At 43.3% G+C, this 106,553-nt stretch overlaps 3 protein-coding genes across 3 annotated transcripts; all 3 read right to left on the bottom strand.

Moving 5' to 3' along the window:
• Positions 1 to 375: 375 nt before the first annotated feature.
• Positions 376 to 40,073, bottom strand: LOC123453703 (dentin sialophosphoprotein-like). The gene is made up of 19 exons (XM_045131328.1): positions 39,639 to 40,073; positions 38,848 to 38,996; positions 36,592 to 36,706; positions 36,159 to 36,332; positions 32,847 to 32,953; positions 31,417 to 31,472; positions 28,395 to 28,431; positions 27,577 to 27,646; positions 24,618 to 26,293; positions 24,039 to 24,184; positions 23,466 to 23,520; positions 21,836 to 22,012; positions 19,506 to 20,225; positions 5,324 to 5,469; positions 4,736 to 4,790; positions 2,321 to 3,040; positions 1,737 to 1,882; positions 854 to 908; positions 376 to 403 (listed from the first exon to the last, which is right to left on the bottom strand). The coding sequence occupies exons 1-19, from the start codon at positions 40,071 to 40,073 to the stop codon at positions 376 to 378; spliced, it is 5,067 nt and encodes a 1,688-aa protein (XP_044987263.1).
• Positions 40,074 to 45,897: 5,824 nt separating this feature from the next.
• On the bottom strand, positions 45,898 to 84,493 carry LOC123453702. Its single transcript, XM_045131327.1, has 25 exons — positions 83,880 to 84,493; positions 83,301 to 83,446; positions 82,728 to 82,782; positions 81,074 to 81,250; positions 79,205 to 79,924; positions 78,543 to 78,766; positions 78,032 to 78,086; positions 75,602 to 76,321; positions 64,996 to 65,141; positions 64,408 to 64,462; positions 61,993 to 62,712; positions 61,409 to 61,554; positions 60,525 to 60,579; positions 58,701 to 58,846; positions 58,161 to 58,335; positions 57,668 to 57,844; positions 56,103 to 56,248; positions 55,562 to 55,736; positions 55,071 to 55,247; positions 53,506 to 53,651; positions 52,965 to 53,139; positions 52,472 to 52,648; positions 49,887 to 49,920; positions 48,653 to 48,720; positions 45,898 to 46,063 (listed from the first exon to the last, which is right to left on the bottom strand). Exons 1-25 carry the CDS (start codon positions 84,491 to 84,493, stop codon positions 46,033 to 46,035), a joined length of 5,460 nt encoding a protein of 1,819 aa, XP_044987262.1. The 3' UTR covers positions 45,898 to 46,032.
• Positions 84,494 to 85,997: 1,504 nt separating this feature from the next.
• Positions 85,998 to 106,352, bottom strand: LOC123453701 (cell surface glycoprotein 1-like). The gene is made up of 13 exons (XM_045131326.1): positions 106,325 to 106,352; positions 104,018 to 104,551; positions 100,972 to 101,086; positions 100,539 to 100,712; positions 97,226 to 97,332; positions 95,796 to 95,851; positions 92,776 to 92,812; positions 91,958 to 92,027; positions 88,999 to 90,674; positions 88,420 to 88,565; positions 87,847 to 87,901; positions 86,210 to 86,386; positions 85,998 to 86,112 (listed from the first exon to the last, which is right to left on the bottom strand). Exons 2-13 carry the CDS (start codon positions 104,074 to 104,076, stop codon positions 85,998 to 86,000), a joined length of 2,787 nt encoding a protein of 928 aa, XP_044987261.1. The 5' UTR covers positions 104,077 to 104,551; positions 106,325 to 106,352.
• Between the last annotated feature and the right edge of the window lie 201 nt (positions 106,353 to 106,553).

Raw genomic sequence — 106,553 nt, 5'->3', positions numbered from 1 at the left:
CTACCTCCCAATCCCATTTGCAGGAATCAACGGTGTCCTGTATGGATTCCTTTGAGAACTTTTATCAACACCTCCAGATTCCATCTCATGGTCTCCAATCCACTCTACTAAAAACTAAAGGGTAATATCTCCTTAGACATCTATCTCCTGATGATAGGAAAAAATAGGGTATAGGCACACACACACATGATAGGGTTGGATTTTGTGGCACACTCCTTTAATCCCAGCAGTTTGGAGGTAGAGCTAGGAGGATGACTGTGAGTTTCAGGCCACCCTGAGACACCACATGGTGCATTCCAAGTCAGCCTGGGCTATAGAGAAACCTTACTTTGAAAAGCCAAAACCAAACAGAAACAAACAAAAAACAACATGAACTCAGTACAGGGAGTGTACCCTTTCATTTCTGGAGTAAGAACAACTAGGCATTAAAAAGTAGGAGTATTTGGGGTGCACAGATGGCTTAGCAGTTAAGGCACTTGCATGCAAAGCCAAGGAATCCACAGGGTGAACTCCTCAGGACTCATGTAAGTCTGATTCACAAGGGGACACATGCATGTGGAATTCGTCGGCAGAGGCTGGAGGCCCTAGATCCCCCAATCTCAATATCTCTATGCACGTGTCTCTCTCTCTTTCTCTCCCACTCTCTCTCCATATACATATATATACATATATATATCAGACTCTTTCAATCTGTTTCAAACAAATAAACCAATCAATGAATAGAAAACGGTACGATACTGTAATTATACCTTTTCATTATTCCTAGTTTTGGATTTATTTGTAACAAAACTTTAGGTTTCGACACTTCTAGAATTACGTTCGTAGCTACATAATTCCAATAATTTTAACTTACCTTAGATATTTGTAAGGAAATGCATGATCATTACGTTCCAATCTGATAGTGGACTCTGTATCATGGAGAAAAGCAGAAGGAAATAATATATGAGTCATTTTTATGTGTGTGTAATATGCATTTTTAGATTCCCTCATTCATATTCTTTTTTTTTTTTAATGGAAGCCAGAATTTTTTTAAATATTTTATTTTATTTAAATATTTATTTTATTTATTTGACAGTGACAGACATAGAGGAAAGGACAGATAGAGGGAGAGAGAGAGAGAATGGGCGCACCAAGGCTTCCAGCCTCTGCAGACGAACTCCAGACGCGTGCTCCCCCTTGTCTATCTGGTTAACGTGGGACTAAGGGAACCGAGCCTCGAACCGGGGTCCTTAGGTTTCACAGGCAAGCGCTTAACCGCTAAGCCTTCTCTCCAGCCTCCCTCATTCATATTCATGAGGAAATGTCTAAAGATGATGTTTGTATAATGTGTAACATACATATACAGACAACTTGTTTTTTAAGGAGGGTATCACTCTAGCCCGGGCTAAGCTGCAATTCACTGTTTTCTCAGGGTGGCCTTGAACTCAAAGTCATCCTCCTACCTCTGCATCCCAAGTGCTGGGACTTAAGGTGTGCACCATGGGTCCAGCGGTGTGTAATGTATTTTTAAAGCTCAGATAATTGAATAGATCACATCTTGGCTCTCATTGATCTTAGTCTAACAGAGAATGCTAGGCAGGAAATGGTTATAAATTCAGGAAGATGCATTAACAAACAGATCGTTACATATTTGGGAGGTGTTTAGGAAGCTACAGTAGCTTGTTCACAAAGCGTGCCGTCTTGACTTGACTCCCTAGCTCCATCATTAAGCCTGCTCCCTGTGTCCTGGACTTCACCTGACAAGGGATGACCGTTCACTTCCATCAATTTGTCCATTTCTGCAGTAGATGTCTTAGGTGTTGATGGCCTCACCAATTTTTTCAATGGACTTTTTGTAATTTCACGTTTGTTTACTTTCTCCAAAGGACAGGCACTTTCATTTCTGCAAGGTAGTCATACAGAATAATGTGGTCTATTAATTCTACACCTCAACGTTACAAAACATTATGACAAAATTCCAAAAATTCCCCTTTCACATTACTTAAAATTTTAAGTTTTGTAATTTATAATTTGAGAGAGATGGAGAAAGGGACAGACAGAGAGAGAATGGGCAGACCAGTTTCTTGAGCCACTGTGACCATGCATCAAACGCCTGTGCCCCCTTGTGCGCATGTGTGACATTGCATGTTTGCATCACTGCACCTGGCTCCATGGGATCTCGAGATCAGAGCAGGATTTCTTATGCTTCACAGGCAAGCACCTTAACCAAATAGCCATATATGTGGTTAATAATTAATCATCATAAAAATGAGCCCAAATTAGACGGAAGCTTTCTTGGCAAAGAATAATTATCTAGCCTAAATTATTGCCATCATCTTACTTATCATTTTTCTCCTTAGTGTGAACGACTTTAGCAACTTGTAGAGCATGTTCTTCATCATCATAGTCAGCAGCATTAGGAGATGCGGGGCCATCGGCAGGAACAGAAAGAGGGGCAGGAACATCAGCTTCCGCAGAAATAGCAGGATCCAGAAGGGCAGCAAGAGGAGCAGGAGATTCAGGACCATCCTGAGCATTGGGACCATGAGAAACTCGGGGACTCTCAGAAGTACTGGAACCATCAGAAGTTATGGGACCAACAGGAGTACTGGGCCCCTCAGAAGTATCAGGAACATCAGAGGGATCAGGATCATCAGAAGTGCCCAGACTGTAAGGAGTGTCTGGACCATCTGGAGTGTCCGGATCATGAGGATTATCTGAACCAACAGGAATATCCGCACCATCAGTAGTGTCTGGTCCATCAGGAATGTCTGGACCATCAGGATTATGTGGACCATCAGAAGTGTCTGTACCATCAGGGCTGTCAGGACCATCAAGATTATCTGAAACAGTGGTCGTATCTGGACCATCACAAGTGTCCAGACCATCATGCGTGTCCAGACCATCAAGAGGATCTGGACCACCAGAAGAGTCAGGAGTGTAAGGAGAGTCCATTTCTGAAGTGGATGTCTCACGTGTTGGTATTCTCACCAATTCTCTCAATTGACTTTTTGTAATTGCACTTTTATTTCCTTTCTCCAAAGGATAGGCTCTTTCATTTCTGCAAGTTAATCATAGAAAACAATGTTTTGTAATAAATCTACTCATCAAGGTTGCAAAACAATTAGGGAAATTTACACACATTTACCCTGTTTATACATTTTTCAAATTTAACACTTTCTTTATTATTTTTTGGTGGGGGAGGGGTCAGATAAGAAGACCACTAGACAGAGAACAGACAATCTCAGCCACTGGGAACCAATGCCAGATGCACCCTTGGCCTTGTGTGCATGCGCAACGGTGCATGCTTAACTCACTGCATCTGCATGTGAGACCTGGAGGGGAACAGGATTTCTTAGGCTTCAAATGCAAACACTTAACCGCTAAGCCATGTCTTCATTTAAAGTCATTGCTACTCATAACAAAAAGCACAAAGAATTAGACATTTCTCTCTAGTGTTGTCTGAATGTTGTTAATTACATAGTTGAAGGCTAAACCTCCATTCCTGATACTTTCATGTCAGCACATCATTTGCATGTTGAATTCCATTAAGATACTGCTTTTGCATACTACTCCAGAAAATGCAGTCACCTGCAATTCCAGTCCGAATTAAATGACTAAACATGATCAGATACAGGGAGATGAATTAGATTTCAATGTGTTTTGCAAACTAGGTATGTTTTTGTTATATCAACCCTCTGTTCAACCCCATACTCATTTGTACCATTGTTTCTTTCCTCACCATGGCCTGCTTTCTATTTTCATGGATTTTTTATTTTGTTTTCTTTTCTTTGGCAAGGTTGGATCTTGCTCTCAGCTCTGGTTGACCTGTGATTCACTACGTACACTCTGGTTGTACTCAAACTCACAGAGATCCTCCTAGGTCCCACTCCCATTTGCAGAAATCAAAGGCGTCCTGCACAACACCTAGGTAGCCAAATGGATTCTTTTGAGAACTTTTATCAACACCTCCAGATTCCATCTCATGGTCTTCAATCCACTCTGCTAAAAATTAAAGGGTAATATCTCCTTAGACATCTATCTACTGATGATAGGAAAAAAATAGGGTATAGGCACACACACACATAATAGGGTTGGATTTTGTGGCACACTCCTTTAATCCCATCAGTTTGGTGGTAGAGCTAGGAGGATGACTGTGAGTTTCAGGCCACCCTGAGACACCACATGGTGCATTCCAAGTCAGCCTTGGCTATAGAAAAACCTTACTTTGAAAAGCCCAAACCAAACAGACAAAAACAAAAAACAACATGAACTCAGTACAGGGAGTGTACCCTTTCATTTCTGCAGTAAGAACAACTAGGCATTTAAAAGTAGGAGAATTTGGGGTGCACAGATGGGTTAGCAGTTAAGGCACTTGCATGCAAAGCCAAGGAATCCACAGGATCAATTCCTCAGGACCCATGTAAGTCTGATTCACAAGGGGACGCATGCATGTGGAATTCGTCGGCAGAGGCTGGAGGCTCTAGATCCCCCAATCTCAATCTCTCTGTGCCCGTGTCTCTCTCTCTCTCTTTCTCTCCCTCTCTCTCTCCATATACATATATATACATATATATATCTGACTCTTTCAATCTGTTTCAAACAAACAAACCAATCAATGAATAGAAAATGGTAGGATACTGTAATTATACCTTTTAATTATTCCTAGTTGTGGATTTATTTGTAACAAAATTTTAGGTTTCGATACTTCTAGATTACGTTCGTAGCTACATCATTCTCATTAATTTTAACTTACCTGAGGCATTTGTATGAAAATGCTTGATCATTACGTTCCAATCTGACAGTGGACTCTGTATCATGGAGAAAAGGAGAAGGAAATAATATATGAGTCATTTTTATGTGTGTGTAATATGCATTTTTAGCTTCTCTCATTCATATTCTGAGGAAATGTCTACTGATGATATTTGTATAATGTGTAACATACATATACAGATAATTTATTTTTAAGTAGGGTCTCACTCTAGCCCGGGCTAACCTGCAATTCACTGTTTTCTCAGGGTGGCCTTGAACTCAAAGTGATCCTCCTACCTCTGCAACCCAAGTGCGGGGCCTAAAGGTGTGCAGCATGGTGCCCAGCTGTGTGTAATGTATTTTTATAGCTCAGATAATTGAATAGATCACATCTTGGCTCTCATTGATCTTAGTCTAACAGAGAATGTTAGGCAGAAAATGGTTATAAATTCAGGTAGATGCAGTAAGAAACAGATCGTTACAGATTTGGGAGGTGTTTCAGAAGCTAAAGTAGCTTGTTCACAAAGCGTGCCGTCTTGGCTTGATTCCCTAGCTCCATCATTAAGCCTGCTTCCTGTGTGCTGCACTTCACCTGACACGCGATGAACGTTCACTTCCATCAATGTGTCCATTTCTGCAGTAGATGTCTTAGGTGTTGATGTTCTCACCAATTCGTTCAATGGACTTTTTGTAATTTCACGTTTGTTTACTTTCTCCAAAGGACAGGCACTTTCATTTCTGCAAGGTAGTCATACAGAATAATGGTGTCTCTTAATTCTACACCTCAACGTTACAAAACATTATGACAAAATTCGAAAAATTCTCCTTTCACATTTCTTAAAATTTTAAGTTTTGTAATTTATAATTTGAGAGAGATGGAGAAAGGCACAGACAGAGAGAGAATGGGCAGACCAGTTTCTTGAGCCACTGTGACCATGCATCAAACGCCTGTGCCCCCTTGTGTGCATGTGTGACATTGCATGTTGGCATCACTGCACCTGGCTCCATGGGATCTCGAGATCAGAGCAGGATTTGTTATGCTTCACAGGCAAGCACATTAACCGAAAAGCCATCTACGTGGTTAATAATTAATCATCATAAAAATGAGCCCAGGGGAATTCCGGTTAAGATGGCGGCGTAGGTACCACGCCAAAGCAGCCTAGGGGGGAAAAAGACCAAAAAAACTCAGCAAAATACACACTTTTACTAAAAAGTGAGGTGTATAGGAAATTGAGGCGGCAGTGGAGAAGTAGAAGAGTTATTGATCATCCAGAGCCTGCACAGGCGGAAAAGCGGCCCCGGCAGCTCGGCCGCGGCGCAGAAGAAAGCCGCCAGACTCTCGGCTCGAGCCGCAGGAAAAGCCAGGTGCGGGATTTTCCCCTCACACCGCGCTCTCCGCAACTCGGAAACGTGAGGGGAGAGCGGCAGCGAGCAGCGGAGGAGAAGACCGCGAGGTAGAAGAACACGTGGAGCAGTGAGAGATCCAGAGCAGCCGCGGCTCCCTCCCCTCCCTCAACGCATGAAGCCAGCTCCAGCGAACACAGCAGCGGCCCGGGACCCGGCCACGCCAACTTGGGCTGACAGCGGGACCCAAGCAGGAGCAGAGTTCGGCAGCAACTTCAGCGGCTCCAGCACCGGTACCAGCGGCCCCAGCAGCAGCGGACCCAGGAGCGGCAGCGGCGGCAGATCCCACAGCAGCGGCTTCGGGGGGGAGCAGCGGCGGTGGACACGGCAGCGGCAGCTTCAGCAGCGGTGGTGGCCCCGGTGGTGGCCCCGGTGGTGGCAGCTACGGCAGCAGCAGCGACTCGGTTTGCACCGTAGGAAAAGCAAGTGCCCAGCTCCAGAAATCAGAACAGCAGCCCGATGACCCTGGCAGCAACTTGACTGAGACCAAAATCACCCAAGGTAACTGGGATTGCACCAGGGAAGGGTCTCACTTGGTCACAAGCTGACTTGGATCCCTCAACAGACCAGAAATCTAAACCTCTTTGTTGATAGAGGATCTGGACATTATACTAACTACTCTTGCATACATACTCGGGGCTGTTTTTGATTGAATGTGTACAGTGTTTAGTTAAACTTTAGAATCTACCTGTATTTTATTCCACTCAGCCTGCTTGAATACTCCTAAAGCAGGGAAACTCAACCCCTAGGAACATCTTTGTAGATACTTAAGAGCCACACCTAATACCTTAAGGTCCTACCCTGAAAATATATTACATCAAATCAATTGATACAGCTAAGAATACACAGCTAGCTAGAAAATCCAAGCATTAACTTAATCCAAGATGCAAAAATATATACATTATAACACAAGAAACACTAAAAAGCAAGACGATATAAATCCACCTAAAAGTATTAATGCATCAGAAATGTCCTCCAGTGAGAAAGAGTTAGAGGAAATGCCTGAGAAAGAGTTCAAAAGAATAATTATAAATATGTTCAAAGAGGTCAAAGAACACATGAAAACAATCAAAGAAGAAATCAAAGAGGAAATCAAAGAGGAAATCAAAGGAATCAAAGAAGAGGCAGGACACCAATTTAATGAAATAAAGAAGGCAATACAATACATAAATAGGGAAATAGAAATAATAAAAAAAAAACCAGTCAGAATTACTAGCAATGAAGAACACAGTTAATGAAATAAAAAACTCTGTAGAAAATCTCACCAGTAGGATGGATGAGGGAGAGGACAGAATATCTAAGCTAGAAGACCAGGTGGCAGACCTAATGCAGTCCAACAAAGAGAAAGACAAACTTATAGAAAAGTATGAGTGGGAATTTCAAGATATTCAGGACACTATGAAAAGATCCAATATAAGAATTCAGGGCATAGTAGAAGGAGAAGAACTCCACTCCAGAGGCATAGTAGGCATCTTCAACAAAATCATAGAGGAAAATTTCCCCCAAATTGGGAAAGAGGTGCCAATACAGATACAGGAAGCCTTTAGAACCCCAGCCAGACAAAACCCAGAGAGAGCCTCTCCTCGCCATATTATAATCATACTTCCAAACACACAAACCAAAGAAAAAATATTGAAAGCAGTTAGAGAGAAAAATCAAGTTACCTACAAAAGCAAGCCCATCAGGATTACAGCAGATTATTCAACACAAACTTTTAAAGCCAGAAGGGCTTGGAGTGATATATTCCAAGTTCTGAAAGATAACAACTGCCAACCACAAGGTTACTTTATCCTGCAAAGTTATCCATTCAAATAGATGGAGAAATAAAGACATTCCATGACAAAAGCAGGTTAAAGGAGTATTTGAAGACAAAACCAGCTCTACAGAAAATACTTGATAGAATCCTCCATGCTGAACAAAAGGAAAAGCACACATATAAGGAACCTAGAAAAAACAAGCTATACTCAAATACCAGTTAACAGAAGAGAGCACAGGTAGAACCAGTAACACACACACACACACACACAAAAATGGCAAACATAAATACACACCTTTCAATAATATCTCTTAATATCAACGGTCTCAATGCCCCAACGAAAAGACATAGATTTGCAGACTGGGTTAAAAAGCAGGATCCTACAATTTGTCGTCTCCAAGAAACTCACCTTTCTACAAAGGATAGACATTATCTTAGGGTGAAAGGTTGGAAGACGGTGTTTCAAGCAAATGGGCCTAGAAAACAAGCAGGGGTTGCTATCCTAATATCAGACAGGGTAGACTTTAGTCCGACGTTAGTCAAGAAAGATAAGGAAGGTCACTTTATATTGATTAAGGGCACACTCCAACAGGAGGACATTACAATCCTAAACATATATGCACCTAACATGGGGGCTCCCAAATTCGTCAAACAAACACTATTAGAACTAAGGTCACAGATAACACCAAACACAGTGGTGGTGGGTGACTTTAACACCCCACTCTCATCAATTGACAGGTCATCCAGGGAAAGAATAAACAGAGAGGCATCTGGACTAAATGAGGTCATAGAAGGAATGGACCTAACAGATATATACAGGACATTTCATCCAAAGGCTGCAGAATATACATTCTTTTCAGCAGCACATGGAACATTCTCTAAAATAGACCATATATTAGGACACAAAGCAAATCTTAACAAATTCAGGAAAATTGAAATAATTCCTTGCATTCTATCTGACCACAATGGAATTAAACTACAAATCAGTAGCAAGAAAGGCTATAGAGCATACACAAAATCATGGAAACTAAACAATACACTACTAAATGATGAGTGGGTCAATGAAGAAATCAAAAAGGAAATCAAAAAATTTATAGAGTCAAATGATAATGAGAACACAACATACCAAAATCTCTGGGACACAATGAAGGCAGTTCTAAGAGGTAAATTTATAGCCTTAAGTGCCTATATTAAGAAATTAGAAAGGTCGCAAGTAAACGACCTAATGCTTCGCCTTAAAGCCTTGGAAAAAGAAGAACAAGGCAAACCAAAAATTAGTAGACGGGAAGAAATAATAAAGATTAGGGCAGAAATTAATGAGATAGAAACAAAAAGAACAATCCAAAGAATTAATGAAACAAAGAGTTGGTTCTTTGAAAGGATAAACAAGATTGATAAACCCTTAGCAAATCTGACCAAAAGAAAGAGAGAAGAGACACAAATTAGTAAAATCAGAGATGAACAAGGTAACATCACAACAGATTCCAGAGAAATTCAAAAAATCATAGGGACATACTATAAAAGCATATACTCCACAAAGTATGAAAATCTGAAAGAAATGGATGATTTCCTTGATCTATATGACCTACCTAAATTAAATCAAAATGAGATTAATCACTTAAATAGACCTATAACAAACATGGAGATCCGAACATTTATCAATAATCTCCCAACTAAAAAAAGCCCAGGCCCGGATGGATTCACTGCTGAATTTTACCAGACTTTTAAGGAAGAGCTAACACCATTGCTTCTTAAGCTTTTCCAGGAAATAGAAAAAGAAGGAATTCTACCAAACTCCTTCTATGAGGCCAGCATCACCCTGATACCAAAACCAGGCAAAGATAGAACAAAAAAAGAAAATTACAGACCAATCTCCCTCATGAACATACATGCAAAAATTCTCAACAAAATATTGGCAAACAGAATACAAGAGTATATCAAAAAGATCATTCACCCTGACCAAGTAGGCTTTATCCCAGAGATGCAGGGATGGTTCAACATACGCAAATCTATAAATGTAATACATTACATAAACGGGTTGAAGGACAAAAATCACATGATCATCTCATTAGACGCAGAGAAAGCATTTGACAAAATCCAACATCCCTTCATGATAAAAGTCCTACAGAGACTGGGAATAGAAGGAACATATCTCAATATAATAAAGGCTATTTATGACAAGCCTACAGCCAACATATTACTAAATGGGGAAAAACTGGAAGCTTTTCCACTAAAATCAGGAACAAGACAAGGGTGTCCACTGTCCCCACTTCTATTTAATATACTTTTGGAAGTCTTGGCTATAGCAATAAGGCAAGAGACACACATAAAAGGGATACAAATTGGAAAGGAAGAAATCAAGTTATCATTATTTGCAGATGACATGATTCTATACATAAAGGACCCTAAAGAGTCTACTAGCAAGCTGTTAGAGCTGATCAAAACCTACAGCAATGTAGCAGGATACAAAATAAATACACAGAAATCAGTAGCCTTCATATATGCTAACAACAAACACACAGAGGATGAAATCAGAGAATCACTCCCATTCACAATTGCATCAAAAAAAATAAAATACCTTGGAATAAACCTAACCAAGGAAGTAAAGAATCTATACAATGAGAACTTTAAAACACTCAAGCGAGAAATTGCAGAAGACACTAGAAAGTGGAGAAACAACCCTTGTTCCTGGATTGGAAGAATCAATATCGTGAAAATGGCAATCTTACCTAAAGCAATCTACACATTTAATGCAATCCCCATCAAAATTCCAAAGGCTTTCTTCATGGAAATAGAAAAAACAATCCAAAACTTCATTTGGAATCACAAAAAACCTCGAATATCTAAAATAATACTGAGCAACAAAAAAGAGGCTGGTGGTATCACCATACCTGATTTTAACCTATACTACAGAGCCATAGTAACAAAAACAGCATGGTACTGGCACAAAAACAGACATGTAGATCAGTGGAACAGAATAGAGGACCCAGATGTAAGCCCAAGTAGCTATAGCCACCTGATATTCGATAAAAATGCCAAAAATACTCATTGGAGAAGAGACAGCCTCTTCAGCAAATGGTGTTTTGAAAACTGGATAAATATCTGCAGAAGGATGAAAATCGATTCTTCTCTCTCGCCATGCACAAGAATTAAGTCCAAATGGATTAAAGACCTTAACATCAGACCGGAAACTTTGAAACTGCTAGAGGAAAAAGTAGGGGAAACCCTTCAACATATTGGTCTTGGCAAAGACTTTCTGAATACAACCCCAATTGCTCAGGCAATAAAACCACAGATTAACCACTGGGACCTAATGAAATTACAAAGATTTTGCACCGCAAAGGACACAGTGAAAAAAGCAAAGAGGCAACCTACAGAATGGGAAAAAATCTTCGCCAGCTATATATCTGATAGAGGATTAATATCTAGGATATACAAAGAACTCAAAAAGTTAAATAATAAGGAATCAAACAAGCCAATCAAAAAATGGGCTATGGAGCTAAATAGAGAGTTCTCAAAGGAAGAAATACGAATGGCATATAAGCATCTTAAAAAATGTTCTACGTCACTAGTCATCAGGGAAATGCAGATTAAAACTACATTGAGATTCCATCTCACTCCTGTCAGAATGGCCACCATCATGAAAACAAATGATCATAAATGTTGGCGGGGATGTGGAAAAAAAGGAACCCTTCTGCACTGCTGGTGGGAATGCAATCTGGTCCAGCCATTGTGGAAAACAGTGTGGAGGTTCCTAAAGCAGCTAGAGATTGATCTACCATATGACCCAGCTATAGCGCTCCTAGGCATATATCCAAAGGACTCATCTCATTTCCTTAGAAGTACATGCTCAACCATGTTTATTGCTGCTCAATTTATAATAGCTGGGAAATGGAACCAGCCTAGATGTCCCTCAACAGATGAGTGGATAATGAAGATGTGGTACATTTATACAGTGGAGTTCTACTCAGCGGTAAAGAAAAATGAAGTTATGAAATTTGCAGAAAAATGGATGGACCTGGAAAGTATTATACTAAGTCAGGTAACCCAGGCCCAGAAAGCCAAGCGCCACATGTTCTCTCTCATATGTGGATCCTAGCTACAGATGACTGGGCTTCTGCGTGAAAATGAAAATACTTAGTAGCAGAGGCCAGTAAGTTGAAAAGGAGACATAAAGGGTGGAGAAAGGAAGGGAGGAGGCTACTTAATAGGTTGATATTGTATATATGTAATTACAATGATTGTAATGGGGAGGTAATATGATGGAGAATGGAATTTCAAACGGGAAAGTGTGGGGGTGGGGAGGGAGGGAATTACCATGGGATATATTTTATAATCATGGAAAATGTTAATAAAAATTAAAAAAAAATGAGCCCAAATTAGACGGAAACTTTCTTGGCAAAGAATAATTATCTAGCCTAAATTATTGCGATCATCTTACTTATCATTTTTCTCCTTAGCGGGAACGACTTTAGCAACTTGTAGAGCATGTTCTTCATCATCATAGTCAGCAGCATTAGGAGATGGGGGACCATCAGCAGGAACAGAAAGAGGGGCAGGAACCTCAGCTTCCTCAGAAATAGCACGATCCAGAAGGGCAGCAAGAGGAGCAGGAGATTCAGGACCATCCTGAGCATTGGGACCATGAGAAACACGGGGACTCTCAGAAGTACTGCAACCATCAGAAGTTATGGGACCAACAGGAGTACTGGGCCCCTCAGAAGTATCAGGAACATCAGAGGGATCAGGATCATCAGAAGTGCCCAGACTGTAAGGAGTGTCTGGACCATCGGGAGTGTCCGGATCATGAGGATTATCTGAACCAACAGGAATATCCGCACCATCAGGAGTGTCTGGACCATCAGGAATGTCTGGACCATCAGGATTATGTGGACCATCAGAAGTGTCTGTACCATCAGGGCTGTCCGGACTATAAGCATTATCTGAAACAGTGGTCGTATCTGGACCATCACAAGTGTCCAGACCATCATGCGTGTCCAGACCCTCAAGAGGATCTGGACCACCAGAAGAGTCAGGACTGTAAGGAGAGTCCATTTCTGAAGCGGATGTCTCACGTGTTGGTATTCTCACCAATTCTCTCAATTGACTTTTTGTAATTGCACTTTTATTTTCTTTCTCCAAAGGATAGGCTCTTTCATTTCTGCAAGTAAATCATAGAAAACAATGTTTTGTAATAAGTCTACTCATCAAGGTTGCAAAACAATTAGGGAAAATTACACACATTTACCCTGTTTATACATTTTTCAAATTTAACACTTTCATTATTATTTATTGGTGGGGGAGGGGTCAGATAAGAAGACCACTAGACAGAGAACAGACAATCTCAGCCGCTGGGAACCAATACCAGATGCACCCTTGGTCTTCTGGGCATGCGCAACAGTGCATGCTTAACTCACTGCATCTGCATGTGAGACCCGGAGGGGAACAGGTTTTCTTAGGCTTCAAAGGCAAACACTTGACCGCTAAGCCATGTCTTCATTTAAAGTTATTGCTACTCATAACAAAAAGCACAAAGAATTACACATTTGTATCTAGTGTTGTCTGAATGTTGTTAATTAAATAATTGAAGGCTAAACCTCCATTCCTGATACTTTCATGTCAGCACATCATTTGCATGTTGAATTCCATTAAGATACTGCTTTTGCATACTACTCCAGAAAACGCAGTCACCTGCAATTCCAGTCCGAATTAACTGACTAAACATGATCAGATACAGGGAGATGAATTAGATTTCAATGTGTTTTGCAAACTAGGTATGTTTTTGTTATATCAACCCTCTGTTCAACCCCATACTCATTTGTACCATTGTTTCTTTCCTCACCATGGCCTGCTTTCTATTTTCATGGATTTTTTATTTTGTTTTTTTTTGTTTGGCAAGGTTGGATCTCGCTCTCAGCTCTGGTTGACCTGTGATTCACTACGTACACTCTGGTTGTTCTCAAACTCACAGAGATCCTCCTAGGTCCCACTCCCATTTGCAGGAATCAAAGGCGTCCTGCACAACACCTAGGTAGCCAAATGGATTCTTTTGAGAACTTTTATCAACACCTCCAGATTCCATCTCATGGTCTTCAATCCACTCTGCTAAAAATTAAAGGGTAATATCTCCTTAGACATCTATCTACTGATGATAGGAAAAAAATAGGGTATAGGCACACACACACATGATAGGGTTGGATTTTGTGGCACACTCCGTTAATCCCATCAGTTTGGTGGTAGAGCTAGGAGGATGACTGTGAGTTTCAGGCCACCCTGAGACACCACATGGTGCATTCCAAGTCAACCTGGGCTATAGAGAGACCTTACTTTGAAAAGCCACAACCAAACAGAAACAAACAAAAAATAACATGAACTCCGTACAGGGAGTGTACCCTTTCATTTCTGCAGTAAGAACAACTAGGCATTTAAAAGTAGTAGAATTTGGAGTGTACAGATGGCTTAGCAGTTAAGGCCCTTGCATGCACAGCCAAGGAATCCACTGGTTCAATTCCTCAGGACCCATGTAAGTCTGATTCACAAGGGGATGCATGCATGTGGAATTCGTCGGCAGAGGCTGGAGGCCCTAGATCCCCCAATCTCAATCTCTCTGGGCCCGTGTCTCTCTCTCTCTCTTTCTCTCCCATATACATATATATACATATACATATCTGACTCTTTCAATCTGTTTCAAATAAATAAACAAATCAATGAATAGAAAATGGTAGGATACTGTAATTATACCTTTTAATTATTCCTAGTTGTGGATTTATTTGTAACAAAATTTTAGGTATCGCCACTTCTAGAATTACGTTCGTAGCTACATCATTCTCATTAATTTTAACTTACCTGTGGCATTTGTATGAAAATGCTTGATCATTACGTTCCAATCTGACAGCGGACTCTGTATCATGGAGAAAAGGAGAAGTAAATAATATATGAGTCATTTTTATGTGTGTGTAATATGCATTTTTAGCTTCCCTCATTCATATTCTACGGAAATGTATACTGATGATGTTTGTATAATATGTAACATACATATACAGATAACTTGTTTTTTAAGTAGGGTCTCACTCTATCCCGGGCTAACCTGCAATTCACTGTTTTCTCAGGGTGGCCTTGAACTCAAAGTGATCCTCCTACCTCTGCATCCCAAGTGTGGGGACTAAAGGTGTGCAGCATGGTGCCCAGCTGTGTGTAATGTATTTTTAAAGCTCAGATAATTGAATAGATCACATCTTGGCTCTCACTGATCTTAGTCTAACAGAGAATGTTAGGCATAAAATGGTTATAAATTCAGGTAGATGCAGTAAGAAACAGATCGTTACACATTTGGGAGGTGTTTCAGAAGCTAAAGTAGCTTGTTCACAAAGCGTGCCGTCTTGGCTTTATTCCCTACCTCCATCATTAAGCCTGCTCCCTGTGTGCTGCACTTCACCTGACACGCGACGACCGTTCACTTCCACCAATGTGTCCATTTCTGCAGTAGATGTCTTAGGTGTTGATGTTCTCACCAATTCGTTAAATGGACGTTTTGTAATTTCACGTTTGTTTACTTTCTCCAAAGGACAGGCACTTTCATTTCTGCAAGGTAGTCATACAGAATAATGTTGTCTATTAATTCTACACCACAACGTTACAAAACAATATGAAAAAATTCCAAAAATGCCCCTTTCACATTACTTAAAATTTTAAGTTTTGTAATTTATAATTTGAGAGAGATGGAGAAAGGGACAGACAGAGAGAGAATGGGCAGACCAGTTTCTTGAGCCACTGTGACCATGCATCAAACGCCTGTGCCCCCTTGTGTGCATGTGTGACATTGCATGTTTGCACCATTGCTCCTGGCTACATGGGATGTCGAGATCAGCGCAGGATTTCTGATGCTTCACGGGCAAGTCCCTTAACCGCAAAGCCATCTACATGGTTATTATTTAGTCATCATAAAAATGGGCCCATATTAGAATGAATTTTCTTGGCAAAGAATAATTATCTAAATTATTGCCATCATCTTACTTATCATTTTTCTCCTTAGTGGGAACGACTTTAACAACTTGTAGAGCATGTTCTTCATCATCATAGTCAGCAGCATTAGGAGATGCGGGACCATCGGCAGGAACAGAAAGAGGGGCAGGAACATCAGCTTCCGCAGAAATAGCAGGATCCAGAAGGGCAGCAAGAGGAGCAGGAGACTCAGGACCATCCTGAGTATTGGGACCATGAGAAACTCGGGGATTCTCAGAAGTACTGCAACCATCAGAAGTTATGGGACCAACAGGAGTACTGGGCCCCTCAGAAGCATCAGGAACATCAGAGGGATCTGGATCATCAGAAGTGCCCAGACTGTAAGGAGTGTCTGGACCATCGGGAGTGTCCGGATCATGAGGATTATCTGAACCAACAGGAATATCCAGACCATCAGGAGTGTCCGCACCATCAGGAATATCTGGACCATCAGGATTATGTGGACCATCAGAAATGTCTGTACAATCAGGGGTGTCAGGACCATCAGGATGATCTGAAGGAGTGGTAGTTTCTGGACCATCACATGTGTCCAGACCATCGTGGGTGTCCGGACCATCAAGAGTATCTGGGACACCAGAAGTGTCAGGACCGTAAGGAGAGTCCATTTCTGAAGCGGATGTCTCACGTGTTGGTATTCTCACCAATTCTCTCCATTGACTTTTTGTAATTGCACTTTTATTTCCTTTCTCCAAAGGATAGGCTCTTTCATTTCTGCGAGTTAATCGTAGAAAACAATGTTTTGTAATAAGTCTACTCATCAAGGTTGCAAAATAATTAGGGAAAATTACACACATTTACCCTGTTTATATATTTTTCAAATTTAACACTTTCATTATTATTTATTTGTGGGTGGGGGTCAGAAAAACAGACCACTAGACAGACAACAGACAATCTAGGGCTCTCAGCCACTGGGAACCAATGCCAGATGCACCCTTGGCCTTGTGGGCATGCGCAACAGTGCATGCTTAACTCACTGCATCTGCATGTGAGACCCGGAGGGGAACAGGTTTTCTTAGGCTTCAAAGGCAAACACTTGACCGCTAAGCCATGTCTTCATTTAAAGTTATTGCTACTCATTACGAAAAGCACAAAGAATGACACATTTCTCTCTAGTGTTGTCTGAATGTTGTTAATTACATAATTGAAGGCTAAACCTCCATTCCTGATACTTTCATGTCAGCACATCATTTGCATGTTGAATTCCATTAAGATACTGCTTTTCCATACTACTCCAGAATGCTCAGTCACCTGCAATTCCAGTACGAATTAACTGACTAAACATGATCAGATACAGGGAGATGAATTAGATTTCAATATGTTTACCAAACTAGGTATATTTTTGTTATATGAACCCTCTGTTCAACCCCATACTCTTTTGTACCATTGTTTCCTTGCCCCACCATGGCCTGCTTTCTATTTTCATGGATTTTTTATTTTGTTTTGTTTTGTTTGTCAAGGTTGGATCTCGCTCTCAGCTCTGGTTGACCTGTGATTCAAAAAGTACACTCTGGTTGTACTCAAACTCACAGAGATCCTCCTAGGTCCCACTCCCATTTGCAGGAATCAAAGGCGTCCTGCACAACACCTAGGTAGCCAAATGGATTCTGTTGAGAACTTTTATCAACACCTCCAGATTCCATCTCATGGTCTTCAATCCACTCTGATAAAAACTAAAGGGTAATATCTCCTGAGACTCTATCTACTGATGATAGGAAAAAAATATGGTATAGGCACACACACACACACACACACAGAAAAGGTTGGATTTGTGGCATACTCCTTTAATCCCAGCAGTTTGGAGGTAGAGCTAGGAGGATGACTGTGAGTTTCAGGCCACCCTGAGACACCACATGGTGCATTCCAAGTCAGCCTCGGCTATAGAGAAACCTTACTTTGAAAAGCCACAACCAAACAGAAACAAACAAAAAATAACATGAACTCAGTACAGGGAGTGTACCCTTTCATTTCTGCAGTAAGAACAAGTAGGCATTTAAAAGTAGGAGAATTTGAGGTGCACAGATGGCTTAGCAGTTAAGCACTTGCATGCAAAGCCAAGGAATCCACAGGTTCAATTCCTCAGGACCCATGTAAGTCTGATTCACAAGGGGACGCATGCATGTGGAAATCGTTGGCAGAGGCTGGAGGCCCTAGATCCCCCAATCTCAACATCTCTATGCACGTGTCTCTCTCTCTCTTTCTTTCTCTCCCTCTCTCCCTCTATATACATATATATACATATATATATATATGACTCTTTCAATCTGTTTCAAACAAATAAACCAATCAATGAATAGAAAACGGTAGGATACTGTAATTATACCTTTTAATTATTCCTAGTTGTGGATTTATTTGTAACAAAATTTTAGGTTTCGCCACTTCTAGAATTACGTTCGTAGCTACATCATTCTGATTAATTTTAACTTACCTCTGGCATTTGTATGAAAAAGCTTGATCATTACGTTCCAATCTGACAGTGGACTCTGTATCATGGAGAAAAGGAGAAGTCAATAATATATGAGTCATTTTTATGTGTGTGTAATATGCATTTTTAGCTTCCCTCATTCATATTCTGAGGAAATGTCTACTGATGATGTTTGTATAATGTGTAACATACATATACAGATAATTTGATTTTTACGTAGGGTCTCACTCTAGCCCAGGATAACCTGCAATTCACTGTTTTCTCAGGGTGGCCTTGAACTCAAAATGATCCTCCTACCTCTGCATGCCAAGTGTGGGGACTAAAGGTGTGCAGCATGGTGCCTAGCTGTGTGTAATGCATTTTTAAAGCTCAGATAATTGAATAGATCACATCTTGGCTCTCATTGATCTTAGTCTAACAGAGAATGTTAGGCAGAAAATGGTTATAAATTCAGGTAGATGCAGTAAGAAACAGATCGTTACACATTTGGGAGGTGTTTCAGAAGCTAAAGTACCTTGTTCACAAAGCGTGCCGTCTTGGATTGACTCCCTAGCTCCATCATTAAGCCTGCTCCCTGTGTGCTGGACTTCACCTGACACGCGATGAACGTTCACTTCCATCAATGTGTCCATTTCTGCAGTAGATGTCTTAGGTGTTGATGTTCTCACCAATTCGTTCAATGGACTTTTTGTAATATCATGGTTGTTTACTTTCTCTAAAGGACAGGCACTTTCATTTCTGCAAGGTAGTCATACAGAATAATGTTGTCTATTAATTCTACACCTCAAGCTTACAAAACAATATGACAAAATCCCAAAAATGCCCCTTTTCACATGACTGAAAATTTTAACAGTTTTGCAATTTATAATTTGACAGAGATGGAGAAAGGGACAGACAGAGAGAATGGGCAGACCAGTTTCTTGAGCCACTGTGACCATGTATCAAATGCCTGTGCCCCCTTGTGTGCATGTGTGATATTGCATGTTTGCACCATTGCTCCTGGCAACATGGGATGTCAAGATCTGAGCAGGATTTCTGATGCTTCACAGGCAAGTGCCTTAACCGCAAAGCCATCTACATGGTTATTAATTAGTCATCATAAAAATGAGCCCATATTAGAATGAATTTTCTTGGCAAAGTATAATTATTAAATTATTGCCATCATCTTACTTATCATTTTTCTCCTTAGTGGGAACGACTTCTACAACTTGTAGAGCATGTTCTTCATCATCATAGTCAGCAGCATTAGGAGATGCCGGACCATCGGCAGGAACAGAAAGAGGGGCAGGAACCTCAGCTTCCTCAGAAATAGCAGGATCCAGAAGGGCAGCAAGAGGAGCAGGAGATTCTGGACCATCCTGAGCATTGGGACCATGAGAAACTCGGGGATTCTCAGAAGTACTGCAACCATCAGAATTTATGGGACCAACAGGAGTAATGGGACCCTCAGAGGTATCAGGAACATCAGAGGTGTCAGTATCATCAGAAGTGCCCAGACTGAAAGGAATGTCTGGACCATCGGGAGTGTCCGGATCATGAGGATTATCTGAACCAACAGGAATATCCGCACCATCAGGAGTGTCCGGACCCTCAGGAATGTCTGGACCATCAGGATTATGTGGACCATAAGAAGTGTCTGTACCATCAGAGGTGTACGGACCATCAGGATGATCTGAAAGAGTGGTAGTATCTGGACCATCACAAGTGTCCAGACCATTGTGGGTGTCCGGACCATCAAGAGTATCTGGGACACCAGAAGTGTCAGGACTGTAAGGAGAGTCCATTTCTGAATTGGATGTCTCACGTGTTGGTATTCTCACCAATTCTCTCAATTGACTTTTTGTAATTGCACTTTTATTTCCTTTCTCCAAAGGATAGGCTCTTTCATTTCTGCAAGTTAATCGTAGAAAACAATGTTTTGTAATAAGTCTACTCATCAAGGTTGCAAAACAATTAGGGAAAATTACACACATGTACCCTGTATATATATTTTTCAAATTTAACACTTTCATTATTATTTATTTTTTGGGGGGTCAGATAAAAAGACCACTATACAGAAAACAGACAATCCAGGGCTCTCAGCCCCTGGGAACCAATGCCAGATGCACCCTTCCCCTTGTGTGCATGCGCAACAGTGTATGCTTGACTCACTGCATCTGCATGTGAGGCCTGGAGGTGAACAGGTTTTCTTAGGTATCAAAGGCAAACACTTAACATCTAAGCCATGTCTTCATTTAAAGTTATTGCTACTCATTACAAAAAGCACAATAAATGACACATTTGTCTCTAGTGTCTGAATGTTAATTACATAATTTAAGTCAAAAACCCTGATTCCTGATACTTTCATGTCAACACATCAATTGCATGTTGAATTCCATTAAGATCCTGCTTTTGTAAACTACTCCACAATTATCAGTGACCTGCAATTTCAGTCGGAATTGACTGACTAAACATGATCAGATACAGTGAAATGTAGATTTCAATGTGTTTTTCGAACTAGATATGTTTTTGTTACCTCCACCCTCTGTTCAACCCCACACTCATTTCCACCACTGTGTCTTTGCTCCACCATGGCCTGCTTTCTACTTTCATGGATGTTATGTTTTGTTTTGCAAGGTTGCGTCTTGCTGTCAGCCCAGGTTGACCTGTGATTCACTATGTACTCTGTGGCTGTACTCAAAATCACAGCGATCCTCCTAACTCCCACTCCCCTGACGGCGTGCTCTACAACACCCAGCTAGGCAAAAGGATTCTTTGGAGAACGTTTATCAACACCTCCAGATTCCATCTTATGGTCTCCAATCTACTTGAACAAAGACTAAAGGGTAAAATCTCCTTAGACATCCATCTACTGATGATAGGACAGAAATTGAGTATACACACACATATGGAATTTTATCCAACTCTAAAGACAATGAAATTATTAATTATATAGGAAATGGGTGGATAGAAGTGGAAAATATTATACTAACGGAGTACCCCAGGGTCACAAAAAGAAAACTGCATGATTTTCCTAACATGTTGATCCTGCCTTTCATGTGTGTACAGATGCAGTAAGGAATTATGTCCATAGGCATGGGCATGAAACTGGCTGGATCTAGATTTCTAACACTTGGAAATAAAATGTCAGTTCAATTAGAACACAAATTTCTTTCTCTACTGCATCATGTCCAAAGATTGCAATCATTTCTCAAAAGAATGATGTAAAAAGAAATCTCTCCGTTGTCCAGTGCCCTTCACTTCTAAGTAGTTCTTGAATCCGTTGATGGGGAAACATTGTCAAAGGTGTTAGGTGTCAATATCCACTACAGCCAAACTTCCATCATCACTGCTCCTGCTCGTCAGTGTGCCTGGGGTCCATCTTCCTGCACCGCTCAGCAATGGGATGGAGCTGAGCACCCTCCTACTTTGAATGAAGAGGACATGAATCTGCACAATTTCCAGAGAAACTGAGCAGTTTACAATTCCTGTTGAGGGAAAGGAATAATCGGTGGTCTTACCTTCTCCCAGTTCGGTGTAGATCACCGGACACGTGACTGCCGTCAACTTGCGGTTCGGGCACAGTCCCCATTTCAAAAGGAGACCCCGCGCTGGTTGATGCAGACACGGATTCGCTTGTAGTGAATTTGCTATTTTCACTTTTCTTTTCTTCTGCCAGAGGGCAGGGGGCTCCATTCCTTTAAGAGATTCATGAAAGTCAATGTTTTCTACTGTTTCTTCTAAGAAGATTACAAAACAATAGGGGAAAATTCCACTCCTCCACTGATTGTTTTTTCAACCGTTTTCATTTGTTCTAGAGAGACAGAGCATGTGGCAGGTAGGAGAGACGGGGTGAGGCGCGCACTCCAACCACTGCGAATGACCTCCAGATGCAAGTGCCACCTTCTGCCGCAGGCTCACATGGCTCCTGGGAATTGTGCCTGTGCCATTTGGATTTGAAGGCAAGCGCCTTATTGGCTTAGTCATCTCTCCTAGACCTACTTATCTTTAAACGAATTTTTAACATGAGAATTACCAGGAAATGACAAGGAAAGATATATTCTCTGATCATAAAATGGACACAGGTACAATTGATACTATGTGGTACACGAGGCTTATGCGAGAAGTTGTAACTGAGCTCAAGGACGTCTTTACATGGACAACAATGTAAACAAGGGGATGAACAATGAGGGGCATCAACCATGGAGATAAGAGACACCAGACACATGGTGCCTATGATGTCTAGATACTTCAATGGAAACGAAAACAGATGAATGCAAACAGAGACGATGTCATATTACTTGTGAATGCTACCCTCACAGGATCGACCTCACTGAATATAACAAATGACGCAGTGACGGGAGTGATGCATTAGCGATTTACACCATATTTTGGTTTTCTTTTCAAATGTAACAATGTTCAATATAAATGATGTGAAATGTAGCATGGAGTTGGGTTTTGTGGCATACTCCTTTAATCCCAGCAGTTGGGAGGCAGAGATAGGATAATTACTGTGAGTTTCAGGGCACCCTGAGACCTCAAATGATGCATTCCAGGTCAGCCTGGGCTATAGAGAAACCTTACTTTGAAAAGCCAAAACCAACCAGAAACAAATGAAAAAACACCATCAACTCAGTACTGGGAGTGTACCCTTTCATTTCTGCAGTAAGAACAACTTAGGGATTTAAAAGTAGTATAACGCGAAGTGCACAGATGGCTGAGCAGTTAAGGCACCTGCATGCAAAGCCAAACAATCCACAGGTTCTATTCCTCAGGACCCATGTAAGGCTGATTCACAAGGGGACATATGCATCTGGAAATCAGCTTCAGTGGCTGGAGGCCCTAGCACCCCTAATCATACTTTCTCTCTGTCCCTCTCTCTGTGTATGTACATATACATATGTACATATGTGTGTGTGTGTGTGTATGTATATATATATATATATATGTATATATATATATATATATATGTCTGACTCTTTCACTCTTGTTCAAATAAATAAAACAAATCAAGAAATAAATAACAGTAGGATACTGTAATTATACCTTTTAATTATTCCTACTTTTGGATTTCTTTGTAACAATACTTTAGGTTTTGCCATTTCTAGAATTACTTTTGTAACTACATCATTGTCCTTAATTTTAACTTACATTAGGCATTTGTATGAAAATGCTTGATTATTACGTTCCATTCTGATGGTGGAATCTGCATCATGGAGAAAAGGAGAAGGAAATAATATATGAGTCATTTTTATGTGTGTGTAATATGCATTTTTAGCTTCCCTCATTCATATTCTGAGGAAATGTCTACTGATGATGTTTGTATAATGTGTAATATATGCAGGTTTTTTTTTTGAAGTAGGGTCTCACTCTAGCCCAGGCTGACCTGAATTCACTATATTCTCAGGGAGGCCTTGACCTCAAAGTGATCCTCCTACATCTGCCTCCCAAGTTCAGGGACTAAAGGTGTGCAGCATGGTTCCCGGCTGTGTGTAACATATTTTTAAAGCAATCCTAAGTGAATAGATGACACCATTTATCTTACTTTAACAGAGAATCCTAGGTAAATAATGATTATAAAATCAGGTAGATACAGTAAGAAACAGATTGCGACAGGTTTGGGAGATGTGTCAGAAGCTAAAGAAGCTTGCTCAGAAAGCCTACCCTCCTGGCTGGATTCCCTAGCTCCCTCGTTAAGCCTGCTCCCTGTGTGCTGGACTTCACCTGACACGAGATGACCGCTCACTCCCTTCGGTGTGTCCATTTCTGCAGTAGATGTCTTAGGTGTTGGTATTCTCACCAATTCTTTCAATGGACTTTTTGTAATTTCATGTTTGTTTCCTTTCTCCAAAGGACAAGCACTTTCATTTCTGCAAGGTAGTCAAACAGAATAATGTTGTCTATTAATTCTACACCTCAAGCTTACAAAACAGTTTGACAAAATTCCAAAAATTCCCCTTTTCACATTTCTTAAAATTTTAACAGTTTTGTAATTTATAATTTGACAGAGATTGAGAAAGGGACAGACAGAGAGAATGGGCAGACCAGTTTCTTGAGCCACTGTGACCATGCATCAAATGCCTGTGCCCCCTTGTGTGCATGTGTGACACTGCATGTTTGCACCATTGCTCCTGGCTACATGGGATGTGGAGATCTGAGCAGGATTTCTGATGCTTCACAGGCAAGTGCCTTAACCGCAAAGCCATCTACATGGTTATTAATTAGTCATCATAAAAATGAGCCCATATTACAATGAATTTTCTTGGCAAAGAATAATTATCTAAATTATTGCCATCATCTTACTTATCATTTTTCTCCTTAGTTGGAACGTCTTTCACAGCTTTTAGAGCATGTTCTTCATCATCATAGTCAGCAGCCTTAGGAGATGCGGGACCATCGGCAGGAACAGAACGAGGGGCAGGAACATCAGCATCCACAGTAATAGCAGGATCAAGAAGGGCAGCAGGAGGTGCAGGTGAATCAGGACCATCCTGAGCATCGGGACCATCAGAAACACGGGGATTCTCAGATGTACTGGAACCATTAGAAATTTCAAAACCAACAGAAGTAGTGGAAGCCTCAGAAGTATCGGGAACAGCAGAAGTATCAGGATCATCACAAGTGTCCATACTGTGAGGAGTGTCTGGACCATCGCGAGTGTCTGGACCATCGGGATTATCTGGACCATCAGGCTTATCCAGACCATCAGAAGTGTCCGAAACATCAGGAGTGTCTGGACCAACAGGATTATCTAATACAACGGTATTATCTGGACCATCCAAAGTGTCCGGATCATCATGGTTATCCGGACCATCATGAGTAACTGGAACATCACAGGTGTTAGGACCATCGGGATCATCTGAACTATCAGGACTATCCTGTCCACCAGGAGTGTGTAGATCATCAGGAGTGTCTGGACCAGCAGGAGTGACCAGACCATGCGTATTGTCTGAATCATTAATAGTATCTGGACAATCACAAGCGTCCAGACCATCAGGAGTGACTGGAAGATCAGGGTTATCTGAAGCATTGGAAGTTACTGGACCATGATGAGTGACCAGACCATCAGGATATTCTGAAACATTGGTACTATCTGGAGCATCAGAAGTATATGGACCATTAGCTGTGTCTGGAACATCAGGATATTTTGAACCATCGGGAAATACTGGGCCATCAGAAGTGTCCAAGCCATCAGGAATGTACGGACCATCTGGAGTGTCTGGACCATCAGCATTAGCTGGACGATCAGAATTGTCTGGACCATTGGGACTATCATTACCATCAGTGATATTCGGACCATCAGTAGTGTTTGGATCATCAGGAGTGTCTGCACCATCAGGAGTATCTGGACCATCATAAGTGTCCGGACCATCAGCAGTGTCCGGTGCAGATGAGGCAAGGGGAGCATGAGGACGGTAAGGACAAAGCATCACTAGGAGCAGCAGGAACAACAGGGGCATGAGGAATGGCAGGGGCAGGTGGAAGAAGACAAGCAAGACGAGGAGGAAGAGCAGGTGCAGATATATAGGAGAAGAAAGGGGAGCATGATCAGCAGGAGCAGAAAGGTCAGTGGGAGTATCAGGATCATGCAGAGGATTGGGAACATCCAGAGAATCAGGACCATCTGGAGAATCAGGACCATGCAGAGTATCGGTACCATCAGGAATATGAGGTGCATCCGGAGCATCAGAACCATCCAGAGTATCACAAGCAGAAGGAGCAGGAGAATCGAATGGGTCAACATCAGGGATAGTAGTGGCAGGAGTAGAAGTTGGGGCAGGAGAAGCAGGAGGGGCAGGAGTAGCAGGAACAGGAGGATCAGTGCCATCAGCAGCAGCGGCAGAGGAGGCAGGAGCTGCGCTACCAGAACCAGGGGCAGCAGGGTCGGCAGCAGCAGAAACAGTAGCTGCGGCTCTACGATGTAACTTCTCTGAGCCTGTCAGTTCCTTAAGTAAGCATTTCTTCCTCACTCGTTCAACCTTTAATGAAAGTTGCAGTCGTGTTACTTTCCACTAAAAAGAAGTTTTATGGCTTTTCTATGTTTGTTTTTCTCTTTTCATTTTGTTATTGTGTTTTTCCAGGTAGGGTCCCCCTATACACCAGGCTGACCTGGAATTCACTATGTAGTCTAAGGGTGGCCTCAAACTCACGGGGATCCTCCTATCCCAACCTCAATAATACTAGCATTAAAGGTGTGCGCCATCACGCCCGCCTCCGTTCATTGCTTTTATCGCTTGTCACTTCCTTTCCGTGACTTAATTATAGTGAAGAAAGTGTTGGTTTTAATTTTTAGCTATTTGAGATGGACAGACAGCCATAGGCAGATATTCATAGAGTATGGGTGCACTAGGGTATCCAGACATTGCAAACAAACTCCACACGCATATGCCACCTTGTGCATCTGGTTTATGTGGGTCCTGGAGGAATGAACCTGAGTCCTTTGGCTTTGCAGAGAAATGCGATAACTGCTAAGCCATCTCTCCAACCCTACAACACATTTTTGTGCCTTACATTGATTTTATCATATTCAATCATTGATTTTTGAAATAAATTCTGCTTTCTTTCTTCTCAAGTGAAAGAACCAGAGTGTTCAGGGATCTCAACAAACGACAGGCTTCCTTCCGTGTCTCCTTCTGTTGTGCTCTACGTCACCTACCATGCTCAGTCTCTGTGTAGGGGGACAGGAGTAAAGGTATTAAAAAGACCAAATGCAACTTCTTCCACAATGAACTCAGGGAATTTCTAGAGTTGCATTCATTGATGATTGGATTTATTAAGGTTTAATGGGGAGAGAGGAGGGGAATGGCTCAGTGATTAAAAGTGTTTACACGGGTTGAATTTCTCAGTTCCTCCTCTAAAGTCAGCCAGATGATTTCAGCCTCAGAATCTGTGTCTTTCATTCGAGTGGCATAAGACACAGGCACGCTCATGTGTGTGGTTGAATCATTACTAGATGGATTTAGGCATGAGTCATGTCAGTAAAAAGCCCTGTAAAGTCCATTTGTCCGTGGGACAAGTATTCCTAACTCAATTTTCCTGTACAGTATGGACTTTCAAAAACATTTTCTACCTCATCCATTACTACTTCAATGATTGTACTAGTCATATTTAATTTTATCAAAGTGATGAATAATTAAATTGGTGTTAACTTCACAACTTTGCAAATAAACAATCCTGGGCAGAGAACTGCCGCATTTTAAAACTAATCACTACCAAAACAAAATTCACAACAAAACAATGAATTTCAGAACGTGCATTTTACCTGGGCATTGAAGTCATTGTCTTGCTCGTCTCTTTCAGTTTCAGAATCACGAGCACCTCTGTTGGTCGCCCTTCAGAATGACAGGGGATGATGAGTAACTTTAGTTATTAAAATAGTGTGGTACAAGGTCACTTTTCTACATAATCAATAAGAGGTCTTCATTTATGAAGTAAAAGTGGCCTTTTCAAAGCTGGTAGATATTTATGCCTTTACCAGTTCACTATGCGGGAAGTTCAACAGAGACCAACCAGGTCCATACGGGACACCTACAGGCTGCATATTGGCAGAGTCTGCGCTGTGTGTCTATATCATGTTCTTCTCTTGAAGGTATCCCAGAACACTCCCTACATGGACATGGCACATTTGTCATCGAAACGAGAGCAAATCCCTTACTGCAGCAAGGCAGAAAGATAAACTAGGCCCTCCCAGGTGTCTGTTCCTTGCTGAAGACTAAGTGTAGATCCACGTCTGTACATGGAGGCATGGGGCCCACACTACCATGAGCCTGTCTGCTGCAGACAACGCTCCTGGGAGTGTGGTTAACATGCTGCGGAGACCAGGAAGTTTCTCACTTGCTAAAACAAAATCATGAAGTTATCAACAGAGCAGCCAGGTTCCAGCACTCCCTTCAGAGCTACCCAGTTCTTGAAAAACAGGTCAGGAAGCACAGATGCTTTGTAAGCCTGTTGTGATGGTTACAAGTTGACACACATGAAGCACATAGCATGATGTGTGTCCGCAAGAACACCCAATGATCAAGAGTGCCTCCTCTGTGTGTTGTCCATGACTCCACAATATTGAAGGTCAAGAAATCCTACCTGCGATAGAAGCTCGGAGAAGTACTGCGAGCTGCTTCTGAGGAGAAAGGAAAGTACATTTTACAACAGCAATACAAAATGCAACATAGTGAAATTACATGAAGGATGTAGTGGTAGGACATAATTAGACACAAATCTCGTGTCACCATTCATTATAATATTAATAGGCAGGTGAAAATGCCCTGAAGTCTTACTTCCATTTCATTGTGGAATGAAAAACGATAAGAAGAAGAAAGAAATGAATGAAGGACTAACACGTGGAAGTAAGCTGCTGTGGGCAACGACTGCCATTCTAGCTGAGCACCGTCACCCTGACATGAGGTGCTCCGCCAGCAGAATCCCCATCCCAAGGTGAGGGCGTCAAGCACATGACACGTTGCTCTCCTGGACTTGAAGGCTTGAGGAACACTTCATGTTCTGTGTTGGCCCCAGAAAGTTATCTCCAGCTCTTCCACTGAAATTGCTCAGTTCAGGGTGAAAGTCTCTCACAAGGAAGGAGAACTAACGTCACTGTGCAGCTCAGCATAAAAACAGGAAATAGACCAGGAACCAAGAGGTTTGAAATGAATCTCCAGTTGTCAGTGAGGCAAAACTCAAGGGAGGGCGGAGTGCTTACCCTCCCGACTCCTCCTCGGGAAAGACGCTAGTACAAGTGCATCGCTCTAGCTCTGCTCCTGTCTGATGTACGCTCATCTTCCACTTAATCTCCCTTGAAAGGAACCATTGAGGGCGATTTGGTTCAGTGCTGAAAGGTGCTCGTTTGGAAAGTCTGCCAGCCCTGCTTCCTTTCTGCAGTCACATAACGCAACATGGACATTCTCTTGCAGAAGCAAGAGTCACTGTTGGCTTCCCTTCATTGTGCACGCGTGCAAGTAAAAACATAAATCAATGAAAAGAACTCCGGGAGGGGTCGCTGCCTTTGGAGTGAAGACCGCTGAGCGGTGATCTCACAGCGAGACATGGTGAGGGAGGCACTGGGGACAGAGCGACAAGCCTACAGAGAACCGCCTGACAGCAAGCGCACGGATCCACGCACGCGCTCGTCCCAGGCCAGCAGCTGGCTCTCACTAAAAGAGAAAATAACTCATTCTCTCTTCATTTGAAGGACACAAACACCCAGTGAGACCTTCCTGGTATTTCCAATGACGAGAGTCGAGGGTTGTCCAAAAAATAGTCGAGGCTGAGGTTGCTCGTGGTGGAGCACTTCCTTAGCCAGCAGCCAGTACTGATCACCATACATAGTGAAGAAAGTGTTATTTACAAAATGGTTCCTGAGAAAATGAGCCCTCTCATCATAACAGTGAATCTCTGCATACTCATCATGAATGGCACAGGATTATTATGATTTATCTACACCATTAATTTCCTGGTCTTATTTCCAGAGGATACATAGGTAGGAAAGATGTTTTAGACAGTTTTCTATTTTTTATTTTATTTTATTTTTTTCTTTTTCAAGGTAGGGTCTCCCTCTGGTCAGGCTGACCTGGAACTATGTAGTCTCAGTGTGGCCTCGAACTCATGCTGATCCTCCTACCTGTGCCTCCCAAGTGCTGGGATTAATGGCGTGCACCACCACGCCCGCCTCTTTAGACAGTTTTTAAAAGTGCAAGTTACCGAAAGCGTTTCATTACCACTAACACTTTCGGGACAGACTTGGCAGAATGTGGTGTGTTCCTGCATGATGTGATCTTTTTCAGCTCACATGACGGGGCAGATCTCCCTGAAAAGTATACTTTCGGCATGTTAAATAAGAGGCACCATATTCCAATTTAGTCCACAAGAAGGCAAGGTCAAAAAGGAGCTGGAGGTACAGCTCAGGAGGGGCACAGTGCCTAGACTGCTCAGAAGTCTCTATGCTGAATTTGTTGAAAAGACCAAAAAAAAAAAAAAGAGGAGGAGTGATCTAAAAGACATATTCAGTGAGCCTGTTAAAATGTATCACAGCCGGGCATGGTGGCGCACGCCTTTAATCCCAGCACTCAGGAGACAGAGGTAGGAGCATCGCCGTGAGTTCCAGGCCACCCTGAGCCTACATAGTGAATTCCAGGTCAGCCTGGGCTAGAGTAAAACCCTACCTCAAAAAATCAAAAAAAAATAATGTATTACAGGCAGGCATAGTCACCTCAATATGTGACCGAATGACCTCAGGAAAAGCATCTTGTATGGTTTGTGCAGACTGACAGGTATAAAGTTATACCACACAATGGTAATTGTAGGAACGAGCAAGAAATTAATAAAGTGTTTCATGGTGTATCGTATGGTATGCCACAGATCCCATTTGAAGGTATTCATGGCTTCATTACATCATCAACTTGTATTTTACACATGCAATCATTGTAAACCACTACAAAGATAAATCATAACTGCACTGTAATAAACAATCATCAGATACATGATAAATGTATGTATTATACAAATGGATTTAAAATACATTTTTATACCCTTTTTTCTTTGTAGTAATGGCAAAAGAAATACAAAATGTTTAAAATCTTTCTCATATTTGTAAGTGATTGTATCTATGTGTCTAAGATTGTTTTCAGGAATTAAAAATCAACCAAAAACTGACTTTGCATTATCTAGGAAGAATTACTTAGCTCACTTTGAACTCCAGTCAGTTGATAAATAAATGAGCAAAATGTATAATGACAACGGTTTTTGTTTTCCCATGTAAATTCAGAGCAGCAGGCATAACTGAAAGTCAGCATTTTTCCCCAGAGTTGGGGGTTTGGGTCAGTGAGGGATCAAGGGCCTCACATGGCTGAGGCCCTGCAACTACACCCAGTATGGGGAAAAAAACAAACAATCGGAGACTAGAAAGATGGCTTAGTGGTTAAGGTGCTCGCCTGAGAAGCCTAAGAACTGAGATTCGATTCTCCAGGTCCCATACAAGCCAGATGCACATGGTACCTCATGCATCTGGAATTTGCTTGCAGTGGCTAGAGGCCCTGGCACGCACGTTCCTACTCTCTCTCTCCTCATTCTGTCTTAATTAAAACAAAACAAAACAAAAGAGCAGTCTCACCTCGACGTCGCACTGTATGCTTACACATCCTCCTGCGGTGCATTTTACGGTGTTTCCTAAAAATAAAGGATAGTTACTTGGATGCACTTATTAAAATCAATCGATCACGGGTTCTTCAGCAATTAGTAATGATTGATGATGGCTTTCCTTATTTCTCCTCTGAAGTCAAAGATAGGAATAGAATTTTCCCTTGGAAAAATCTTAAAACCACACCTCCGTATGATACCTGCATGCACAAGGACACACATAGGCAGACACACCCACACACACAGGACAGGGGTGATCTGAAGCGCGCTCACTCCCCGAGTCCACATTCTTGCTCTCAGCGTTCCTGGCTCCTTGACTCTCCATGGCCGTTCTTTGCGCTGCTGCAGGGACTGGGAGTTCCCTCCTTACAGCACACAGGTCCCTGTACCTCTCATTACTCAGAAGGAACGAAGGATCGCCCGAGGTTCCAGCAGAACCACACCATACCAGGGGCTCACCCTCGTAGGCATTTCTGGGAGTCTGAGCCTGCTTCCCCCACACTCGGTATGGGAGATGAGGAGATGCATTGCTACCTGTCAGCCTCACCTGCCACCACGCTCACATCACAGCACATTTTGGGCATTCTGAAGATGGTTCTTATCAGGAAATTGCAGAGTGGATGTTGAAACTACAACCTCACTGCGTCTCTGCTCAATCACCGTGACTCTGTCATGCTGAGTCCTTACAGCGCACACCCTTGCCACAACTCCCACGCGGGCTGCACGCCTCACGACTGCTCCCCTCTCCTGGCAAGAGCTGAGAGCTCCAGCTCTATGTGCCTAGGATCCACTTGGCGCTTCACCCCTGGGATGAACATTGAGAGGGCTGTGATCCTGCTCTGGAGAGCCACAACCAACGGGCCATCACTCATGGGGTCGCCAGCAAAGCTAAGAGCCCTGAGCACGGCTTCCTTTTGTCTCCAGCCCTCAGTCTTCTCAGAATCGACTGATCTCAACTCTGTGTGCTCAGTACTTTGTATTTCACACCCAAACAGTGAGGCCATGGGAAATACCCCCAGACGCGTTGAGGTTCGGGCACCTACAATTTGTATGCAGCTTGTACGTAGAAAAATAATGAAGGGCAAAGGGTCACAAGCAGAAGGAGCACACAGAAAGAGAGTTCCCTGGGATCTAAGGGAAGGTGACCTGCTCCCAGTCTCAGCTCCCTAACCAGCAAAGCAGAGCACAAAGACCCCGCGTCAGCAGGGTGAGAAGGGACAGGAACCTCCTATGCATGTCTTGTCGCTTCATCTGACCAGTGACTGTTCTTGCTAAGCCTTCCTTGCATTGCTTCCCCTGTATTCGTGAGAGATGAGTCAGTCTTCCTTCTGTCTACTCGCTGCTTCTGACTTCTGTGAGCGCCACCACTCAGGACAGCACAGAGCTGACAAGAGGGAACCATACCTATCCAGCAGCTCCTCCGCATGTATATCTGCGCCCATGTGTTCCAAAAATTCTGCTATAAAATCTTTGTTTTCCTGTAGAGCAAGGAGGTATGGCGTGAAGCCTTCCTACAAAAACAAGAAATCAATCAATCAATAGGCACACAAATAAAATAATTAAAATAAAATAATACAGATAATTTACAACTTACACAATTTATGCATTTCTCCACTGAACTGTAGAGATCATGAAAGAGGTCGTGAACACAAGGAGGAGTGTAGACAGTAACTCACAAGTCCCTCTCGTCCTCGTCCCGAGCTGCTCCTGCACACAGGCCGCTCCTGCGCTGGGACGTGCGCTGCCCCTGCTCACTATCAACACGTGCACTCCAGTTCGCTCAGGAACTCACCTCAACACCCACTGCCTCTAAGGAATTTCACTTTGACGGACTTGAATGATATTTTCCAACTAAAACAACAACTATGTGAACACAGTGTGCTACCTTTTATCTTTGATGCATCACTGTGCATCTGGCTACATGGGATCTTTTGTTACAAAAAACTTATTTATTTAGAAACAGAGAATGATAGAGAACAGAGTTAGAATGGGCACACCAGGGCCTCAGGCCTCTGCATACTAACTCTAGAGGCATGTGCCGATTTTTGCATCTAGCTTCATCTGCTTTCTGGAGCAGGAAGCCTCTGTTGTGATGGTTTGCAAGCAAGTTCCTTAACCACTGAAACATCGATCCAGGCCTAATTTGTAAGCTTCACACCATGTTATTTTGGGGGGGGGGTGGATTTAAGTAGGGTATTATTCCAACCCAGGCTGACCTGGAATTCATTACTGAATCTCAAGGTGGCCTCAACCACACAGCAATCCTCCACCTCTGCCTCCCAAGAGCTGGGAGTAAAGGTGTGCACCACCATGCCTGGCTTCAATCCAAATTTTAATCTCTAACAGAACGTGTAGGCTCATGTACTGCTGTACATTGCTGTCAACCATGTATCTTTATAAATTAATATTAATCAAGTTGATAACCTTGCAATATTTCACAATCATCATGAACCACGATGTCAAATATCTGGAATGGAAAAGCAGGAGGCGTGAGGTAATATCCTGGCATGTCCCTAGAAACCTGGAACTCACGTGGGCCCTCCATATAAGTAGTGTGTGTTACTAAGACACCAGAATGCCACATGGACTCACAGGAGACTGCATTCAATTATTGCCTATTCAAGGTAGGGGTCTCCTGCTAGCTCAGGCTAACCTGGAATTTGCTATGTAGTCTCAGGGTGTCCTTGAACTCACGAAGATCCTCCTACCTCTGCCTCCCGAGGGCTGGGATTAACGGTGAGCACCACTACGCCCGACTGCGTGCTATTTTTCATGGCAAGTTTCTTTACAAGTTTCCATCAGTTCAAATGTGGACTTCATGCACGCAGGCAAATCAGTGTATTTATGAGCAACGTTGAGCCCACAGCCCTTGAGATTTCCCTCTGCCGTGCTCATTTCCACATGCTTAAGGAAAAGCAAGTGTGTGACTGTGGACTCTTCCTTTTAGCAAAAAGTCAAGTGATAACAACCTAAGTGTAATGAAAACGGTGCCCAACACCCTCTACAAGAATTTCTTCAACACATTAGCTTCCACTCCATTTGCACCGGTATCTTCCCAAGTTCTCAATCAATGCATTGTGAAGCCATCTTAGGGCTCTTCTTATTAACTGAATGTTTCTCCCACTGTAAAACTGCCAAGCTGCTGAGGGCAGGCTTTGAGAACCATCACAGACACACTGAGTGGATACCACACACCTTCAATTCAAAAACCTTTCCTAACTTGCTACAATCCTCAGCGAGAAAATCTGGCTCATGTTTGATATTTGTTAATGTGTTGAAATGAATGAGGACAATAGAGAAGACATCCTTGAAAGGAAAGCCTCTGATTATTCAAAGGCTATGAGTAGCAATTTCCTAAACGCTTTATTTTATTTTTCCTTTATTGATTGATTTCTTATATCGATTTTTATTTTGTTTTATACTGATATTTATTTTATTTTATTTTGGTGTTTCACTGTAGGGTTGCATTCTAGTGCAGGCTGACCTGTAATTCACTATATAATCTCAGGGTGGCCTGAAACTCATGGAGATCATCCTACATCTGCCACTCCCTACCGTGTGCTGGGATTAAAGGGTGTGCCACCACACCGAGCCTAAAGTTTGTTTTTTTGTTTGTTTGTTTGTTTTTCATCACTCCTTCTTACAGTTCAGCCTCATCTCAGAAATGATTCACTTTCAAAGATTTTTTTTTTTTAATTTTAAAAAGACAAGAGAGAACTGTCCAAAGGCATGAGCCACCACAATCGATCCCCAGAGGCTTGCGCCACCTCGTGGGCATCTGTGGCCCTGCCCTTGTCTCACGGTTGTACATCTGGCTTACACGGAATCTGGAGAGTCAAACATGGTGCCCAAACTTCCCGGGCAAGCACCTTTGACCTCCAAACCATCTCTCCCGCCCATCATTCACTTTTATATGATGATCCATGCTAACGAGGATTCCATTTGTCATAAATATTTATTTAGAGTTGTAAAACAAGGCCCAACTCTTAGATAATTGACTGTTCCGTGTTGTTTTACAGTAATTACAAAGTCCTTGGTGAAAAACATATTTAAACAAAGTTTTACCTTTAAAACATTCAATGTCTCTTCCATCATTTGCCACAAAAGCATTGAAATAATGCTGTAGCCACGAAAACGTCTTTAAGAAGTTCCAATGCCAGGCATGGTGGCACATGCCTTTAATCCCAGCACTAAGGAGGCAGAGGTAGAGGATCACCATGATTTCGAGGCCACCCTGTGACTATATACGGAATTCCACATAGACTGGAGTGGGGGGAGACCCTACCTCCAAAATAAAAAATAAAAATAAAAAGTTCCAATATTAAAAGAAAAATCTGGGGCTGGAGAGATGGCTTAGCGGTTAAGCGCTTGCCTGTGAAGCCTAAGGACCCCGGTTCGAGGCTCGGTTCCCCAGGTCCCACGTTAGCCAGATGCACAAGGGGGCGCACGCATCTGGAATTTGTTTGCAGAGGCTGGAAGCCCTGGTGCGCCCTTTCTCTCTCTCTCCCTCTATCTGTCTCTCTCTGTGTCTGTCGCTCTCAAATAAATAACTAAAATATTAACAAAAAAAAATAGAAAAATCTGTCAAGAGTAAAATTTCAAACCATTTCACTTTGTTAACACTGGAGATTCCACATATGAACAATGGAGCAGCATGTGCCTTTGTTAAAACAAACCTATTTCAATGAGTGTGGAAATAGAGTCGGGTCATCTTACCTTTGTTTTTGCCTCGATATTTGCATCGTAGGCAAGCAGTAGATCTGCCAGTTCTAAGTCATCATTCAGAGCTGCGTAATGCAGCGCGGTGTTCCCGTACATGTCTGCGTCGTTCGGATCAGCTCCATGTGTAAGCAGGGTATCGACACACAAATGAAACTCCCGCTGGCTGGCCTGTGGACCAAGAGTTCCCCAATTGAAAGACATCCAGATCAACAATCCACTAGCTTCACAATTACTTCCCTATAAATGAGAGACATTCATTTTTCCTCTCAGCTTGTTTTGTTCCCAAGTTGACATGAGGGCTCCTCATGTAGCTCAGGCTTCTCATCCCAGCTTCTCATGGGGAGGGATCACAGGGGGGCGCCCCTCCTTGATGTTCGAGCATTGCAATGACTAAGTTCTCACACTGAAGTTGCTGCATGTTACCTACCTTGATAAGTGGAGTGCACTGCTCGTTATCGAAGACACTGATGGTGCATTCGTAGTCGAGTAACAGATGGACCACTTCCCTGTGGCCATAGGCACACGCGTAATGCAGAGCAGTTCTATGCAAATGAGAGGGCATTTTAGGAAGTTATATAACACTACATCAAAACACATCCATTATAAAACTCAGGTAGGGTGCACTTAGTTTTCATCAGAAGAGAAGGTGTTAGAATTTTCTTATTTTTATTTACTCTTTGCTTGCAGGTGCTTGTATGGAGTGTGAGTGTTGTGTATTTGTGTGTGGGGGGAGGTGGATGGTTAAAAGTACATCTGATGCAAAGCCCTGTGCCAACCTCCTGTAGAGGCAGGAGGAGTTCATCGTGGGACCCCTCCATTTCTTGACTTTTCTTGCTGTAATGTATTTTTTCTTCCCGAGGTAGGATCTCACGGTAGCCCGAGCTGGCCTGGAATTCACTATGTTGTCTTGGGCTGGCCTTGAACTCACAGCAATCCTCCTACCTCTGTCTCATGAGTGCTGGGATTAAAGGCATGAACCACCTTGGCCAGCCTTGCGTGGCTACTTTTCTTGGACACTGAGCCTCCTTGGCTCAGGACCACGCAGTGTTCAGGAACCTCAGCAATTCTTTGGTTTCTGCCCCACACGAGAGCGGCGTTAGAGGCCATCTGCCCACACCCAGCCTTCTATGTGGATGCCTGGGACTCACGCTGGAGCACCGTCAGGCTTCTCAGGCCCTCGTGCTTGTGTGAGACACTCTGAGCCACTGAGAGATCCCCACAGCCTGTCCACATACTGACTCAGGGTCCTGGGCTTACAGTACACGCCTCTACCAGTGCCGCGTCCGTGCACAGAGCAGCCTTTACACTGACCGAAGCTTGGATTCGAATCCTGCTGTACATCTTCGCTTCCCTAGGAGGTCTACTCATGTTTTTCATCCATAAAATGGGGACTGGAAATAGTAGTTACCTTAAAGAATGTTAGGGTGATGGTCTAAAGAGATCAACTCAAAGCCTGTAGACTTGTTTAAAATGCTTAATTGTTCAGTGTTTGTTAGATATGATACCTAATATCATTCACTACTATGAACAAAACTGACATCACAGAGCCCCGTGTGGAGGTAGATTCCTTTAATCCCAGCACTTGGGAGGCAAAGGTAGGAGAATTGTCATGAGTTCAAGGCTACCCTGAAACTACATAGTGAATTCCAGGTCAGCGTGGGCTAGAGCAAGACCCTACCTTGAAAAAACCAGCGAAGAAAAGTAACATTCCAATTATGTGAAATAGAATCATAGCTCAAATTTCAGATATAAGAATTGATGTATTCAAATAACCAAAATGGTTTTTTCTATTTTTTAAGAGAGTGAGCGAGAGGAACCGAGAGAGAATTGCTGTGCCAAGGCCTCAGCCACTGAAATTGAACCCTAGGCACTTAGGCCACCTAGTGGACATGTGTGAGCGAACTAGCACTTGCCTCACCTTTGTGTGTCTGACTAATGTGGGATCTCAAGGGTAGAACATGGGGCCTTAGGCTTTGCAGGCAAGCGCCTTAAGCACTAAGCCATCTGTCCAGCACTAAATAATCATAATTATAAATGTGAGAAAGTGTCTGCTTTCTTGTCCATCTCGGCCTTGATCTTGCAATCCATTACTTCAGCCTTTTAGTAGCTGGCATTGCAGGCCAGGGCCACCCTGCCAGGCATTCTCTGATGCTCTTCATCTCACATTTTGGCATCTCTGGCATTCAAATGCTACTTGTAACAGCCATGTTTCACGAGTGTGAATGGCAGGGCTTTTTTCCTTTAAATTTATTACCATACAAAATAAAAGATAATCACACAAGACTCAATGAGATGTGCTCATGACCGCAAGGCAGCACAGACTGTGTGAGGATCTTCGCCAGCAGCCACGTCCTCCTTCTCCACTCTTGTCCACCTCTATGGAAAGGATGGATAGGAAGGAATGACTAAGGCCCCACCCAGCCCACTGTTCCCGCTTAGGATGAGCTCCTTTCTCCTTTGCAGGGCCTTGGATTTAGGGCTGTCACCCGATTGCTCATCTGGCAGTCAAAGTGAGAAGACAGAATCTCTCAAATTTCTGGAAGTGCGTACTTGCAGCCAAAACGCTGGGGAAACCTCCATCCATCCCTCGACATTGTGCAGAGGAACCCAGCCACACAGGTGACACCACTCTCCCAGGATGACCAGTCCCCCGGGCAGTCCCTTGCCCCTCCGGGCCTTTTACCTGTTCTGTACGTCGGTGTCGTTGACGCTGAATAGTCCGCTCCTCAGCAGACACCTCACTGTCTCTACTGAGCCTTCGCTGGCGGCTTGGTGGAACTGCCCTACAGGCTCGTAGGCCTGGAGATATTTTGGCCTTTTGTGCCTCTTTCTCTTTAGGAATGTCCAGCAGAAGCAAGCCCCGCACAGGCTGGTGCAGGAGCTCTGGGGCTCAGGGCTCCATCGGGACCCTGACGCCCTCCTCATGACAGAGGTCAAGGGCCTCACGGGCCCCCTCCCCCCATCAGTCACAGCTTTTCGTGGCCTCACGGCCACATTCAGGGTAATTACTATTAAAGAAATACCAAATATGGCCAACACTTTGTAAGTACTGTGTTCAAGGAAGACCCCTGACTCACTAAATGAATGGTAGGAGCAGTTGGTTGCCAGGCAACGAGGGAAAACAAAGTTATGTCACAATTGAACGTGACCAGGCAGCCTCAACTGAGGACATGGAGGGTCGGCCACGCACAAGCAAGTGCGAGGCAAGCCCGTCTGACACATGTCAGCTCTGCGCACAAGGCGCCCTGCAAAGGTGAGCTGCCAGGGGTGTGTGTGAAGTGTGCAGATCCTTTGCTGCCCAGCTCTGCCCACAAAGCCAAGTGGTTTCAGTGTGAGGAGCAGGTCCCGCTGTGCACTTGGGTAGCTTTTTTTTAACCTACGATGTCAGGCATTTAAGATTATTGGTGGCTTGATTTTGTTTTGTAGACTTTCCAGTTTCCTGTACATGAGTTCACCAAACCCAAAAACACCAACCTGCACGGAAGGAGAAAGACAGAGCCACAGGAAGGCGAGCGAAGGCTGCAGGTGAGCATGGTGCAGTCCCATCGCGAAGCTCAGAGGCATCTTCAGGATCGCCACCGCGCCCGCCAGCTCATCTGCTCTCGACAGGGTCCCCTGGGCTGCCAAAGCGGCTTCCTTGGCCTCTGCAGAAGTCCCTCTGTCCCTTGAAGTGATGCAACTCTGCCTTTCCTTTCCTCTTCCAAACCCAGTGTGTCCTGTGGGCCTGCCTTGCTCTGACTTCACTGCCTGGTAGGTATATTTGCCAGCGTTGACTGGGACCCCAACAACCAGGTAGTCATCTGCACTGGCTTCACACTGACTCAGGAACTTGGTAGCTGACATCCAGTGAAGAGATGCGTCCTTGCGAGGCAGCCCCAGGCTCTTGGAGACAGCCCTGGGGACGAACATCGCCTGTCCAGTGCTGGGAGGTGCGAAGGGGTGCACGCATGTGTAGTTCTTTCCCAGTGGCTGTAGGCCCTGCTAGGCCATTCAATCTGTCTATCTCTGCTTGTAGAGAAATAAATAAAAATATTTAAAAAGTCTAACTGGCACCCTGACACCCGTGAATGAATCTTCTATTCATTCTTTTCTAGCTCAGCTCTATTTGTTGTACAACTAGGGAATTCACTCACGACTTCAGATGGAAGCACTGAAGGCAGAACTCTGGACAGCGAACTGGCAGTGGGCAGTGCTGTGGGCCTTGGCCAGTCACCCCCCAGAGGGATCCTGATCCTCTCCCTTCACTTTCACTGTCACCAGGTCTAGTAATGGTCGTGGACCTCAGGGAAAACCCTGATAAAGCTGTTGGGCCGGCTCTGGGAGAAGCCTGTTCTGTGCTGGAGTCCACACCACCCTCCGCCCCTCCTGCTGGGCAGCAGTGAGCAGTGCTGAGGTGCTGCAGGGCCTGCAGGAGGCCACAGAGGGCGCACACCCACCAAGGCAGAGCCTGGCCTTAGCTGGCCCTGCTGCCTGAGGAGAAGGACCAGGCGCAGCGCAGCTTTGGGGGCCCTGGACTCTGAGGCGCTGAGAAGATGCGCAGCCTGGGCAGATCCATCCTGAGAGACTGCTCCTGCCAAGCCCCACTGCACAGCGACGCTGAGAAAAGGGTGTTGAGGGGGCTCCCCAGGGAATATAGGCAGTGGGTCCACTAGCCAGGTCAGTCGCAGCAGGTATATCCTCCATTCAGGTGAGGTCAATGTCCACCTCTGTCAGCACTGCCCACTTGTGCAACATTTATAAAGTGGTCTGCGATGCCCAGTAAGGTCCCAGGCCCTTCACACTCCCTGGTTCTATGGCAAACTTGATTCATGACGGGCCAACAGTATCAGTCAGAGAGGTTTTTAAGAAAATTTTTTTTATTTTTATGTTGGTTTTTTTTTTTTTTTCTGGTTTTTGGAGGTAGGGTCTCCCTCTCTCTAGCCCAGGCTGATCTGGAGTTCATTCTATTCTCAGGGTGGCCTGGCACTCATGCAGTCCTCCTACTTCTGCCTCCAAAGGGCTGGTATTAAAAGCGTGAGCCACCACACCAGTTTTAAAGATTTTTGTTAATTCTGCTTTATTTATTCGAATTTCACAGACACAAAGAGAAAAGAGAGACAGGGGGAAGGACAGAGAGAATATGAGCGCGTCAGGGACTACAGCCACTCCAAAGGAACTCCAGACGCGTGCGCCCCCAGTGCATCTGAATTAAGTGTGTCCTGTAGAATCCAGCCTCTAACTGGTGTCCATAGGCTTCACAGGCAAGCGCTTAACCTCTAAGTCATGTCTCCAGCCTATTTTTTTTTCATTTTTCTTTAATTGTTTTTTTTCCCAAGGCAGGCTCTCACTCTACCCAGGCTGACCTAGAACTCACTCTGTAGTCTCAGTCTTGCCTCGAATTCACTGCAGGCCTACTTCTGCTTCCCAGGTCCTGGGATGAAAGCTGTGCTCCATCATGCTGGCAACTTTTCTCTTTGAGAGGAGGGGGAGCGAATGTGGGCATCCTAATCACCATCCCCTGATGCTACCCATTTCCCCGGTCCCAGACCCACGGTTTCTACAGGCACAGTTCGGATCCGGGTCTGGACGTGCGGCAGTGGGGGACTGAGGACTTTGCTCCGCAGCCGTGCCCCAAGTGGAAGCTCGTGGCCCAGCATCCCGCGGAGACCCAGGGACCCGGGGCGGCCCCGCCGCTGCCCCACCGTGCACCGCCGGGGTCCCGCCAAGACGGGCCGTGGGAGTGTCGGGGTGGGTCGCGGGACCACCGGCCTCGCCGCAGGGAGTCCCGGGCGGGCGGGCTTACCTGGCCGGTGTCCCCAGGCTTCTCCTCCTCCTCCCGGGGGTCGTCCCAGGAGCGGCCACCCCGCAGGGCAGGGAGGGGCCCTAACGGCACCTCGGCGGGGGTCCGAGCCCAGGGTCTCCCGGCCCGCGGTGCGGGGACGCCGGCCTCGCCGCACGGAGCCCCGGGCAGCCCGGCGGCCGCAGCATCCTCGCAGCGCCTCGGCCCCGCGGCTCCCGGCCTCCTCCAGACCCGGGCTCCGCGCCGTGGGCCGAGCTGCAGCCCGGCCAGGCCAAGGCCGCCTGACCGCCGTCGCCGTCCACGAAGCCGCTCCCGCAGGAGGACGAGCTGGACTCTGCGCCTGGGGCACGTGCAGGTCAACCGCGCCCGCCCTCCGCCCGCGGGACCCCGGGGACCTCTCATTTGCCCACAGCCCTGCCCATCACGTGCCAGACCGCCCCTTGCCCGCCCGCCTGCCTGCAATGCTCAGGACCTCAGGCATGGTGGCCTGTGCCTGCAGTGCCAGCACTCAGGAGGCGAAGCAGGGGGATTGCTGTGAGGTCGAGGCCACCCTGAGACTACACAGTGAATTCCACACCAGCCTGGGCAGCAGCGAGGTCCTCCTTCTAAAAACGAAATATGAATACTAATGATTGAAAGACCCGGAAACTAGACTGGTGCCATGACACGCTTCAGTAAGGGGCTGCACCAGCTAGGCCGAAGTTTCACAAACACAACTGATTTTGCCTAGGTATACTGGCACATGCCTTTACTCCCAGCACTTGCGAGGCAGAGGTAGGAGGATCACTGTGACTTTAAGGGCACCCTAAGACTACATACAGAATGTCAGTCAGCCTGGGCTACACTCACACCCTACCTCAAAAACAACAACAAAATGCAGATGTGGTGGCATACACCTGTCATCCCAATACACGGGATTCCAATTTTGTAGCCTTGCAAGTTACAGAGCAACATCCTGTCTCAAACTTTAAAAAAAAAAAAAAAAAAGCCAGACCTAGTGGCTCACATCTGTAATCTCAGCACTCAGGAAGCTCTGAAGTAGGAGGATCACTGCCGAGTCAAATCCAGCCGGGTCTACATAGCTAGTACAAGGTCAGGCAGGTCTACATGTGAGGTCCTATCTCAAAATAAAAATAAAAAATTATTTAAATAGCCGTGTGTGACTGCACACCCCTTTTATCCCAGCACTCAGGAGGCAGTGTTAGGAGGATTGCCATGAGTTCGAGGCCACCCTGAGACTACACAGTGAATGCCAGGTCAGCCTAGGCTACAGAAAAACCCTACTGTGAAATAATAATAATAATAATAATAATAATAATAACAATAATAATAATAATAATAATAATAAGCGCAAGAGAGATGGCATAGAGGTTAAATCATTTTCCTGCAATGCCAAAGGACATAGGTTCAATACCCCAGGACCCACATAAACCAGATGCACAAGGGAAATATGCGTCTGGAGTTTGTTTGCAGTGGCTAGAGGCCCTAGCATGCCCATTCTGTCTCTATTCCCTCTCTCTGCTTACAAATAAATAAATGAATAAAAATAGTAATAAGCCTTTAATCCCAGTACTTGGGAGGCAGATGTAGAAGGATCGCCATGAGTCTGTGGCCGCATTGAGTTTACATAGTGAATTCCAGGTCAGTCTGGGCTAGAGTGAAACCCTACATCAAAAACAACAAAAAGAAAAAAAAAAAAAACAGTAATAAAACTTTCCTTGATTAAGGAAATGGAACATCATGTCCATTTCATAGATAATGCTACTGAGGCTAAGAGTGAACGAACTCAGACTGGAGAAATGGTTCAGTGGTTAAAGGCACTTGCTTGCAAGCCCAATGGCCCAGGATCAATATCAAAATAAAGGCAGACGCACCAAGTGACACATGATTCTGGAGTTTATTTGCCGTGGAAAGAAGCCCTAGCACACACATTCACTCTTTCGGACTGTTTCTCGCTGGATAGTTTTCTCTTTCATATTTGACAATAAGAATAGATTTTCTTAAAATGCGTTCGGGAGTCAGTAGGTTTATTGTGAGTTTGAGACTGGCCTGGAACTACACTTCAAGTCAGCCTGGGTTACAATGAGACCCTACCTTGAAAAAAAAAATTGAATCTGTGTGGGTTGGCACATGTCTTTGTCTATGTTTTTAACAACTTTTTAAAATTCATCTTTTCTTCATTTGAGAGCAACAGAGAGAGAGAGAGAGAGAGAGAGAGAGAGAAAAGGAGAGAGAATGGGCATTCCAGGGTTTCCAGCCACTGCAAACAAACTCCAGAAGCATGCGCCCTCTTGTGCATATGGCTAACGTGGATCCTGGGGAATTGAGCCTCGAACTGGGGTCCTTAGGCTCCACAGCCAAGCGCTTAAATGCTAAGCCATTTCCAGCCCGGCACATGTCTTTAAATCGTGAGTTTGAGGCCACTGTGAGACAATGTAGTAAATACCAGGTCAGCCTGAGAAGGCTGACATCAAAACCACTAATAAAAGTAAGAAAGTGGAGCACAGGAACTCTCTGACCTCCACAGACAGCTTCTATGACCTCCACACATACATGAAACACACATAGCCCCGCCCCCCACTTGAACATACATGCACATAACCAATTATTTTCAAAAAGATCCTCCAGGAGGGGCTCAAAGGAGGGCTCAGCGGTAAAGGTGTTTGCCGACAAAAGCCCATGGACCTTCGTTTGATTCCCCACTACACACATAAGCCAGATGAACAGAATGGCACATGCATCTGAGGTTCATTTACAGAGACAGAGGCCCTGGTACACCTAGATTCTCCTTTTTTTTTCTTTATCTCTCTGCTTTGCTCTCTCTCTCTTTCTCAAATAAAACAAAAATTTTTAATTTTTTTAAAATTTTATTAGAGAGAGACAGACACAGAGAGAAAGGCAGATAAAGGGAGAGAGAGAGAGAATGGGCGCGCCAGGGCTTCCAGCCTCTGCAAACGAACTCCAGACGCGTGCGCCCCCTTGTGCATCTGGCTAACGTGGGACCTGGGGAACCGAGCCTCGAACCGGTGTCCTTAGGCTTCACAGGCAAGCGCTTAACCGCTAAGCCATCGCCCCAGCCCGTCAAATAAAATAAAATTTTTAAAATAACATCATTGACTCTCGGCGCCCCAGGTTCCTTCTTATTAGCATTTAAGTGCCATTGTGTTAGTATCTGTCTATTTTTCGCTGGTCATAATGGCATATACCTGTGAGCCCAGCGTTCAGAAGACAGAGGCAGGAAGACCAGGATTTCTATGCATATATGTATGCTAGCGTTGATGTTTCTGAAATTATGTTCACTATGATTTGAATGTGAAATTCCTCTCATATGTTTGCATGTTGAAAACTTGGTTCCCAGAGGTTGACATCATTGTGATAAATACTGGAAACTTCTGAATGTGTGTTCTTGGTGAGGAAGGAGGCACCGAAATGTATATCGTGTTTTCTCTCTCCCTTGCTGCCATGTCATTGATAAGCAACTCCTCACATCATAGGCCCATATCACACATGATGGGCCTATGATCTTAGCATGCAGGACTCAGACACGAGATCAGGAGCCTAAAGTCATTCTCAATTATCTAGCAAGTTTGAGGCCAGCCAGGCCTACATGAGAACCATCTCAACAAATTCATATGAACCCAAAGAGACAAACATCAACTCAGAGGAGGGACAGAGGATACAGCTTATGGGAGACACTGGACTAGAATGACAAGGCCCTAAGGAGGAGGGCCAGTACACGGGGTGAGGGCACAGCTGGGTGGGGGACAACTCAGTGTGGCTGAAGATACGGCTGAGTGGTAGACCACTTGCCTACCATGCCCGAACCCAAGGTTTCAGCCCCAGCACCACACACACGCGCGCACACACACACACACACACACACAAAGAAAAAAAACACACACGCACACACAAAACATCCTCAGTGAATTCAAATAATGACTTCCAAAGCACAAATGTAATTAAAGTAATCATAAAAGATCACTTTGTTTAATCTTAGTAAGTGTTTCTGCAAAATGCAAAGATGTATTTTGTTCTTCTTAAACGTGGAGGAGGATTACGACTTGAGTTCTCAATTGAACACCAAAGACTTCAGAGGACCTCGAAGGACCTGAAGAAGATACTAGAAAGAGAAAGTGAGAATTATATTCTTGTTTTCAAAGATATCACTACTACTAGCACACAAGACTTAGGAAGTGTGAGCATTATGAGTATATATGAGAATGCAAACATGCATGTACCACTACAATACATCAGAATGAAGCACAATATGCCCAACTTTCACAAAGAATTCATTCTCATCAAGAATAAGTGTGAGTGATTTCCCATTTTTCATTCGGCTATTTAACAGCCACATGCTAAGTGAATAGCACACACTGGAACCAGGAATAAGGGGACAAACTTCACAGGAGTCAGGCCGGAAAGAAGGCTAAGTGGTTAAGGCGCTTGCCTGTGAAGCCTAAGGTATCATGTTCTACTCTCCAGATCCCACATTAGCCAGATGCACAAAGGTGAGGCAAGCTCGAGGTCCACTAGGTGGCATAAGCATCTGGAGTTCAATTGCAGTGGCTGAGGCCCAAAATATCAACTCTCTGTCACTCCTCTTTCTCTCTCTCCCTCTCTTTCTCTATCTCACTAAAAAAACAATAATAACAAAACAATATAAATAGCAAAGTAAACTTGCCCTCACATATTGGCTACAAAGGTAGAGGCTATTGTCATTCAAGGAGTTCTTGCCATAAGAAAAGTTTACAAAATCTTAGTATTTAATGCAGACTCTGGATATATCTCCACATCTTGCACTCAGCATGAAGCAATGTGGAGGAAAGAGAGGAAAGACGACCCTTAACAAGCGAGGGTTCACTCATTGAGCGTGCTCATTTCACTGTACGGAAGAGAGAGGCTGTCCTAAGGCCACAATTATCCATTGCAAGACCCATCAAATAATTCAGTCCATACAAGTACTAAGAAAAAACAGTGTGGGAAAGGAAGGAGAAAAGGATGCTGGTTACAACATCACTATCACTGAGGCCGTTGATGGCTCAATCATCCCCAATCATAGCACAAGGGAGCAGAAAAGTCTAAATAGTGAAAGGAGTTCATAAAGGGCCCATGGGTGCCCTTGCAAGGGAGTACTATTCCTCCTGCCAGTGAGGAAAGAAATGCCTCTCCTGACACCCTAAGTCCTTCAGTATCATGTGCAAGCCTCTCCACAAGTTCACTACTCCCCTCACCCACTGGCCAGCCTGAGAGCTGAATTACAAACTGCTCTATGCAGCTCTGTCAGTTCTCAGGGGCATCTCACGCCACCACCTTCTTTGACCAGTCACCCCTTCAAGGGACACTTACTAAAACAGGACAGGCAAATTATTTCACCATGTACACAAATGAAATCCTAACACACACTCATTCACTCTTCGGGACACCTGGTCAGCATAGCTCTGATTCTTCCCCGTGAAATCGTCAAAGGCTCAGAAGTCACCTAAGTTCTCCAACAAGAGATCCTGCCTGCCTTGGGCTCCGTACTCCTCTCCAAACTGACGATTACTGGATGATTATCTTGGTCTCCAAAGTAATGTCACAGGTCTCACCAGCTTAGTTGGCACCTTTGAACTCTCCTCTGCTTACGACTCTCCATCTTTGAGGAACAATTGAGAAGGCACACCCTACTGAAAGGAACGCCTCACTGGGGAATCACTTGACTTCCACAAGGCTTCCTCAACTCTTGGCTTTCACTCCTGAAAGATTCCAAGCCACTCCTCAGGCACTTCTCCTCCACTTGGTTGTCCCTACCCTACACCCTCCGGTGAAACTCAATCTACCCTTCTTAGAGGTAGCTAGGAACACCATTCCGAGATCTTACCATTTAGGAATCCAGTTCTACTTAGGGACCTATCTGGACACATACAATTCCTTCACACCTTTCTAAAGGACAGTTTCAAGTTATTTTCAGCACTTCCACTACGATAAACCTTTAAAGTCCCACCTTGGTTCCATCCGTCTACACTCAAGCTCAGCTCCAACTCTGCCAAAGGAATGAGATGTCACGATACCGGCTGATCACAGACAGTATGACAGTGAGCCTAGAGGTGAACTCAAGCTGCTCTTCAAAAAAGAGAAGTCCTGAGCTGGTGAGACGGCTTAGCAGTTAATTGCTTGCCTGTTTAGCCTAAGGACCCTGGTTCCCCAGGACCCACGTTCGCCAGATACACAAGAGGGCACATGCGTCTGGAATTTGCATGCAGTGACTGAAGGCCTTGGTGCGCCCATTCAGTCTCTCTAACTGCCCCTTTCTCTCTCAAATAATCAAAACTAAAAAGAAGTTTTCCTCCATCACCACAGAACTTCTGTCTGATTATCTCTCTACATACCCCAGTAATTTATATACAGATCATGCTATTGAGATTGTCCTAAATCTGGTGTCAAAACAAAAGAATCCACAGCAGGGTTTCCGAGAGTACCCTCATTGTGGGCAACCACTGCCACTTTGCAAAACCAAATGGAAGTGTAGTTGTTGAAGGAGGTTGAAATGTTACAATAGTTATAACTCAGACTTCTTTGAAAAGCTAAACCATAATGATTTTTAGAAACCAAAAATTTCTGAATTCCCTATTTGTGACAGACTACTGTGAATTTATCTAAAATGTATGCGCCAAAGAAAGCCCACAACATAGTCTAAGTTGTGTCCACTGTAGAAAAACCTGCAACTCACAGGCGTCTGAAGTTGTTTATGCTGAATGAGTGAAATCGTCTGCTCCTTCTATCAACTCTCTCGCCCACCTGTAAAACAATGCAATGTCAAAATTTAAACATTTTTTTTTACCATATATGCAACGCGCAGAAATCTTTGTTTGATATCTAAAGTTAAAAATTTATGCACAGGTATAGGGACCTTGAGAAGAAATGACTTTTGTAACAGGGTAAAAGGAAAATTTTGTTTCTTCATGTAAATGTCTTTATTTAACCCAGTATTTCTTTTTCTCTACTTGACCATTTTTCCCATATCTTTAATTTATAGTTTGATACAACATCAAAGTGCTGATTAGAAACATCTTCAATAACTCAGATTTCGCAACAGTGTGTGCTCATTTAATAGCTATATTGACAGATATCTGTAATTTGTTACTTTTTTTGAATCAAGTGCTGAGCCTATGACAAGTCAAATTCTTAAACTTCACAGCTGGACCAGACAGGAAAGACCTTACCCTTTAAAGCTGCAGAGAGAGTAAACAATCCTGAGAAAGCACACACAGTTGATAGCACAAAAGGGGAAGCTTTCCCTCTGAAGCAATGAAAATCCTGTGCTGCAAAGATTCTGTGCACAGGGTCTGCAGGAGAGACCATGTCTGCCCCGGCTCCTGCTGTGACTCCCAGTCCTACCTGTTCACTGGGCGATGGAACATGATGCTGGTGGAGACGGGGAGCCTGCATTTCCTCAGTGCCAGTGAGCTAGAACTCCACCAGACATTGAGAAGTAGCTGACCGTATAACCTTTTCCCTTCTAACTTCATCGAACCCTCTTTTCTCTCCTGCCCTTGAAGTGAGTTACTTCCTGATTTCTCCTACTGGCACTCTGGCATACTAACCTGTGCTCCTTGCTATCACTCCTCCTTGTTACCCACTGTTCCCTAGCAATAAACATGTGTGCAACGCTTTCTTGCTAATGTTCTCCTGTTCCAGCTGCCAGGCCCCAGGCATGCGAGTCCACCTAGCTCTGCCCGGCCCTGTGTGGGCACGGGGGTGGGCAGCCCTGACAGCGGGCTCCCGTGCAGCTGCAGGTCTCTGCGTGACTGCGCAGGGCTGGAGGCTGCTGAGGGAAGCCGTGGCGGCGGCAGCGCCTCCCTCTTCGTGTGCTCAGTGGGTCTGCGTTCTATGATAGATCTCACAGTTCTCTGCGGTGTGCAATGTTCCTCCTGAAAACTCTTTTAAGTGATTACTTGAAATACCTTGTGGAGTTCGGTAGATGTATTCTCGGCAGCCCTTTAAATCAAACAGAAAAAAAAAAAATTCAGACAATTAGTTAACAAATCACATACAGTGATTTTGTTGTTGTTGTTTTTCGAGATAGGGCCTCATGCTAGTCCAGGCTGACCTGAAACTCGCTATATAGTCTCAGGGTGGCCTCAAACTCTCAGCAATCCTTCCTACCTCTGCCTTCCAAGTGTAGTAGATGCTTTTTTAGGTAACAACATGAGGTTGAAATCTACGTCACAAATTCCTAACTGTTATATGGTACTAAAGGTCCAATCATTCTTTACCTGGGGATTGAAATGAAACTTAGTAGGCAGATCACAGCACTATCAAAACCAAGAAACAAATTTACATCAACCTTTCTGAGGGCCAAAGCCAAAGAAAGATAACTCTTGTACCTTTTTAGCTACCACAAATATACTATATTGTTGTTCTTAATAAAAATAGAAGAAAGCTGGGAGTGGTGCCACACACCTTTCATCTCAGGACGTGGGAGGCAGAGGTAAGTACGAGAACCGCCGTGAGTTCGAGGCCACCCTGAAACTACCTAGTTAATTCCATCTCAGCCTGAGCTATGTGAAACCATACCTCAAAAAAGCAAAAACTAAAAACCCAAACTCACAGGCACTAAATCCCTATACTAAAGTATGATTTGAGTCTTGACAGGATAGCATGCAGCGTTTTCAAACAATTACAGGGGTTATCTATCTCAGACCCCCCCATGCAATATTAACTGTTTATTTACTGTAAGCCTTGTACATGTGTTGTTCTGCCTTGATACCTCACAATAATTTTGTGACATAAGTAACACGTAGATGTCTCATGGAGAAAGATATAGGGAAGAAAACATCATGTAAATTGTCTAAGGATACAAGCTGGTTAGAGGGAGACCCAGAATTTCATCCTATGAGTTTGTCTTTAGGACATGATTCTCACAATGTGTCATGAAAGTAACCTTTGTATTCCGGCAGTATTCAGTGATGTAACAGCACACTGACATGACCACTCACAGTATCACTCATTTGCCACTTATTATGACTGTCAGGAAAATACTTGTGAAAAATAAAACCACCTAAAGTTGCTTAAAAGTTATTTAAAATCCTACTTTGAGTATACCAAAGGTCTATTTATTACTATAGCATGTTGAAAACCGGTAACTTTCATCACTTCAACTTTTAGAGGAAAAAGAATACTGAATGGTGAAGTTTAGAATTCCAGATTCTGCTCTCTGATACACTGTGAACAGTTTACTTCTCTATCATAGACTAATGGCACCCTCCCTCTCTCTGAAGAATGCACACACCTATTAATGTGTTTAAAGCTCTCATTTTAAAGAACCTTTTCTATCACTGCTACTGATTAGAAAAGACACAAAGAGTGACAGAATTATGTCTGACATGTCTAATGATTTTAACTATATGACTTAAGTCAAACTCTCCTTGCCTGACTAAATATGCCCAGACATAATAAATCAAGGCTTCTTAATTTTTATTTGATTAACATTGGGTTTTTTCACAGAGGGTCTCTCTCTCACAAGGCTGATGGGAATTCACTATGCAGTCTCAGTGTGACCTCAGAGGAATGGAGATCATCCTACCTCTGCATTGGATGCACTGCATTAGAGGTGTACGCCACCATCCCACCCAGGAAGGCTTCTTCTTTTTATCACAAAACAAAGAATTAGATTTATATGTGGTGTTTGTTACACATAGTCTATTTCTGTTTCCTTCAACCTTAATCTATCCACCGCCACCTCCAGAACTGTGTCCCCTCCACCTGGCCTCCCTTCCCCTAACATCCTCATGGACTTCCGACACCTTTGCTCAACATCTCTGCTTCCATCTCATGGTCTCCTGTCCACTTTCACCCAAACTAATAAATGCAATCAACATAGATATCCAACAACGGATGAGTCGGTCATAAAAATATGGGGCACATATACATATAAAATTCTATTCAACTGTCAAGAAAATAACCTCCTGAGATAGACTGGAACTCGGACATAAGTGGAAACATACCTAAAGTGGTAACTTAGCCTCATGAAATCAAACACTGCATGTTCTCCTTCACATGTAGATCCTAACTTTTGTGTGAGCATGTAAGCAGATGAGGAAATATGTGCACAGGAATGGGCATTCAACGGCATGGACCAAGATTTCTAACACCCGGCAGACAAACACAGATATCATAGAAACACACACTTCCTTCTCTACTGGACCACTTCCAAGAGCTTGCTTGCAAACATCTTTCCAATGAATGATGTAAAAAGAGAAACCTCTTCCTTTCTCTATTTCCCTTCACTTTCCAATGTGTTCTCCAATACTTTTCTGAGAAAACCGTGTCTAAGGCGTTATGTGCCAATATCCGCTACAGCCACGCTTCGATCGTCACTGCTCCTGCTCGTCCCTGTGGCGGGCGTCCATCTTCCTCACTGTTCAGCAATGTGATGGAGCTGAGCCTCCTCCTACTTTGAATGAAGACTACACGAATCTGCACAATTTCCAGAGAAACCGAGCAGTGTAACTTCCTGTAGAGCGAAAGGAATATTCGGCGGTCTAACCTTCTCCCGGTGTGGTGTAGGTCACCAGGCACGTGACTGCCGTCAACTTGCGCTTGCTGCGCAGTGTCCGTTTCAACAGGAGACCTTTCACTGGTTGATGCAGACACGGATTCCCTTGTAGTGAACTTACTGTTTTCACTTTTCTTTTCTTCTGCCAGAGGGCAGGGGGGCTCACTCCTTTAAGAGATTCAAGAGTCAATGATTCCTACCATTTTATTCTCTCACTACATTACAAGACAATTTGGCAACATTCCCACTCTTGCACAAAGACAGATGGCTAAGCAACTGCAGTTGCTTACAAAGGTTAAGAACAGATGTTCAATTCCCCAGGACACATGTAAGCCTGATGCTAAGGGGCCCATTCATCTGGAATTTGTCTGTAGCAGCTGAACGTTCCGGCACACCCACTGTCTCTCTCTATATATATCTGATTCTTTTTCTCTCTCTTTCAAATATAAAAAGTAAATAAACAAATAAAAGGAGGATATTATACCTTTTAATGTGTTTCTTATGTGCTGTTCCTAGTTTCCAATTTAAGTGCAAGAAACCTTTATGTTTTTCCATTTCTTCATTTCCTATTACAGTTATATCATTTTCACTATTATTGACTTCCTTTAGCCTTTTGTATGGAACTACTTTATACTTGTTTTCCTTTCCAACTGTGGAATCTGTTTCGTGGAGAAAATGAATGTACATAAGACAAGACTACTTTCATGTAAGTGGAAGATACATTCTCACATTCCTTCATTCATGCTCTGAGGAAAATGTCTACTGAAGGTATGTGTACAATGGGCAACATATTTCTTAAGCATAGCTAAATGAACAGATGAGACCTTGCTCTCATGTAGCTTAGCTAATGGAACATACTTGATAAATAATAGGTATAAAATCAAGTAGATCCTGTACGAAACAGATCATAATGGGCTGGGTAGATGTTTTAGAAGCTAAAGATGCTAGTTCGCAAAGGCTGCCATCCTGGCTTGTGTCAGGAGCTCCCTCGAAGAGCCTGCTCCCAATGTGCTCCTGGAGTTCACCTGATGCGGAAAGACTGTTGATTTCCATCATTGAGTCCATTCCTGCAGTGGATGTCTCAGGTGTTGGTATGCTCACCAATTCTCTCAATTGACTTTTTGTAATTGCACTTTTATTTCCTTTTCCCAATGGATAGGCTCTTTCCTTTCTGTAAGTTAATCATAGAAAACAATGCTTTCTAATAACTCTACTCATCAAGGTCGCAAAACAATTAGGGAAAATTACACACATTTACCCTGTTTATACATTTTTCAAATTTAACACTTTCATTATTATTTATTTGTGGGGGGAGTCAGATAAAAAGACCACTAGACAGAGAACAGACAATCTAGGTCTCTCAGCCACTGAGAACTAATGCCAGATGCACCCTTGGCCTTGTGTGCATGCGCAACAGTGCATGCTTAACTCACTGCATCTGCATGTGAGACCCGGAGGGGAACAGGTTTTCTTAGGCTTCAAAGGCAAACATTTAACCGCTGAGCCATGTGTTCATTGTAAAGTTATTGCTACTCATAATAAAAAGCACAAAGAATGACTCATTTCTCTAAAGCGTTGTCGGAATGTTGTTAATTACATAATTGAAATCTAAACCTCCATTCCTGATACTTTCATGTCAGCACATCATTTGCATGTTGAATTCCATTAAGATACTGCTTTTGCATACTACTCCAGAATACTCAGTGACCTCCAATTCCAGTCCGAAATGACTGACTAAACATGATCAGATACAGGGAGATGAATTAGATTTCAATGTGTTTTGCAAACTAGGTATGTTTTCGTTATATCAACCCTCTGTTCAAACCCATACTCATTTGTACCATTGTTTCTTTGCCCCACCATGGCCTGCTTTCTATTTTCATGGATGTTTTATTTTGTTTTGTTTTGTTTGGCAAGGTTGGATCTTGCTCTCAGCTCAGGTTCATCTGTGATTCCCTACGTACACAAAGGTTGTACTCAAACTCACAGAGATCCTCCTACCTCCCAATCCCATTTGCAGGAAACAAAGGCGTCCTGTACAACACCTGGGTAGCCAAATGGATTCCTTTGAGAACTTTTATCAACACCTCCAGATTCCATCTCATGGTCAACAATCCACTCTACTAAAAACTAAAGGGTAATATCTCCTTAGACATCTATCTCCTGATGATAGGAAAAAATAGGGTATAGGCACACACACACATGATAGGGTTGGATTTTGTGGCACACTCCTTTAATCTCTATTTCCCTTTTTATTTCTCTATTTCTTTTTATTTCTCTATTTTCTCTATTTATTTCTTTTTATTTCTCTATTTCTCTATTTCCCTTCACTTTCTAATGTGTTCTCCAATACTTTTCTGAGGAAACCGTGTCTAAGGCGTTATGTGCCAATATCCGCTACAGCCACGCTTCGATCGTCACTGCTCCTGCTCGTCCCTGTGGCGGGCGTCCATCTTCCTCACTGTTCAGCAATGTGATGGAGCTGAGCCTCCTCCTACTTTGAATGAAGACTACACGAATCTGCACAATTTCCAGAGAAACCGAGCAGTGTAACTTCCTGTAGAGCGAAAGGAATATTCGGCGGTCTAACCTTCTCCCGGTGTGGTGTAGGTCACCAGGCACGTGACTGCCGTCAACTTGCGCTTGCTGCGCAGTGTCCGTTTCAACAGGAGACCTTTCACTGGTTGATGCAGACACGGATTCCCTTGTAGTGAACTTACTGTTTTCACTTTTCTTTTCTTCTGCCAGAGGGCAGGGGGGCTCACTCCTTTAAGAGATTCAAGAGTCAATGATTCCTACCATTTTATTCTCTCACTACATTACAAGACAATTTGGCAACATTCCCACTCTTGCACAAAGACAGATGGCTAAGCAACTGCAGTTGCTTACAAAGGTTAAGAACAGATGTTCAATTCCCCAGGACACATGTAAGCCTGATGCTAAGGGGCCCATTCATCTGGAATTTGTCTGTAGCAGCTGAATGTTCCGGCACACCCACTGTCTCTCTCTATATATCTGATTCTTTTTCTCTCTCTTTCAAATATAAAAAGTAAATAAACAAATAAAAGGAGGATATTATACCTTTTAATGTGTTTCTTATGTGCTGTTCCTAGTTTCCAATTTAAGTGCAAGAAACCTTTATGTTTTTCCATTTCTTCATTTCCTATTACAGTTATATCATTTTCACTATTATTGACTTCCTTTAGCCTTTTGTATGGAACTACTTTATACTTGTTTTCCTTTCCAACTGTGGAATCTGTTTCGTGGAGAAAATGAATGTACATAAGACAAGACTACTTTCATGTAAGTGGAAGATACATTCTCACATTCCTTCATTCATGCTCTGAGGAAAATGTCTACTGAAGGTATGTGTACAATGGGCAACATATTTCTTAAGCATAGCTAAATGAACAGATGAGACCTTGCTCTCATGTAGCTTAGCTAATGGAACATACTTGATAAATAATAGGTATAAAATCAAGTAGATCCTGTACGAAACAGATCATAATGGGCTGGGTAGATGTTTTAGAAGCTAAAGATGCTAGTTCGCAAAGGCTGCCATCCTGGCTTGTGTCAGGAGCTCCCTCGAAGAGCCTGCTCCCAATGTGCTCCTGGAGTTCACCTGATGCGGAAAGACTGTTGATTTCCATCATTGAGTCCATTCCTGCAGTGGATGTCTCAGGTGTTGGTATGCTCACCAATTCTCTCAATTGACTTTTTGTAATTGCACTTTTATTTCCTTTTCCCAATGGATAGGCTCTTTCCTTTCTGTAAGTTAATCATAGAAAACAATGCTTTCTAATAACTCTACTCATCAAGGTCGCAAAACAATTAGGGAAAATTACACACATTTACCCTGTTTATACATTTTTCAAATTTAACACTTTCATTATTATTTATTTGTGGGGGGAGTCAGATAAAAAGACCACTAGACAGAGAACAGACAATCTAGGTCTCTCAGCCACTGAGAACTAATGCCAGATGCACCCTTGGCCTTGTGTGCATGCGCAACAGTGCATGCTTAACTCACTGCATCTGCATGTGAGACCCGGAGGGGAACAGGTTTTCTTAGGCTTCAAAGGCAAACATTTAACCGCTGAGCCATGTGTTCATTGTAAAGTTATTGCTACTCATAATAAAAAGCACAAAGAATGACTCATTTCTCTAAAGCGTTGTCGGAATGTTGTTAATTACATAATTGAAATCTAAACCTCCATTCCTGATACTTTCATGTCAGCACATCATTTGCATGTTGAATTCCATTAAGATACTGCTTTTGCATACTACTCCAGAATACTCAGTGACCTCCAATTCCAGTCCGAAATGACTGACTAAACATGATCAGATACAGGGAGATGAATTAGATTTCAATGTGTTTTGCAAACTAGGTATGTTTTCGTTATATCAACCCTCTGTTCAAACCCATACTCATTTGTACCATTGTTTCTTTGCCCCACCATGGCCTCCTTTCTATTTTCATGGATGTTTTATTTTGTTTTGTTTTGTTTGGCAAGGTTGGATCTTGCTCTCAGCTCAGGTTCATCTGTGATTCCCTACGTACACAAAGGTTGTACTCAAACTCACAGAGATCCTCCTACCTCCCAATCCCATTTGCAGGAAACAAAGGCGTCCTGTACAACACCTGGGTAGCCAAATGGATTCCTTTGAGAACTTTTATCAACACCTCCAGATTCCATCTCATGGTCAACAATCCACTCTACTAAAAACTAAAGGGTAATATCTCCTTAGACATCTATCTCCTGATGATAGGAAAAAATAGGGTATAGGCACACACACACATGATAGGGTTGGATTTTGTGGCACACTCCTTTAATCTCTATTTCCCTTTTTATTTCTCTATTTCTTTTTATTTCTCTATTTTCTCTATTTATTTCTTTTTATTTCTCTATTTCTCTATTTCCCTTCACTTTCTAATGTGTTCTCCAATACTTTTCTGAGGAAACCGTGTCTAAGGCGTTATGTGCCAATATCCGCTACAGCCACGCTTCGATCGTCACTGCTCCTGCTCGTCCCTGTGGCGGGCGTCCATCTTCCTCACTGTTCAGCAATGTGATGGAGCTGAGCCTCCTCCTACTTTGAATGAAGACTACACGAATCTGCACAATTTCCAGAGAAACCGAGCAGTGTAACTTCCTGTAGAGCGAAAGGAATATTCGGCGGTCTAACCTTCTCCCGGTGTGGTGTAGGTCACCAGGCACGTGACTGCCGTCAACTTGCGCTTGCTGCGCAGTGTCCGTTTCAACAGGAGACCTTTCACTGGTTGATGCAGACACGGATTCCCTTGTAGTGAACTTACTGTTTTCACTTTTCTTTTCTTCTGCCAGAGGGCAGGGGGGCTCACTCCTTTAAGAGATTCAAGAGTCAATGATTCCTACCATTTTATTCTCTCACTACATTACAAGACAATTTGGCAACATTCCCACTCTTGCACAAAGACAGATGGCTAAGCAACTGCAGTTGCTTACAAAGGTTAAGAACAGATGTTCAATTCCCCAGGACACATGTAAGCCTGATGCTAAGGGGCCCATTCATCTGGAATTTGTCTGTAGCAGCTGAATGTTCCGGCACACCCACTGTCTCTCTCTATATATATCTGATTCTTTTTCTCTCTCTTTCAAATATAAAAAGTAAATAAACAAATAAAAGGAGGATATTATACCTTTTAATGTGTTTCTTATGTGCTGTTCCTAGTTTCCAATTTAAGTGCAAGAAACCTTTATGTTTTTCCATTTCTTCATTTCCTATTACAGTTATATCATTTTCACTATTATTGACTTCCTTTAGCCTTTTGTATGGAACTACTTTATACTTGTTTTCCATTCCGACGGTGGAATCTGTTTCGTGGAGAAAATGAATGTAAATAAGACAAGACTACTTTCATGTAAGTGGAAGATACATTCTCACATTCCTTCATTCATACTCTGAGGAAATGTCTACTGAAGGTATGTGTACAATGGGCAACATATTTCTTAAGCATAGCTAAATGAACAGATGAGACCTTGCTCTCATGTAGCTTAGCTAATGGAACATACTTGATAAATAATAGGTATAAAATCAAGTAGATCCTGTACGAAACAGATCATAATGGGCTGGGTAGATGTTTTAGAAGCTAAAGATGCTAGTTCGCAAAGGCTGCCATCCTGGCTTGTGTCAGGAGCTCCCTCGCAGAGCCTGCTCCCAATGTGCTCCTGGAGTTCACCTGATGCGGAAAGACTGTTGATTTCCATCATTGAGTCCATTCCTGCAGTGGATGTCTCAGGTGTTGGTATGCTCACCAATTCTCTCAATTGACTTTTTGTAATTGCACTTTTATTTCCTTTTCCCAATGGATAGGCTCTTTTCTTTCTGTAAGTTAATCATAGAAAACAATGCTTTCTAATAACTCTACTCATCAAGGTCGCAAAACAATTAGGGAAAATTACACACATTTACCCTGTTTATATATTTTTCAAATTTAACACTTTCATTATTATTTATTTGTGGGGGGAGTCAGATAAAAAGACCACTAGACAGAGAACAGACAATCTAGGTCTCTCAGCCACTGAGAACTAATGCCAGATGCACCCTTGGCCTTGTGTGCATGTGGAACAGTGCATGCTTAACTCACTGCATCTGCATGTGAGACCCGGAGGGGAACAGGTTTTCTTAGGCTTCAAAGGCAAACATTTAACCGCTAAGCCATGTGTTCATTGTAAAGTTATTGCTACTCATAATAAAAAGCACAAAGAATGACACATTTCTCTAAAGTGTTGTCTGAATGTTGTTAATTACATAATTGAAATCTAAACCTCCATTCCTGATACTTTCATGTCAGCACATCATTTGCATGTTGAATTCCATTAAGATACTGCTTTTGCATACTACTCCAGAATACTCAGTGACCTCCAATAACAGTCCGAAATGACTGACTAAACATGATCAGATACAGGGAGATGAATTAGATTTCAATGTGTTTTGCAAACTAGGTATGTTTTGTTATATCAACCCTCTGTTCAAACCCATACTCATTTGTACCATTGTTTCTTTGCCCCACCATGGCCTGCTTTCTATTTTCATGGATGTTTTAATTTGTTTTGTTTTGTTTGGCAAGGTTGGATCTTGCTCTCAGCTCAGGTTGATCTGTGATTCCCTACGTACACAAAGGTTGTACTCAAACTCACAGAGACCCTCCTACCTCCCAATCCCATTTGCAGGAATCAACGGTGTCCTGTATGGATTCCTTTGAGAACTTTTATCAACACCTCCAGATTCCATCTCATGGTCTCCAATCCACTCTACTAAAAACTAAAGGGTAATATCTCCTTAGACATCTATCTCCTGATGATAGGAAAAAATAGGGTATAGGCACACACACACATGATAGGGTTGGATTTTGTGGCACACTCCTTTAATCCCAGCAGTTTGGAGGTAGAGCTAGGAGGATGACTGTGAGTTTCAGGCCACCCTGAGACACCACATGGTGCATTCCAAGTCAGCCTGGGCTATAGAGAAACCTTACTTTGAAAAGCCAAAACCAAACAGAAACAAACAAAAAACAACATGAACTCAGTACAGGGAGTGTACCCTTTCATTTCTGGAGTAAGAACAACTAGGCATTAAAAAGTAGGAGTATTTGGGGTGCACAGATGGCTTAGCAGTTAAGGCACTTGCATGCAAAGCCAAGGAATCCACAGGGTGAACTCCTCAGGACTCATGTAAGTCTGATTCACAAGGGGACACATGCATGTGGAATTCGTCGGCAGAGGCTGGAGGCCCTAGATCCCCCAATCTCAATATCTCTATGCACGTGTCTCTCTCTCTTTCTCTCCCACTCTCTCTCCATATACATATATATACATATATATATCAGACTCTTTCAATCTGTTTCAAACAAATAAACCAATCAATGAATAGAAAACGGTACGATACTGTAATTATACCTTTTCATTTTTCCTAGTTTTGGATTTATTTGTAACAAAACTTTAGGTTTCGACACTTCTAGAATTACGTTCGTAGCTACATCATTCCAATAATTTTAACTTACCTTAGATATTTGTAAGGAAATGCATGATCATTACGTTCCAATCTGATAGTGGACTCTGTATCATGGAGAAAAGCAGAAGGAAATAATATATGAGTCATTTTTATGTGTGTGTAATATGCATTTTTAGATTCCCTCATTCATATTCTTTTTTTTTTTTTAATGGAAGCCAGAATTTTTTTAAATATTTTATTTTATTTAAATATTTATTTTATTTATTTGACAGCGACAGACACAGAGGAAAGGACAGATAGAGGGAGAGAGAGAGAGAATGGGCGCACCAAGGCTTCCAGCCTCTGCAGACGAACTCCAGACGCGTGCTCCCCCTTGTCTATCTGGTTAACGTGGGACTTAGGGAACCGAGCCTCGAACCGGGGTCCTTAGGTTTCACAGGCAAGCGCTTAACCGCTAAGCCTTCTCTCCAGCCTCCCTCATTCATATTCATGAGGAAATGTCTAAAGATGATGTTTGTATAATGTGTAACATACATATACAGACAACTTGTTTTTTAAGGAGGGTATCACTCTAGCCCGGGCTAAGCTGCAATTCACTGTTTTCTCAGGGTGGCCTTGAACTCAAAGTCATCCTCCTACCTCTGCATCCCAAGTGCTGGGACTTAAGGTGTGCACCATGGGTCCAGCGGTGTGTAATGTATTTTTAAAGCTCAGATAATTGAATAGATCACATCTTGGCTCTCATTGATCTTAGTCTAACAGAGAATGCTAGGCAGGAAATGGTTATAAATTCAGGAAGATGCATTAACAAACAGATCGTTACATATTTGGGAGGTGTTTAGGAAGCTACAGTAGCTTGTTCACAAAGCGTGCCGTCTTGACTTGACTCCCTAGCTCCATCATTAAGCCTGCTCCCTGTGTCCTGGACTTCACCTGACAAGGGATGACCGTTCACTTCCATCAATTTGTCCATTTCTGCAGTAGATGTCTTAGGTGTTGATGGCCTCACCAATTTTTTCAATGGACTTTTTGTAATTTCACGTTTGTTTACTTTCTCCAAAGGACAGGCACTTTCATTTCTGCAAGGTAGTCATACAGAATAATGTGGTCTATTAATTCTACACCTCAACGTTACAAAACATTATGACAAAATTCCAAAAATTCCCCTTTCACATTACTTAAAATTTTAAGTTTTGTAATTTATAATTTGAGAGAGATGGAGAAAGGGACAGACAGAGAGAGAATGGGCAGACCAGTTTCTTGAGCCACTGTGACCATGCATCAAACGCCTGTGCCCCCTTGTGCGCATGTGTGACATTGCATGTTTGCATCACTGCACCTGGCTCCATGGGATCTCGAGATCAGAGCAGGATTTCTTATGCTTCACAGGCAAGCACCTTAACCAAATAGCCATATATGTGGTTAATAATTAATCATCATAAAAATGAGCCCAAATTAGACGGAAGCTTTCTTGGCAAAGAATAATTATCTAGCCTAAATTATTGCCATCATCTTACTTATCATTTTTCTCCTTAGTGTGAACGACTTTAGCAACTTGTAGAGCATGTTCTTCATCATCATAGTCAGCAGCATTAGGAGATGCGGGGCCATCGGCAGGAACAGAAAGAGGGGCAGGAACATCAGCTTCCGCAGAAATAGCAGGATCCAGAAGGGCAGCAAGAGGAGCAGGAGATTCAGGACCATCCTGAGCATTGGGACCATGAGAAACTCGGGGACTCTCAGAAGTACTGGAACCATCAGAAGTTATGGGACCAACAGGAGTACTGGGCCCCTCAGAAGTATCAGGAACATCAGAGGGATCAGGATCATCAGAAGTGCCCAGACTGTAAGGAGTGTCTGGACCATCTGGAGTGTCCGGATCATGAGGATTATCTGAACCAACAGGAATATCCGCACCATCAGTAGTGTCTGGTCCATCAGGAATGTCTGGACCATCAGGATTATGTGGACCATCAGAAGTGTCTGTACCATCAGGGCTGTCAGGACCATCAAGATTATCTGAAACAGTGGTCGTATCTGGACCATCACAAGTGTCCAGACCATCATGCGTGTCCAGACCATCAAGAGGATCTGGACCACCAGAAGAGTCAGGAGTGTAAGGAGAGTCCATTTCTGAAGTGGATGTCTCACGTGTTGGTATTCTCACCAATTCTCTCAATTGACGTTTTGTAATTGCACTTTTATTTCCTTTCTCCAAAGGATAGGCTCTTTCATTTCTGCAAGTTAATCATAGAAAACAATGTTTTGTAATAAATCTACTCATCAAGGTTGCAAAACAATTAGGGAAATTTACACACATTTACCCTGTTTATACATTTTTCAAATTTAACACTTTCTTTATTATTTTTTGGTGGGGGAGGGGTCAGATAAGAAGACCACTAGACAGAGAACAGACAATCTCAGCCACTGGGAACCAATGCCAGATGCACCCTTGGCCTTGTGTGCATGCGCAACGGTGCATGCTTAACTCACTGCATCTGCATGTGAGACCTGGAGGGGAACAGGATTTCTTAGGCTTCAAATGCAAACACTTAACCGCTAAGCCATGTCTTCATTTAAAGTCATTGCTACTCATAACAAAAAGCACAAAGAATTAGACATTTCTCTCTAGTGTTGTCTGAATGTTGTTAATTACATAGTTGAAGGCTAAACCTCCATTCCTGATACTTTCATGTCAGCACATCATTTGCATGTTGAATTCCATTAAGATACTGCTTTTGCATACTACTCCATAAAATGCAGTCACCTGCAATTCCAGTCCGAATTAAATGACTAAACATGATCAGATACAGGGAGATGAATTAGATTTCAATGTGTTTTGCAAACTAGGTATGTTTTTGTTATATCAACCCTCTGTTCAACCCCATACTCATTTGTACCATTGTTTCTTTCCTCACCATGGCCTGCTTTCTATTTTCATGGATTTTTTATTTTGTTTTCTTTTCTTTGGCAAGGTTGGATCTTGCTCTCAGCTCTGGTTGACCTGTGATTCACTACGTACACTCTGGTTGTACTCAAACTCACAGAGATCCTCCCACGTCCCACTCCCATTTGCAGAAATCAAAGGCGTCCTGCACAACACCTAGGTAGCCAAATGGATTCTTTTGAGAACTTTTATCAACACCTCCAGATTCCATCTCATGGTCTTCAATCCACTCTGCTAAAAATTAAAGGGTAATATCTCCTTAGACATCTATCTACTGATGATAGGAAAAAAATAGGGTATAGGCACACACACACATAATAGGGTTGGATTTTGTGGCACACTCCTTTAATCCCAGCAGTTTGGAGGTAGAGCTAGGAGGATGACTGTGAGTTTCAGGCCACCCTGAGACACCACATGGTGCATTCCAAGTCAGCCTTGGCTATAGAAAAACCTTACTTTGAAAAGCCAAAACCAAACAGACAAAAACAAAAAACAACATGAACTCAGTACAGGGAGTGTACCCTTTCATTTCTGCAGTAAGAACAACTAGGCATTTAAAAGTAGGAGAATTTGGGGTGCACAGATGGGTTAGCAGTTAAGGCACTTGCATGCAAAGCCAAGGAATCCACAGGATCAATTCCTCAGGACCCATGTAAGTCTGATTCACAAGGGGACGCATGCATGTGGAATTCGTCGGCAGAGGCTGGAGGCTCTAGATCCCCCAATCTCAATCTCTCTGTGCCCGTGTCTCTCTCTCTCTCTTTCTCTCCCTCTCTCTCTCCATATACATATATATACATATATATATCTGACTCTTTCAATCTGTTTCAAACAAACAAACCAATCAATGAATAGAAAATGGTAGGATACTGTAATTATACCTTTTAATTATTCCTAGTTGTGGATTTATTTGTAACAAAATTTTAGGTTTCGATACTTCTAGATTACGTTCGTAGCTACATCATTCTCATTAATTTTAACTTACCTGAGGCATTTGTATGAAAATGCTTGATCATTACGTTCCAATCTGACAGTTGACTCTGTATCATGGAGAAAAGGAGAAGTAAATAATATATGAGTCATTTTTATGTGTGTGTAATATGCCTTTTTAGCTTCCCTCATTCATATTCTGAGGAAATGTCTACTGATGATATTTGTATAATGTGTAACATACATATACAGATAATTTATTTTTAAGTAGGGTCTCACTCTAGCCCGGGCTAACCTGCAATTCACTGTTTTCTCAGGGTGGCCTTGAACTCAAAGTGATCCTCCTACCTCTGCAACCCAAGTGCGGGGCCTAAAGGTGTGCAGCATGGTGCCCAGCTGTGTGTAATGTATTTTTATAGCTCAGATTATTGAATAGATCACATCTTGGCTCTCATTGATCTTAGTCTAACAGAGAATGTTAGGCAGAAAATGGTTATAAATTCAGGTAGATGCAGTAAGAAACAGATCGTTACAGATTTGGGAGGTGTTTCAGAAGCTAAAGTAGCTTGTTCACAAAGCGTGCCGTCTTGGCTTGATTCCCTAGCTCCATCATTAAGCCTGCTTCCTGTGTGCTGCACTTCACCTGACACGCGATGAACGTTCACTTCCATCAATGTGTCCATTTCTGCAGTAGATGTCTTAGGTGTTGATGTTCTCACCAATTCGTTCAATGGACTTTTTGTAATTTCACCTTTGTTTACTTTCTCCAAAGGACAGGCACTTTCATTTCTGCAAGGTAGTCATACAGAATAATGGTGTCTATTAATTCTACACCTCAACGTTACAAAACATTATGACAAAATTCGAAAAATTCTCCTTTCACATTTCTTAAAATTTTAAGTTTTGTAATTTATAATTTGAGAGAGATGGAGAAAGGCACAGACAGAGAGAGAATGGGCAGACCAGTTTCTTGAGCCACTGTGACCATGCATCAAACGCCTGTGCCCCCTTGTGTGCATGTGTGACATTGCATGTTGGCATCACTGCACCTGGCTCCATGGGATCTCGAGATCAGAGCAGGATTTGTTATGCTTCACAGGCAAGCACATTAACCGAAAAGCCATCTACGTGGTTAATAATTAATCATCATAAAAATGAGCCCAGGGGAATTCCGGTTAAGATGGCGGCGTAGGTACCACGCCAAAGCAGCCTAGGGGGGAAAACGACCAAAAAAACTCAGCAAAATACACACTTTTACTAAAAAGTGAGGTGTATAGGAAATTGAGGCGGCAGTGGAGAAGTAGAAGAGTTATTGATCATCCAGAGCCTGCACAGGCGGAAAAGCGGCCCCGGCAGCTCGGCCGCGGCGCAGAAGAAAGCCGCCAGACTCTCGGCTCGAGCCGCAGGAAAAGCCAGGTGCGGGATTTTCCCCTCACACCGCGCTCTCCGCAACTCGGAAACGTGAGGGGAGAGCGGCAGCGAGCAGCGGAGGAGAAGACCGCGAGGTAGAAGAACACGTGGAGCAGTGAGAGATCCAGAGCAGCCGCGGCTCCCTCCCCTCCCTCAACGCATGAAGCCAGCTCCAGCGAACACAGCAGCGGCCCGGGACCCGGCCACGCCAACTTGGGCTGACAGCGGGACCCAAGCAGGAGCAGAGTTCGGCAGCAACTTCAGCGGCTCCAGCACCGGTACCAGCGGCCCCAGCAGCAGCGGACCCAGGAGCGGCAGCGGCGGCAGATCCCACAGCAGCGGCTTCGGGGGGGAGCAGCGGCGGTGGACACGGCAGCGGCAGCTTCAGCAGCGGTGGTGGCCCCGGTGGTGGCCCCGGTGGTGGCAGCTACGGCAGCAGCAGCGACTCGGTTTGCACCGTAGGAAAAGCAAGTGCCCAGCTCCAGAAATCAGAACAGCAGCCCGATGACCCTGGCAGCAACTTGACTGAGACCAAAATCACCCAAGGTAACTGGGATTGCACCAGGGAAGGGTCTCACTTGGTCACAAGCTGACTTGGATCCCTCAACAGACCAGAAATCTAAACCTCTTTGTTGATAGAGGATCTGGACATTATACTAACTACTCTTGCATACATACTCGGGGCTGTTTTTGATTGAATGTGTACAGTGTTTAGTTAAACTTTAGAATCTACCTGTATTTTATTCCACTCAGCCTGCTTGAATACTCCTAAAGCAGGGAAACTCAACCCCTAAGAACATCTTTGTAGATACTCTGAAAGTCTTAAGAGCCACACCTAATACCTTAAGGTCCTACCCTGAAAATATATTACATCAAATCAATTGATACAGCTAAGAATACACAGCTAGCTAGAAAATCCAAGCATTAACTTAATCCAAGATGCAAAAATATATACATTATAACACAAGAAACACTAAAAAGCAAGACGATATAAATCCACCTAAAAGTATTAATGCATCAGAAATGTCCTCCAGTGAGAAAGAGTTAGAGGAAATGCCTGAGAAAGAGTTCAAAAGAATAATTATAAATATGTTCAAAGAGGTCAAAGAACACATGAAAACAATCAAAGAAGAAATCAAAGAGGAAATCAAAGAGGAAATCAAAGGAATCAAAGAAGAGGCAGGACACCAATTTAATGAAATAAAGAAGGCAATACAATACATAAATAGGGAAATAGAAATAATAAAAAAAAAACCAGTCAGAATTACTAGCAATGAAGAACACAGTTAATGAAATAAAAAACTCTGTAGAAAATCTCACCAGTAGGATGGATGAGGGAGAGGACAGAATATCTAAGCTAGAAGACCAGGTGGCAGACCTAATGCAGTCCAACAAAGAGAAAGACAAACTTATAGAAAAGTATGAGTGGGAATTTCAAGATATTCAGGACACTATGAAAAGATCCAATATAAGAATTCAGGGCATAGTAGAAGGAGAAGAACTCCACTCCAGAGGCATAGTAGGCATCTTCAACAAAATCATAGAGGAAAATTTCCCCCAAATTGGGAAAGAGGTGCCAATACAGATACAGGAAGCCTTTAGAACCCCAGCCAGACAAAACCCAGAGAGAGCCTCTCCTCGCCATATTATAATCATACTTCCAAACACACAAACCAAAGAAAAAATATTGAAAGCAGTTAGAGAGAAAAATCAAGTTACCTACAAAAGCAAGCCCATCAGGATTACAGCAGATTATTCAACACAAACTTTTAAAGCCAGAAGGGCTTGGAGTGATATATTCCAAGTTCTGAAAGATAACAACTGCCAACCACAAGGTTACTTTATCCTGCAAAGTTATCCATTCAAATAGATGGAGAAATAAAGACATTCCATGACAAAAGCAGGTTAAAGGAGTATTTGAAGACAAAACCAGCTCTACAGAAAATACTTGATAGAATCCTCCATGCTGAACAAAAGGAAAAGCACACATATAAGGAACCTAGAAAAAACAAGCTATACTCAAATACCAGTTAACAGAAGAGAGCACAGGTAGAACCAGTAACACACACACACACACACAAAAATGGCAAACATAAATACACACCTTTCAATAATATCTCTTAATATCAACGGTCTCAATGCCCCAACGAAAAGACATAGATTTGCAGACTGGGTTAAAAAGCAGGATCCTACAATTTGTCGTCTCCAAGAAACTCACCTTTCTACAAAGGATAGACATTATCTTAGGGTGAAAGGTTGGAAGACGGTGTTTCAAGCAAATGGGCCTAGAAAACAAGCAGGGGTTGCTATCCTAATATCAGACAGGGTAGACTTTAGTCCGACGTTAGTCAAGAAAGATAAGGAAGGTCACTTTATATTGATTAAGGGCACACTCCAACAGGAGGACATTACAATCCTAAACATATATGCACCTAACATGGGGGCTCCCAAATTCGTCAAACAAACACTATTAGAACTAAGGTCACAGATAACACCAAACACAGTGGTGGTGGGTGACTTTAACACCCCACTCTCATCAATTGACAGGTCATCCAGGGAAAGAATAAACAGAGAGGCATCTGGACTAAATGAGGTCATAGAAGGAATGGACCTAACAGATATATACAGGACATTTCATCCAAAGGCTGCAGAATATACATTCTTTTCAGCAGCACATGGAACATTCTCTAAAATAGACCATCTATTAGGACACAAAGCAAATCTTAACAAATTCAGGAAAATTGAAATAATTCCTTGCATTCTATCTGACCACAATGGAATTAAACTACAAATCAGTAGCAAGAAAGGCTATAGAGCATACACAAAATCATGGAAACTAAACAATACACTACTAAATGATGAGTGGGTCAATGAAGAAATCAAAAAGGAAATCAAAAAATTTATAGAGTCAAATGATAATGAGAACACAACATACCAAAATCTCTGGGACACAATGAAGGCAGTTCTAAGAGGTAAATTTATATCCTTAAGTGCCTATATTAAGAAATTAGAAAGGTCGCAAGTAAACGACCTAATGCTTCACCTTAAAGCCTTGGAAAAAGAAGAACAAGGCAAACCAAAAATTAGTAGACGGGAAGAAATAATAAAGATTAGGGCAGAAATTAATGAGATAGAAACAAAAAGAACAATCCAAAGAATTAATGAAACAAAGAGTTGGTTCTTTGAAAGGATAAACAAGATTGATAAACCCTTAGCAAATCTGACCAAAAGAAAGAGAGAAGAGACACAAATTAGTAAAATCAGAGATGAACAAGGTAACATCACAACAGATTCCAGAGAAATTCAAAAAATCATAGGGACATACTATAAAAGCATATACTCCACAAAGTATGAAAATCTGAAAGAAATGGATGATTTCCTTGATCTATATGACCTACCTAAATTAAATCAAAATGAGATTAATCACTTAAATAGACCTATAACAAACATGGAGATCCGAACATTTATCAATAATCTCCCAACTAAAAAAAGCCCAGGCCCGGATGGATTCACTGCTGAATTTTACCAGACTTTTAAGGAAGAGCTAACACCATTGCTTCTTAAGCTTTTCCAGGAAATAGAAAAAGAAGGAATTCTACCAAACTCCTTCTATGAGGCCAGCATCACCCTGATACCAAAACCAGGCAAAGATAGAACAAAAAAAGAAAATTACAGACCAATCTCCCTCATGAACATACATGCAAAAATTCTCAACAAAATATTGGCAAACAGAATACAAGAGTATATCAAAAAGATCATTCACCCTGACCAAGTAGGCTTTATCCCAGAGATGCAGGGATGGTTCAACATACGCAAATCTATAAATGTAATACATTACATAAACGGGTTGAAGGACAAAAATCACATGATCATCTCATTAGACGCAGAGAAAGCATTTGACAAAATCCAACATCCCTTCATGATAAAAGTCCTACAGAGACTGGGAATAGAAGGAACATATCTCAATATAATAAAGGCTATTTATGACAAGCCTACAGCCAACATATTACTAAATGGGGAAAAACTGGAAGCTTTTCCACTAAAATCAGGAACAAGACAAGGGTGTCCACTGTCCCCACTTCTATTTAATATACTTTTGGAAGTCTTGGCTATAGCAATAAGGCAAGAGACACACATAAAAGGGATACAAATTGGAAAGGAAGAAATCAAGTTATCATTATTTGCAGATGACATGATTCTATACATAAAGGACCCTAAAGAGTCTACTAGCAAGCTGTTAGAGCTGATCAAAACCTACAGCAATGTAGCAGGATACAAAATAAATACACAGAAATCAGTAGCCTTCATATATGCTAACAACAAACACACAGAGGATGAAATCAGAGAATCACTCCCATTCACAATTGCATCAAAAAAAATAAAATACCTTGGAATAAACCTAACCAAGGAAGTAAAGAATCTATACAATGAGAACTTTAAAACACTCAAGCGAGAAATTGCAGAAGACACTAGAAAGTGGAGAAACAACCCTTGTTCCTGGATTGGAAGAATCAATATCGTGAAAATGGCAATCTTACCTAAAGCAATCTACACATTTAATGCAATCCCCATCAAAATTCCAAAGGCTTTCTTCATGGAAATAGAAAAAACAATCCAAAACTTCATTTGGAATCACAAAAAACCTCGAATATCTAAAATAATACTGAGCAACAAAAAAGAGGCTGGTGGTATCACCATACCTGATTTTAACCTATACTACAGAGCCATAGTAACAAAAACAGCATGGTACTGGCACAAAAACAGACATGTAGATCAGTGGAACAGAATAGAGGACCCAGATGTAAGCCCAAGTAGCTATAGCCACCTGATATTCGATAAAAATGCCAAAAATACTCATTGGAGAAGAGACAGCCTCTTCAGCAAATGGTGTTTTGAAAACTGGATAAATATCTGCAGAAGGATGAAAATCGATTCTTCTCTCTCGCCATGCACAAGAATTAAGTCCAAATGGATTAAAGACCTTAACATCAGACCGGAAACTTTGAAACTGCTAGAGGAAAAAGTAGGGGAAACCCTTCAACATATTGGTCTTGGCAAAGACTTTCTGAATACAACCCCAATTGCTCAGGCAATAAAACCACAGATTAACCACTGGGACCTAATGAAATTACAAAGATTTTGCACCGCAAAGGACACAGTGAAAAAAGCAAAGAGGCAACCTACAGAATGGGAAAAAATCTTCGCCAGCTATATATCTGATAGAGGATTAATATCTAGGATATACAAAGAACTCAAAAAGTTAAATAATAAGGAATCAAACAAGCCAATCAAAAAATGGGCTATGGAGCTAAATAGAGAGTTCTCAAAGGAAGAAATACGAATGGCATATAAGCATCTTAAAAAATGTTCTACGTCACTAGTCATCAGGGAAATGCAGATTAAAACTACATTGAGATTCCATCTCACTCCTGTCAGAATGGCCACCATCATGAAAACAAATGATCATAAATGTTGGCGGGGATGTGGAAAAAAAGGAACCCTTCTGCACTGCTGGTGGGAATGCAATCTGGTCCAGCCATTGTGGAAAACAGTGTGGAGGTTCCTAAAGCAGCTAGAGATTGATCTACCATATGACCCAGCTATAGCGCTCCTAGGCATATATCCAAAGGACTCATCTCATTTCCTTAGAAGTACATGCTCAACCATGTTTATTGCTGCTCAATTTATAATAGCTGGGAAATGGAACCAGCCTGGATGTCCCTCAACAGATGAGTGGATAATGAAGATGTGGTACATTTATACAGTGGAGTTCTACTCAGCGGTAAAGAAAAATGAAGTTATGAAATTTGCAGAAAAATGGATGGACCTGGAAAGTATTATACTAAGTCAGGTAACCCAGGCCCAGAAAGCCAAGCGCCACATGTTCTCTCTCATATGTGGATCCTAGCTACAGATGACTGGGCTTCTGCGTGAAAATGAAAATACTTAGTAGCAGAGGCCAGTAAGTTGAAAAGGAGACATAAAGGGTGGAGAAAGGAAGGGAGGAGGCTACTTAATAGGTTGATATTGTATATATGTAATTACAATGATTGTAATGGGGAGGTAATATGATGGAGAATGGAATTTCAAACGGGAAAGTGTGGGGGTGGGGAGGGAGGGAATTACCATGGGATATATTTTATAATCATGGAAAATGTTAATAAAAATTAAAAAAAAAATGAGCCCAAATTAGACGGAAACTTTCTTGGCAAAGAATAATTATCTAGCCTAAATTATTGCGATCATCTTACTTATCATTTTTCTCCTTAGCGGGAACGACTTTAGCAACTTGTAGAGCATGTTCTTCATCATCATAGTCAGCAGCATTAGGAGATGGGGGACCATCAGCAGGAACAGAAAGAGGGGCAGGAACCTCAGCTTCCTCAGAAATAGCACGATCCAGAAGGGCAGCAAGAGGAGCAGGAGATTCAGGACCATCCTGAGCATTGGGACCATGAGAAACACGGGGAATCTCAAAAGTACTGCAACCATCAGAAGTTATGGGACCAACAGGAGTACTGGGCCCCTCAGAAGTATCAGGAACATCAGAGGGATCAGGATCATCAGAAGTGCCCAGACTGTAAGGAGTGTCTAGACCATCGGGAGTGTCCGGATCATGAGGATTATCTGAACCAACAGGAATATCCGCACCATCAGGAGTGTCTGGACCATCAGGAATGTCTGGACCATCAGGATTATGTAGACCATCAGAAGTGTCTGTACCATCAGGGCTGTCCGGACTATCAGCATTATCTGAAACAGTGGTCGTATCTGGACCATCACAAGTGTCCAGACCATCATGGGTGTCCAGACCCTCAAGAGGATCTGGACCACCAGAAGAGTCAGGACCGTAAGGAGAGTCCATTTCTGAAGTGGATGTCTCACGTGTTGGTATTCTCACCAATTCTCTCAATTGACTTTTTGTAATTGCACTTTTATTTCCTTTCTCCAAAGGATAGGCTCTTTCATTTCTGCAAGTTCATCATAGAAAACAATGTTTTGTAATAAGTCTACTCATCAAGGTTGCAAAACAATTAGGGAAAATTACACACATTTACCCTGTTTATACATTTTTCAAATTTAACACTTTCATTATTATTTATTGGTGGGGGAGGGGTCAGATAAGAAGACCACTAGACAGAGAACAGACAATCTCAGCCGCTGGGAACCAATACCAGATGCACCCTTGGTCTTGTGGGCATGCGCAACAGTGCATGCTTAACTCACTGCATCTGCATGTGAGACCCGGAGGGGAACAGGTTTTCTTAGGCTTCAAAGGCAAACACTTGACCGCTAAGCCATGTCTTCATTTAAAGTTATTGCTACTCATAACAAAAAGCACAAAGAATTACACATTTGTCTCTAGTGTTGTCTGAATGTTGTTAATTAAATAATTGAAGGCTAAACCTCCATTCCTGATACTTTCATGTCAGCACATCATTTGCATGTTGAATTCCATTAAGATACTGCTTTTGCATACTACTCCAGAAAACGCAGTCACCTGCAATTCCAGTCCGAATTAACTGACTAAACATGATCAGATACAGGGAGATGAATTAGATTTCAATGTGTTTTGCAAACTAGGTATGTTTTTGTTATATCAACCCTCTGTTCAACCCCATACTCATTTGTACCATTGTTTCTTTCCTCACCATGGCCTGCTTTCTATTTTCATGGATTTTTTATTTTGTTTTCTTTTCTTTGGCAAGGTTGGATCTTGCTCTCAGCTCTGGTTGACCTGTGATTCACTACGTACACTCTGGTTGTTCTCAAACTCACAGAGATCCTCCTAGGTCCCACTCCCATTTGCAGGAATCAAAGGCGTCCTGCACAACACCTAGGTAGCCAAATGGATTCTTTTGAGAACTTTTATCAACACCTCCAGATTCCATCTCATGGTCTTCAATCCACTCTGCTAAAAATTAAAGGGTAATATCTCCTTAGACATCTATCTACTGATGATAGGAAAAAAATAGGGTATAGGCACACACACACATGATAGGGTTGGATTTTGTGGCACACTCCGTTAATCCCATCAGTTTGGTGGTAGAGCTAGGAGGATGACTGTGAGTTTCAGGCCACCCTGAGACACCACATGGTGCATTCCAAGTCAGCCTGGGCTATAGAGAGACCTTACTTTGAAAAGCCACAACCAAACAGAAACAAACAAAAAATAACAAAAACTCAGTACAGGGAGTGTACCCTTTCATTTCTGCAGTAAGAACAACTAGGCATTTAAAAGTAGTAGAATTTGGAGTGCACAGATGGCTTAGCAGTTAAGGCCCTTGCATGCAGAGCCAAGGAATCCACTGGTTCAATTCCTCAGGACCCATGTAAGTCTGATTCACAAGGGGATGCATGCATGTGGAATTCGTCGGCAGAGGCTGGATGCCCTAGATCCCCCAATCTCAATCTCTCTGTGCTCGTGTCTCTCTCTCTCTCTTTCTCTCCCTCTCTCTCCCATATACATATATATACATATATATATATGACTCTTTCAATCTGTTTCAAATAAATAAACAAATCAATAAATAGAAAATGGTAGGATACTGTAATTATACCTTTTAATTATTCCTAGTCGTGGATTTATTTGTAACAAAATTTTAGGTTTCGCCACTTCTAGAATTACGTTCGTAGCTACATCATTCTCATTAATTTTAACTTACCTTAGGCATTTATATGAAAATGCTTGATCATTACGTTCCAATATGACAGTGGACTCTGTATCATGGAGAAAAGGAGAAGTAAATAATATATGAGTCATTTTTATGTGTGTGTAATATGCATTTTTAGCTTCCCTCATTCATATTCTACGGAAATGTCTACTGATGATGTTTGTATAATATGTAACATACATATACAGATAACTTGTTTTTTAAGTAGGGTCTCACTCTATCCCGGGCTAACCTGCAATTCACTGTTTTCTCAGGGTGGCCTTGAACTCAAAGTGATCCTCCTACCTCTGCATCCCAAGTGTGGGGACTAAAGGTGTGCAGCATGGTGCCCAGCTGTGTGTAATGTATTTTTAAAGCTCAGATAATTGAATAGATCACATCTTGGCTCTCACTGATCTTAGTCTAACAGAGAATGTTAGGCATAAAATGGTTATAAATTCAGGTAGATGCAGTAAGAAACAGATCGTTACACATTTGGGAGGTGTTTCAGAAGCTAAAGTAGCTTGTTCACAAAGCGTGCCGTCTTGGCTTTATTCCCTACCTCCATCATTAAGCCTGCTCCCTGTGTGCTGCACTTCACCTGACACGCGATGACCGTTCACTTCCACCAATGTGTCCATTTCTGCAGTAGATGTCTTAGGTGTTGATGTTCTCACCAATTCGTTAAATGGACGTTTTGTAATTTCCCGTTTGTTTACTTTCGCCAAAGGACAGGCACTTTCATTTCTGCAAGGTAGTCATACAGAATAATGTTGTCTATTAATTCTACACCACAACGTTACAAAACAATATGACAAAATTCCAAAAATGCCCCTTTCACATTACTTAAAATTTTAAGTTTTGTAATTTATAATTTGAGAGAGATGGAGAAAGGGACAGACAGAGAGAGAATGGGCAGACCAGTTTCTTGAGCCACTGTGACCATGCATCAAACGCCTGTGCCCCCTTGTGTGCATGTGTGACATTGCATGTTTGCATCACTGCACCTGGCTCCATGGGATCTCGAGATCTGAGCAGCATTTCTTACACTTCACAGGCAAGCCCCTTAACCGAAAAGCCATCTACGTGGTTATTAATTAGTCATCATAAAAAGGAGCCCAAATTAGAAAGAATCTTTCTTGGCAAAGAATAATTATCTAGCCTAAATTATTGCCATCATCTTACTTATCATTTTTCTCCTTAGTGGGAACGACTTTAGCAACTTGTAGAGCATGTTCTTCATCATCATAGTCAGCAGCATTAGGAGATGCGGGACCATCGGCAGGAACAGAAAGAGGGGCAGGAACATCAGCTTCCGCAGAAATAGCAGGATCCAGAAGGGCAGCAAGAGGAGCAGGAGATTCAGGACCATCCTGAGCATTGGGACCATGAGAAACACGGGGACTCTCAGAAGTACTGGAACCATCAGAAGTTATGGGACCAACAGGAGTACTGGGCCCCTCAGAAGCATCAGGAACATCAGAGGGATCAGGATCATCAGAAGTGCCCAGACTGTAAGGAGTGTCTGGACCATCGGGAGTGTCCGGATCATGAGGATTATCTGAACCAACAGGAATATCCGCACCATCAGGAGTGTCTGGACCATCAGGAATGTCTGGACCATCAGGATTATGTGGACCATCAGAAATGTCTGTACAATCAGGGGTGTCCGGACCATCAGGATGATCTGAAAGAGTGGTAGTATCTGGACCATCACATGTGTCCAGACCATCGTGGGTGTCCGGACCATCAAGAGTATCTGGGACACCAGAAGTGTCAGGACCGTAAGGAGAGTCCATTTCTGAAGCGGATGTCTCACGTGTTGGTATTCTCACCAATTCTCTCAATTGACTTTTTGTAATTGCACTTTTATTTCCTTTCTCCAAAGGATAGGCTCTTTCATTTCTGCAAGTTAATCGTAGAAAACAATGTATTTTAATAAGTCTACTCATCAAGGTTGCAAAATAATTAGGGAAAATTACACACATTTACCCTGTTTATATATTTTTCAAATTTAACCCTTTCATTATTATTTATTTGTTGGGGGGGGTCAGAGAAACAGACCACTAGACAGACAACAGACAATCTAGGGCTCTCAGCCACTGGGAACCAATGCCAGATGCACCCTTGGCCTTGTGGGCATGCGCAACAGTGCATGCTTAACTCACTGCATCTGCATGTAAGACCCGGAGGGGAACAGGTTTTCTTAGGCTTCAAAGGCAAACACTTGACCGCTAAGCCATGTCTTCATTTAAAGTTATTGCTACTCATTATGAAAAGCACAAAGAATGACACATTTCTCTCTAGTGTTGTCTGAATGTTGTTAATTACATAGTTGAAGGCTAAACCTCCATTCCTGATACTTTCATGTCAGCACATCATTTGCATGTTGAATTCCATTAAGATACTGCTTTTGCATACTACTCCACAATACTCAGTCACCTGCAATTCCAGTACGAATTAACTGACTAAACATGATCAGATACAGGGAGATGAATTAGATTTCAATGTGTTTTTCAAACTAGGTATGTTTTTGTTATATCAACCCTCTGTTCAACCCCATACTCTTTTGTACCATTGTTTCCTTGCCCCACCATGGCCTGCTTTCTATTTTCATGGATTTTTTATTTTGTTTTGTTTTGTTTGGCAAGGTTGGATCTCGCTCTCAGCTCTGGTTGACCTGTGATTCACCACAGTACACTCTGGTTGTACTCAAACTCACAGAGATCCTCCTAGGTCCCACTCCCATTTGCAGGAATCAAAGGCGTCCTGCACAACACCTAGGTAGCCAAATGGATTCTTTTGAGAACTTTTATCAACACCTCCAGATTCCATCTCATGGTCTTCAATCCACTCTGATAAAAACTAAGGGTAATATCTCCTGAGACTCTATCTACTGATGATAGGAAAAAAATACGGTATATGCACACACACACACACACAGAAAAGGTTGGATTTGTGGCATACTCCTTTAATCCCAGCAGTTTGGAGGTAGAGCGAGGAGGATGACTGTGAGTTTCAGGCCACCCTGAGACACCACATGGTGCATTCCAAGTCAGCCTGGGCTATAGAGAAACCTTACTTTGAAAAGCCACAACCAAACAGAAACAAACAAAAAATAACATAAACTCAATACAGGGCATGTACCCTTTCATTTCTGCAGTAAGAACAAGTAGGCATTTAAAAGTAGGAGAATTTGAGGTGCACAGATGGCTTAGCAGTTAAAGCACTTGCATGCAAAGCCAAGGAATCCACAGGTTCAATTCCTCAGGACCCATGTAAGTCTGATTCACAAGGGGACGCATGCATGTGGAAATCATCGGCAGAGGCTGGAGGCCCTAGATCCCCCAATCTCAATATCTCTATGCACGTGTCTCTCTCTCTCTTTCTTTCTCTCCCTCTCTCTCTATATATACATATATATACATATATATATATGACTCTTTCAATGTGTTTCAAACAAATAAACCAATCAATGAATAGAAAACGGTAGGATACTGTAATTATACCTTTTAATTATTCCTAGTTGTGGATTTATTTGTAACAAAATTTTAGGTTTCGCCACTTCTAGAATTACGTTCGTAGCTACATCATTGATGATTAATTTTAACTTACCTCTGGCATTTGTATGAAAATGCTTGATCATTACGTTCCAATCTGACAGTGGACTCTGTATCATGGAGAAAAGGAGAAGTAAATAATATATGAGTCATTTTTATGTGTGTGTAATATGCATTTTTAGCTTCCCTCATTCATATTCTGAGGAAATGTCTACTGACGATGTTTGTATAATGTGTAACATACATATACAGATAATTTGATTTTTACGTAGGGTCTCACTCTAGCCCAGGATAACCTGCAATTCACTGTTTTCTCAGGGTGGCCTTGAACTCAAAGTGATCCTCCTACCTCTGCATGCCAAGTGTGGGGACTAAAGGTGTGCAGCATGGTGCCTAGCTGTGTGTAATGCATTTTTAAAGCTCAGATAATTGAATAGATCACATCTTGGCTCTCATTGATCTTAGTCTAACAGAGAATGTTAGGCAGAAAATGGTTATAAATTCAGGTAGATGCAGTAAGAAACAGATCGTTACAGATTTGGGAGGTGTTTCAGAAGCTAAAGTACCTTGTTCACAAAGCGTGCCATCTTGGATTGACTCCCTAGCTCCATCATTAAGCCTGCTCCCTGTGTGCTGGACTTCACCTGACACGCGATGAACGTTCACTTCCACCAATGTGTCCATTTCTGCAGTAGATGTCTTAGGTGTTGATGTTCTCACCAATTCGTTCAATGGACTTTTTGTAATTGTACGTTTGTTTACTTTCTCCAAAGGACAGGCACTTTCATTTCTGCAAGGTAGTCATACAGAATAATGTTGTCTATTAATTCTACACCTCAACGTTACAAAACAATATGACAAAATTCCAAAAATGCCCCTTTCACATTTCGTAAAGTTTTAAGTTTTGTAATTTATAATTTGAGAGAGATGGAGAAAGGGACAGACAGAGAGAGAATGGGCAGACCAGTTTCTTGAGCCACTGTGACCATGCATCAAACGCCTGTGCCCCCTTGTGTGCATGTGTGACATTGCATGTTTGCATCACTGCACCTGGCTCCATGGGATCTCGAGATCTGAGCAGGATTTCTTATGCTTCACAGGCAAGTACCTTAACCGAAAAGCCATCTCCGTGGTTATTAATTAGTCATCATAAACATGAGCCCAAATTAGAAAGAATCTTTCTTGGCAAAGAATAATTATCTAGCCTAAATTGTTGCCATCATCTTACTTATCATTTTTCTCCTTAGTAGGAACGACTTTAGCAACTTGTAGAGCATGTTCTTCATCATCATAGTCAGCAGCGTTAGGAGATGCGGGACCATCGGCAGGAACAGAAAGAGGGGCAGGAACCTCAGCTTCCTCAGAAATAGCACGATCCAGAAGGGCAGCAAGAGGAGCAGGAGATTCAGGACCATCCTGAGCATTGGGACCATGAGAAACACGGGGACTCTCAGAAGTACTGGAACCATCAGAAGTTATGGGACCAACAGGAGTACTAGGCCCCTCAGAAGTATCAGGAACATCAGAGGGATCAGGATCATCAGAAGTGCCCAGACTGTAAGGAGTGTCTGGACCATCGGGAGTGTCCGGATCATGCGGATTATCTGAACCAAGCGGAATATCCAGACCATCAGGAGTGTCCGGATCATCAGGAATATCTGGACCATCAGGATTATGTGGACCATCAGAAACGTCTGTACCATCAGGGGTGTCCGGACCATCAGGATGATCTGAAACAGTGGTAGTATCTGGACCATCACAAGTGTCCAGACCATCGTGGGTGTCCGGACCATCAAGAGGATCTGGGACACCAGAAGTGTCAGGACCGTAAGGAGAGTCCATTTCTGAAGTGGATGTCTCACGTGTTGGTATTCTCACCAATTCTCTCAATTGACTTTTTGTAATTGCACTTTTATTTCCTTTCTCCAAAGGATAGGCTCTTTCATTTCTGCAAGTTAATCGTAGAAAACAATGTTTTGTAATAAGTCTACTCATCAAGGTTGCAAAACAATTAGGGAAAATTACACACATGTACCCTGTATATATATATTTCAAATTTAACACTTTCATTATTATTTATTTTTTGGGAGGTCAGAAAAAAAGACCACTATACAGCAAACAGACAATCCAGGTTTCTCAGCCCCTGGGAACCAATGCCAGATGCACCCTTCGCCTTGTGTGCATGCGCATCAGTGCATGCTTGACTCACTGCATCTGCATGTGAGGCCTGGAGGTGAACAGGTTTTCTTAGGTATCAAAGGCAAACACTTAACAGCTAAGCCATGTCTTCATTTAAAGTTATTGCTACTCATTACAAAAAGCTACAACACCCAGGTAGGCAAAAGGATTCTTTGGAGAACGTTTATCAACACCTCCAGATTCCATCTTATGGTCTCCAATCTACTTGAACAAAGACTAAAGGGTAAAATCTCTTTAGACATCCATCTACTGATGATATGACAGAAATTGAGTATACACACACATATGGAATTTTATCCAACTCTAAAGACAATGAAATTATTAATTATATAGGAAATGGGTGGATAGAAGTGGAAAATATTATACTAACGGAGTACCCCAGGGTCACAAAAAGAAAACTGCATGATTTTCCTAACATGTTGATCCTGCCTTTCATGTGTATACAGATGCAGTAAGGAATTATGTCCATAGGCATGGGCATGAAACTGGCTGGATCTAGATTTCTAACACTTGGAAATAAAATGTCAGTTCAATTAGAACACAAATTTCTTTCTCTACTGCATCATGTCCAAAGCTTGCAATCATTTCTCAAAAGAATGATGTAAAAAGAAATCTCTCCGTTGTCCAGTGCCCTTCACTTCTAACTAGTTCTTGAATCCGTTGATGGGGAAACATTGTCAAAGGTGTTAGGTGTCAATATCCACTACAGCCAAACTTCCATCATCACTGCTCCTGCTCGTCAGTGTGCCTGGGGTCCATCTTCCTGCACCGCTCAGCAATGGGATGGAGCTGAGCACCCTCCTACTTTGAATGAAGAGGACATGAATCTGCACAATTTCCAGAGAAACTGAGCAGTTTACAATTCCTGTTGAGGGAAAGGAATAATCGGTGGTCTTACCTTCTCCCAGTTCGGTGTAGATCACCGGACACGTGACTACCGTCAACTTGCGGTTCGGGCACAGTCCCCATTTCAAAAGGAGACCCCGCGCTGGTTGATGCAGACACGGATTCGCTTGTAGTGAATTTGCTATTTTCACTTTTCTTTTCTTCTGCCAGAGGGCAGGGGGCTCCATTCCTTTAAAAGATTCATGAAAGTCAATGTTTTCTACTGTTTCTTCTAAGAAGATTACAAAACAATAGGGGAAAATTCCACTCCTCCACTGATTGTTTTTTCAACCGTTTTCATTTGTTCTAGAGAGACAGAGCATGTGGCAGGTAGGAGAGACGGGGTGAGGCGCGCACTCCAACCACTGCGAATGACCTCCAGATGCAAGTGCCACCTTCTGCCGCAGGCTCACATGGCTCCTGGGAATTGTGCCTGTGCCATTTGGATTTGAAGGCAAGCGCCTTATTGGCTTAGTCATCTCTCCTAGACCTACTTATCTTTAAATGAATTTTTAACATGAGAATTACCAGGAAATGGCAAGGAAAGATATATTCTCTGATCATAAAATGGACACAGGTACAATTGATACTATGTGGTACACGAGGCTTATGCGAGAAGTTGTAACTGAGCTCAAGGACGTCTTTACATGGACAACAATGTAAACAAGGGGATGAACAATGAGGGGCATCAACCATGGAGATAAGAGACACCCGACACATGGTGCCTATGATGTCTAGATACTTCAATGGAAAAGAAAACAGATGAATGCAAACAGAGACGATGTCATATTACTTGTGAATGCTACCCTCACAGGATCGACCTCACTGAATATAACAAATGACGCAGTGACGGGAGTGATGCATTAGCGATTTACACCATATTTTGGTTTTCTTGTCAAATGTAACAATGTTCAATATAAATGATGTGAAATGTAGCATGGAGTTGGGTTTTGTGGCACACTCCTTTAATCCCAGCAGTTGGGAGGCAGAGATAGGATAATTACTGTGAGTTTCAGGGCACCCTGAGACCTCAAATGATGCATTCCAGGTCAGCCTGGGCTATAGAGAAACCTTACTTTGAAAAGCCAAAACCAACCAGAAACAAATGAAAAAACACCATCAACTCAGTACTGGGAGTGTACCCTTTTATTTCTGCAGTAAGAACAACTTAGGGATTTAAAAGTAGTATAACGCGAAGTGCACAGATGGCTGAGCAGTTAAGGCACCTGCATGCAAAGCCAAACAATCCACAGGTTCTATTCCTCAGGACCCATGTAAGGCTGATTCACAAGGGGACATATGCATCTGGAAATCAGCTTCAGTGGCTGGAGGCCCTAGCACCCCTAATCATACTTTCTCTCTGTCCCTCTCTCTGTGTATGTACATATACATATGTACATATGTGTGTGTGTGTGTGTGTGTGTGTATATATATATATATATACATATATATATATATATATTTATTTATATATATATATATATATATCTGACTCTTTCACTCTTCTTCAAATAAATAAAACAAATCAAGAAATAAATAACAGTAGGATACTGTAATTATACCTTTTAATTATTCCTACTTTTGGATTTCTTTGTAACAATACTTTAGGTTTTGCCATTTCTAGAATTACTTTTGTAACTACATCATTGTCATTAATTTTAACTTACATTAGGCATTTGTATGAAAATGCTTGATCATTACGTTCCATTCTGATGGTGGAATCTGCATCATGGAGAAAAGGAGAAGGAAATAATATATGAGTCATTTTTATGTGTGTGTAATGTGCATTTTTAGCTTCCCTCATTCATATTCTGAGGAAATGTCTACTGATGATGTTTGTATAATGTGTAATATACGCAGGTTTCTTTTTTGAAGTAGGGTCTCACTCTAGCCCAGGCTGACCTGAATTCACTATATTCTCAGGGAGGCCTTGACCTCAAAGTGATCCTCCTACATCTGCCTCCCAAGTTCAGGGACTAAAGGTGTGTAGCATGGTTCTTGGCTGTGTGTAACATATTTTTAAAGCAATCCTAAGTGAATAGATGACACCATTTATCTTACTTTAACAGAGAATCCTAGGTAAATAATGATTATAAAATCAGGTAGATACAGTAAGAAACAGATTGCGACAGGTTTGGGAGATGTGTCAGAAGCTAAAGAAGCTTGCTCAGAAAGCCTACCCTCCTGGCTGGATTCCCTAGCTCCCTCGTTAAGCCTGCTCCCTGTGTGCTGGACTTCACCTGACACGCGATGAACGTTCATTTCCATCAATGTGTCCATTTCTGCAGTAGATGTCTTAGGTGTTGATGTTCTCACCAATTCGTTCAATGGACTTTTTGTAATTTCACGTTTGTTTACTTTCTCCAAAGGACAGGCACTTTCATTTCTGCAATGTAGTCATACAGAATAATGTTGTCTATTAATTCTACACCTCAAGCTTACAAAACAATATGACAAAATTCCAAAAATGCCCCTTTTCACATTTCTTAAAATTTTAACAGTTTTGTAATTTATAATTTGACAGAGATGGAGAAAGGGACAGACAGAGAGAATGGGCAGACCAGTTTCTTGAGCCACTGTGACCATGCATCAAATGCCTGTGCCTCCTTGTGTGCATGTGTGACATTGCATGTTTGCACCATTGCTCCTGGCTACATGGGATGTCGAGATCAGAGCAGGATTTCTGATACTTCACAGGCAAGTCCCTTAACCGCAAAGCCATCTACATGGTTATGAATTAGTCATCATAAAAATGAGCCCATATTAGAATGAATTTTCTTGGCAAAGAATAATTATCTAAATTATTGCCATCATCTTACTTATCATTTTTCTCCTTAGTGGGAACGACTTTAACAACTTGTAGAGCATGTTCTTCATCATCATAGTCAGCAGCATTAGGAGATTCGGGACCATCGGCAGGAACAGAAGGAGGGGCAGGAACATCAGCTTCCTCAGAAATAGCAGGATCCAGAAGGGCAGCAAGAGGAGCAGGAGATTCAGGACCATCCTGAGTATTGGGAACATGAGAAACTCGGGGATTCTCAGAAGTACTGCAACCATCAGACGTTATGGGACCAACAGGAGTACTGGGCCCCTCAGAAGTATCAGGAACATCAGAGGTGTCAGGATCATCAGAAGTGCCCAGACTGTAAGGAGTGTCTGGACCATCGGGAGTGTCCGGATCATGAGGATTATCTGAACCAACAGGAATATCTGGACCATCAGGAGTGTCCGGACCCTCAGGAATGTCTGGACCATCAGGATTATGTGGACCATCAGAAGTGTCTGTACCATCAGGGGTGTCCAGACCATCAGGATGATCTGAAACAGTGGTAGTATCTGGACCATCACAAGTGTCCAGACCATCGTGGGTGTCCGGACCATCAAGAGTATCTGGGACACCAGAAGTGTCAGGACCGTAAGGAGAGTCCATTTCTGAAGTGGATGTCTCACGTGTTGGTATTCTCACCAATTCTCTCAATTGACTTTTTGTAATTGCACTTTTATTTCCTTTCTCCAAAGGATAGGCTCTTTCATTTCTGCAAGTTCATCGTAGAAAACAATGTTTTGTAATAAGTCTACTCATCAAGGTTGCAAAACAATTAGGGAAAATTACACACATGTACCCTGTATATATATTTTTCAAATTTAACACTTTCATTATTATTTATTTTTTGGGGGGTCAGATAAAAAGACCACTATACAATAAACAGACTATCCAGGGCTCTCAGCCCCTGGGAACCAATGCCAGATGCACCCTTCACCTTGTGTGCATGCGCAACAGTGTATGCTTGACTCACTGCATCTGCATGTGAGGCCTGGAGGTGAACAGGTTTTCTTAGGTATCAAAGGCAAACACTTAACATCTAAGCCATGTCTTCATTTAAAGTTATTGCTACTCATTACAAAAAGCACAATGAATGACACATTTGTCTCTAGTGTCTGAATGTTAATTACGTAATTTAAGTCAAAAACCCTGATTCCTGATACTTTCATGTCAACACATCATTTGCATGTTGAATTCCATTAAGATCCTGCTTTTGTAAACTACTCCACAATTATCAGTGACCTGCAATTTCAGTCGGAATTGACTGACTAAACATGATCAGATACAGTGAAATGTAGATTTCAATGTGTTTTTAGAACTAGATATGTTTTTGTTACCTCCACCCTCTGTTCAACCCCACACTCATTTCCACCACTGTGTCTTTGCTCCACCATGGCCTGCTTTCTACTTTCATGGATGTTATGTTTTGTTTTGCAAGGTTGCGTCTTGCTGTCAGCCCAGGTTGACCTGTGATTCACTATGTACTCTGTGGCTGTACTCAAAATCACAGCGATCCTCCTAACTCCCACTCCCACGACGGCGTGCTCTACAACACCCAGCTAGGCAAAAGGATTCTTTGGAGAACGTTTATCAACACCTCCAGATTCCATTTTATGGTCTCCAATCTACTTGAACAAAGACTAAAGGGTAAAGTCTCTTTAGACATCCATCTACTGATGATAGGACAGAAATTGAGTATACACACACATATGGAATTTTATCCAACTCTAAAGACAATGAAATTATTAATTATATAGGAAATGGGTGGATAGAAGTGGAAAATATTATACTAACGGAGTACCCCAGGGTCACAAAAAGAAAACTGCATGATTTTCCTAACATGTTGATCCTGCCTTTCATGTGTATACAGATGCAGTAAGGAATTATGTCCATAGGCATGGGCATGAAACTGGCTGGATCTAGATTTCTAACACTTGGAAATAAAATGTCAGTTCAATTAGAACACAAATTTCTTTCTCTACTGCATCATGTCCAAAGATTGCAATCATTTCTCAAAAGGATGATGTAAAAAGAAATCTCTCCGTTGTCCAGTGCCCTTCACTTCTAAGTAGTTCTTGAATCCGTTGATGGGGAAACATTGTCAAAGGTGTTAGGTGTCAATATCCACTACAGCCAAACTTCCATCATCACCAATCCTGCTCGTCAGTGTGCCTGGGGTCCATCTTCCTGCACCGCTCAGCAATGGGATGGAGCTGAGCACCCTCCTACTTTGAATGAAGAGGACATGAATCTGCACAATTTCCAGAGAAACTGAGCAGTTTACAATTCCTGTTGAGGGAAAGGAATAATCGGTGGTCTTACCTTCTCCCAGTTCGGTGTAGATCACCGGACACGTGACTACCGTCAACTTGCGGTTCGGGCACAGTCCCCATTTCAAAAGGAGACCCCGCGCTGGTTGATGCAGACACGGATTCGCTTGTAGTGAATTTGCTATTTTCACTTTTCTTTTCTTCTGCCAGAGGGCAGGGGGCTCCATTCCTTTAAGAGATTCATGAAAGTCAATGTTTTCTACTGTTTCTTCTAAGAAGATTACAAAACAATAGGGGAAAATTCCACTCCTCCACTGATTGTTTTTTCAACCGTTTTCATTTGTTCTAGAGAGACAGAGCATGTGGCAGGTATGAGAGACGGGGTGAGGCGCGCACTCCAACCACTGCGAATGACCTCCAGATGCAAGTGCCACCTTCTGCCGCAGGCTCACATGGCTCCTGGGAATTGTGCCTGTGCCATTTGGATTTGAAGGCAAGCGCCTTATTGGCTTAGTCATCTCTCCTAGACCTACTTATCTTTAAATGAATTTTTAACATGAGAATTACCAGGAAATGGCAAGGAAAGATATATTCTCTGATCATAAAATGGACACAGGTACAATTGATACTATGTGGTACACGAGGCTTATGCGAGAAGTTGTAACTGAGCTCAAGGACGTCTTTACATGGACAACAATGTAAACAAGGGGATGAACAATGAGGGGCATCAACCATGGAGATAAGAGACACCAGACACATGGTGCCTATGATGTCTAGATACTTCAATGGAAAAGAAAACAGATGAATGCAAACAGAGACGATGTCATATTACTTGTGAATGCTACCCTCACAGGATCGACCTCACTGAATATAACAAATGACGCAGTGACGGGAGTGATGCATTAGCGATTTACACCATATTTTGGTTTTCTTTTCAAATGTAACAATGTTCAATATAAATGATGTGAAATGTAGCATGGAGTTGGGTTTTGTGGCACACTCCTTTAATCCCAGCAGTTGGGAGGCAGAGATAGGATAATTACTGTGAGTTTCAGGGCACCCTGAGACCTCAAATGATGCATTCCAGGTCAGCCTGGGCTATAGAGAAACCTTACTTTGAAAAGCCAAAACCAACCAGAAACAAACAAAAAAACACCATCAACTCAGTACTGGGAGTGTACCCTTTCATTTCTGCAGTAAGAACAACTTAGGGATTTAAAAGTAGTATAACGCGAAGTGCACAGATGGCTGAGCAGTTAAGGCACCTGCATGCAAAGCCAAACAATCCACAGGTTCTATTCCTCAGGACCCATGTAAGGCTGATTCACAAGGGGACATATGCATCTGGAAATCAGCTTCAGTGGCTGGAGGCCCTAGCACCCCTAATCATACTTTCTCTCTGTCCCTCTCTCTGTGTATGTACATATACATATGTACATATGTACATATGTGTGTGTGTGTGTGTGTGTGTGTGTATATATATATATATATATATATATATATATATAATCTGACTCTTTCACTCTTGTTCAAATAAATAAAACAAATCAAGAAATAAATAACAGTAGGATACTGTAATTATACCTTTTAATTATTCCTACTTTTGGATTTCTTTGTAACAATACTTTAGGTTTTGCCATTTCTAGAATTACTTTTGTAACTACATCATTGTCCTTAATTTTAACTTACATTAGGCATTTGTATGAAAATGCTTGATTATTACGTTCCATTCTGATGGTGGAATCTGCATCATGGAGAAAAGGAGAAGGAAATAATATATGAGTCATTTTTATGTGTGTGTAATATGCATTTTTAGCTTCCCTCATTCATATTCTGAGGAAATGTCTACTGATGATGTTTGTATAATGTGTAATATATGCAGGTTTTTTTTTTGAAGTAGGGTCTCACTCTAGCCCAGGCTGACCTGAATTCACTATATTCTCAGGGAGGCCTTGACCTCAAAGTGATCCTCCTACATCTGCCTCCCAAGTTCAGGGACTAAAGGTGTGCAGCATGGTTCCCGGCTGTGTGTAACATATTTTTAAAGCAATCCTAAGTGAATAGATGACACCATTTATCTTACTTTAACAGAGAATCCTAGGTAAATAATGATTATAAAATCAGGTAGATACAGTAAGAAACAGATTGCGACAGGTTTGGGAGATGTGTCAGAAGCTAAAGAAGCTTGCTCAGAAAGCCTACCCTCCTGGCTGGATTCCCTAGCTCCCTCGTTAAGCCTGCTCCCTGTGTGCTGGACTTCACCTGACACGAGATGACCGCTCACTCCCTTCGGTGTGTCCATTTCTGCAGTAGATGTCTTAGGTGTTGGTATTCTCACCAATTCTTTCAATGGACTTTTTGTAATTTCATGTTTGTTTCCTTTCTCCAAAGGACAAGCACTTTCATTTCTGCAAGGTAGTCAAACAGAATAATGTTGTCTATTAATTCTACACCTCAAGCTTACAAAACAGTTTGACAAAATTCCAAAAATTCCCCTTTTCACATTTCTTAAAATTTTAACAGTTTTGTAATTTATAATTTGACAGAGATTGAGAAAGGGACAGACAGAGAGAATGGGCAGACCAGTTTCTTGAGCCACTGTGACCATGCATCAAATGCCTGTGCCCCCTTGTGTGCATGTGTGACACTGCATGTTTGCACCATTGCTCCTGGCTACATGGGATGTGGAGATCTGAGCAGGATTTTTGGTGCTTCACAGGCAAGTGCCTTAACCGCAAAGCCATCTACATGGTTATTAATTAGTCATCATAAAAATGAGCCCATATTACAATGAATTTTCTTGGCAAAGAATAATTATCTAAAGTATTGCCATCATCTTACTTATCATTTTTCTCCTTAGTTGGAACGTCTTTCACAGCTTTTAGAGCATGTTCTTCATCATCATAGTCAGCAGCCTTAGGAGATGCGGGACCATCGGCAGGAACAGAACGAGGGGCAGGAACATCAGCATCCACAGTAATAGCAGGATCAAGAAGGGCAGCAGGAGGTGCAGGTGAATCAGGACCATCCTGAGCATCGGGACCATCAGAAACACGGGGATTCTCAGATGTACTGGAACCATTAGAAATTTCAAAACCAACAGAAGTAGTGGAAGCCTCAGAAGTATCGGGAACAGCAGAAGTATCAGGATCATCACAAGTGTCCATACTGTGAGGAGTGTCTGGACCATCGCGAGTGTCTGGACCATCGGGATTATCTGGACCATCAGGCTTATCCAGACCATCAGAAGTGTCCGAAACATCAGGAGTGTCTGGACCAACAGGATTATCTAATACAACGGTATTATCTGGACCATCCAAAGTGTCCGGATCATCATGGTTATCCGGACCATCATGAGTAACTGGAACATCACAGGTGTTAGGACCATCGGGATCATCTGAACTATCAGGACTATCCTGTCCACCAGGAGTGTGTAGATCATCAGGAGTGTCTGGACCAGCAGGAGTGACCAGACCATGCGTATTGTCTGAATCATTAATAGTATCTGGACAATCACAAGCGTCCAGACCATCAGGAGTGACTGGAAGATCAGGGTTATCTGAAGCATTGGAAGTTACTGGACCATGATGAGTGACCAGACCATCAGGATATTCTGAAACATTGGTACTATCTGGAGCATCAGAAGTATATGGACCATTAGCTGTGTCTGGAACATCAGGATATTTTGAACCATCGGGAAATACTGGACCATCCGAAGTGTCCAAGCCATCAGGAATGTACGGACCATCTGGAGTGTCTGGACCATCAGCATTAGCTGGACGATCAGAATTGTCTGGACCATTGGGACTATCATTACCATCAGTGATATTCGGACCATCAGTAGTGTTTGGATCATCAGGAGTGTCTGCACCATCAGGAGTATCTGGACCATCATAAGTGTCCGGACCATCAGCAGTGTCCGGTGCAGATGAGGCAAGGGGAGCATGAGGACGGTAAGGACAAAGCATCACTAGGAGCAGCAGGAACAACAGGGGCATGAGGAATGGCAGGGGCAGGTGGAAGAAGACAAGCAAGACGAGGAGGAAGAGCAGGTGCAGATATATAGGAGAAGAAAGGGGAGCATGATCAGCAGGAGCAGAAAGGTCAGTGGGAGTATCAGGATCATGCAGAGGATTGGGAACATCCAGAGAATCAGGACCATCTGGAGAATCAGGACCATGCAGAGTATCGGTACCATCAGGAATATGAGGTGCATCCGGAGCATCAGAACCATCCAGAGTATCACAAGCAGAAGGAGCAGGAGAATCGAATGGGTCAACATCAGGGATAGTAGTGGCAGGAGTAGAAGTTGGGGCAGGAGAAGCAGGAGGGGCAGGAGTAGCAGGAACAGGAGGATCAGTGCCATCAGCAGCAGCGGCAGAGGAGGCAGGAGCTGCGCTACCAGAACCAGGGGCAGCAGGGTCGGCAGCAGCAGAAACAGTAGCTGCGGCTCTACGATGTAACTTCTCTGAGCCTGTCAGTTCCTTAAGTAAGCATTTCTTCCTCACTCGTTCAACCTTTAATGAAAGTTGCAGTCGTGTTACTTTCCACTAAAAAGAAGTTTTATGGCTTTTCTATGTTTGTTTTTCTCTTTTCATTTTGTTATTGTGTTTTTCCAGGTAGGGTCCCCCTATACACCAGGCTGACCTGGAATTCACTATGTAGTCTAAGGGTGGCCTCAAACTCACGGGGATCCTCCTATCCCAACCTCAATAATACTAGCATTAAAGGTGTGCGCCATCACGCCCGCCTCCGTTCATTGCTTTTATCGCTTGTCACTTCCTTTCCGTGACTTAATTATAGTGAAGAAAGTGTTGGTTTTAATTTTTAGCTATTTGAGATGGACAGACAGCCATAGGCAGATATTCATAGAGTATGGGTGCACTAGGGTATCCAGACATTGCAAACAAACTCCACACGCATATGCCACCTTGTGCATCTGGTTTATGTGGGTCCTGGAGGAATGAACCTGAGTCCTTTGGCTTTGCAGAGAAATGCGATAACTGCTAAGCCATCTCTCCAACCCTACAACACATTTTTGTGCCTTACATTGATTTTATCATATTCAATCATTGATTTTTGAAATAAATTCTGCTTTCTTTCTTCTCAAGTGAAAGAACCAGAGTGTTCAGGGATCTCAACAAACGACAGGCTTCCTTCCGTGTCTCCTTCTGTTGTGCTCTACGTCACCTACCATGCTCAGTCTCTGTGTAGGGGGACAGGAGTAAAGGTATTAAAAAGACCAAATGCAACTTCTTCCACAATGAACTCAGGGAATTTCTAGAGTTGCATTCATTGATGATTGGATTTATTAAGGTTTAATGGGGAGAGAGGAGGGGAATGGCTCAGTGATTAAAAGTGTTTACACGGGTTGAATTTCTCAGTTCCTCCTCTAAAGTCAGCCAGATGATTTCAGCCTCAGAATCTGTGTCTTTCATTCGAGTGGCATAAGACACAGGCACGCTCATGTGTGTGGTTGAATCATTACTAGATGTATTTAGGCATGAGTCATGTCAGTAAAAAGCCCTGTAAAGTCCATTTGTCCGTGGGACAAGTATTCCTAACTCAATTTTCCTGTACAGTATGGACTTTCAAAAACATTTTCTACCTCATCCATTACTACTTCAATGATTGTACTAGTCATATTTAATTTTATCAAAGTGATGAATAATTAAATTGGTGTTAACTTCACAACTTTGCAAATAAACAATCCTGGGCAGAGAACTGCCGCATTTTAAAACTAATCACTACCAAAACAAAATTCACAACAAAACAATGAATTTCAGAACGTGCATTTTACCTGGGCATTGAAGTCATTGTCTTGCTCGTCTCTTTCAGTTTCAGAATCACGAGCACCTCTGTTGGTCGCCCTTCAGAATGACAGGGGATGATGAGTAACTTTAGTTATTAAAATAGTGTGGTACAAGGTCACTTTTCTACATAATCAATAAGAGGTCTTCATTTATGAAGTAAAAGTGGCCTTTTCAAAGCTGGTAGATATTTATGCCTTTACCAGTTCACTATGCGGGAAGTTCAACAGAGACCAACCAGGTCCATACGGGACACCTACAGGCTGCATATTGGCAGAGTCTGCGCTGTGTGTCTATATCATGTTCTTCTCTTGAAGGTATCCCAGAACACTCCCTACATGGACATGGCACATTTGTCATCGAAACGAGAGCAAATCCCTTACTGCAGCAAGGCAGAAAGATAAACTAGGCCCTCCCAGGTGTCTGTTCCTTGCTGAAGACTAAGTGTAGATCCACGTCTGTACATGGAGGCATGGGGCCCACACTACCATGAGCCTGTCTGCTGCAGACAACGCTCCTGGGAGTGTGGTTAACATGCTGCGGAGACCTGGAAGTTTCTCACTTGCTAAAACAAAATCATGAAGTTATCAACAGAGCAGCCAGGTTCCAGCACTGCCTTCAGAGCTACCCAGTTCTTGAAAAACAGGTCAGGAAGCACAGATGCTTTGTAAGCCTGTTGTGATGGTTACAAGTTGACACACATGAAGCACATAGCATGATGTGTGTCCGCAAGAACACCCAATGATCAAGAGTGCCTCCTCTGTGTGTTGTCCATGACTCCACAATATTGAAGGTCAAGAAATCCTACCTGCGATAGAAGCTCGGAGAAGTACTGCGAGCTGCTTCTGAGGAGAAAGGAAAGTACATTTTACAACAGCAATACAAAATGCAACATAGTGAAATTACATGAAGGATGTAGTGGTAGGACATAATTAGACACAAATCTCGTGTCACCATTCATTATAATATTAATAGGCAGGTGAAAATGCCCTGAAGTCTTACTTCCATTTCATTGTGGAATGAAAAACGATAAGAAGAAGAAAGAAATGAATGAAGGACTAACACGTGGAAGTAAGCTGCTGTGGGCAACGACTGCCATTCTAGCTGAGCACCGTCACCCTGACATGAGGTGCTCCGCCAGCAGAATCCCCATCCCAAGGTGAGGGCGTCAAGCACATGACACGTTGCTCTCCTGGACTTGAAGGCTTGAGGAACACTTCATGTTCTGTGTTGGCCCCAGAAAGTTATCTCCAGCTCTTCCACTGAAATTGCTCAGTTCAGGGTGAAAGTCTCTCACAAGGAAGGAGAACTAACGTCACTGTGCAGCTCAGCATAAAAACAGGAAATAGACCAGGAACCAAGAGGTTTGAAATGAGTCTCCAGTTGTCAGTGAGGCAAAACTCAAGGGAGGGCGGAGTGCTTACCCTCCCGACTCCTCCTCGGGAAAGACGCTAGTACAAGTGCATCGCTCTGGCTCTGCTCCTGTCTGATGTACGCTCATCTTCCACTTAATCTCCCTTGAAAGGAACCATTGAGGGCGATTTGGTTCAGTGCTGAAAGGTGCTCGTTTGGAAAGTCTGCCAGCCCTGCTTCCTTTCTGCAGTCACATAACGCAACATGGACATTCTCTTGCAGAAGCAAGAGTCACTGTTGGCTTCCCTTCATTGTGCACGCGTGCAAGTAAAAACATAAATCAATGAAAAGAACTCCGGGAGGGGTCGCTGCCTTTGGAGTGAAGACCGCTGAGCGGTGATCTCACAGCGAGACATGGTGAGGGAGGCACTGGGGACAGAGCGACAAGCCTACAGAGAACCGCCTGACAGCAAGCGCACGGATCCACGCACGCGCTCGTCCCAGGCCAGCAGCTGGCTCTCACTAAAAGAGAAAATAACGCATTCTCTCTTCATTTGAAGGACACAAACACCCAGTGAGACCTTCCTGGTATTTCCAATGACGAGAGTCGAGGGTTGTCCAAAAAATAGTCGAGGCTGAGGTTGCTCGTGGTGGAGCACTTCCTTAGCCAGCAGCCAGTACTGATCACCATACATAGTGAAGAAAGTGTTATTTACAAAATGGTTCCTGAGAAAATGAGCCCTCTCATCATAACAGTGAATCTCTGCATACTCATCATGAATGGCACAGGATTATTATGATTTATCTACACCATTAATTTCCTGGTCTTATTTCCAGAGGATACATAGGTAGGAAAGATGTTTTAGACAGTTTTCTATTTTTTATTTTATTTTATTTTTTTCTTTTTCAAGGTAGGGTCTCCCTCTGGTCAGGCTGACCTGGAACTATGTAGTCTCAGTGTGGCCTCAAACTCATGCTGATCCTCCTACCTGTGCCTCCCAAGTGCTGGGATTAATGGCGTGCACCACCACGCCCGCCTCTTTAGACAGTTTTTAAAAGTGCAAGTTACCGAAAGCGTTTCATTACCACTAACACTTTCGGGACAGACTTGGCAGAATGTGGTGTGTTCCTGCATGATGTGATCTTTTTCAGCTCACATGACGGGGCAGATCTCCCTGAAAAGTATACTTTCGGCATGTTAAATAAGAGGCACCATATTCCAATTTAGTCCACAAGAAGGCAAGGTCAAAAAGGAGCTGGAGGTACAGCTCAGGAGGGGCACAGTGCCTAGACTGCTCAGAAGTCTCTATGCTGAATTTGTTGAAAAGACCAAAAAAAAAAAAGAGGAGGAGTGATCTAAAAGACATATTCAGTGAGCCTGTTAAAATGTATCACAGCCGGGCATGGTGGCGCACGCCTTTAATCCCAGCACTCAGGAGACAGAGGTAGGAGCATCGCCGTGAGTTCCAGGCCACCCTGAGCCTACATAGTGAATTCCAGGTCAGCCTGGGCTAGAGTAAAACCCTACCTCAAAAAATCAAAAAAAAATAATGTATTACAGGCAGGCATAGTCACCTCAATATGTGACCGAATGACCTCAGGAAAAGCATCTTGTATGGTTTGTGCAGACTGACAGGTATAAAGTTATACCACACAATGGTAATTGTAGGAACGAGCAAGAAATTAATAAAGTGTTTCATGGTGTATCGTATGGTATGCCACAGATCCCATTTGAAGGTATTCATGGCTTCATTACGTCATCAACTTGTATTTTACACATGCAATCATTGTAAACCACTACAAAGATAAATCATAACTGCACTGTAATAAACAATCATCAGATACATGATAAATGTATGTATTATACAAATGGATTTAAAATACATTTTTATACCCTTTTTTCTTTGTAGTAATGGCAAAAGAAATACAAAATGTTTAAAATCTTTCTCATATTTGTAAGTGATTGTATCTATGTGTCTAAGATTGTTTTCAGGAATTAAAAATCAACCAAAAACTGACTTTGCATTATCTAGGAAGAATTACTTAGCTCACTTTGAACTCCAGTCAGTTGATAAATAAATGAGCAAAATGTATAATGACAACGGTTTTTGTTTTCCCATGTAAATTCAGAGCAGCAGGCATAACTGAAAGTCAGCATTTTTCCCCAGAGTTGGGGGTTTGGGTCAGTGAGGGATCAAGGGCCTCACATGGCTGAGGCCCTGCAACTACACCCAGTATGGGGAAAAAAACAAACAATCGGAGACTAGAAAGATGGCTTAGTGGTTAAGGTGCTCGCCTGAGAAGCCTAAGAACTGAGATTCGATTCTCCAGGTCCCATACAAGCCAGATGCACATGGTACCTCATGCATCTGGAATTTGCTTGCAGTGGCTAGAGGCCCTGGCACGCACGTTCCTACTCTCTCTCTCCTCATTCTGTCTTAATTAAAACAAAACAAAACAAAAGAGCAGTCTCACCTCGACGTCGCACTGTATGCTTACACATCCTCCTGCGGTGCATTTTACGGTGTTTCCTAAAAATAAAGGATAGTTACTTGGATGCACTTATTAAAATCAATCGATCACGGGTTCTTCAGCAATTAGTAATGATTGATGATGGCTTTCCTTATTTCTCCTCTGAAGTCAAAGATAGGAATAGAATTTTCCCTTGGAAAAATCTTAAAACCACACCTCCGTATGATACCTGCATGCACAAGGACACACATAGGCAGACACACCCACACACACAGGACAGGGGTGATCTGAAGCGCGCTCACTCCCCGAGTCCACATTCTTGCTCTCAGCGTTCCTGGCTCCTTGACTCTCCATGGCCGTTCTTTGCGCTGCTGCAGGGACTGGGAGTTCCCTCCTTACAGCACACAGGTCCCTGTACCTCTCATTACTCAGAAGGAACGAAGGATCGCCCGAGGTTCCAGCAGAACCACACCATACCAGGGGCTCACCCTCGTAGGCATTTCTGGGAGTCTGAGCCTGCTTCCCCCACACTCGGTATGGGAGATGAGGAGATGCATTGCTACCTGTCAGCCTCACCTGCCACCACGCTCACATCACAGCACATTTTGGGCATTCTGAAGATGGTTCTTATCAGGAAATTGCAGAGTGGATGTTGAAACTACAACCTCACTGCGTCTCTGCTCAATCACCGTGACTCTGTCATGCTGAGTCCTTACAGCGCACACCCTTGCCACAACTCCCACGCGGGCTGCACGCCTCACGACTGCTCCCCTCTCCTGGCAAGAGCTGAGAGCTCCAGCTCTATGTGCCTAGGATCCACTTGGCGCTTCACCCCTGGGATGAACATTGAGAGGGCTGTGATCCTGCTCTGGAGAGCCACAACCAACGGGCCATCACTCATGGGGTCGCCAGCAAAGCTAAGAGCCCTGAGCACGGCTTCCTTTTGTCTCCAGCCCTCAGTCTTCTCAGAATCGACTGATCTCAACTCTGTGTGCTCAGTACTTTGTATTTCACACCCAAACAGTGAGGCCATGGGAAATACCCCCAGACGCGTTGAGGTTCGGGCACCTACAATTTGTATGCAGCTTGTACGTAGAAAAATAATGAAGGGCAAAGGGTCACAAGCAGAAGGAGCACACAGAAAGAGAGTTCCCTGGGATCTAAGGGAAGGTGACCTGCTCCCAGTCTCAGCTCCCTAACCAGCAAAGCAGAGCACAAAGACCCCGCGTCAGCAGGGTGAGAAGGGACAGGAACCTCCTATGCATGTCTTGTCGCTTCATCTGACCAGTGACTGTTCTTGCTAAGCCTTCCTTGCATTGCTTCCCCTGTATTCGTGAGAGATGAGTCAGTCTTCCTTCTGTCTACTCGCTGCTTCTGACTTCTGTGAGCGCCACCACTCAGGACAGCACAGAGCTGACAAGAGGGAACCATACCTATCCAGCAGCTCCTCCGCATGTATATCTGCGCCCATGTGTTCCAAAAATTCTGCTATAAAATCTTTGTTTTCCTGTAGAGCAAGGAGGTATGGCGTGAAGCCTTCCTACAAAAACAAGAAATCAATCAATCAATAGGCACACAAATAAAATAATTAAAATAAAATAATACAGATAATTTACAACTTACACAATTTATGCATTTCTCCACTGAACTGTAGAGATCATGAAAGAGGTCGTGAACACAAGGAGGAGTGTAGACAGTAACTCACAAGTCCCTCTCGTCCTCGTCCCGAGCTGCTCCTGCACACAGGCCGCTCCTGCGCTGGGACGTGCGCTGCCCCTGCTCACTATCAACACGTGCACTCCAGTTCGCTCAGGAACTCACCTCAACACCCACTGCCTCTAAGGAATTTCACTTTGACGGACTTGAATGATATTTTCCAACTAAAACAACAACTATGTGAACACAGTGTGCTACCTTTTATCTTTGATGCATCACTGTGCATCTGGCTACATGGGATCTTTTGTTACAAAAAACTTATTTATTTAGAAACAGAGAATGATAGAGAACAGAGTTAGAATGGGCACACCAGGGCCTCAGGCCTCTGCATACTAACTCTAGAGGCATGTGCCGATTTTTGCATCTAGCTTCATCTGCTTTCTGGAGCAGGAAGCCTCTGTTGTGATGGTTTGCAAGCAAGTTCCTTAACCACTGAAACATCGATCCAGGCCTAATTTGTAAGCTTCACACCATGTTATTTTGGGGGGGGGGTGGATTTAAGTAGGGTATTATTCCAACCCAGGCTGACCTGGAATTCATTACTGAATCTCAAGGTGGCCTCAACCACACAGCAATCCTCCACCTCTGCCTCCCAAGAGCTGGGAGTAAAGGTGTGCACCACCATGCCTGGCTTCAATCCAAATTTTAATCTCTAACAGAACGTGTAGGCTCATGTACTGCTGTACATTGCTGTCAACCATGTATCTTTATAAATTAATATGAATCAAGTTGATAACCTTGCAATATTTCACAATCATCATGAACCACGATGTCAAATATCTGGAATGGAAAAGCAGGAGGCGTGAGGTAATATCCTGGCATGTCCCTAGAAACCTGGAACTCACGTGGGCCCTCCATATAAGTAGTGTGTGTTACTAAGACACCAGAATGCCACATGGACTCACAGGAGACTGCATTCAATTATTGCCTATTCAAGGTAGGGGTCTCCTGCTAGCTCAGGCTAACCTGGAATGTGCTATGTAGTCTCAGGGTGTCCTTGAACTCACGAAGATCCTCCTACCTCTGCCTCCCGAGGGCTGGGATTAACGGTGAGCACCACTACGCCCGACTGCGTGCTATTTTTCATGGCAAGTTTCTTTACAAGTTTCCATCAGTTCAAATGTGGACTTCATGCACGCAGGCAAATCAGTGTATTTATGAGCAACGTTGAGCCCACAGCCCTTGAGATTTCCCTCTGCCCTGCTCATTTCCACATGCTTAAGGAAAAGCAAGTGTGTGACTGTGGACTCTTCCTTTTAGCAAAAAGTCAAGTGATAACAACCTAAGTGTAATGAAAACGGTGCCCAACACCCTCTACAAGAATTTCTTCAACACATTAACTTCCACTCCATTTGCACCGGTATCTTCCCACGTTCTCAATCAATGCATTGTGAAGCCATCTTAGGGCTCTTCTTATTAACTGAATGTTTCTCCCACTGTAAAACTGCCAAGCTGCTGAGGGCAGGCTTTGAGAACCATCACAGACACACTGAGTGGATACCACACACCTTCAATTCAAAAACCTTTCCTAACTTGCTACAATCCTCAGCGAGAAAATCTGGCTCATGTTTGATATTTGTTAATGTGTTGAAATGAATGAGGACAATAGAGAAGACATCCTTGAAAGGAAAGCCTCTGATTATTCAAAGGCTATGAGTAGCAATTTCCTAAACGCTTTATTTTATTTTTCCTTTATTGATTGATTTCTTATATCGATTTTTATTTTGTTTTATACTGATATTTATTTTATTTTATTTTGGTGTTTCACTGTAGGGTTGCATTCTAGTGCAGGCTGACCTGTAATTCACTATATAATCTCAGGGTGGCCTGAAACTCATGGAGATCATCCTACATCTGCCACTCCCTACCGTGTGCTGGGATTAAAGGGTGTGCCACCACACCGAGCCTAAAGTTTGTTTTTTTGTTTGTTTGTTTGTTTTTCATCACTCCTTCTTACAGTTCAGCCTCATCTCAGAAATGATTCACTTTCAAAGATTTTTTTTTTTTTAATTTTAAAAAGACAAGAGAGAACTGTCCAAAGGCATGAGCCACCACAATCGATCCCCAGAGGCTTGCGCCACCTCGTGGGCATCTGTGGCCCTGCCCTTGTCTCACGGTTGTACATCTGGCTTACACGGAATCTGGAGAGTCAAACATGGTGCCCAAACTTCCCGGGCAAGCACCTTTGACCTCCAAACCATCTCTCCCGCCCATCATTCACTTTTATATGATGATCCATGCTAACGAGGATTCCATTTGTCATAAATATTTATTTAGAGTTGTAAAACAAGGCCCAACTCTTAGATAATTGACTGTTCCGTGTTGTTTTACAGTAATTACAAAGTCCTTGGTGAAAAACATATTTAAACAAAGTTTTACCTTTAAAACATTCAATGTCTCTTCCATCATTTGCCACAAAAGCATTGAAATAATGCTGTAGCCACGAAAACGTCTTTAAGAAGTTCCAATGCCAGGCATGGTGGCACATGCCTTTAATCCCAGCACTAAGGAGGCAGAGGTAGAGGATCACCATGATTTCGAGGCCACCCTGTGACTATATACGGAATTCCACATAGACTGGAGTGGGGGGAGACCCTACCTCCAAAATAAAAAATAAAAATAAAAAGTTCCAATATTAAAAGAAAAATCTGGGGCTGGAGAGATGGCTTAGCGGTTAAGCGCTTGCCTGTGAAGCCTAAGGACCCCGGTTCGAGGCTCGGTTCCCCAGGTCCCACGTTAGCCAGATGCACAAGGGGGCGCACGCATCTGGAATTTGTTTGCAGAGGCTGGAAGCCCTGGTGCGCCCTTTCTCTCTCTCTCCCTCTATCTGTCTCTCTCTGTGTCTGTCGCTCTCAAATAAATAACTAAAATATTAACAAAAAAAAATAGAAAAATCTGTCAAGAGTAAAATTTCAAACCATTTCACTTTGTTAACACTGGAGATTCCACATATGAACAATGGAGCAGCATGTGCCTTTGTTAAAACAAACCTATTTCAATGAGTGTGGAAATAGAGTCGGGTCATCTTACCTTTGTTTTTGCCTCGATATTTGCATCGTAGGCAAGCAGTAGATCTGCCAGTTCTAAGTCATCATTCAGAGCTGCGTAATGCAGCGCGGTGTTCCCGTACATGTCTGCGTCGTTCGGATCAGCTCCATGTGTAAGCAGGGTATCGACACACAAATGAAACTCCCGCTGGCTGGCCTGTGGACCAAGAGTTCCCCGATTGAAAGACATCCAGATCAACAATCCACTAGCTTCACAATTACTTCCCTATAAATGAGAGACATTCATTTTTCCTCTCAGCTTGTTTTGTTCCCAAGTTGACATGAGGGCTCCTCATGTAGCTCAGGCTTCTCATCCCAGCTTCTCATGGGGAGGGATCACAGGGGGGCGCCCCTCCTTGATGTTCGAGCATTGCAATGACTAAGTTCTCACACTGAAGTTGCTGCATGTTACCTACCTTGATAAGTGGAGTGCACTGCTCGTTATCGAAGACACTGATGGTGCATTCGTAGTCGAGTAACAGATGGACCACTTCCCTGTGGCCATAGGCACACGCGTAATGCAGAGCAGTTCTATGCAAATGAGAGGGCATTTTAGGAAGTTATATAACACTACATCAAAACACATCCATTATAAAACTCAGGTAGGGTGCACTTAGTTTTCATCAGAAGAGAAGGTGTTAGAATTTTCTTATTTTTATTTACTCTTTGCTTGCAGGTGCTTGTATGGAGTGTGAGTGTTGTGTATTTGTGTGTGGGGGGAGGTGGATGGTTAAAAGTACATCTGATGCAAAGCCCTGTGCCAACCTCCTGTAGAGGCAGGAGGAGTTCATCGTGGGACCCCTCCATTTCTTGACTTTTCTTGCTGTAATGTATTTTTTCTTCCCGAGGTAGGATCTCACGGTAGCCCGAGCTGGCCTGGAATTCACTATGTTGTCTTGGGCTGGCCTTGAACTCACAGCAATCCTCCTACCTCTGTCTCATGAGTGCTGGGATTAAAGGCATGAACCACCTTGGCCAGCCTTGCGTGGCTACTTTTCTTGGACACTGAGCCTCCTTGGCTCAGGACCACGCAGTGTTCAGGAACCTCAGCAATTCTTTGGTTTCTGCCCCACACGAGAGCGGCGTTAGAGGCCATCTGCCCACACCCAGCCTTCTATGTGGATGCCTGGGACTCACGCTGGAGCACCGTCAGGCTTCTCAGGCCCTCGTGCTTGTGTGAGACACTCTGAGCCACTGAGAGATCCCCACAGCCTGTCCACATACTGACTCAGGGTCCTGGGCTTACAGTACACGCCTCTACCAGTGCCGCGTCCGTGCACAGAGCAGCCTTTACACTGACCGAAGCTTGGATTCGAATCCTGCTGTACATCTTCGCTTCCCTAGGAGGTCTACTCATGTTTTTCATCCATAAAATGGGGACTGGAAATAGTAGTTACCTTAAAGAATGTTAGGGTGATGGTCTAAAGAGATCAACTCAAAGCCTGTAGACTTGTTTAAAATGCTTAATTGTTCAGTGTTTGTTAGATATGATACCTAATATCATTCACTACTATGAACAAAACTGACATCACAGAGCCCCGTGTGGAGGTAGATTCCTTTAATCCCAGCACTTGGGAGGCAAAGGTAGGAGAATTGTCATGAGTTCAAGGCTACCCTGAAACTACATAGTGAATTCCAGGTCAGCGTGGGCTAGAGCAAGACCCTACCTTGAAAAAACCAGCGAAGAAAAGTAACATTCCAATTATGTGAAATAGAATCATAGCTCAAATTTCAGATATAAGAATTGATGTATTCAAATAACCAAAATGGTTTTTTCTATTTTTTAAGAGAGTGAGCGAGAGGAACCGAGAGAGAATTGCTGTGCCAAGGCCTCAGCCACTGAAATTGAACCCTAGGCACTTAGGCCACCTAGTGGACATGTGTGAGCGAACTAGCACTTGCCTCACCTTTGTGTGTCTGACTAATGTGGGATCTCAAGGGTAGAACATGGGGCCTTAGGCTTTGCAGGCAAGCGCCTTAAGCACTAAGCCATCTGTCCAGCACTAAATAATCATAATTATAAATGTGAGAAAGTGTCTGCTTTCTTGTCCATCTCGGCCTTGATCTTGCAATCCATTACTTCAGCCTTTTAGTAGCTGGCATTGCAGGCCAGGGCCACCCTGCCAGGCATTCTCTGATGCTCTTCATCTCACATTTTGGCATCTCTGGCATTCAAATGCTACTTGTAACAGCCATGTTTCACGAGTGTGAATGGCAGGGCTTTTTTCCTTTAAATTTATTACCATACAAAATAAAAGATAATCACACAAGACTCAATGAGATGTGCTCATGACCGCAAGGCAGCACAGACTGTGTGAGGATCTTCGCCAGCAGCCACGTCCTCCTTCTCCACTCTTGTCCACCTCTATGGAAAGGATGGATAGGAAGGAATGACTAAGGCCCCACCCAGCCCACTGTTCCTGCTTAGGATGAGCTCCTTTCTCCTTTGCAGGGCCTTGGATTTAGGGCTGTCACCCGATTGCTCATCTGGCAGTCAAAGTGAGAAGACAGAATCTCTCAAACTTCTGGAAGTGCGTACTTGAAGCCAAAACGCTGGGGAAACCTCCATCCATCCCTCGACATTGTGCAGAGGAACCCAGCCACACAGGTGACACCACTCTCCCAGGATGACCAGTCCCCCGGGCAGTCCCTTGCCCCTCCGGGCCTTTTACCTGTTCTGTACGTCGGTGTCGTTGACGCTGAATAGTCCGCTCCTCAGCAGACACCTCACTGTCTCTACTGAGCCTTCGCTGGCGGCTTGGTGGAACTGCCCTACAGGCTCGTAGGCCTGGAGATATTTTGGCCTTTTGTGCCTCTTTCTCTTTAGGAATGTCCAGCAGAAGCAAGCCCCGCACAGGCTGGTGCAGGAGCTCTGGGGCTCAGGGCTCCATCGGGACCCTGACGCCCTCCTCATGATAGAGGTCAAGGGCCTCACGGGCCCCCTCCCCCCATCAGTCACAGCTTTTCGTGGCCTCACGGCCACATTCAGGGTAATTACTATTAAAGAAATACCAAATATGGCCAACACTTTGTAAGTACTGTGTTCAAGGAAGACCCCTGACTCACTAAATGAATGGTAGGAGCAGTTGGTTGCCAGGCAACGAGGAAAACAAAGTTATGTCACAATTGAACGTGACCAGGCAGCCTCAACTGAGGACATGGAGGGTCGGCCACGCACAAGCAAGTGCGAGGCAAGCCCGTCTGACACATGTCAGCTCTGCGCACAAGGCGCCCTGCAAAGGTGAGCTGCCAGGGGTGTGTGTGAAGTGTGCAGATCCTTTGCTGCCCAGCTCTGCCCACAAAGCCAAGTGGTTTCAGTGTGAGGAGCAGGTCCCGCTGTGCACTTGGGTAGCTTTTTTTTAACCTACGATGTCAGGCATTTAAGATTATTGGTGGCTTGATTTTGTTTTGTAGACTTTCCAGTTTCCTGTACATGAGTTCACCAAACCCAAAAACACCAACCTGCACGGAAGGAGAAAGACAGAGCCACAGGAAGGCGAGCGAAGGCTGCAGGTGAGCATGGTGCAGTCCCATCGCGAAGCTCAGAGGCATCTTCAGGATCGCCACCGCGCCCGCCAGCTCATCTGCTCTCCACAGGGTCCCCTGGGCTGCCAAAGCGGCTTCCTTGGCCTCTGCAGAAGTCCCTCTGTCCCTTGAAGTGATGCAACTCTGCCTTTCCTTTCCTCTTCCAAACCCAGTGTGTCCTGTGGGCCTGCCTTGCTCTGACTTCACTGCCTGGTAGGTATATTTGCCAGCGTTGACTGGGACCCCAACAACCAGGTAGTCATCTGCACTGGCTTCACACTGACTCAGGAACTTGGTAGCTGACATCCAGTGAAGAGATGCGTCCTTGCGAGGCAGCCCCAGGCTCTTGGAGACAGCCCTGGGGACGAACATCGCCTGTCCAGTGCTGGGAGGTGCGAAGGGGTGCACGCATGTGTAGTTCTTTCCCAGTGGCTGTAGGCCCTGCTAGGCCATTCAATCTGTCTATCTCTGCTTGTAGAGAAATAAATAAAAATATTTAAAAAGTCTAACTGGCACCCTGACACCCGTGAATGAATCTTCTATTCATTCTTTTCTAGCTCAGCTCTATTTGTTGTACAACTAGGGAATTCACTCACGACTTCAGATGGAAGCACTGAAGGCAGAACTCTGGACAGCGAACTGGCAGTGGGCAGTGCTGTGGGCCTTGGCCAGTCACCCCCCAGAGGGATCCTGATCCTCTCCCTTCACTTTCACTGTCACCAGGTCTAGTAATGGTCGTGGACCTCAGGGAAAACCCTGATAAAGCTGTTGGGCCGGCTCTGGGAGAAGCCTGTTCTGTGCTGGAGTCCACACCACCCTCCGCCCCTCCTGCTGGGCAGCAGTGAGCAGTGCTGAGGTGCTGCAGGGCCTGCAGGAGGCCACAGAGGGCGCACACCCACCAAGGCAGAGCCTGGCCTTAGCTGGCCCTGCTGCCTGAGGAGAAGGACCAGGCGCAGCGCAGCTTTGGGGGCCCTGGACTCTGAGGCGCTGAGAAGATGCGCAGCCTGGGCGGATCCATCCTGAGAGACTGCTCCTGCCAAGCCCCACTGCACAGCGACGCTGAGAAAAGGGTGTTGAGGGGGCTCCCCAGGGAATATAGGCAGTGGGTCCACTAGCCAGGTCAGTCGCAGCAGGTATATCCTCCATTCAGGTGAGGTCAATGTCCACCTCTGTCAGCACTGCCCACTTGTGCAACATTTATAAAGTGGTCTGCGATGCCCAGTAAGGTCCCAGGCCCTTCACACTCCCTGGTTCTATGGCAAACTTGATTCATGACGGGCCAACAGTATCAGTCAGAGGATTTTAAGAAAATTTTTTTTATTTTTATGTTGGTTTTTTTTTTTTTTTCTGGTTTTTGGAGGTAGGGTCTCCCTCTCTCTAGCCCAGGCTGATCTGGAGTTCATTCTATTCTCAGGGTGGCCTGGCACTCATGCAGTCCTCCTACTTCTGCCTCCAAAGGGCTGGTATTAAAAGCGTGAGCCACCACACCAGTTTTAAAGATTTTTGTTAATTCTGCTTTATTTATTCGAATTTCACAGACACAAAGAGAAAAGAGAGACAGGGGGAAGGACAGAGAGAATATGAGCGCGTCAGGGACTACAGCCACTCCAAAGGAACTCCAGACGCGTGCGCCCCCAGTGCATCTGAATTAAGTGTGTCCTGTAGAATCCAGCCTCTAACTGGTGTCCATAGGCTTCACAGGCAAGCGCTTAACCTCTAAGTCATGTCTCCAGCCTATTTTTTTTTTCATTTTTCTTTAATTGTTTTTTTTCCCAAGGCAGGCTCTCACTCTACCCAGGCTGACCTAGAACTCACTCTGTAGTCTCAGTCTTGCCTCGAATTCACTGCAGGCCTACTTCTGCTTCCCAGGTCCTGGGATGAAAGCTGTGCTCCATCATGCTGGCAACTTTTCTCTTTGAGAGGAGGGGGAGCGAATGTGGGCATCCTAATCACCATCCCCTGATGCTACCCATTTCCCCGGTCCCAGACCCACGGTTTCTACAGGCACAGTTCGGATCCGGGTCTGGATGTGCGGCAGTGGGGGACTGAGGACTTTGCTCCGCAGCCGTGCCCCAAGTGGAAGCTCGTGGCCCAGCATCCCGCGGAGACCCAGGGACCCGGGGCGGCCCCGCCGCTGCCCCACCGTGCACCGCCGGGGTCCCGCCAAGACGGGCCGTGGGAGTGTCGGGGTGGGTCGCGGGACCACCGGCCTCGCCGCAGGGAGTCCCGGGCGGGCGGGCTTACCTGGCCGGTGTCCCCAGGCTTCTCCTCCTCCTCCCGGGGGTCGTCCCAGGAGCGGCCACCCCGCAGGGCAGGGAGGGGCCCTAACGGCACCTCGGCGGGGGTCCGAGCCCAGGGTCTCCCGGCCCGCGGTGCGGGGACGCCGGCCTCGCCGCACGGAGCCCCGGGCAGCCCGGCGGCCGCAGCATCCTCGCAGCGCCCCGTCCCGCGGCTCCCGGCCTCCTCCAGACCC

Source organism: Jaculus jaculus, chromosome 12, assembly GCF_020740685.1.
Source record: "Jaculus jaculus isolate mJacJac1 chromosome 12, mJacJac1.mat.Y.cur, whole genome shotgun sequence".
In the NCBI taxonomy this organism is placed as follows: Eukaryota; Metazoa; Chordata; class Mammalia; order Rodentia; family Dipodidae; genus Jaculus; species Jaculus jaculus.
This window is presented reverse-complemented; position numbering and strand designations above follow the sequence as displayed.

What these genes read in the sequence shown, in the direction of transcription:
- LOC123453703 (XM_045131328.1), bottom strand. Translation starts at nt 40,073, where the DNA reads ATGTTCGTCCCCAGGGCTGTCTCCAAGAGCCTGGGGCTGCCTCGCAAG. An exon ending in AGTGCACTCCACTTATCAAG is followed by an intron (nt 36,333 to 36,591) that starts GTAGGTAACATG and finishes CTTGGTCCACAG; the next exon opens with GCCAGCCAGCGGGAGTTTCA. An exon ending in TTTTCATACAAATGCCTCAG is followed by an intron (nt 3,041 to 4,735) that starts GTAAGTTAAAAT and finishes ATTAACTTGCAG; the next exon opens with AAATGAAAGAGCCTATCCTT.
- LOC123453702 (XM_045131327.1), bottom strand. Translation starts at nt 84,493, where the DNA reads ATGGACTCTCCTTACGGTCCTGACACTTCTGGTGTCCCAGATACTCTT. An exon ending in TTTTCATACAAATGCCTCAG is followed by an intron (nt 62,713 to 64,407) that starts GTAAGTTAAAAT and finishes ATTAACTTGCAG; the next exon opens with AAATGAAAGAGCCTATCCTT. An exon ending in CAACAGTCTTTCCGCATCAG is followed by an intron (nt 53,140 to 53,505) that starts GTGAACTCCAGG and finishes TCCACGAAACAG; the next exon opens with ATTCCACAGTTGGAAAGGAA.
- LOC123453701 (XM_045131326.1), bottom strand. Translation starts at nt 104,076, where the DNA reads ATGCTCACCTGCAGCCTTCGCTCGCCTTCCTGTGGCTCTGTCTTTCTC. An exon ending in GCGGAGGAGCTGCTGGATAG is followed by an intron (nt 95,852 to 97,225) that starts GTATGGTTCCCT and finishes CTTTATTTTTAG; the next exon opens with GAAACACCGTAAAATGCACC. An exon ending in GCATACAGTGCGACGTCGAG is followed by an intron (nt 92,813 to 95,795) that starts GTGAGACTGCTC and finishes CTTTCTCCTCAG; the next exon opens with AAGCAGCTCGCAGTACTTCT.